Consider the following 144,179-nt stretch of genomic DNA (forward strand, 5'->3'; position numbering starts at 1 on the left):
CCCACTTCACCTTCCCACACCCCCAAAGTTGGGACTTTGTAGAGCCACCCTTTGCTTCATGTCTTTTAGGGTATGTCTCTAACTTAGCTTTGCTGGTTTTTTACCTATTACTTGACAAAACTGCTCTAAATCCTTCAAGTTATATGGCTTGTGGTGTACAGCAATCTTCAAATCATGCCACTGATTCCCAGTTAGATGTCTGGGCTTTGGTGACATCATTAAAATGCATTTAGTTTCCTGGTAAAGCTTTAGCAGTTTACCATGTTTTGGATCATTGTCCTACTGGACAAGTCTACCACTTGCCATTTTTTTTTTTTTTTTTTTTTTTTTTTTTTTTTTTACTGAAGCAATGGTCTTTTCTTTTAGGGCTCACTTAAAATGTAAAATCATATACAGGTGAACTAAACAGGAATTTACTTTTCATATAATTGGAAAAGTAAAGTGAACTTTTACGCAATTTACAGAGTGACATTTTTTCGTCCTCTTTCAGTAAATCAACCTCATCATCTTTAGAATTCTTTGTAGAACAAAAAAATCAACTCTGAATATGAAAATTGTATGGTAAAAAACCTTCTTGGTTTTGTTATGTATTGCATTTTGTGTAGTTTCTTTACAAAGTCCATTCTAGAAAAAAAGAGAAATATAAAATAAAGCTTTTTCTACCTTATGGTTACACCCCCCTTAATGTGCTTTTCCGCCTTTTATTTTCAAGGTGTGTAAAAAATATAAGATGGAACATATGTTTGCAATATTACAAGTCAAATAATTTATTTGAATAAAATATGGGAAAAAGCAATAAAAATCTCCTGAATAATTCAAGTTGCCTCACTGTACCAGAGCTACGGTGCCTTACAAAAAATCACTCTTTACACATCAATAAATAAGTAGTTATGATATCATCTGAAGACTGCTTGGCTGAAATAAGGCAAAGAAGATGAATAAAATGTATTCTCTTATCTGTTTAAAAAAAGACTAACGTACAGGATATGTGTTTAAATCAGAATACTATATAGTGTATAATTTAAAAAAAACATAATGTAAAAATTATATATAGCTATCAAAAGTAACTCACTTGTTTTTTTTTTTATGGTGATGGGGGGAGGGTCCTGTACTGGTGTTAGTGATATAAATGGTGGGAGCTCATTTCTCAGTCCTTTAATATATACTACATTTAAGGCATATAGTACAGAAATCCCATTAATAGCGCCATTGGTTGTAAAAATAAATAGTTGACAGGATTTAAAAATGATTAGAAATCTAGCCACTAGAGGCTCTTGGGCAAAAAAATTGGTGTGGCAACTTCCCCCATATTGTTTTGCTATATTTTATTCTAAATAGGGCTTGGGAGTGAACTGAAGAAAGGGCGGGTAATGTAAGCCCAAGCATTACTAGTGGATGCATTAATTAACCTCAGTATCAGTGGTCCCAGTAATAACCATCGGCATTAATGTCAGTGGCCAAAATAATAACCCACTGAACTGGTGTCAGTGGCTGCAAAAATAGCCCCCAACATTGGTGTCAGTGTTTGCAATAAATATCCCCAGCATTCATATTAGTGTCTGTAATAATACCTGTCATCATTAGTATCATGGCTGGGGTAATACCCCCTGCATTGGTGTAGGTGGGTGAAGTAATTACCCCCGGCATTTGTGTCATCTTTTTTGTTTTGTATTTACTAGTAGGGCAATATATTTAGAATTAGTGTTCTGCTCCCACTCTCCCACACTGCTGCACTGAACTATAATTTTTCTGAAAACTCTTCTGGATAGAGCCAGATACAAAGCAATAAAGAGTGCTAGAGAAACAGTTCTGGCACATTGGCCAACCCCACAACTTTTTTTACTGATAAAATATATACTCACAGAGGACATTTTTTAAACTGACAACCTCAAATGTGATGGAGGAGGTTTCATTTAGAAACTAAAACCAGTATGGCTTGGAAAGTCAAGACAGTATGACAAAATGTGAATGTGACTAGGACTGTTGAATAATGGGCATGGCCAGATGCACCTAACATTGAGATTGGTTCAACGAGGATACTTAAACAGAATGTGTTGTTCTCTTCACCAGACACAGCCATAGTACCCACAAAATACAGATAATTACTGTACCAGAATTGACAGTCTCACAGACACACCCATTAACCTCGGCACAAAGGATCATTTTAAAAATTAAACTCGTTAATTACATATGCTTTTCTAAACAGAGAATTTCATTACTGCGTCCGTAAAAATTTGCATTTGTTATGTCAATGAACACTTTGAAAAGGGAGTTAAATTGAAGGAGCAGGTGAGCGAGACTGAGGAAGTGAAGAAGAGGTGGGAAGATAAAAAGTAGAGAGCCAGAAGGGAGAGGAAGAATGAGAGACAGGATGGGAAAAGAACAAGAACGAGGTGTATGTGCATCTAATTGACTTACTCAATAACCTTGTTCAATAAATGAATAAACCCCCACAATATTTATATACGAGTGGGTATTTGTATAATAAATTGGGTATTTGTCCACTATATGAATGGCATTGGGTGCATGTATAGTATTTAGCATTGGGTGCCCTGGACAAAATTACTTCCTAGTTAGCACTAGGTATGCATGCATTGAAAGGTAGCAGAGGATTAGCATGCATGGGCACTTCATCATGGAGATCAGGGAGATCAGGACGAAAAGACTGGTGTTGGAAAACAAAATACCAGCAGAAAGAAAATCAGACAGTAGGTATAAGTGGAAGTTCTTCTTTTACAATGTGTTCCCAGCCAGATGCAAAAGTAAAATTTAGGTGATTTACAATGTAAATAAAAGCAGAACTGCCCCTAAAGATTCAATAGGAACAGTCAATAAGAATAGCCAATAGAATTGTTTATGTGCCCTAACAGCATCCAGGTAATGTTTACATTGACAGTTGCTTAGAGGAAATTTGACCTTATTCTCTTCAAAGTGAAAGGGAATCCTCTCTTAGATAGTGATCACCAAAATAGGTGTGCCTGTTGGAAGATTTCCCCCCATCTCCTGTTGCAAATAAATCTCCCCAGCAGGAATATTAACAAAACAGATTTTAACAGATCTCCATCTAACAAGTAAAACACCCTTTACTTTTGTTTACTTGTTTACTCTGTTTACTTTGTTTCCTCAAAAAAACGGATCCATAAAAACAATCCAGTGGATATTTTATAACCTGACCTGCTTTAGACCCGTCATCTGTTTTACCCAGCAAAGGCTAAAATGAAAAAAAGTGTGTAATACAGAGACAAATTTACCTTTCTACCAATTTCTATGTAATGTAACATTATTCAACATGCAGTGTCTTATTGCTGGGTGAAAATTTCAATGTTATTATTTTCTAAAGCCACTTGGATGGATGAGAAATATTATTATGATTGTATGCAAAGAAGGTAGTTCAGGTCCTCACATGGAGGATACTTGCTTATAAAAGTAAAGTAGAACATATGTTTGGAATGTCTCTGAGATCTTTTATTTGTTCTTAGTGTTTGCTAATTTACCTGGGTGTTTTAGTTAAATAATTTTAAAGAAAAATAATTACAGTATTTTTTATGCAATTAAACAGTGATCAAGCTCATCCTTAGTTAAAGACAATAAAACATCAGCCTAAGACAGGATTTTACATTAGCAGTAAAAACAATCCAATGGTGTATGTGATGCTCTTTGAACCCTTTGCAAATTTGTTTGAATATATACAAATGATGTTATTTGTACAAACATTTGGGGCTGGATGTCTTCAACATCAATGTACAAAAATGTCACCTACAAGATCAACCTACTGGTAGGCTGTCTAGTTAGAACAATTGCTGGATAAATACCAAGTTTATCTAATGGTTGTATAGAAGTGGAAGAGCAGTATGGTGGCTGTGCTGGAAAGAAATGCCACAAATTTTGTACACAAGGTAGAGACAGGGTTTTCTTTTCTTGATACAAGGAACAGCTAAAGCAGCCACAGCAGAGTGAAAAAGCCTGTCCCTGTCATTGGAACCCCTGCTCTCCATGTAACAGCAGTGGCTTCAATGCAGAGGTTTGAAACGTCCCCTACTAAGTCAGACCTATAGTCTTGGAATGAGGAAAGCTCATGCCGCCCACTGACGGAAGAGTTCTGCTGAATGTTGATCCACTGCTTTCCAACAGATAGCAAGGCTCTAATTGCAGCCTGCTGGCAGGACATTGGCTTTTCTAGCTTTTATCAAACAAAATAAACTGAAGAATTTGTACACTTTTAGTTTTGATGCATCTTGAATATCATTTGCTAAAATAAACTGAAATTCAATTGAGCTTTAAATAACACAAAACACTTTCTATACATAACACCCTCTACAATACATGACAATCAATCTGCTACTACAAGCACCCATGTAGGTGTATGTAGTTATGTAGTTTGTGTTCCAGCATTGCAAAAGGATTTTCCAGAATCTCTACATTACTGAGAAACAGAATGGGGCAAACTGATATTTGGATGCAAAATGCAAGTACTAGGCAGATAAGCCGTGTTCCCTGTATGCATCTCAAGATTTAAATTTCAATTTTGGCTGACCTATACTGTAATATTGTTAGTAAAATAGCATGTATAGTATATAAAAAGATTTTAAATATACACATACGAATGCTTTTAAAAATATTTTTCCTGAGGCAAGAGCTATGTTAAATTATTGGAATTTCACTTGCTTGTATCAGCTCTGCAATTCATATGTAAATCCATCACTGAACTGCCGATGAGCATTACACTTTCATACTGAAACTTAAATTAAATAAATAAATAGTCTGAGATCCTATACAGACCTTTGAAGAGAAAATTCTACAGGAAAAAAACAGTACAATGGAAATAAATTAACAGTTTGCAGAGTTACCACTGAATAACAACATGCTCTGAGCAATGGTTCAACAAATAGCATATATTTAACTTTCTGAACTTCTATTCATAGCAAATAAGGCCAGGATGTAAGGTTGCTGCTGGCTTTGGAAACTGAAAGACTGCAATCCCTATACCAGGTCTCAAATATTTTAACACATAGTTAAGTAAACATCTAAATTTTTTAAATCAATCATGAATGCCTTTAGGGAAGGGTAATGCGCGTATAGACCACAGACACATTTTCCAAAGAATTCAGACAAGATATGTAAATAATTGCATGATAACATAAGAACTTTTTCCAATTGAACAAACTGATAACAGATAGGGCTCTTCGTTAAGCATATGTTTGCCTTATATTTAGATGCATTGTCCCTAGGTGTTTCTTCCCACAATCCTAAGGACAAACTGCTAGGTAAATTGGCTTCCTTCCAAATTGCCCTAATATGTATGAGAGTGTGCAAGGGCTACAGGATAATGAGTACTAGTGTTGGTGTTCGAATTCAGGGTGTCCTTATATTTGACCCGAAAATGGCTGTTCGAATTCGGGGAGACCCGACATGAAATAAAACGAGATTAGACGTAAAAATGTGGGTAAAAAATGTGAAAAAATGAGTTAAAAAATGTAAATTAATTTATTGAGTGTTTGTTTTTATTACCTTTTTTTTTTTTTTCACAGGTTATCCTACAATGACATGATATCCCTTAAGCTGCGTACACACTTGCAATTTTTGTCGTTGGAAAGGATCTTTCACGATCCTTTCCAACGACAAGGGAGTGCACGATGCATGAACGGTGCTGTACATACAGCACCGTTCATGCTCTATGGAGAGGGGAGGGGGAGAGCGAAGGAGCGGCACCCTGCTGCGCGCTCTCCCCTTCCCTTTCATTAGGATCGGTCATCGTCCATCGTCCGTGGATCCGGCAGGTCGGTCGTTCGGACGATGGACGACACCGACTGTACACACGGCAGATTTTCGCCTGATATTTGGCCGATGCCGATTATCAGGCGATAAAAATCTGCCGTGTGTACGTAGCTTTACTCTGTAACACACTTTCCAACACAGTAATATCCTGATACATTCGTTACATTTTTCTTTTATCCACTGGGAGAAAAATGTAACTAATGTATCACATTACTGTGCATGTTACAGAGCAAGAGATACTTGCCGGCCAGGCATCTTCTCAATGATTCCAGCAGAGCCTGCTGCAATCCCCGGGGCACTACAGGTTAATTAACCTATAGTGCCCAGGGAATCGTAGTGGAACTGCAGAGTTAATCTGCAGTTCAGTTCCCACGGTCACATGACCATGGGAACGTTGCGGTCACAGCTGTGACTGCAGGCGATCCCTGGGGCACTAGAGGTTGAATGGGGACAAGTTTCCCCATTCATCACATCTAGTGCCCTGTGTTCTTGCATAGAGAAACTCTATCCAAGAACACATACTACCAGCAACAGCAATCAGGATCACTGTTGTAGTCATGTAGTATTTGTTCCTGGATAGAGTTTCTCTATCCAAGAACACAGGACTCCCTGTGTTCTTGGATAGAAAAAAATCTCCCGGAACAAAGCATGAGACATGGTCTGGTCATATTGTTGATTCCTAATTGTTTAATCAGCATCAACTGCTATTGAAATGCCTTGGATTTTTTAAGCATTTTGTTACTATTGTTTAAGCATTTTGTTACTATTGTTTAACATCACAGATTACTGAATTTGTAGCATTCAGTAAAATTGGTATTTGATTTTTCTTTTTCTATTCACCCACACCGATGGGTCCAATAGTGTGTCTTCCACTGGACTCTGCGGTTTCTCCTGATGGCCCCTACATCATTACAAGATACAGTGACATACGGGTGGGTGGGAGAATCTGGCACACAGTAGGTCTTGCATACAAGGAATGAATCTGTTTAAAGCTTAGGCTCAGGAAAACAAGGGTCATAGCTCAACATACAGGGATGTCCTCAGAAACAGAAACCTATACTCTGACATGTACCAATAAATTTGGTATGGAAGAAAACTTTAGTCTGCAATAGCTGACCTTTCTTCAAAACAATTCTAGTTGCTTGTAGTGACGACACAATGTACCCAGATTTGATGCACTGAGGGTTTATTGAGTCCTATTTATTATTTACAGAACCAGAATTAAAGGCCAAACCTTTGAAAGCCCATATAGGCAAATCCTGTCAATTCTGGCCATTATTAGGGCTAATAGGCAAGCTATTGCTAAAAATAGCAATCTGGGCAATGCCATGGAGGGCATGTTCCAATGCAAATCGAGTATTATTCGGGGAAGAGGGTGTTTTTTATGTGACTTTCAAAGGGAAATGGAAAATACATGTTTATTGTATACCTTATTGAACAGTGTAACCTTTACCTGTCACCACACATTGTGCTATGGGATTGTTTTTTTCTTATTTTACAAATAACTTGGCTTATGTACAGCAGCGCTCAATTTTTTTCATTTTGCTTAAAAATAAAAAAAATTCAGGAATTTTTAGCAGAAACACATACTTATTCATCATTTGGTAATAGTTCTGATTTGATCTGGAAATAGAAATGGGCCAACTGTTCTCTGAAGCTGTCCTTGTTCTTTGAAAAGTGCCCTGCTGCTTGCCAAGCCCTTATTAAGATTTAGGAAACTGCAGATGATACAGCAAAGTAAAAAATGTCCATCAGCATGACAGTATTAATGAGCAAGGTGAAATGTACTGAAAAGATACAGGACACAGCCAGTGTTTTCCTACAGGAATTAAAATACTGCAGATAACAAAGCTGTGTAAAAACTGGCCAGTGGCAAGACAGTTTTAATGGCTAGGTAGGCACAAGGCATTGGCAGGTATTTTCATACAGGAACTAACTGCATCAGCCAAACTGTAATCAAAATTGACAAATACATTTTTGCAATTTTTTCGTAAAATGGCATATTTTAACAAAAATTCAGTGGGGTTCAAGAAAATGGCAAAATGATTGCAATTTTTACTGTTTATCAACCAAGTTGTGTTTAAATTATAAAGAAGGTGGGGGCGGGGGTACTATGGTAAGTTTATGCAGATAAATTAGTGCACTGAATAGTTTTTACTGAAAACTTTGAAAATGCAGAACAATCTCAGGGTCTTGATCGCTACATCTGTGGGGTAAATCAGTATAAAATATGAATTGTAAACTGAAAATACAAAACAACAACAAAAGTCTGACTGTTGAATCTGTGGTGTATACCTCAATTTAGTGTTCTCACTGTGGTAAAAAGTGCTGAAAAACTGTGAAAAAATAATTTCATCAGAAGTGAATTTTGAGTGCAGTAATGGTGATTTCTGCCTATTGTGCTATGAGTCAGCAGCTGTAGCACTGAGAAGCTACTAAAAGGGATGACAAAAGCAGCAGATAAAATGCTCAAGTCTCTACCTAAATATAAAACTGATACAGCCTCAAAAATGTTTGCTGGTAAATGTTTTTTTGTAGTAAAGTAAGTAGTGTAGTAAAGATTCTTGTATAATTGCAGATCTATGTCTTCTTCTTTTAACACACTCTCACTCTATATCCTTATCAAGAGCAAGAATAAGAAAATCACAGTCTATGACTTATATAGGGAGGACAGATTTTTTTTTGGTTGCTGGGATGGATCTACATGCTAGTTATGCTTTGCAGTGAAGCACTCTTTTGGTTTAAAAACCCTAGATGCATTTTTGCCAAGGGGCAAAAAATAAGTGCCAATTTTTTGCAATTTTTGCAAAAAAAATTGATTTTCCAGACAAAATATTTTGTCATTAAAAGTTTGCAAAATTTGCCCACTTGCTCTTATCAGCCAACAGTTTCTGAAGCTATTTAAAAAACGTCTGGTGGCAGGGCAGTTTTAAAACAATACAGTGGTGAGAACAAAAGGCAGCTCCATGAATAGATTGCCAATAAAATATCAACATAAAATAAAAACCAATATACCCCTTAAAGAAAAGAAAAACTCAAAATATGACTACTTTGAAACCCCGGAGTGAAATGCTTCAAATTTCTTATGGGTTAACAAAATTTGTACCATTACTTTGTCTATTAGCAAAAAAAAATTAAAAAGGTCCTAACTTTCTGCAAGACAATGTATTTATCCCCTTTTACATATATACTGCTCAAAAAATCAAGGAAACATCAAAATCACAATGGAAACAAAAATTATTGTTATAATTATGACACTAAAAATCAAAATAGAAAACTAAAATTACAGTATGATCAAACTTACATGAATTCCATCATAACATCACAAAATGTTGCTCATTAGTGTGTATGGTATGTAAGTTATTTCTTAATATCTTATCAGATAAAATGTTATATTTATCATCATATTTGCAGTAAGACATACATTTTGTATATACCTGAGTTATACATATTTCAATGTGACTTTCTATATATAAATACATCCAATACTCTGCTTATAGAGAAACATACTTGTTCTATATCCTCCATAAAACTCCAACTGTGCATTTGTCAGCAGTTTTCAAGAATCTGACAAAGAGAGCAACTATAGATAAGTTACTTTCATTTAGATGCACTGGCAGACATTCTCATTTCAAAGAATATGCTATGCACATTGCGCACCAATAGCACCTAATTTAATGAATATATACAGCGCACAGCATATATATACAGTGCCTATAAAAAGCATTTACCCCCTTGTCATATTTTTTTTAATAAAACACAGTGGATTTACTTTGTATCCTAATAAACAGATATAGACTTAAACATTAAAAGAGAAATCTGAAAAATGTGCATATGCACCTTTGACAGCAATTACAGTCAGTTTGTAAGGAATGTGTGGATATGTAAATTTCAGCTTTGCACATCTGGACATTTCTGTTTTTTTAGTTTCTCTTAGCAAAACTGCCCAAGATCGCTCAGGTAGAATGGGGTTTGTGATAGTTACACCTTGCTAGTACCTGGTTGCTTCAATTAGTATTTTTTCCAGTGAAAGGAGTTTTCAATTGATCTGTCACAGGATTAGGAACCAGATATTGCCCCAGTCTATCAAAACTAAGGACTAAACTTGGGCTCCTGGTTCCAAATTCTATTCTTTTTGTGTGCAGCTAGCATTCACATCTTCCTTTGCCTATACTTTGTTCTCGTGAGATTCCCACATTCTGTACTGGATAGAAGAACTTTAACTAGATTTGGCCTCAGACTCGTCATAGGTGAAGGTTTTCTTATCCAGGTGAGAGGTCACTAAAGAAGAAGGGAGATCACCCACAAACATTTGTCTTAAAAAAAGGTGCTGATGCACAAAAAAAGTTTAATGACTGTATTTAATTCTGTTGTTGTTGGAAGGGCGCTAAAACAGCTACAATCACCTAAAGTTTTTAATGAGCGTATGCTAAAACCCCTATTGTTTTTTTATTGTCTGGTTCCCTGTTGCAAGTTTCCCTTTACTTTCTGTCAGGTTGTCACTATATAAGAGTGACGATAAATCTCTGTAATGGAGTTTATTCTGAGAGGGTTCCTAACCTTTACCCATTTTATCAAACAAGTATATTTTTATAAAATATACACTTTAATACATTTATTGTTTTGTACTTTCTTACATGCTTATCAAAAGTATATACAAAGCCACTCTTCTTATATATGTTTATATACAGGTTTTTACAGAAGTATCTTTGTTATTACCCAATTATTTTAAGAATAAAATAGATTTATTTAGTTCTATGATAGAATACAGTTGTATGAAAACATTGTAATGTGTTCACAAGACTTCCCAATAATCACTCTGTAACATATGTTCATGCATTTCTAAATATTTTTTGAGAAGCCAGAAAAATATGAAATATGTTAATGCCTTGCACAAGTGTTGAAATCATAACTGTTAAAATATGCATGAATACAAATACATAGCAATATAAGCTGATTTTGTTTCCACTAAAAAAAGTTCTAATATGGCATAAACATCATTAACTATATTTTGTAGAACGTAAACTTTAACTAAGATTTTAAGGGACATCTATTTTGTCCTTTTCTTCTCCCTTGACATTACTCCCCTTCTGCTATTACCAGTAATTATAGGTGTCAAAACCAACCTTTTCGGACCTATATCCCTACATTTACTGTATGTGGCAAAGAATGAGAATCCTCCTTCTGTTCCCTGTGCTGCATCAAACCCAGCGTGACTTCTAACATGAAAATGAATTGAACTTGAATCATACAGGGAAAGTCACAACACTTGTGATTTTGACCCCTTTTGAATTCTAGATATAGAGTATGACCGCATTTGCTGCTCCAATATAGCCCTATCTTACTAGTGGTAAAAATGGCAACAGTCAAAGGCAGCAGTGTCTTAATTACATATTACCACAATTAATTTTAAATGAAACAACTCAGATGCAGTTGGACTGCAGACTTTCAGCTTTATTTCAGTGGGTTGAACTAAAAGATTGCATAAAAATGCGAGGAACTAAAGCCTTTTTTTAACACAATCACTTCATTTCAGGGGCTCAAAAATAACTGGACAATTGACTCAAACTCTATTTCATGGGCTGGTGTGGGCAATTCCTTCGTTATGTCATTATCAATTAAGCAGATAAAAGGCCTGGAGTTGATTTGAAGGGGGGGGCTTTTATGTGGAAGATTTTGCTTTGAACGGACAACATGCGGTCAAAGGAGCTCTCCATGCAGGTGAAACAAGCCATCCTTAAGCTGCAAAAACAGAAAAACCCATCTGAGAAATTGCTACAATATTAGGAGTGGCATAATCTACAGCTTGGTACATCATGAAAAAGAAACAAAGCACTGGTGAACTCACCAACGCCAAAAGACCTGGACGTCCACAGAAGACAAAATATTTATGGACCTATCTGTAACTGTTAGGATTTTGGTAAAGGACTGCCTATGCACACTTACAGACCAGGAAGTAGATATTCATTTTTTTAGGGGGTATTCTAGACAATAGGTACATTTTTCGGGATACTGCTTGGGTACAATTAATACTAAATTTTCATTACATAGCATTTGTTAAACTTAGTTCCACTTTGAAATACTTTATATGTTCATTCTTTGCTGTTTTTTTATTTCTTTAATAGGGCCTTATTGGTCTTTTTTTTAATTGTAAGGCAATAGCCACTTTCAGTATAGTAGTATAGTAGTAGTTGAAATATGGACTAAAAAGGATTTTTCAGGTATCCAAAATACAAGAAAAAAAAAGATAAGGACTTTTATACATGCCACCATCATGCTTCACTGTTGGGATGTTGTTTGATATAGTGATGCAAAGCTGTGATTTTGTGCCAATCGAACCTTTTGGAATTGTAGACACAAAGTTCAACCTTGGTCTCATCAAACCATAACAAATTTTCCTGTCTTTGGAAAACTTGATGTATTTTGTTTGCAAATTTTAGCCAGGCCTGGATGTTTTTCTTTGTAAAAAAAAGATTTCTGACGAGCAACTCTTCCACATCAATTAAAGAATAACATACCCACGGTGAAGCATGGTGGTGGCAGTATCATGCTTTGGGGTTGCTTTTCTTCAGTTGGATCTGTGGCTTTAGTCAAGTTGGAGGGGATTAGTTCTAATTACTAGTCATGTTTTGCTCAAAATGTTCAGGCGTTTGCTAGATAGCTGAAGTTAAAGACCTGAGCATACATTCAAATTAACAGAAGTTATGTTTAAAAATGGCCCAGCCAGAGCCCAGACTTATAGAAGGCCGTGTACAAGAGATGCCGCAGCAAATATTGCCAAGCTAGGTTGTGCCATGCTGATGGACTTCTATCCAAGATGACTGAATGCTGTAATTAAATCAAAAGGTGCTTCAAGTGTTAAAGGATGTGTACACTTATGCAACCAACATATTATATGTTTTTATTTTCTATATTTTTCTCCAGATTTGTTTAATTAAACTGTAAAAGCTTAAAGGTGGGAATTGTTTTTAAATTATATATTGTGGTCCTTTTTTTACATCACAAACCCTGAAATTTTAACAGGGGTGTCTACATTTTACCTTCATGTCCATTGATTATTTTCCATGATATATAGACATGCGTTTTGAGACTATTCTCATCTATTTACTGAATATACTTAAGACATTTTATAGTCCCTTATACAGCTTTGAATAATAATATACTCAAATAACTAGCTTTAAATAATTTATTCTATATATTAGGTTTATTAAATATATTAAATATTTTGTGCATATTATCTGTATTCCCATAGGTTCACTTTCTGTGTTTTATTTAAAGTGTATGTATATACAAGTATATATATTTATATATATATATATAGTCTTTGCATGCCACCATCCAGAATATCAGATGACACCAGGGAAGATTGGGTTCCTATATGCTGTATTTTTAGACGTGAGTTCATTTATTTTTCAATGTATACACTTTTGTTCTATTTATAATACAGTAAATTTGACATTCACTGAAACTTTTCCTGGTGGAAAATCTTTTACGGTCCATGTATTTCAATGACAGTAATTGATTCCCCACTAGGGAATGTTTTAGTGAATATTAGACTCACTGCTTTATAAATAGACCCCTATGTCTTTGTACATTCTTTTTATACTTCTGTTAAAATATTACGTAGAAAAATAACTTTTTTGGATGTTTGTCAATGACATTAATTGCATTATTGTCCAATATGTCTGTATTACATGTAAATCTCTGGTTCCCAAGCTCCATGATTATTATACAGAATTTTTAAACTGTACTAAACTAGTCCACAAGCTTCTCAACGTGTGAATTGGTCTTGTCAAATCAATACCATTATGTCTAGGGATGTAAATCCAAGAACTTGATGCCTGATGTTTACATGTAGCAAAAAAATTTATCTTGGGGATTACGGAGGGATTAACATCACTGGACAAATGTAAGTGACTTAGATTTACTTTTGAGAACAATAAATATCTTTATTAGATTAATTGAATTTCAGTTTATGATTCATTTCTCGCCAAACATTAATATAAAAAAGTACTTTTCTCAAGTTAAAAGTTTATTTTAAAAATCAGGATTAAATTTGAAAAATAAAAGTAATGTTATCAGTGGCAGTTTATAAAAATACACACTCAACAATGTATCTAATTTTTCCAAAAAATAACTATAGCTTTTTTTTTAAATGGATTTCATCTGTGCATTATTCAATCAACAATTAACGTCTCTGTGCTCAATGTGAATAGCTCATCCTTAATATGCAGTGAAAACTGCATAATACAAAATTGCTAATAACGGCCTTTGTGTATATAATAATATACATTTTTGCAGCTACTATCTAGTGTATGTGCAGGATGCAACAATATTGGTTCATGTGGGATCTAATTATGGAGCTGAATCCGTATATATACATTCTGAAATATCAATTTGAAAGCTAGAAAAACACTTTTAGTTATGTGGGTATGGAACACATGCAGTAAAATAAATGAAAGCATTCTATATTATTAGGCTGCTAATAACTTTCCCTTCCCTTTTAGTCAATAAATTATATATATATATGGTTTGATTAATCCACATGGACATAGGACATCATATTTTACAAATACCTAGGAAAGGGCAGTAAATGATACAAAGCCAAAACAAGTTTAGGTCCACTCTTATGGGGTTTTTTGTCTGCTATACAACTAATTTGAGTGTTCTTCAGTTAAATATTCACAACCCCTTTCAAGATATAATGACATTTTTTCAGACTTCTGTGTTAAAATCCTGTAACAGTAATAGCCCTTTGTGAATAGTCATGATGTACTACTGAAATAGGACCAATCATTCTATCCCCGGCCTTTTCATACAGGCTGATTTATAAGTCAGTTCTGTGTGATTATATTTTAATATTTTCTCTTCCAAATAATATGACCCCTGGAGTTCTTCTTTGAACTATCTCTGAGTGTTGCAGCTGCACAGAAAATGTAGTGTATTCCATTGGGATTGCAAAGAAAAAATTGAGCGTGTTAACAGTGCAAAATCATTGATAGCAGAAATACTGAATAGCTTTCTGACTGTCGAGCTGCAAAGATTCAGATAATGGCATGTAAAGCAAAGCACATTCTGTCGAACGCGGGCGGTTTTGTTTGCAGATTTAAGATGTAATATTTGGAGATGTGTGTCATCTGCCAGCATGAAAACCAATTGTGTTTGTCACACTGCAAAATGATTAAATGCCAGTCTGGGAAGATAATGCTGTGCTTTTGATTTACTAGAAGCTCTATTTGCTTGTGTTTTTCACGCTATCCTGAGCACAGATAGAATAGATTATGCTGTTTTTATTTTTCCAGCAAATAACTGTTTTTCTCACCAAACTCTAAATGGCATGGGTATAACAATTTGCATATATATTACTGTGTACATCTGAATGCATGCAGATCTAATAGGAAAATAAGTGCATTAAAAGAAAGTTATTTCTAAAAGGACAAGGTTTTTATCCCAAACTTAAAAACCATCTATGTATTGATTTTACAATTCTATAACATGTATTATCTTTAATCATTAAGGTTTTTTTCAACAGGTGTAGTTTAAGATAACCCTCTCTATTCGCACTATGGGTGAGGCTTTTGTCCACAGCTGACTTCTGACCCAAGATGCCCAAATATTATCTTTAGATCAGCGCCCTTTTGTAGAGGACAGGACTCATTGGCCCAATGTGTTTTATTTTGGCATTTGCTCCCGGACATCGGGGTTTTTATCTCGCTTGACCCTACTCTAAATATCAATTCTTTCACAGGGCATTAAAAGACTTCATTCCCACTAACAGAAAGTGCGTTGCAATGTGTTACTTGCACCGCTGTCCATTGTTTTGCTGACCCTATTTATTATATTGAATAGGGCAGACATTAATGTATGCAGCATGGTGTTGTAAAAATGCACTTCGGTACAGTGTGTAAGTGGGAACATTAAACATTGCTTTCTATGTATTGTCTGATGTCCTTTTGTATTGCACGCAATTTGAAGCACAGTAAACAGCAATGCACTCGATATAGTGGTATTGAGGACCAACTTTTTATAACATCTACTTTTCCAGAGAAGACACCTATACTCCGCTTAAGTACACACGTCCAATAATTATCGTTGGAAACGAACAAAGAACGACCGGCGAACGACCGATTGACCAAAAATCGTTCTAAAAAAAGTGACCAACGACGCCGACGAACAAGGATAGTTTTTGGAAATTAACAACCTGCCCGGCGGATCTGATTGGACGACGATCGTTCACCATCTATCGTGTGTACGGTCGTTCAGTGATCGTGCGTGTTCCGAGCATGTAGCATGTTTTAGTTCCCAGCTAGAATTGATTTTAGGACCACACCTCGAAAAGATGTCCCTCTGTTTAGTTTATCAGTTGGCACTTACATTGTACATTGTACTCCTAGGTACTTTCCAAACCTGGAACAGCCTTTTTTTTCTTGGAGAGGGGTTTATGTGTTGGCAAAAAGATGTAACACAGGAGGAATGACCAAGAGATTATTGAGTCCTCTGCTACACAGATTTTTAATTATCAATTATAGAACATATAAGGTAGCACTAGAACAAAAAAAAAAAGCCTGGCATTAAAAAAACACACAGTAGGTAACATGTAAGGTAAGTCATCAGCACACCTGAAGGGTCCAAAGTGTTTTTAGTGATCTAGTGAACATTCAAGTGACCCTTCAGAGAAATGAAGAGCCTCTTTATTAGAAAATAGGGTTCTCTCGCAAAAAAAAAAAAAAAAAATAGGTAATTTATATTTAGGCTCGCTTACTCCCCCCATGTCACATATACTCTCTATCTTTTTTCCCTTAGTCTCATTCTCCATCTGCCATTTCTCAGTCTCACCCTGACTGCACTGACTGCTTTTTACAGTATGTTGTATGTTATATACACAATGTTTTTTGTATGTTACATAGTCCTCACTTACTCTTATCCCCCCCCCCCCCCCCCCCCCCCCCCCCCCCCCCGCCACACACACACACACACTTTTTCTCCAGTTTCCCCCATGGACTATTTCATCTAAAACATGGCAACACACCACCAGCTAAAACCAATGAGGTGATGCCTACTATATTGGGCACTATTAGTGGGTGGCAAGCTATATGTGCCAATTTTTTCTTCCCAAGCCCTTTATTGTGTCCTTTCTAACTATTTGCAAATGCTAGCAACTGTTTCTTTTTCAACAAATGACGGCCATGGGGGTTTTGGGTGTTCATTATATAAGTTGATTTCTGAATTGCAGACTTCCTCAAGTTAAAAAGATAGCACATTATAAATGACTGCAGCAGCCTGTGACTGTTAATTACATTCTGTTCTTTTCCCAAACCAAGATACTGCATTGTCACACAAGCTTCTAATGAAGGTCATAACCGGCCAGTTCATCCCAAAATATATTAGAATGATTTACTGGTATTATCATCAGAAAAACCTACCTTGACATTATTCCATTATTTTAAAAGGGAAAGTTTTTATGATAAGTGCTTTACCACAATAAATGTTCATTATTCTGGCATATGGGCATGGTAGTAGGTGACATAAAAGTGTATATTGTATTTTTGTTCATCGCTCATTTTATGCAGTGTGGGAGAATGCTAGAATCTCCCAAGCATCTCTGAAAATTTTGACATTCAGAAAGTCAGAATTTTATTAGGAAAGGAAAAATAGTTGAGCCTGGCCGAAAGGTGGGAAGGGTTCTAACTACTCTTAGAACATCCATTTTTGTTTTTTTTCAAATTTCAGAGTTTCTCTATGAGTTTGACCTAATACATAATTGTGCATAAAATGTCTACTTTAAATATCATTATTGCATATCGTTTCTAGGGGTATAACTAGGAGAGAATAAACAACTAGTTTAGTTGACAGAATTTAAAAAGTATTTAGGACACCCTAAAGGATCCAAGAATAAAAAGGTCTAGAGGGATAAACAATAAATTGGGTATGGTCATTTAGAGCTTTTATTGTTGCACCTATCCATATGTGCTTTTTAATATTTTGCACAACATAGTTATAAAGCCTGTTGAAGCTTGTAATAAAATAAGTCATATTATTGTGATATAGAAAGAGAGAAAGTGCCACAGACCGGAAATCACTGTTATATAGATAATGTCTCTGTTGCCAAGCCTATCAAATTGATAATAGAAAAACAGAAGAACAGCCTAAAAAGCCTTCCCTTGTTTTTCTCTTTCTCCATAAGTCATATTATTGAAATCAATAGGGAAAAAATAGGTCCTGTTAGTGGGCAAAAATTAAGCTGCGTCAGTGAGATAAAATAATCCTCATTGTTGGTGTCCCGTGAAAAAAAAAGCTCCATGGTTGGTATCAATGTTGGAGTACAAATAACCCCCTTTGTTGATGTCAGTGGAATAAAGCAATCTTTTCTCTGGGAGTAAAAAATAAGTTTCATCATTGCTGTCAATGGCACAAATATTAGTCTTGTTGTTTGCAATATTTGGTGTAAGAATAAGCCCCATCATTAATGTTAGGAGGATAAAAAAATTCCCATATTTAGTGTTAGTGGGATAAAATGAGCACCATCACTAATGTCAGTGGGATAACATAAACCCCATATCATTGGAGTAATTGGGAGAAAAATAAACTTCAAATGGGTGCCAGTGAAATGAAAATAAGATCTATATGGGTGACATATGAGTAAAATAAGCCACATATTCTTCATGGTGTTGGCATGCAAATCATATCTTGCTGTCCGTGGTAGAAAAAACACCTCATATTGTTGGTGCCATGTGGAGTAAAATAAACTCCATATGGTTTGTGCCACTTAGCATTGGTGGCCGTGGAAGAAAAAAAACATACTGGTATCAGTTGGAGTAAAATAAGTTTTAAATCATGATGTTAGCGTGAGAAAGAAAAACCATTGGTGTTTGGAAGTGGATTATACTGTAATTGTTGGAAAGGGGATCACTTTGTCTGATCAGTCAGGAACAATTACATCAACAGTGTGCCATTGCTACTGAAGGAGTTTGCATATTTAATCTGCCTTTTGGTAAACATTGTACCATCAGTGTTGGCAGGGGACGCAACCCTGAGTTTCATGTTTATATCTAATAATAGGTCACCTAAGATAACAGGTGGGGGGGACTAAAGGCTGCAAATAGGACAGGGGTTGTCCCTTCAGAATCTCCTGGGGTTTCTGGGTGGGTGTTTTATTTGCTTGGTACTTGCTAGAGTTTACCTAATAGTAATAGGACTGTTGGGCAAAATTATCCTGACATTTCAATTTAATTTCAGAAAAATTATGTTTCCCTGAACTTGCCCTGTGAAGATATACATCATTAGTATTAGTCCTTTTAAGTCAGTTTTATATACGCTGTAGAAACCTAGAGTCCATTGTGGACTGTGAAAGTAAATAAGAAGAAAAGAAGTGGGTTCACTGTGAACATGGCAAGTAAAATTTAAGCAGACTATTAGATTTAATTGATGCTTGGGCCACTGGGAATACCTTTTGAAGGTATTCCCAGTGATGGAATATTTGAAGGAATATCGTTCAATTGGTAGTATCACATGGCAATAAGGTATTTAAACAGTTTTCGCACCCCCATAAGGTAATAAATATGGTATACTGGCCCCTCTTCCTTATGAGTAATATGGGATGTTGTAACCTCTGGAAATGTAATTCTTAATGAAAGTCCATTTTACCCTATTAGACAACCAATCTTTACTGATAGAAATAAAGTTCTAAGACAATGCTGCTTTTGCCTGTCCTTACCTGTTCCAGGTAAGGCTGTTTGTGTTGCAGGAATAAGGTACATCTACTTGTATAATGTTAAGGATAATTATGTGTAATGTATATGTATTTCAAAGTGAAAGTCAATTATTTGGTGACTAAAACACATTATTTTAATTTTAGATATTTCTGTTCTCTTTCTTCCCCCTTTTTTCCTGAAGAAGCGGAGTTATCCGTGAAACACACCGAAAGGCTGTAGGGTATGCCCTTTGGGTTGATAGCCCAGGCAGAAATATCTTGTTCCTATATGATGCACATTTTTAAGTATGTTTTAATGTAAATGTTTTTATATTAAATCCAATAAAGGTAGTTTTTTTTTATATACAAATTTGTTGAGTTAAGGTATGTTAGCCCTAAAAGTCCCCTTACTAAGCTAACCTTCAGGTTCTCTTTTCTTTGTGGTCATTCTATAACTGAAATAAATCCGGGTAAACTCCCTTCAGAATTGACATGACAAACCTCAGTGTTTTTGTATTGTAATAAACCACGGATCAGTTTTGGCAGATGATCACTCGAGAAGATCTATTTCCATGTTCCCTCAGGAGTTTGCTCCTCTGAAGCTAGGTATGCTTGGCCAATTTTTATAGCTTGTAAATGCTAGTTTAAAGAGCATTATAGTTTGAGGGCATTTGGCAACTTCAGTATATATAGTGTCTGCAGAGCTTTTAGAGCAGTTGAACCCTGCTAAACATTTGTAAAAAAAAATATGTAAACCCCAATAACTTCTTAATATGTGCTCCATTTTTGGCTTCTGAATAAACCATCAAAAGTCTTGATTTCACCAGAAAACCAAAAAAAGTGCTAAAAGCTTCCTGTGTTCTCTCCCTGTGCAAGGTATGGTGTGAAGGAGACGAGGAAGGTAGCAAGCAGAGGTCCCTGTTCCTTGTGATGCTTTAAAAATTGTCTATGCACAACTGAGTTATGTCCAAGAGAAAGATAGAAGTCTACTGTATTTCTGGCACATCAGGTGTTATTTTCCTGTACAAGCAGTGAGCTAAAAAAAACATTAAAATGCGCATACATTTCAGAAAGGTTTTTGCATTTAATGTATGCTTTATGGGTACAATACTCAGATTAGGTTTGGTATTCAACAAACTTTTCAGACTGTACAGGTATAGTATTTAGACAGAAGCTTACCTATATTTAAATGACTTTCAAATGCTGGTGCTCTTCTAAGCAGCATTTACAATATAAGAATAATATAAAACTGTAAGGCTGTGTGTTATCCTTACAAATCAGTACACCTTATGCAAGAATTGATATTTTGTGCACTAAAATCAAATGGCAATAACATAAAATGGCAGATTTAGACATCAGTATCAGTTTCTCAAATAAGGTGCAATTTGCCAGAATTGTCCAGATTGCTGGAAAATAATGGACACACTACCTAGACCTGGAGTCAGGTAACTGATTGCCTAATTCTCTTTGCCTAATTCACAGGTTTACAAGGTATGTGCACAATAGATAGATAATAGATAAGGGTACATGCCAAGTGAAATACAGTATACATTAAAACACAAAGGGGTATTTAGGAATTCTCACATTCTGTCAGTTTTGTGTTCTTGGTCTAATGGATTCTATATTCCTTTGGCCCCCCTAATTTTTCCAGAAATGTTACTATTTTTGCCACTTTGCTTTTCCTTTTTTTCACCTCTAAGTAACAGAAAAATGAAAACCATTCTGAAAACATGATCTGTTTTAAAGGTTGATTTGTTGATCTGCTGAATATTGGACATGGATTTGAACATGGATAAGTTAATGTTTCAGTCAAGTACATAAGCATACATTGTATACCCTGCTGTCCCAAAATTGCGAATCTGAGCACAATAGTGTTTAGATCTAAGCTTTGTCAATCTTTTTGCCAAGTATTTTCATATTTTCAATAGTTAAAAATTGTATACGATTAAGAAGATGAATTTACACTTATTTTGTGTTAATTGGCAAACAGATTTTGAAATTTACCCTAAGTCATTGTGTTCTGTATAAAGTACAAATCGCAATCCTTTTATCTGATACACATTGCTTTGCCAATTTATTCCTATAATGCAGACTGTCTGGCTAGTACACTTATACTTCACCGAGGTTAAGCATCACTGGCCTGGAACAAGAATACATGTCTGACATTAGAAGTCAGACATCCTTATTTTCATTCTTGTTACAGGTAAGGGATACTGTACGAAGGAGGGTAAACAAGGCAGTCAAAAAACAATTGCAGAAAGGGAAATAGCAATAGCAGCCATTATGCTGCTCAATCTGTCACTTTATGTGAGGTTGATACTGTACCAAGCAATCACGAGGCTGTAGATTATACAGTAACAACTTACACCTGCAATGTACTTGTTAATGTTTGCTGTGGAACTGGAGTATTCTTGATTATGTGAATACCATGCCAGCTCTGACAAAGGCATTACATGTAGGCAGAAGCGTTCTTCAGCAATGCCATACATTAATGATGTACACATCATCAGATGCACTAATAAAAATTATAAAAACATTATTTATTTTTGTTGGCATTTAATAGTTTATAAAAAACTAAAAGCTTTTTTGGTATTTAATATTGCACCAAATGAAAAGGATTTTTAGGCATGCAAATAATAGAAATTGAGTGCCAGGGTGACCAGCACATGCTGTTATTGCTACATTTGGCCTGGGCATTTAGACATCAGTTAAAGATTATGGCTCTGATTTATTAAAGCTCTCCAAGTTTGGAGAGGATACACTCATCAGCGAAGCTGGGTTATCCAGTAAACCTGGAATAGGATTTCTTAAAATTATTTTGCTATTTGCTAGCAAATGTTTTAAGTCCTGGACCAGATCCGTTGCAGGTTTGCTGGATCACCCAGCTTCACTGAAGAAAGTGTATCATCTCCAGTCTTGGAGAGCTTTAATAATTAAGGCCCTGTAAGAGGCAGAATCCTTGGACATTTCATGATCTTACATCTTCTAGCTATAAAAATGATTTAAACCATTGTATTTTTACTGTAAAATATATAGCAACATTAGTATGCAGAGCAGGACTTTCCATATTACCTATGGAGTCAGGATCAACACAATTTTAGTATTTCTCTGGACTTTGCTCACTCACGTTCATATGGATGTTTTCAAATTTCAAAAACCACATAACCTTCAATCAAGTTTACCTGATCTATATCAAATTTAAGTATAACCAAGGCCAAAACATCATTTTAGTTTTGGATAGACTACTGAAGGGTTAGAACCCAATCTGGGTGCCATTTGTCACTATTTGTCCAGTGACCATCACTGGGGTTAAAATTGAAAGAATATAAAAATTTAAGTGGCATTTTCCTAATTTTGGAAAGGTTCCTTTTTTTTGGAAGTAAACTGATCTTGTCCAGATGGAATTTATATTAGGGCTTTCTTTTAATAAATGTTGATAGAGAACATTTTACCTTTTCCCAGTTGCATACGAACCCGTACAGATCATTTTTATTACCCCCCTCCCATGAATATTACATACATCAGTTTTAAATATGCTCTGGGAATAAATATCTGCAAAACCAGCATTTACAAAAACTGAACTGACAGGATTCCTGATAAATTTTACTAAATGTATTGTCCCTGTGTTTAATTTCACTGCGTGCTATGGTTATTATACACACAGGAACTACATTAATTTGCTTTTTACCATTACTGTGTGATCTCAAATGTCCAGTAACACATTTGATAAGCCTCTGGTGTGCACTTTAAAGAAAAAAGAAACTGCAGACCTACATTCTTTGGGAACTAGAAAGCTATTTTTGCCTAGGCAGTTCTGAGATTACTTCACTGCTTTGAAATCTTCAACCACCACCTGACTTCCTGTGCATACCCCATGCACATCTGTAGCATGAATTTTGGGCATTGTGTTCAAGACTGCCAGCTGATATTTCATTCATAACTTCTCAGCAGCTCATCCACTGCTTCTTGAATACCAGATATCAGTGTGGCAGCTGTTTTTGTTAAAGATGGCTGCCCCCACACAAAGATACAGTGAGGCATGGTAAAAGCATTAGGAGTTCAGGTCCTCCTTAGAATTGGGGAAAAAAGCAAAACTGGATTTTGTTCAGAAACAGATTGGAGAGGATAGAAAACAGACGTTTTATGTGTTGCTTTGCCTTTACAGCAGAATTAAACTACTTACAAGATGTGAAGCTCCCAAGAGCTCTGACCATAATGTGCAAGTATGCTCAGCATTGTGGCTTTTACCTCCTTCAACAATGCAAATGCAGCAAGTCTCTTATTATTCAGCTGCTTCATCTTCTCCCAAGTCTTTAGATGTTTTGAGTTGCTGGACTCATGTGACTCCCATGTCATGTGTGTGCATGGGAACTACTTTGGGGCAGAATTATGCTCACACTGTACACCAAGTTGTACATTCGTGGCTTATCTTACATATACACCAACTCTGAAAAGCAAGCATATGATTGTCAGACTTACTTTTTGAGAAAAAAGTTTAAATATACTGTAAGGATGGGGCTTTTTTCAAGATGCACCTGCCCTCTATACACTTATCTGGAGTTGCATAATTTTTTTGTAAGATATAGTTTTATTGATTTTAAGCAAATAAAATAAAATACAAAAAAACACACCAACATAATGGAACCAAACAAAGGTACATGAACTGTTCTTATAGTCATGACATACAGAAACTTGAACCATAAAAGAATAATCATAATGGGCAAGGGGCCCTTATGGCGCCCCTAACTCCTATTCGTGCATGGGCAGTGAGCCACTCATGTGCCAAAAATATAAGAAATATAGAGATGCCAATATGGAAATACAATTGGTACCCATATACAAATCATCACAACACAAACAAGCACAAGTAATAGAAGTAGGGGAAGGGGATAAATTCACATCTCTAGGTACAATGCACATTACCAGTAAGCCCTAAGACAAATAAATCACTAATTACATGAGGTAAGTACGAAACCGGGGGGGGGGATCATTAAACCATTCCCATGCCATCCAAATCACTTTAAACTGTTCCAACCTATCATCCTCTGCCACCAATTGTTCCAGGTGGTGGATTTTTTCAACCTCCGTGAACCAATCCTTAATAGACGGAATTGTCACCTGCTTCCAATACCTAGGTATAAGAACCCTGGCAATGGTAAGAAAGTGACGTAGCAGATCAAGTTTGGTGGATTTAATGGACCCTGGGATACTAGACAGAAGAGTCACTCTGGGACTATTGCATACGTCAGAGCCCACACATTGATTATACAAATTAATAATTGTTTCCCGGGCACTCCCACTATACATGTAACAGGGAACCCCTATGGGTAAGGCAACGCCAACATCTGTCTGAGTGTGCCAGGGATATACAGTGGTGATCCACTGGGCTGAGGTACCACCGAGACAAGATCCTCTAGTTAGTGTCTTGAGCTCTACAGGTGAGAGTAAGTTTGTGTGTAAGAGGAAAGGATTTTTCCTTTGCTGTCACTGATGTGCCCAATTCCAGTTCCCAGCAACGGGTATATGTGGGGATACCTGCAGTGGCTTCCTGATTATTCCATAGAGTGGAAATTACATGAGTGGGAGCAGTGGGCAACCGCAACAGTGCCTCAAACCCCGTCAGGCTTCTGTATAATGTAGGGGGATCTGAGAACGTAGAGATGTATGAGTACATTTGCCTATATGCAAACCAAGAGGACATCCTATTCGATATCTGTGGAGGGAGGGAGGACATGGGTGGGATACATTTTTTAAATTGACCAATTTATTTTTTCAATACTATTTAATGCCACATTTGAACACTGCAACATTTACGATAATTTTTGATTAAAAAGAAATCAGTCCTTTTAATTCTATACCTTAAATGTGGAGTCCAAAAAAAGCATCTAAAATAGCATTATGGTGTAAGGTTAGACAAATGCTTCAAAATATTTTCTAGTTCTTTGTTTACAAGTCTCAATTTACAAATAATTTTAAGCATTGGACCCAACGTTTTAGTTTCTAAAGAAATTAATCTTTTGTAACTTTATACACAACTCTTAGTTCATGATTTAGGAGTTGTATAAATACAGATAGTAACAAAAATAGTGTAAAATTATCGGTTTCATTTACCATGCATTGCAACCAAGGAAATGAGCGACTTCAGTCTGTCATCTAAAGAAACCAGTAATTGTCTACAGGCACTTTATTTTTAGAAGGAGGAAACGAGCTCGATCACACAAATTCTTCCCTACTTCCAACACGGATGGGTTATGCAGAAAATTAAAGCAGACTAGCATACTAATGAGCAGTTCATTACCAAAATTAGACATAAGAATAAATGCTAAATCTGAGGACTTCACACCTGGGTGTACATCATTCTCAAGTCAACATGCTTCGATGTTCCTATATCCTTAAAATGCCTTATAACAAAGGTGGTATTAATTAAAAATTCAAAGATCTCATCACTACCTGGATGCCTATAATATTGCAAGTGTTATGCGTTAAGTCTGAACCACATACTGTGAGCATACGAGCCTGCCACATCTGTTCACAGCACTTCCAGAAAGCATACCCTTGTCATTGCTCTAAAGTGTTGGCAAGGGGAGGCAGATCCTTTGGGCAGATGAGAGAGAGGTGCAAATTAGAGTCACACGTTCTCATCTCATTTTGCTATCACTTCAAGCGTTGATAAACAACACTTAAGCAATCACTTTTCTCCCCTTATGTCAAAGAGTCAGGTGGCATTGCAGCACAGTAGTTTTGAAAATGTTACAACATTCAAAGCCATGCATTAAATCAAAACAATCCCATGGAAGGCAATTGAGATATGGGTTTTTATGGTGAAATTTGCTTTTTTGTACTTTACATTTATTGGAAATAAAATATGTTGATACGTTAAAAGGTTAGTATCAATTAATGTATTTTAAAATGACCGCTAACAAATTTCAAGTATGTACTTCAGTTTTATTAACATATTTACATGAGTTCAAAGAACTTAAGTCTTCAGAACTGAACAGATATGACAGAACAGAGAAATAAAGGCAGTACAGGTAGTCTCTGGGTTACATACGAGTTAGGGACTGTAGGTTTGCTCATATGTTGAATTTGTATGTAAGTTGGAACAGGTATGTTATTTTAATAAATGCAGTTAGGACAGATGTTTGTCTCAACATTTATTTTTACCTTTCTGAGCATGCACAGCATGAGGTCAGCTACTGTAAAAAATCCTCAAAACAAAAAAAAAAAATCATGAAGTCTAGACATTCATTAACTTCTAGAGCAAGCTGTGCTTTGATATGCAAAAATAAAACTGCACAGGTTTTATTGGTCAATAACGAGTTACATATGGTTGCAGAACAGCTCAGCCCTTATGATCGCCCACAACCTCAGCTGTTTACCAAAAAAGACTTTCTGCAAGCCATGCAAACTGCTCCCTCCCCCCATCAAGCCTCTGTCCTGTTCATATCTAGGAGTCGTCAGTATGTCAGGTGTCCTTAACTTGGGGACTACCTGTATATAAGAATGTGCAATACATACAAATATTTATCCTCACAGTTATTAAAGTTTCCTGTCCAAAATGACTGCTATTATCGAGGGGGCAATGAACAATTTCACCTGTTTTGTACAGATAAAGGTATTTACATATTTGAGGGAAAAAAAACAAAACACATCAACTTTATTAAGTACACCCTACAAATTCTGATCTCTTGCCTTCGGAAGTGCCATATATCTTTGCAGCAGATTCAACAATTAGGGATTTGGGTCAACAATAGTACCACAGTTGCTGCAGGTTTGCCAGCTGCACATCCAAGATGCAAATCGATATTCCAACATATTCCTAAAATGCTCTAATGGATTGAGACGTCATGACTGGTGCTTGACTGGTCACATGAGTACAGGTAACTCCTCATCATTCAAGAAACCAGTTTAAACAATCTGATTCATAAAGGTATGTCACAACACTAACATCAAAATCATCTTTCTTCATTTTGATGTTTGGCAGTCTAGACAACGTCTACGTGCCTAATGAATTGAGTAGCTCCCATGTGATTGGCTAAGATATTTATGTTAATAAGCAGTTGAACATGTGTACCTAATGAAGAGGCTGGTTAGTAGAATAGGTCTTGTACAGGCAAAGCTGAATACTCAGGTTGGTATGCCAAATTATTTTTTGTCTAATTCTGTCCACACCGCTCATGTTACAGCAGTTCTTCTGTTGAAAATCCAGAGGACAGATAAGGGAAATTAAGATGTTTGCTGAAGCCAATTACGTTCAAATTTGTTATCACGGTAGATTTACCTTAAAACAGCAACTTTAGAGTAAACATTCAGGTAGCTACTAACATTTTACAATAAACTGTGTGAATTTCTATACAGGTTCAGTATCCCTATACAGGAGGGCAGCACAAGGTTGGCTTAGTTTCCAGTGCAGTTTGAATTGGATTGGTGCGTGAATCATGTTGGAGCTGCCACTTTTTTCAGGCTTGTTATGTGAACCTCTGCAAGGTTTACATTCTAAAATTGTCTGTATTACAGTTATCACCAGATTTAAAAAACAAACAAAAAAAGGTGCACAAAGGTAAAACTACTAAGTAAATGTGATTGTTCTCTATAGCATGTATCTCAAAGTTATTCATTTTGAATATAGTCTTTAAATGAGTTAACCTTGTGAGTTGGCAAATATAGAAGCATGGAATTTTGTTCTGAGCGCAAGGACCTGTGAGAGATTTACCATTTCTCCTCTAGGCTATTTTAGTATATGCTGCTCTATATTTTTACCTGAAATGTGTGTCTTTTTTGTCTAGTACCACCACACAACAGCCTAGATGAAATTAAACTTCTGCAGTTTAATGTGGAAAAAGAAGTCTATTTGTGCATAAAGAGACTTAACCAAAGATGCACATAATTTAAATTTACATGGGGTTATGTTGCACAGATTTAGTAGAAGCATTTCTAGTGGCATTTTGCATTTAAAGATAAAACTGCTGTCTTTCCATTTGTTATACCTTTTTTCTACATACCTCAGTCTAAAAACCAATATTATGTATTTAACAATAGTATCAGGGATACTTTACAAAGAGGCCTCACCTTTTGATGGAGGGAGAAGCCTTTGATGATATTCCTGCCTCTGTACTCAGGATTCCACATCCTTGATGCAAGCTGTGGGCTGGCACATGGAATGTTATACAAACATCAAACAGTTAATGGATGTGTCCCCGGGCGTCTGCCTGCGAGCGTGTGGTGTGGCTGGAGGGCAGGACCATGCGGCTGAATCGCGGGAAATTTAAAATACCAAGTATTTTTAAATGTACAGCTTTTACATTTAAAAATACTTAGTATTCATACTGCCAGGGAGGTTAATGGCCAGAATAAACACCTGTTTTTTCACAGACTGGATTACCTCACTAATTTGACTCCACACTATTTTGAACTGCCCAGTCCCTTTTTTCCTCCACTTTTTAAACTCGCTACTACCATTCTGAAAACAACTATGTAAGCAAGCAGCAGTGTATTTGTGTCAATTCTGTATTCTTCACCTTTAGAAAAGAGTGTTGCTATGGTCTCCCTGATAAGTTGCAGGCCCCGAATACTAACATACCTATTAGAAAATTGAAAACTGGAACGGTTTGTTGATCAGATCGCCTCTGGGAGCTTGTATGTAGATGCTTCAGGCTGGATGCTTCAACGTAGATGCTGTGGGCTCTGGACTGTTTAGTTTAAAAGTGGCTTTAAAGCTGCAAGATCACTTTAACAGCCCCGCCAGGCAATGAAAGATTATTATGCTTGGTTTCCATTTTTTATTGCTTTTAGTGCAACCAAGTTATGTGCTTGATACATTCCAGGTTTGATTGATCATCCAGGTTTACAGATGAAAGTGTGTCCTCCCCGGTCTTGGGAGGGGTTTTATAAATCAGGCCCATAGTGTATCAGAATTCCTTATCAGTCAGAAATTCAAACAGTACTGAAAACAAAGCATCAGAAGGAAAGCCAGGAAAGTGCCATTATTAGAAGAATTCAGTTATGGAAGCCTCCATTTTTCTCAAATGCTACTTACCAGCATGGCAGGACAGTTTCTTTTTATAGAGAGCAATTTACCTATGTTTGGTCTGAGCTGCATTTCTGCTTTTTTTGTTCTTGCAAATAAAGCACTAATTGGCAGATTTAGGGGCGATTTACTAAAGTGTTTTCGGCTGATCACCAAGCAAGTGAATTATCTTGAAAGAGTTAGTGATGAAGAAAATCCACTTTGCAAGAGTAGGTATATACTGAAATTCTGTGAAAAATTAAAAAAGTGACATTTCTTTGCAAGGTGATAATTTACTTTGCCGAGTTGCCTATATTTTCTTTTAGTAAATAAATCCTACGGTTTTTATTCCACATACTATAAACTGAAAATCAATGATTTGCAGCATGGATACTTTTGTCCCCACTGCATATTTTATATCCAATGAGATCTGGATACAGTCAATTTACATTTATGAAGAACCCATTAACAGCAGTTTGTGAGCAAAAATGCAAGTTTTTTTTTTTTTAGCAGCAGCTTGTACAATCTTTAAACCAGATTGAATTTTGCAGTAAAGCATTACTTAAAATAGCTGTAAAATGGTTGCGTTTCTAGGCACTACTTTATAAAGTATGGATTTTACATGTTTGTATACCATGGCTTTGGTTTTACATTCTTACTGTATTAGAAAAATCAGTGTTGTCCATGTACACAAGCCCTAATGCAACCCAAACCCTAAACATTTTAGATAATCACTGTAAAAGGAGTCTTATACTTATCTGCAGGTATTTTTAAAGATGTCTTTGGGACCAGTAATCTGCAAAATTCTTACATAATTACAATAAGATACATAATTACAATATTGCCCTCCCCCATCCTCTAAAAAATACAGTCCAATGCAATTATGTGAGTGTTTGACTAGTGCCATTGTAATGAGCCAATCAATCCTATTACCCTTAACTGTTTTTGTATAACATTGTTCATGTCAGTGGTTTCAAGTTTTTGCTGACCAGTAGATCTCCATCTTGCAGATTTTTAGCAAAAAATTTTAAGGTTGGCAGCTACTGTAGGTAGGCAAATATTTGCAAAATGATTGACTGCAGACTCGCCTTTTCTGCTGCCTATCCCACGCCATGAATCAGAGAATTTTTCATGAATGTTCTAGAGATGTGGGATGATAAAAAATGTACTGTTTTGCAGATATGGTATTTATTTTGTAATTAGCAAAGAAACTAATACTCTGTGCAATGTTTCATGTGCTTTGATAAATTACTTTTAGAAATGTGGTCTTACTGTATTGTAAGCTTACATTTGAACAAAACATTGTTTTACAGAAACATTTTCAGCCAAAAAAAAAGAAAAAAGCTAGAAGTTTTCCCTTCAATGTTTTGTTTATTGATGTACTAAACATGGAAAAATACAAATGATTTAAACAGAAAATAAAAAAAACACATACTGCCTGTTAAATACTCAACAGAATATACAGTATATTTTAACAAATGTGTTAATCAAGTCATACAGTACAAGTTCAAATAAACACCAGCCTCACATTTTATTTTTATCAAGTGCTCAAAGAAACACTGCAAAGTGAGGCACAATTTTCATGCTGTTGTCACAATGTCTGCTATATTAGTGTTAAAGTATCATTGTAACAGTATTTCCAATACTGCAAAAATACTATATTTATATATTGTGTATATAAATGTCCCATAAATATGTTTAACCCCAAAGCAGCTTTTAGAAACACTATTGTCAGAGGTCAAAAAAATAAACAAAAAAAACAGAAAAAAAAAAAGCATGAAAATTTGCCTGACCACTTTGACACACATTTTGCACAGTATATGCACTGGACTATCAAAATATATGTAGAGAACAAAGATAATGTACATTTTAGATGCATAGCAAACATTGCTCTGCCCATAAATTAAGCATCTAAATTTGGGAATTAAGAAGGGGGAACTTAATTCCCCCACTTTCAAAAAAAACAAAACAAAAACAAAGTTCCATCCTGGCATCTCTTTGTTAACTCTCTGTACTTAAATCCAAATCAGAACGTAAAGGAAAAATAACCCTTTAGCCAGAAGTTAAAACTGAAAATATTTTGTCACTGCCAAAAAACTCAAAAATAAAACTGGCAAAGCCAGTGTAAACCTGTAGGGTGAATTAATCTTTCATTAACATAAAAAATATGTAGATTACAGGTAACAATATCATTACATAAACTAAAAATGTATACACAATTTATGAAAATTATATATCATTTAGCATAGGAAAGCAAGCATGTTTTTAAACTTAACGCCATAGAAATGGCAAAATGAAAAAAATTCAGGTTCAGGAGGGTGAACACAACTGCATCATGAGTTGTAGTCACCATCATGACCAAGTTCATTTTTATTTGAAATTTTAAATGATAGGTTTATATTTACAAAATACAAAAAAGCTCAGGTGTCAGCTTAAACAAAATTTACATTAAATTGACAAAATTGTGCCACTTTGCAGGTTGGCAGTGCCACCAAATGTGCAATGTCTTTCCTTACACAAAAGTATTAAATTGTACAAATAAAACAAAATTAACCCTTCTTACAAGACTACAAGTACATCACTAAACACCATGAGCTCCTTCTGAAGGGAATACTTTAGGAAGAACAGATTTCTTTCCACCCAAATCTTTCTGCAATTTAATTCTGATAGCTCATATATACTTTGATTTTTATCTCAAAATGAGAAATTGATGTGAGAATTTTCAGATTAACCAGGATGAAGGGACTGAAAAAACACCCAGTCCCACTAATGTCATACAAATACAATAACAAAAAGCAAAACTAATCAAATTAAAATCTCATCCTTCCTATAACTTTCATTCCCTCCCAGCTTTAGTATCCCTTTCTTTCAAAAATAATGATCACACATAAACATCCTGGTAAGTTTTAAAAGCTCACAAGGTTGTCATATGAAGTAGATTTTGCAAAGTATTCAAGTCAAAATAGTTTGTTCCAGGACCAGTAAAAAGTTTGTTCAAATTTTTTTATTTTAATTTTTTATAAAAATAGATGCTTTTTTGTCATTTGAAACCCACATCAAAGAGGTTCTTATCTCTTTGGCAAGGTACTACTTTATGAAAAAGTCTCCAGTAATCTTACAATAGGCATTATAATCGAGGCTGCTCTTGCCTCTAAACATAGGTTACAACAAATTTAGGTTTGTTTCCTTAAAACAAACCCAAACCAAATGTAAAATAAATATACCATATAGTATACATAAAAAAAAACAAACAAAAAAAACCTTTTCTTTAACACATAAAGGCAAAATAAAACAAAAGGTTTAACTCTTCTCATTGCAAAAACATTTTAAAAGACTTCATGAACTCAAGGCTTTAGATTGCAATGAGACAGGTAAAAACCCTGTTACCTAACAACCATATTCAAACATAAAAAATAAGATATTCAAAACAATAACAAAATATATGTCCTAAAGTTACCAAACCACATTGACTTACCTCACCCCATTCTCACACAGCTTGTAAGAACATTTTTCAATGCGTAAAGTTTCTAAACTTGCTTGATGTTTGTGTGTTATCTGGAGTGAGGTTACCACCTTAAGCTTTGTGCGTTTTACTTGTTTTGAAAGACACCTGCAAAACTCGGTCACCTAAGCGGTACCCGTTCAGGCTGGCGATGGCCATTGCAGCCTCATCATAGTTTGTCATAGTCACAAACCCAAAGCCCTTGCACTTGTTTGTGTTGAAGTCACGGATGACCTTAACGTTGGTGACAGCTCCAAAGGGGCCGAACATCTGCCACAGAATACTTTCATCTGCGTCGGGTGCCAGATTGTATACAAATATACACCATCCAGTGCCAGCGTGCCCAGGAAAGTTTATTCCAGCCAAACTTGTCATACCATCAATGGTCATTGGGGAGAACCTACTAGAATGGAAAAACAAAAAATAAGTGACCAATCTGTTGAACAAAACAGATAAAATTACAAAAAAGAACAATGATTTGCCACAGGGTACAAAACCACAACAGATTTTACACACAAAAAACCCAACATGCTCTAGGATATAATTGTTACAACTTATACATTACCTTAATGAAAACTAAAAGCCAAACTAGTAGCCCTCATTAATTGAATGTTGACAATTAAAGAGCTGTTAAAGGTTTATCACCATAAGTGGTTTTATAGTCTGCTAAAGCTACTTAAAAACACTTAAATTAATCCTTCATAATTTTATAATTTCCTTTTCATAAAAAAGGAAAACCACATTTTGGAGGGTCAGTTGTCTGTGCAATTTATGTAAATTGTGTCAACGCAAGCAATCCTGTGTAATCATGCCTTGTTTACAAAGTTCAAAGGGTGGTGTGGTGTAGTGTTATGGTGTGGTGTGGTGGACCTTGGTACCAACTGGGTATTTGTTAAATGCCCCAGACTACTTCAGTATTGTTTCTGACCACTTCCATCCCTTAAAGAGAGAAGAGTACCCCTTTCTTCTTCAAATGGCTACGTCACTGTACTCAAATGACCTCCACAGACCCAGATCTCAACCTAATACAACACATTCAGTATGTTGTTAGAGATTCGCATCATGGATGTGTAGCCAACAAATCTTTGGAAAATGTGTGATGCTTTCACATCAATAGGAACTAAAATTCATGAGGAATGTCTCCAGCACCTTGTCAAATTTATGCCACAAAGAACTACAACAGTCCTGCAGCACAACTCGAACTAGCTGGGACATTGCCAGCTACTTAGTCATTTGCACAATTGACAGCAGGCAGTACTGAACTGCCCGATGCTACCCCCTTCATTTTCCATCAGACCACCAAGTGTAGAAGCAAAATTAGCATCTCCAGAGAGCTGTTCACTGGCATGAGGACATACCACACAACAACCTCACTGCCAGTCTAAACATTGTCTTAGAGCAAAAGGATCCAGTCTGGTATCAATAAGTAAAATGTTCAAATGAACATGTCCGAAACAAATAAAATAGTTAAAAAAAAAAAAAAAAGTTTAGTTTTTTGAACATGTTGGAGATTTAAATTACCTAAATAGTTTCTCAGTGACCTACACTGGCCAGAAAGGGTCCCCCATTATGTCAGATTTTGTTCTGTACATAGAAAATGCAACAGGAGGTAGGTGCTGATGTAACAAAGCTAACAAAGTGGGCAGGCAGACAGAATTTTAGCCCATTATGTGCTGGATAGGCTGACTTAGCCCACAAAGCACCAGATTTTAAAGTGTAATTAAAGTTTGTTACATTTGTACGATCAGACAGATCATTCCTGCAAAAAATGAGACCGACCATGTTCCTTGTGCAATAATCTGACTCGCCTGCCTGACCACTCTGGGATTCTGGCAAAAAGCAGAGTTGCATATGCGCAGTGTTCGCTTTAGTTGCAAGGGAAACCCAGCGTTGCCTTGCGCGTGCCAGGATGAAGACAACATACAATATGGTTGAAGATCATCTGGAAGCAGAAGATAAAAAGGAAGATAGCGGCGCCAGAACACAGAGAGGGGAGTTGGCCGGGTTTAGTTACGCTTTAACTAGATCACCTAATACTTGGACAAGTAAACAAATATGTATAAGGTGTACTTACAATGGACATGCCTACAGCATCACTTTGAGACTCAAAGTTGTCAATCCCACAATTCAGCATGAAAAATCATCTGGAAGGGTCCTAGTCATTGTCAATACAAGGCTTATTGTGAAGTACAAAAATATCAGCCATATAGGCCATTGCACATAGAATGTGTTGTGCCTTGTATATAGTGGCTTTCAGTGTCCATTTACTTCATAAGATGAATTTCTTGTTGAATCACAGGGATGATCTTTGAGCACACGTCTCCATTTTTTCCCAGTAGGGCAAGTAAACTTAATACTGACTGAATGTTAGTTGTGAGCCTGTGATGTGACAACGGTCCCAAAAATCAAAAACCCACATTCCTTTTGGTTGCATTCAGCCTCAACAAATCTACAAAATGCAATACAAGGATGAAAAATCAAAACCACCTTCACACACAAATGTTTATAAGCAATACTTAGGCATAACCACTTCTAATTTAAAATCTGCAGAAAGCTAAAACACTCAAAAAAGACAATGTAAGTACAGATAGAAAAATAAAATACCTGTTCAAATACATAGAAAATACCTTTCATAAATAAAAGCACATTTTTTTCGGGAGGAGGGGGGGGGAGATAGATGTCCCCTGCCAACTAAGTATGACTGAACGGGTATTTTACATTTTTCATTTCTGAATGATCCCACACTATTTAGACTATTTATCATACCGTGTAAAAAAAAAACCAAAAACATATGTTACATTGTCAGCACAGCGTGGGTGTAGACAAGCCCCAACTAATGTTCAGAAAGTAATCACTTTATTACATTTTTCATTCTGGTACAAAATATTTTCTGGTATGTGTTGATGTATGCATTTCACATAACCCTTTGTTTAGCAGTGTTTGAACATGAAATGTGTACACAATCAGATAATTTAAGGTATATATAGGATTTCAAAGCATCACAAATAGGAAATAGTCTATATTTCACAAATATTTTATAAAGGTAAATTAAATAATGGTAATGGAATATATGAGTTAAAGAAAAAAATAAAACACAATTTAAATGATGTCAATCTAAAGGTAACTTATGCTTTGCTTATGCATTGTGAAACAGGCACTGCAATTCTTGCCTAGGAACAACAAAAGTCTTGCATAAGCACCATGTCTGTACATAAACAAAGTAAACTCACATGGAACCTAGGTACATAACCATGCTCAGGGAACCTAAAAGAGTGGTGGGGGAGAGTAGACCAGGTGGAATATTTGTCTGGGATAGACATTAAAGTGAACCTGTTTCTTACAATGGCAAAGCACAGCTAAGGTTTTAAGTAAAACATTTTAAACTTATGACCAATGGAAACATTTCTATGTAATTCTGAAAACAAGACAAATTACAGGTATGCATATTAAAACCTAAGCAAATGAGGATTTAAATCAAGTTTGGGGCTACTACATAGCTGTAAAGTATGATGATGGTACACAGAATTCGTTCCAAAACCAAAATCAAACATGCATACAAGGAACGCAAAACAAAAATTCCTTTATGCTAACTGAAAGGAAAAAGTCTACAGCAAATTTACCTCTTTATTCCTCCATAAGCCATATTGAGCAGATTGTCCAACCTGCAAGACACATTTAGCAGATTGTTCAGTCTTGGCATATACTGCCACTTCACAAGGTAAATTAGGTATTCAGTTCTCAGCTCCATGTATGCAAGTCTTAAGACAACTGAACATTTGAAAATATTTACATTCATATAACAGATCTGGAACTTGAGTTTGAACCTTAAAACTCAGGCAGGCCCTTATCCCAGGAAAGGGTTTACAAACCCAATAAAATCCCATTTTTAGATGTTACCAGCTGCTGTCTTCAGCAAAAAAGGTTATAAAAAGGAAAAATGTACTTAAGTATAGGTATAAAGGGCACTTTTTTTATACCATTATTTTCCCCATTAGACAAGCTCATGTTTTCATCTTCCAAAAATATATGCTTGCTTATTTAAACAGACTCATGAATTATATAACTTTCTGTGATGGTTAACAGATATGTATGCAAACACAAAAATCCTCACTCCTAACCACTTGCCATGGGAGGAAAAAGATAGTTACATTAAAACATGAAAGTTATTACAAGACGTGTTTAATCACAGATCACTGAAGGCAATGCTTGGAAATGCTATAAAGTAAACCTGAAAAAAAAAAACTGGGGTAGATAATGGCAGAGAATACAGAGAATCAATATTATTTATGTTTCCAATAAAGCACTGGAATAAGCAATGCCATCATCCTCCTTCATAAGAGTGGAAAAACTAGCCACTGCAATTAGTGTGAAGATCTGAGAACAGATGCAGAAATTTTAACCCATTGAGCCTTGCGAGAAGCTATTAGATATTGATGATGATAAATCCTATAAGCTTCAGATGGAATGTGCCCAGAAATTGAACAAGCAGCTAGAGAGGACAGCAAGGACTTTGAGCTTGTTTGCCATTTCATTATACAAATAGTGGAGATCCAAAATCTCAGCACACGTGCACTTAAATTACCTGTGCACAGGAAGCGTATTAATAGATTGTTATTGACACATAGCAACAAATACTGGAGTAGACAGATGTAAAGAACTTGGCAAAACAATTTATGGGCACCACAAAACAGCCATTGACTAAAAATGGATTTATGTGTACACCATTTAAAGCACATTAAACAATGCATTGACAAACGTTAGACGAACATGTTCAGCAAACACAGTCGGTTGACATGGTTGTGACTGCGCTGCAATGATTTCCACTTATATTATCACAATCACCAATACTAGTACCAACATAGTGTTTAAAAAAAAAAAAAAAAAAAAAAAAAAGAAAAAATGCAAATGGAAGGTCTCATTTCCTGCAAGCTGTCAATCCTTTGCAAAAAAAAAAAACAAATATACACACATCTCAATTGCACCCTCTGGAAGACACCATTGCTGCCTATGCACCTGAAAAGGAGAGTTTATATTTTTACAAGTTATTTTTAGCAGTGGAATGCAGAAGTAAACCTTCCATTTGCACATCATGGAAATAAACCAGCAATTTGAGATACCAGAACACCACAAACTCACTCACTCATTGTATGTTAATACTGATTAGTTACCATGTTCACTTATCTAAAGTTAACATGTTCACTTATTTAAAGAAAATAGTTACACCCTACATGTTCACAGCATATTTACCATAATACAGCAGGTTAAGGAAGTCTCACCTCTAAGATGTTAGCTGAAGAAAAAAAATTCCTGAGAACTAGCTATGCTTTGATTTTTTTTCAGTTATGTTGTTTAAAAGAAAAAAAAAAATGATTCTTCTTCCTTTTTGATTTTTATAAGCTTCCCAGCCCAAAATAAGATTGAATTAAAGGAGGCCCATTTACAAAACTTAATGCAACAAGATGGAATCTATAGTTTTGTTGTAATAAAGCCTTGTGAAAATAGGCCATGCCGAATTGAAAGCAGGGAAGAGTAAGCTAGAAGGAAAAAAAAAAAAAAAAAAAAGTTGGGCTTTTCAATATTCTCCCTCAGTCCTTTTTAACCACCCAGCACATTTGAACAACCACTTGGCTGTTTACCAAAATGCTGGGTCAACTGGACAGTGAACATAATACACAGCCGATGGAAAAATGTCATGGAGGGTGGGTATTTTATAGTTCGAACAAAGTATGGAGGCATTTGGGGGGGGGGGGGGGGGGGTAAAAAGCTGGCAAAATTTGAGGGGTTCCTTTTTGACCACCTGGTTACAGCTTCTCCACACCCAGCAAAAAAAAACTTCCTTAAATGGTGGGGGTTCAGAACGCAGTTGAACCTTGTGGCAGACTTCTGCAGTTCACTGTGGGTCTGGAAAGTTCTGTAAACCTAAATGCCTTTAGGCACAGTCTACTAATTAAATGCTTATAAAACGCCCATTCTACTTGAATGCATTCATGGGGATTATAACAAGTTAAAAGGCATTTTAAAGCAAGCCAAAAAACCCATTTTGTTTTTAAGGGAATTTTGGAGTTAGGGATTTAAAACGCCTGTAAACTTTCATTTGTTTTCAATAGAAGCATTTTTAAATTCCTTTAAATACTTGGAATTGCTCCCAATTCCACTGGATTTCAATGGAAGAGTTTAGAAGCAGTTAAATGTAGACTGCAGCAAGAAGCGTTCTCCTTAATGTGTCCCCTACAAACGCCCTGGTGTACAATAGACCCATGGAAAGCATAGTTTCAAACAAGGGCATTCAACTGCTGGGGAAACCGTCCATGTAAAAGCCTTAATATGCATCATCATAAAAACATCTGTGCAACATACCTAATAATTTGTATGTCCCTGTACACAACGTTTTTAACGTGTTTACCTTTTCAAGTGCTTATGAAAACGTTTACCGGCGTTTTCCAGCATTGACCCCGCATTTTAATCGTTGCAAGCAACGTAATAGATTTCGCTCATAAATGTGCTTCAAGAAAACATCCTGTGTAGATTAGCCTATTGGAATGTATGGGAATTTCAAACATGGGCTTTTAAAGCCTCAGGTTAAACGCTGGGGAAAAGGTCCGTGTAGACTAAGCCTTGAATAAAAAGATGGAAACAGCACAAGGAAGCAAGCCTAATAAAAGTCTGTTATAACCAAAAGACTAATGCCTCCCTTACATCTGGGGACTAGTAATGTGCAAACTATTTAATTGTATTCCTATATTTGGAAAAACTTTAAAAGTAATAAAAAACACCTAAGCACATAATTATACGCTAAACTAAAAAATGACAAGCAACACTTAAAGCTTAACTAAATTTCAAAATTAAATTCCGGCAGGATAAACATTAGGATCCCCCCTAAACGTACCTGCCTATTTGCATTTCAAGTTTACTCACCTCTCCTAGTTTCAAGCACCACCATCTTTTACCTGCTCTTCCTCCAGGTTCAGATCTCCATCCATCTTAATTGGCTAGGCAAAAAAAACTTATTTCTGGCAGCTGGAATACCCAGCGTTGCACACAAATGCACATTGTTCAGTTCAGTGTAAAGTTAAGAAAAGTTTGTGAATAGACATTCTGTCCCTTCTGAAATAAAAAGCCTGCCTGCAACTTTATTCATAGCTCCACTTAATGAAAATGTCATAGGTCTGTCTGACAAGTGCAGATTGGGGACAGACTAATACTTGATCTACTGATTTAAGTTGTACAGCTCTGGAATACAGTGATTTTGGGTACATTCAGCCTTGAAAGACTAGAATAGTCAATCTCCTCCAGGTCTCCATTGTAATAACCCTCATTGCAGTACTGCACTGAAAAGTAAACTCAAGGACCAAGAGGGCGAGTCAAAGCAAGTTGTGCAGGGTGGCGCCACCATTGAAAGCCTCAGGAGCATGATTAAGGCAAAAAGCCTGACTGGTCAATGTGCATTCCATATGATATATTATAAAGACATCATTGGAATAGTTTCTCTCTATTCTCCTGTGGCCCAAAATGTTTTGATGTATTCCCCACTTTGTTCCAATGGTAATGGGCACCAGGGCTAATGTTAGAGCATTTGGCAAAACATGTACCAAATACCAGCGTTCTAATTATTTTCTATGCAATTTAAAACTAAAAAATGTTTGTGTACTAGGCTCAGGAGAAACTTAACATAAACATAAAATGTAGGAACACTATTATACCATAAACAGGCAACACTGATAGCCCAGCACCGCCTCCCTCCCATCCCCAAATGAATAAAGTTTCAAAACTCTGCAGTATAAAAACACATGCTCACCACTGCTATGAAATGATATGCAAGAGGCTTTTTATCCTCACTCTTGAAAGTCCACATGTTCTTTAAAATCAGATACAGAACGTTTCCCCAGCGTTTAACTTGGGGCTTTTAAAGCGTTTCAAATTCAGGAGTTTTAAATATTGCATTTATACCGCTTGAAAACATCTATGCTGTGTTTTGCCACAGTTATGTTTTCAAGCATTTATAAATGCTGGGAAAATGCCCCCATTGAAATCAATAGCTGTGTTTGTCAGCATTAACCTCGCATTTTATTTTTAAAACGTTGCAAGGAGCATTATCTATAATGCTCAAAAAAGTGATTTTAGGTTATGCCATTCAAGTATGCTCCATATTTAGAATCCCATTTGCCAGGAAACAAGAACTGTTACAAGACCACTTTCATAAATTTATTTTAAAAGGTTTCTAAGGTAAAGAAAAAGGGAGAGAAAAAAAGTGTTCACAATTTTTTTAAATACAGACCCCATAGTATTACAGTGTCACCTTGAAGGAGTGTCTTCCTTCAATTGACTTTCTTGCCATTTGAAGGGTATTTTACTTTCTTGGCTGCAGGAAATGAGGTGTGCTTACACAATGTAATACACAAAACACAACACTTCCCCAGTACACTATGTCAGACAGTCAGCACTAAATAGCCTCAACATTTGGGTACATACACAAACACACAGGCTTTGGCATTCATACAAAACCAGCTTGTGAATGATGTAAATCAATTCTGTAAATTTAGAACATTTAACTAGGTATCTATTTTCAAGCAGTAACCAGACAGAACAAAAATATTCTTCTAATGTATTCAAATTAAAGTCACCAACACTGGCTGTAAAACTTTACCAAGTTTACTCTAGGAGAAATTACAGCTTTATAGTAACTTTTATAGTTTCATTAGCATTTAAGACAAAGGAAAAAATGGTCAGTGTCGAGTTATTAGTTAAAATTTGATCAAAATTTTTAACCTTAAACCGCATTAATGGTAATAGGGAACTAAATGTGCACTTTAGGCCCTTTGAAAGTTGCAGTAAAATTGGATCTTTGTACTCCCTATTTTTTAAGTTAATTCATTAGGAAACCTTGAATTATAAGGTCTATAGGAGAGACATTATGGACAGACAAGTTGCAAACAAAACTGGAGGGCCTAGGGTCCTATCCTATCTGACCTCTCAGATGTTCCCAAAGAAATCTGATCTCACAGCAGTGTAAAATGATTCCATGAAAGATTTTATTGGAAGAACAAAAAAAACCTCTGACAAGGCAAAAAAAAAATCTTTTAAGCTCAATAAATGGACCAGGATCTTGCTCTGAAAACACAAGGCAAGAGAACCACCAACTTGATTCTGCAACGAAAAACAGAATGGGGGACATGCCTAGATCTGGGCATTCATATACCATGAAGTCTGTATCAAATATTTAATGGTTGAGGAAGCCTGTTCAACTCCCCACATGTGGGATAAGTCAGGCAAACTGGACTAGAATATGAAGTCCACAGAGAAGGATCTAAAATACACAACAGCACTAAAACTCCTATATAATCTAATTAGAGAATGCACACCAACTATAACCAACTGGATCCACACCATACTCTTTAGGAGGATCTAGTGATTTAGAACTACTTAGGTTTCCAGAAGATGAAGAAGTATTCCAGGAAAGGAAATTTGGTAACCAGAACTGTGTACCTAATATTTCTTTAACCCTACTGAAAACTCATTTATGTACCCAGCCTGCAACCATAAAAGCCCCAAAAAGCTTTCTACAACATGTAGTTGGTATACGGAGCCAGCCCTTCCATCACACATTAGTGAGGGAATTAGAGAGAAACGGTCTTTAAAAAAGTGGAAACCATGCAGCTGAGATTGTGTTACATATAAATAGTTGAAGTATTCTCTAACCCAGTGATTTACAACCACTGTGCTGCAGCACACTAGTGTGCCGTGGGGGATTAGGTATACCATGGGAAATTATCCAATTACCGTTGTCGAGCGTCTGTGCTGTAGTAAATGGCAGAATAATGTAATAATCTTCCATGCCAGCGGGTGGCAGTAGGTAGCTTAATTGCCTTGTTTATTGTTAGAGACAAGAGAATTAGCTACAGTGTGTCATTTTGTAACATTTTTGATTTTTTTCAATGTAAAAAAATGTGCCGTGGCTCAAAAAAGGTTGAAAAACACTGCTCTAACCTAAATCTTTGAGCTTGCTGAGCAAGTGGTCCTGGGTATCTTCGATTTGGGGACTGGTACAATTGCGAGAGAATGGTGTGGTTTACTTTTTGGCTTGGATTATTGGCAAACTTGACCGTTATAGGCTCAGTAGCTCCTGGAGGCTTCTGTCCGTTTAGGCCTTTAATAGCTTCCTCAGCCTCGATTCTTTTGTCAAACCGTATAAAGCCAACTCCTCTCGATACACCTATAAAGGTAAAAAAAAGAAAAACAAAATATAGAAAAATACATATAAGCATTTCATATACAGGTAGTTCTAGGCAGCTTTTACACTGTACATTTACAAATACTTGAATTACAGAGATACAATGAAAATGACCACTTATTTCTCCAAAATTGTTGCATTACAGATAATAGAATGTTTGGATGTGTCCAGTCCTTACAAGATTAATCCAATTGGCTTACGGTGATGAATACAGCCCTACCAATCACTGCCACTTCGTGTTGGTTCATAGATCTATAGTAAGATGCAAGAGTAACATGCCCTTATTAACATCAAAGTGGCTGAAATGTTATCTATTCTGGAACATATTTGTCCACTTCTGTTTTCGTACCCAAAGTTTTATTAGCATGCCTAAATCCCTTTAGTGTCATCTTCCCAGTGTACTAGAATTTGATTGCTGAAGGCTGCCATAAGGAAACCTTTCCTAAATGGTGCAGAGCCTACACCTAAATGGGGAATAGGAATGCAAGATCATCAAGAGGAAGCTACATAAAAGTAAAGGTGGGGAATGCCATCTCCTCAAATAGTAATGCGCAGCAGCTCAGCTTTATTTTGCTGAGATACCAAGCTTCCCCCGAGCTTACCAGGACTAAATGAAAGTCCGGCCAATCAAGATATTCAAAGATCGCAAGGAAAAAAAAAAGGGAGACACATCCAACTCTAGAGCAGTGATTTTCAACCACAGTGCCATGGCACACTAGCGTGCCGTGAGACCTTCAGGTGTACCGTGGGAAATTCTCCAATTACCATTGTTGAGTGTCTGTGCTGTAGTGCCTGGCAGAGTAATGTAATACTCTTCCATGTCAGTGGGTGGCAGTAGGTAGCTTAATTGCCTTGTTTATTTATAGAGACAAGAAAATTAGCTACAGAGTGTCATTTTGTAACATTTTTGATTAATTTTTTCAATGTAAAAAATGTGCCGTAGCTCACAAAAGGTTGATAATATTCCTACATCCTCTAGAGAAGTGTTTTTCAAAGGGCATTTCCAAATATAATAGTAATTAAAGACCTATTTGAGTTTTCATGGTTATCAAGAAAATTATTGGGAATTAAGTGGTTAATTTAAAAAATAAAAAAAAACTAATTGTAAAGGGGTTTTTATATGGTGTCCTGCAAAAAAACTGCATTTCCCTCAGCAAGAGTAAGGGGTCTGTCCCAATGTGCCCCTTTAAGATAACAGGAACCATTCAGGGAAAGGAAGGAAAACATCCTAGGCTGAACAGGGACCAAATCCTACACCCAGCACAACCCTCTTTTTTCCCTAACATACAACCATTTCCCTCTAAAACCAAAAAGCCTCTAAACAAGGTACCCTTGGCCTCCAGCAGGGGTTGCCTCTGGTGGCTTACCTAGCACCAAGTTCAGGAGAGAGGTCAATCTTCACTGGAGAGGTTGCACAAGCTAAAAGGCTCACCACGTTTAGGATACTGAACCAGAACGTAGGCAATGTCATCTCTTCCAGTGGGATGCATCACCATAAACTCAAATAAAGGCCTGGATGTAATGTTTGGTTTCCTGGAGTTACCAAATGCCCTGGAGCCATCTGACCTGCAAGTCACCTCTACCCTAAGGAGTGGAAGGAAGTGGCAGATACCGGGGGACCTCCAGATCACTCCTGGTCTACCACTGGGTGGAACTTGCAAAAGGTAAAGCGCCTCTGGCTCAACAGTAAAGAAGCACATGTGAACACAGGCCCAGCAACCCTGGGCCAGGAGAAGGGCCTCTGACCTAGTAATAGAAACATGAAAAACAAATAAAATACATTGACCTGAAATGTAAAAACAATCCAAACTGAGGGACAAGAAGTGGGAGGATTTTACCCTGCTGAGATTGTGTGTTCTGTAGAAGGCAGGTCAATCATCTCTGATTTGCCATACTAGGAGATTAATTTAGAAAATGTAGTACATGTGGGCAAAAATGCTGGAACTAGTATAGAACATACCTGTTCCCTGAAAATGCAGTAGCCTCAAGCAAAATATTAGTAAAGCATTTGTAGTTTTTACAAGCTAATAAAGGGCACAAGGAAAAATCGTGGTATGCGTCCTAAAACCCATACTTTACTGTATTAATGTATTAATACAGTAATGTAGTACTATAACTGTAAAAATGTCAATACCTTTATTACGGTCATACATCAAGATTAAACAGACGCAGCATAGACTCCGCAAATATCTGCCCATGTCTATTAAAGCTTGATCAGGAAAGTCAAAAAACGCTACCAAAAACTCCCAGAAAAAGGGTATTCAAAGTTTAAGTGCGTTTTAATTCCTCAGTACACTAAAAACTGACCAGCTCCAATATACATTGCTTTTTGCAATACGGTCTCTTCCCTAGCATAGCTTTTCTGCAGTGTTCGGAAGACCTTTGCCACACTACTCAGTAAGGTAGGCAAACCCATTTAAAAAAAAAATCTGCTAAAACAAATGAGCCCACTTTACACCACAATACATGAGATGCCGTCAAGTCAACTGCCTTAAGACAATACATATATTTTCAAGCATGTATTTTGAGCTTAAAACATTTAGTAAAAAAATGAGACTTCTGATCAGTTATCCCAAGTCCTCATTTTCAGCTTCTAATAACTAAACTCACAAACTTTCTATTGGACCACTATCTTGCAAAACCTGGATAGCAATTTTTTAATCATCACACAATTTAGAAAAAAAAAATCCTTTGCATCTGGGAAGATTCCAACTAAAGAAATAAAGATGCTGAAGAAAGAAAAACTTGTCAGGTCATGAATAGATCTACAAACATTTCCTGTTCCAGCACCCTATTAAGTATAGGTGCCATAAAGTGTTTAGTCTGAGGATATAGTGTTTTGACCTTTAATTTGCAGATTGGCCATATGTGCAACCTTATCGGGGAGAGTGGGTTGAGAAAGCAGAGCATTGTGACACTCCACTAAAGTAATACTATACCAGTTTATTGGAGATCTAGTGTAATACATCAAGATCCACCTGAGGGCTGGTATAACCTAAATCCAGTTTTAGCATCTACTTTGACGTTCAAAGGATTCCAGCCTAAAACTAACGTAATATTTCAAACCCTGTACCTGTGCAAATTAAAGATGTTACTGATCATCTTACACAGCTCAGCACACTTGTTTCTTATAAGACAATGTACAGTTAGAATTATGAAAAGAAAAAACTTTCTGCTGCAACAGACTTATTTTTTGCAGTATTCACATCTCAGGAAAACATTTAAAGATTGCATAAACGGGGTTAACTTGGCTGAAACTTTTTTGTATAAAATATATTCTATGAGCAAACCATGTAGGTCAGTTCACAAGGCTACCTAAACTATGAGAATCATTTCTTAAAAGTAGCTGATTTAAGAACCTCTGAGGGAAAAGAATCCAGGATGCACCAAGGCCCACAATCTCGCCAGCAAATTCACTACCAATAAACCTTGAAACCAGACCAGAAAGCTATACTGTTGCTTGTTCTATCTGGGAATTAGCGGATCTTCATGTAGCTATCACCAAAGACGGATCCATGACCACCACATAATAGCATGAGCACTCCAGGATCCAGCTGCTGACTGCATTGAGAAGAGTGGGAATGTGAACCATGGACCCTGGACAGAGCTAAACTTAGTCTGACTAGGATGAGTTCCATCCCCTTGTCCCTCCACTGTGGTTTGCCAGTCATAGAACTATATGACAATCCAGAAAAGGTGATCCAACAGCAGCACACTTTAGCAAGAGTTGAAGTAAGCCATTTGGAAGATTTCTTCCACTTGCAACCAACAGCTCTGCACCTTTGATGCGTCTACAAGTTCACAGCCCAGAAGGCACATGTTCCTGGTAACTATTCTAGGAGAAAGAATATGTCAAAGACAGAGATATTAACAAATGTACTGTCGAAGGCAAGCTAGATATTAACTCTGCATTGGCTTTTATATATTTTGAAAGCTATTTTTTTTTTTAGTGTCTAAGGAGTCCACAAAGGTTTGTCTCTTAGGAGTCTGGGTAACCTGCAACTTGTAATGTGCAGAATTTATACTATTGTATTTTCAAAAGGGCCAGTACCAAAGTCTGTACATTGGTAGAAAACTTTTGTGCAGACAATAGGTTTAGGGGTAGAGCCATGAACTTGTAGTGTTGTTGCCATTACCATGATTCAGAAAGACTTCCAACTTGTGTTAACATACATACACGTCCTGAAGATCTATTGGGGTTAGGAAGTCCATCTTGTGTTAGAGACCTTTACTGAGTGCATTTTTATTTTTATTTTTTTGGTAGAGGGAGAAAGAAAGGTGGGAGTGCAAATGAAGAATATGGTGAAGTCTCCTGTTTGGGAACTGTAAATATGTTTGAGAGAAAAGCAAAGCTTTTTGACCTAAAGGACTGCCAAGCAGTGCAGAGGCGCAAAGAACTATGCTCCCCCCTCCCCCAACTTGTACCTAAAAACATCCATTACACACTATGGGTGTACTTCAAACCAGGGGGGGTCTTCATGCAGAGGAGAGTTTCAGGGGACTTTATATAACAGGTATGCCAAGACCTCTAGGATCAAATAGAGACATAAGATTGGAAGCCCAGTATGCTCCTACAAATAATTCTGGGAGTACCCATTTTATTTGTTTATATGATGAGCTCAGGGAAAAGATGTATCCTTCCTCTCAGGTAATGTTTATGATCTCTTGTCCAATGAAACTCTGAATTTTGAGTCTATCACCCACAAGCTGAAAACCTAAACGCCTTCTTGAGGACCTATTCTGACAACACAAACATTCAAAGCATAAACTCAACATTTTTAAAACCAAAAATGTTTAAAAGCTCTAGGACCTTGGTACACTGTAAAGTCTAGAGAAGTCACATCTGAGATGGAAGTGTTGTGACCCAAAAGCCATTACCCTAAGGTAAAGCCAAACAGCTCTATACAGAGATGAGGATACAACATAAATGCAGAGTCAAAATCTGAAATTTGCCACTAACAAAGCAGTATGTTCGTAAAGAGGGCTGGAAAAATACATATGGATGACTGTATGCTGGCAACAGTAAAGCACATTTATGGCATCCCCATTGATGGCCCATCAAGTACAATAGCTTGATTAGTCCTAATATTTTGCAGAAAGTACAGAAAGAAAAAGGAGGGGGGGGAGCAAAATGAAAGCATGATCTGCAGCAAAGGGGTATAAGACAAAGATAAGATCAATAGCATGGCTCCCATCACTGAACCAGTCAGATTACGTCCAGTGACGTAAGACGACCAGAGTCTTAAGTGGAACTGCGCAAAAGAGCTACCACACAAGCACCTTTAGAAACTGAAAGATGTGTGCCAAGGAAAACTGCTACTTAAATAGTAAAGAAAGGCCATAACAAATTGTTTTTTTTTTACCATTAACCACACATTTTAGGTAGCAGTTCATTGCATTAAAAAAAAAATCACCAAATTCACCCCAGGGCTGGGCGTGGCAGCTGATGGACTGCCAGATCCTAAATCACCCCTTTTTTGTTGTGCTGTTAATGCACCAGCATTTTGAACATTTTACGGAATACCCTACTGAACTGCTTACTATGGTCCCCATTTATTCCCCTTAGGCATTGGCAGATGAGAAACTACATGTATAGGGTCTTAAACCGCTGAACTTTGCCCAAAAGTTAAGAAGCAATAACTGCACCACAATTTAACTGCCAGTCTGAACAAGCTGCAAGAAACTAAGCCATATGTTTATACAGAATCAAGAATTACCATGGCAGTTACATACAATGTTATAAAAATTCTGACCTACACTTTATTAAATACACCCAGCTTATTTCTACTAATAACCAGATTCGACCTTGTGTCTAATCTTTGCCTTAAAGAGTCAGCTGTGTATTTTTGCATAAAATTTCACTTTTGAGAAAAGATTGTTTATTAGCATTTTAGGAGCAGTGGGACCATTTCTATGCAGCAGCTTGGAAATGAAGATTATAGCAGCTGTAAATTTATTACAAGCCATGAAACAGCTTCCGAACCTGCACCTTCAGGGTGGAAATGACTCAGAGTAGCTGACTATATTCAACAATCTATTTTTGTACATGCATATTCATGAACAATTCCAGCAGAAAATTGCATTTTCTGGCCCACATATCACCACCTTTGATATGTTTTGGAGGCAAGATTGCGGTATTTGACGAAAAACTATTTCACAGGTCTGCAAGATAAAATTAAACACACCGGTATGAATAAAAAAACCTACTAACACTTACCAGTCACTTGGTCAACTAAAATGCGGGATGTGATAATGCGACCATATTGAGAGAACAGCTGTTCCAATTCTTTTTGGGTCATTGTTTTTGGAAGTCCACTGACATACAGGTTTGCATCTCGAATAGAAGCAGAACTTGGGCGCGCATAGGACACCTAAAAAAAAAACAGAAAAGAAAAAACTAGAATAAAAATGTCCCCATAACTCCCACTGGGCTCTAAATATTAGGAATTTTTCACTATCAACATTAGGAACATACAATAAAAACATCTGGTATTGATATACAGTCTAACAGGACAACACCAAAAACATATGCCAAAAGGCAAAAATTCAAGACTTAAATGTACTGAAATACTCACAAGGGATAAAGCTAGGGTAAGATTACTGCTTGCAGCTAGAAATAGTTTGCAATAAGCAATGCAGCCAACTGCACTAAAGCATCCAAAAGGTTAAATGCTAATGGAGGGGGGAAAAAACTGCATATGCAACCTCAAACTACATGGATATGAAAATAAAATGTCACAAATGATCATATCCATTTATCAAAACTCCCCAAGTACCAGGACGACATGTATATAGTGTGTTCTTGCAGGAATTTGGGGGCAATTTTGTCTGTCTTATGCCTTGACCAGACATATAGACATCTGATGGAGATGATCAAAAGAGGAACAAACGCTGTACACACCAGTGAGTGCCATCCTGTTCAATGAAGAGGTTAGAAGGGAAGAGCGAGCAGCACCCTGCCGTGCTCTTCTCTACAAGTGTGAATGGCATTTTCCAATAGGTTATTCATCAATACACCCTGTCAAATTAATAGACATTGAGGGACTGGTGTACACCTCAGATTTTTGCCCAAGTTGAGCACAGCCTCAGATGATAATTATCTGATGTGTGTATGTAGCTTAAGACTAAAAGCCTTTTTCTGTCCCCTTTACAGTTAACAGAAACAAGACAAACTGAGGTTGAGAACAAAGAACTCTGCACACCAAAACAAAAGTACTGGCTCACAGCACCAAGACGTTTGGTATCCTGATGAAATATTCAGACCTTTTGACAAAGTTCATGATGGTCCTGTGGGGCCCGAGTTACTCCTGGTACTGGGCAATACACAGACACCTGACCAGAGTGTGTAGGCAGTTCTTGAATTACAAAAGCATTGATGAAGTTGATTGAAGAAAGTCCTGAAGATATGTGTCCATGCATCTGTTTCCACACAGTAGTGCCACAAACTTTCAGGAGATGCCCAACACCCTGAGCCAGGTCTGAATAGGAATCTTTAGAGCACCATCTGCAAAGTTCTTGTGATAAAATTCAAAGTTCCACCAATATGCAATTTAGTTTTATTTTAATATTTGTTAGGATTCCGAGACTTCATGATTTTGATTCCCATGCATGCTATTTGTTCTTAATGGATTTCATAACATATATCCCGAATATTTAGGGTCATCAATAACTGCAACTCGTATGTGATTTCAGTGTTACCTACATTAAAATTAATGCAAATAATAATGGTATAATGGTAACAAAGCCACCCTAAGCCAATGACTACAGATCTGTCAACAATCTACAGATTTGTCAAAAAGTCATCTTTAAACAGATATACCATTTTTGGTTTTACGTACAGGTAAATCTAAATATTGATGCTGCTGAAAGATGATAAACTTTTTAACTAACAATGAACCTACTGTATGTATAGTAATTGACATTCTTCGAGCTTCATAAAGTCTATAAGGGAATGGGAAAAAAAAAAAAAAAAAAAAAAAAAACAGGCGTTTCTATTCCACAGGGGGAAAAGTCTTTGTGAGACATGAAAAGTTTGATTTTCAGCAAATGCCACATGCAGATGTTTTTCTTACAGTGTATTTTGAATTGGTAGTCAAGGCTTCTGAACTTCTTTTTGAGGGGCTTTGAGTGCTGTTTGATGTTAGTATGATTAAACCTCACAAGGAGCCCTCAGAATTGAAATGTTCATATGTTAACAAGCTTTCAACATGCTAACATACGGAGGATAGAGTTGGATGACAAACTCAACAGTCTATTGTTTTCCTTTTAACTGTCCTGTAGCATGTTCAAGAACAAAAGAACTTAGACAGCAACACTGTCCGTATACTCAAGTCAGCAATTTTACTAAAGGATTAAAATGTAGAATTATGCGTCATGTATATTATCCCTGAATTCTTATAATAAAATAAACAGGCTTGAGTATGCTCAGAACTCAGACCAGAAACCTAAAATATACTCTATGGCACTTATTTGCTATGTATTCATGTTTGAATCCCCCTAAACGCTTTTCTTTTTTTAGGGTGGTAAAGGAGCTCAAAAAAGGTTATGTGTTTTTAAAACACATCACTGTGTGAAAGCTACTTACCAGACTGACCAATTCAGACTTGTGAAGTAAACCGAAAATGGTAAACATGCACTTCCCTCCACCAAGTACCCTGCCATATTACATTTTTTGACCTTTGTTTTCTGTAAACCCCAATCGCATACAGAATAAAGTCTGCGACTGTGTATATTAGTAAAAATTACAATTGAGCCATATGGGAAAAAACTGTACATTGTGGCATATATAATGCATCTAAAATCATGTTAGCTGAAACCTGTATTTCCACAATGTGCAGGCTGTAAAAAAGCTTACAAAAGCCTGAAAAAAATGGGGGTCCAGGCATGCCCTAAGGCTGAATTGACACAGGTCTCTTCTTCGTGCCACTAACTGCTGCGTCTTGGATAGACACTACAGGTAGTATCTGAAATGTGGCAGCCCCATAATAAATGAATAGGGACTGCCAGCTTTCACATGTGGTTCCTTAGCTCATGAATGTGAGTGGTGCCAGCTGCAAGAAACTGTGGGATGTAGAGGCAGGTGTGAACCTGATCTTACTGAGGCGGCCCAGCCTGATGGGTTAACAGGGATCATAGTCTGGCAGTCTGGGAGGTGCTGGGCACCTGGTTAAAAAATGGCAAGGGAAAACACAAATACAGACTGCTGCAATGGCAATAAACTGAATCTCAATTTCTGTTTTGGTCATATGCTATAAAATAAAAAAATATAAACACATTCTGGTGCAAAAAAAAAAACTTGCAACAACTAGTATTTACAATATAAAAAGCACAAGATTATCTTTCCATTAGTGCAGCCAAAACCATACAATATATACTGCAGACAATCCCACAGAAAACTAATGTAATGGAACTTTGTTCTATGTTCAATCACCATCCAATATTTATACTGTGTAACTTTTTGCTAATACTTTAAAATAAGGTCAACTTCAATCTTTGCGGAGAGCTTTGAATGCAGCACAGTTGGTGTAAACTAGGCGCATAGAAAACTGATATTTAAACTATATTTCTGTATTTGGTTGCAAAATGCATCCCAGTGGCCTGGGTGCAACAATGTATTAAAGTGGAACTCCAGGTACACAGTTAAAATACACAAACTTATTTCAGTTTATAAATCACTCCTGCATTATACACGTTTGCACATTTCAGAGACAGAAAACCTTGAAACAGTTTTGCAGTGTCCTGGGCTCAGTAGAATGTTGATGGGACAAAGTCGATAGGCAGGAGACCCTTGGAGGGATCGACTGCCCTGCGGGATTGAAGGTATTTGTTTGTTTTTTTAGATTAGTTACTCTTTGTCACCATCTTTGTTACACCATGGTTTAGCTACCAACTCAAATAACTACCATCTACAATTCAGCTACAATTTTTTGATTCTACAAATTAAAACCGTAAACCACCATATTTGTATGCAGAGTGAGCTTGCAAACAAACAAGACTAAACAAACAAATCTGGTAAGACAAAACCTGGACCTACTTTAATAGTTTTGGTCTGGAGCCTTAGTCCATTCAGGGTATTGATCGCCTTCTCAGCATCCTTGGGGTCAATGTAGTTCACAAAACCATAACCCAAGCTTTGGCCTAATTAAACAGAAAAAGTAATGGTTTACAAAAATGTTATCAATGCCAAATACTTCGTTATAATATTTGAATAAAAAAAAAAAAATGGCATGGAGAATTTGTTACTTCTGAACAATCTGCAGGCACAGCAGAAAGTGTCATTTATGAATCAAGTAAATAGTCTAAGAGAAAAAAATCTATTATGTACACTTCCATTCCATGGGACATATACATATTAAATACAAGGTAAATTTTTAAAGCCTTGTGAAGGGGTAGTTCATGAATATACTTACCTGCAGTGCCCAGGCATGGGCAACACCACCATCCTACCAGCAGAATAGCAGGGAATACAATAGTATTCTAGATCTCCCAAGTAGAACAAATTCTCTCAAACTGAGGTACACAATTTCTTAATATCCCAGCCAGAAGTATGGTGGTGCCACCACCTCGTATGGAAGCCGAAAGGCAAAAAAAAATACTTTCTTTTTAAACTGCAGTGTTTAAATATATAAAAACGTTAAAAAAAAGAAGACAATTCTCAACAATGTATAAAAGCAAATGATGCAAATAACTATTGTTAAATTCTAAATCAATATTAGGCAAAAACCTTCCCAGCCAAAGATATATGTTCAGCCATTCTAGATTCCGACAATAGTAACCTTATTTTCCTGAACTGTGGTTCAATACAGCCTAATCATTATTCTGACCTTTTTTGGCTGATCAATGTAGAATTAGCAAACAGATGAAGCTCTTTGCTTTCACCTATTGTCAACAAATTCACTGCAAAGCGGGGTTTGTAAAGTCTTCTACACTTCTCTCCCAATTTGAGTATCGTTTATGAGGAAATCCAGGAGGATATCAAGAGATTTGGTTGATTAGACATTTAAAACCACCAAATACGTAAAAATTACAGCATTGAGAGGTTGGAAAAAAGCGTGCTTGTGTTATAAAACTGACAATTTTAGGGTTCACTTGACACCTTTGGCACAAATAAGACCAATAAATTTGTCACGCACTGCCCTACACACTATTATGACCACCTTGACTATAACCCCCCCAAATAACTTTCCTAAGAAATTCCTGGGAAGAACACCAACAAATCTTTCTTACAGTATAGGCTCTGCATCAATAAAAAAAAATTCAATATACATATACACACATACACAGATATATACACATATATATTTACATATATATTTATACACATATATACATATACACCAAGCCAAATTCTGGGTACTGACTACCTAGTCAAATGTGTTTTCTTGATGGGCTGCAAAGAACACATTCTACAGTGTTTGGAAACTGGTGAAAAGCTCATGATTTCCCCAAAAGCCAAGGAAATTATTGGGGCATTTATAGGAGTTTAAAGAGTTTTGGGGCGTTTTCCCCTATTCAATCTACTCTGACACATCTTGTCTACATAAAAGTTTGGCATTATTTTTTTTTTGTCAAGACAGATGCTACTTTAGACGATTATAAAAAATCCAGGCAAAAAGTCTAGGGCAACAGAACAATACTACATGATCACTGATCTCTAAACGCCAAACACCAGACACCATTGGTCAAACAATGCTAAGAAATCCGCCTAGAATTTACATTCCTACTAGGCAGGGAATTCAGCCATGCACTTGAACCCAATCAGGATACTTTCACCTATAGTATATATCATACAATGAGCTTCATGTCTTAAGAAAAAAAATCATTGAATCAGTAAGGATAGATGTCTCTACGAATGTCCACCATTGAGCTGACAGTGAAGATGGCTCCTTCCATCCTTCAACACAAGTTTAGTCCCACTTAAACATCAACAGTTTATTCCCAAACTGATTCCTCATTAAACCAAGCTCAACAATGACACTTTTGAACAGCTCCTACAACATGCCTTATTCCTTACCAGTCTATGCTACTCTAAATTCAATCTTCACAGAGGTCAATATGTTACACCAAATCTAACCCTTTAACATTACTCTAGGAGATTCCAAAACAACCAAAAAAAAACCATGGCTCACTTTTGGTGGTTGTGCACACAAATACAAACATTCTGGGATTCAATTCTGCTTATGAAGGCTAAATTACTAAAGTTACTTTCCTTAATTCCTGTCAAAGATAGCTGCAGGGTACAGGTCACACAGAAGGGGAGCACAAGCAAGGCAAAAAGTGCTTTCCTAATACTAGATCAGATAATCCTCAAAGTGCAGTAATAGGGCAACTGAAAGGTATTTTTCTTTAAATTAAATAAGGATTCAATTGTGCAAAGTGGTTATACCTAAGAAAAAAAACATACAGAAGGAAAGAAAAAGGGTAAATGTTTGATCCCATGATTTCCACTAAGTTACAAGTACACTTTAAATGCCCTTTCCTGCAAACCAAACTAAAATGTCAAAGTAAACTATGCTTTCCCACGCAGAAAAAACCTTACTGGAAAATGAGAAAACCAAGTCTTAAATAATTAAAATTTGAACTGGGTTGGGAGATTTGTACATACACATTTACTACAGTAATTGGTAAGCAGAAAAGGCAGAAAAATCTTAATAAAATCAAACAATTAGCAAAAAGTAATATTTATTATGTAAATACTATGCGTATTCTGTGGGTTATACATATTTATCATGCTTACTTGGGACAAAAATACATAGGGTTGCCAAGCCAAAATACAAGTGCACAGGGGGTTAAAAGAAGTACAGTAATATACATAAATTCAGCCACATACCTTCTATTTTTGGAATTGCCAGAGATTGTAAATCCGCAAAGCATGGCAGAAAAGAAAATGCAGGTAAATCAGCAGGAGGGGAAACTTTTGTAAAAATTTAGTTTCAACAGTCTAAGACTACATGCATTTTATAGCATGTCTGATGTTTATGGATACATTTTGGGGATCTACTAAAGTAAACTGCAAAAGCAAATGAAAGGCAAAACTTCCTTTCTTCCAATGGATACATAATAATCTCCTAGCTTAATTATATGCCAGACTCCAGAAATACAAATGGCAAGACAAGACAAGTCTTAAGGACAATGTACACAAGAAAGGTTATCTACACCAAATGAAATCTATTTTCTAAATAAGAGAACCAATACAATTCTAGGATATATAAAAAAAAAAAAAAAAAAAACACATACCGGTATTACCTCTATACCTATAAGTGTATAAATTAGCTCTTTAAACTACTAGAAAAATTACGTTTGGTCTTCTAAAAATTTAAGCCTCTTTATTCATAGGTGCAGTATCACTATCAGGTGTAGGCAAAAAGGAGTTCATACCAGCATCAGACTGCCCTTATGACAAACCCAGGCTGCTCTGACACATCCAGGTAACATTGGCACTTGCCATCACCGCCCACAAACCCCACATTCCAATTGGCCCATCATGATAGTTGGAAAAGAGGAGGTTGCAGCAATGAATAAGCAAGCCTCATCCTTGACACGTGCTAAAACTTCTAACGTCTGGTAAGCCAGGGTTTAACCAGTAACATCTCAAAGCTGCTTCAGGTGTATGCAGGCACCTTTAAGTGTCTTCATTTTGAACTTACCATTATTTATTTTATTGAAAAGCTCTTTTAAAGCCAAATTCTTACCATTTTACTATTTATAATCTTGTGCCACCATTTATTAAATAACCATTGTACGTAAAACCTACCATTGATCCTCTCAACTCCCTTTCAGTCTGAGATTTATATTAAGATAGATGGATTACACATTCACATCAAATTATAGCAGGGCTAATAAGCGCTTTAGAATCCGGAGCCAAAAATACACCATCAAAAAGGAACCTCAGGTATATCCATTTGTACTTAACATGTTTAAATTGTTAAAAAAAAATGGGGAAATGTGCGTGTATGGAAAGTTTATTCTGCATCAACATAACTGAACTTTGCTTGGAAACCACTAAATAGAAATGCTCATCCTGTCAGAAGGGTGTTCTATGTTAGATTATCAGTATTAGATTCACACCTCGCTTGCTTCCTAACACATTTGTACTGTTGAGAATTGGGGGACCGGCTCTGCTGGATTCCAGTGTGCCCTGAGCAGCACAATCACTCCAGGACCTACTGGACTATAAAAGCTATAGGGAGCACATTTAAAGATCTTTCTACAAAGTAAACATGACTGAATATTTATTTCAGCCTTTTCAATTGGGATTTCCTTACTAGCCAATGTTACTACTAAGGGCCAGTTTTAACAGGTAATTTTAGCCAACAGAAGGTGAAAACTACATCCTTGAAAAAGCTTGCTTTCGATCAGTAGAAGCTTTAGCTTCTCTAAAGGCACTGCAAAGAAAAAAGTCAGGTGTCCTATCATCCCCCAACAAAAGCCAGGCACTGTAAAAAAATAAGTCTTTGAACTAGAAACATGACGGGGCCTTATTTCAAAAATATTGTAATCACTGTACAGAACAACTGACACCACTAGTTTGTTTATCTTTTCAAATGTATATTTACTGATGAACATTAATTAGTTTTAATTTAATACACAAATTGTTTTTTTTAGAGCCAACTAGTACTGCTATAGGCATGAATCTAGTTTGTGTCCCAATCCAAATTACTTGTGGTAACACATCTATACATATACACCCAATATATCCCTTGCTTTACAAACATTAAGAGTGTGCACACAGGAAACAGGACTCCCAGAGCACTATTTGAATTTTGTACAAACAATCTTAAAGCATGAAGAGGGAGTTATTTAATGTCAAACTTTAAACAGAACTATACCCACTTTGCAAACGATCCATTTTAATCCTAGCAACCCTGCCTCTATGGACTAAAGGTCACAATTCTCAGTACTGGATTTATTAAATAGGTTACCACAGAAAACTGTTTCTCAGCGACTGGAGAAAGATTTTACGTAGAGCAACAAAACTTCTCTATTCACCCATATAACCACTTCCATACCATGGGCCAACAGAGGGCTGGCATCAGGAGGTGAGGGCAATAGAGACCAGATTACTATAACAGGGGCCATACAAACTGAAACAAATCAGACTTTCTACAACTGGGCTGTGAAAATCATGCACACCCATAGAGCCCTAATAAAATTTAGGAAATAGGTTTTTCTTGGATTTATCATTGTAGTACACCCCAACAATACATGCTCTCCATCAATATGAAAAGAGACAACCCCATTAGACAAAAAATGACAGTCTAAGCCTCAAATCAACCTTCTGCAAATCTAAGACAGTTAATTCTTGCGGTTGCCGAAATTGTAGTGTAAATGACCGCCTGCACATGTACTTGAGTTAAGACAAATATGGTTCAGCTAAAAACTTTACTTTTTAATTTTGCAAGGGGATAAGGTAAAAACATTATGCTATTTCCAGTAGGTTTCGTGGCAAAGATTTTTCTTCACTTGGAGGTGTAACCATGAGATAATCTCTTAAAACGGAGGGTTTGTGTTATCTGTCAGCAGAACATTTGTCATAAATGGTCATTAGATAGGGAAAAAAAATCTGAGGACAACCACTCTTGTTGTATTTTTGTAATCCTTTTGACTCTGGGATCTCTATTCTGTTTTGCAGCATAGTATTTGTTTTTTTTTTTTTTTTTTTTTTTTTTTTTTACATATGACGCATTTAAATTGTTTCCTCAACATAGCTTATCTATACTGAAAGGACATTTAATTAGGCTTGCCAATTACCAGCTAGGACTTCTGTTGCTTTGCCTCCCTCACTCCTTGCCTCTGAAAGCCCACAATTTTAAGGATGGACAGGTAATCTTAGTGAAATTGAGCTCCCTCCTTTCTCTACCACCTAAATCTGCTCTATGTTAAGTATTTAAATTTCAATTTTGTATGTGAACTTTTTGTAATATATCTAACTATATTCTTGATGAAGAAGACTGTATATATCTGCAAAATGCATTGATTTAGGATTTAAGTTAAGGTCCAAGACTGGAAATACCTACTGTATAGCCCACTGTGGCAACAATTCAATCTATAAAGTGGATTGTAGAGATATTAGGATTTTTTTTAACCCTCCTAGCGTTCTAATTCTGTCAGTTTTTTGATGCAAAAAGTGATCCTATTTTTTTGGATAGAAATTTTTGTTTATATTGTGGGCCTGTAATTCTTAGGATTAACTCCCGGGTAGGATAATTATATTTATTTACACACAGACGCTGCTGCTCTGCATCTCCAGAGAGATGCAAAGCACAATGCAGGACTTCTGCAATAGCAAATTCCAGGGGTGGTCATCATTGCTGCTGGCATCTGCAGTGAGATGTGAAGCCCAACGCAGAAGTCCTGCATTGTGCTTGGCATCTTACTGCTGATGCAGGCACCGGCGTGGCCGGGACCCGGGTGGTATTTAAAAGCAGATTAATTTCCCGCCTGGTCCCCCCGACGGACCGGTGCCCTGGCATCAAAGGGTAAAGGTAAGGGGGCTCCTAAAGTTACTGAGTGTGACTCGGGATTACCGCATATTGCATGTAAAAGCCAATCTGAGTCACACTCGGGATTACCCCTAGGGGGGTTAAATATGCATTGTGCATATAAAATGTGGGTGATGAGTAAAAAGTCCCATGTATGGCTGTTTTTGCATAAAGTTTTGTCTTTGTATACACAAAGGGCTACTGAAAAATGTTTTCTTGTCACTATTTGGAGTGGTTAACAGACTCCTCTAAATACATTTAAAACCAGCCCCTTTTAAGAAGCAGACGCTATTCATAAAAAAATTAGAACATTCCCAGTTTGGCTGCTCATTGAAACTTGACTTGTTTCAGAGTCAAGTTCTTACTAAGCCCTAGATTATTGTATCATGTAAGTCCATTATCCCTTTAACATATCGGAAAATGTTTACATTATTCTGTTTAAAATGGTGACATATATATATCCAAATGATTAAGGTTATGCTATATAGTCACAGATAATATGGATGAATACTATACAGTTAGGGATAAAAGTCCCACTCTCCTCTGAAGAAGCCAATAGGATGAAAAGTGACAGGAGCAGATTCTTTCTTCTGCTCATGAATGATTAACACTGTGTATATTATTTCTAATCTCACAGTGGAACTATATAGTATTCGACTAATTTAAAATTTTTTACTGCCAAAAAACTCTACTTTCTGATTCAATTTTTTAAATAGGAGTTCAAATGTTTTGGTTCAATGTTTATAAGAATAGTTATCTAACTCTGAGGACCACAAACATGGCAGGAATTGTATGTCTCAAAAAAGTCTCATACATTTACTGATGTGCCTCTAATGGGTAATTGCCTTCAAGTTGTCTAGGAACAGATTTAAAATTTTAACGGACTGATTTCTAAAATGACATAATTTTTCATTTCAGTAGGTTTACACATCCTGTAGCGGAGTAAATCTCTCCAACAGAGAATTTGCATCCAAAAGAAAGATTTTGACTACAGATATAATTTTAGGCATTACTGAAGAGTATGCTTTGCCATCAAGACAACATTTCACAACAGCTTAAACCAAAAACTGCTAACACCTTGCATACAATCCAAGGTTTTATGGATAGGTAGGCATCAGCAACTCAAGTATGAGCACAGCATAGCTGACAGGAACAAATGTAAACCCTGCAAACGGGGGATACATCATTTCAGCGTGGCAAGTCAAGATGATTGTAGATCCCGAATCTGGAAAAGAACAGGGTGAAGATTCCTATGCCAGAGCAAAATCATGTGACTATACCTAAATAATTGCAAAGAGGTAGGTTTTTTTATTGAGATTGCCTGTCTCTTCTTACCTGCTTAGACTTTTAAAAATGTATGGTCAGGGGCTCATTAGAACTCCTTACGTTATGATCAATTTTCCCCTATATACCTAAAATGCAGAAGCTATGTGAATAAAATTGTACAGAGTACCTTATAGATTTTTTTTGTAGGAGCATCTGATTCCTAGGAGCTGGTCGTCACCCACAAGTCTGATAAAAACCTTACATTCTCTTGGAATGTTTTGCAATATTTGCACTTGGCAAATTCTGAACTCTTTCTGCACTAAGATTTTAAACTGACAGTATGTAAGCAGTTAGAGTCAGTACATCAAAAAATTACATAATCTCTAGCTCTATACTACAACACAACATATTACACACAAGCTGTGTAGTATGAACATCAGAAACATGTAGTGGCCACCACTACAGTGCACAAATACCAAGAGTGAAGTAACAGGACCAAGTTTTCAGCTTGTGTGTTTTCCAAATAGGGATGATTTGGGAGGAAATGTGTAGAATCTGTTAGGTCTCCCCACTGGGGAAAACATTTCCAGCCTTCAGGACAGAAAGCAATGGTGAAACACATTCTGCATTTGTTATTTGAACCTTGCAGTACCAATCACTATCCTAGCAACAACTGGCAAACATAGCATATTGCCTCCTTTCAAATTATACTTCAGGGACAGAAAATGTGAAGAAATCTTGTGGGGAAAACTGTAGAAGCCCAACTATTTGCCACTTTATTCAATGCTAGGAAAAAATGGCTTGGGGTACATATAGATCTAACTATTCTGTTCACTTTTTCACAAAATCTAATTAGCAATATTTTTTTTTTTTTTTTTTTTTTTAGTTAAAAAACCCATGTTTGCCATACTGTTAATCACATTTTATTCCCTAACCACTGACACCTCCACAATAGGTCTTAGTGTGTACAGTTACCAAATGGTCAAGTAGATGCAGATCGAGGGTAACTTTTATATTTTTAGACCTTTGTACATGTTAATTTTAAAGCAATTCCTACACCAGATTGGATTTCCAACACATCCAAGGATCTATATACAAAACTACAACTAAACCGTTTTGATTCTGATTTAAGAAACCTTCAAAAAAGTTCAGAAAAAAGTATTCCATACCTGTTATTTTATCCCGCACAAGCTTACAGGATTCAATCTCCCCAATACTCCCAAATAAGCTTTTCAATTCCTCCTGGGTCATGTTCTGAGGAAGGTAGTTTACTATTAGATTGGTCTTGCTGTCCTCTGTATTGCTGGAGTCCACAGGTGATGTGCAGTTGTTTATGGAGTTTGGACAATTGCCTGTGTTATTGCATGTGGGACCATTGGAGAGCTGTGTTTCCATGGCAGCTATTACCTGCTAACGAGAGAGGAGGGGTAAGGGGTAAGAGGAGGTCATGTCAGAACCACTACTTTAAGATGAAGGCACACACAAATACATTTTTACCAAATTATCTCAGTTACCTTCTTCAAATAGCTTTCATCATAAAACAAACTGACTATATCAACCTGAAGTTAAATTAAAAACCAAATGTATCACTTTAAAAGTAATAAATATTAGCTGCTAACAGCTGGTTGTGTAGACATCCAGGTTTATGAAGCTTTGGCTAGCAAAGTGTATATGATCATTGCAAGATTAAAAAGTATTCAGAAGTGCATATGTCTTTTTATAAAGTATGGAAACTTTCCTGATTAGACTGCTATAAAACAGAACAGGTGTCTTTATTGGAGGCCTAAAGTATAAGTTTGGATAGAGAAGGCAAGGGTAAAGACCCCTGCTTCTTCCCCCTTCCCCTTGAGCAACAAAATCGGGGAGATTTAGTGAGGGTGAATGTAAATAAATATAAAATCTTGGATAAAACTATGGCCACTAGGGCTAATAAGGGGTGAATCACTTCCAACAGGAACATATTTCAAAAAGGGCTATACATATACAACTGATGCAGAAATTAATTCCTGCTGAAAACCACACCTTTTTTTCCACTTCAACAAGTTTCTCAGCTTAAAATCAGTGTGAAATAAAAGTGTATTTTCTATTGCTTAAGTGGAGGAAAGGTAACAAAATCTTATATGCCATGTAAGATTTGAGATCGGGGCTATAGCTTTTTCCCCTTTTGTCAGACTTTTTTTATTCACATCCCATAAACATTATCACTAGAACAAGTAGTATGGTAAGAAGGTAATACATCCAAATTAAGGTGATGAAAAGCAAAAGCCATTAACCTTTTGACAAGTTTCAGATCAACCCACAATATGTACTACAGTGATATTACCACTGGCACAGGTTGAGAAGGAAAAGGGAAGGGAAATCTCACCAAAGTCAAAAAAGAAAACCAACTGTATCCAAAAACGTTTGGGCTGAAAATATGCATTAAAGTTAAAGAATAATGTGAGTAGGCAGTTTTTTTTTTATCACAAAGGGGACAGGAAAGGTCTGTTTGGCAAAATAGGCTTGCCTGCCATATTGTTTGGCTATAATGGAACAATGCAACTCCCACATGCACAAAGGAGTTCATTCATTCCTGGCAGCAAGCTTTGTCAAGATTGTAGACAGGGCTAGGAAGGGATATTAAATCTTAGATTAGGAAACGCTCTCCAAATAAGCATTCGTCCAACTACTGCAATCTGAATGAACTAAGATATCCTGCTAGTATTGTCAAACACAAAGCAGCCTCGTCTTTATTATCCCATTATTATTATTGGTTTCTTTAATGTCATTGTGTATTTAAGTATTTGAAGTTTTACTTGTCTCATTTACATGGGAAATATTGCCCTGTACAATCTATCTCCTCGCCAACACTATGTAGTTTGTGACTCTGCACCTACAAAATACGGTTCTAGGTGGCTTGCAGTAACAGACGTTAAAAACCTATAGCAAGGGGGCAAATTACTACCACATGACTGTGTGCACCAACTAGTGAATAAAAGACCATAGTATAATATATTCACTCTGATGTGAGAAACATGCTCGATCATCAAAGCCACATAAAAACAGTAGTATGGACAATCTGCAAAACATATACACAAGAGGCTACGAAAGAAAATAGTTGTGTATTCAGATGATTACAAATGTTAAAGCCCTAGTCTTAGGTTTGTTTTGCAGTTTATCGCCCCTAGCGTTGTAATTCTGTCAGTTTTTTGATGCAAAAAGTGATCCTAATTTTTTTGCCTAGAAATTTTTGTTTATATTGTGGGTCTGTAATTCTTAGGATTAACTCCCGGGTATGATAATTATATTGATTTATTATATTATAATCAAATTATAATATAATACAATATAAATAGTTTTAAAAAATAATGAAATAGACAACAATGTAATCTCAAAATAAAATATAAAATAAAAATGTACTTTTATTTTTTTCATGTTTTGTGTTTTTTTTACTGTAAATCCCATTTAAAAGCAGATTACATTGTAATCTGCTTTTAAATTTCCCGCCTGGACACACCCCCCAATACATCAACACTCACATCACCTGGAAGATGTCACATCCTCCCGGGTGATGCGAGTGGGGATGTCCCGCACGCCTCAACACAGACGCTGCTGCTGCTCTGCATCTACAGGGAGAAGCAAAGCACAATGCAGACCTTATGCATTGTGCATTGCATCTTCCAGGAGATGCCAGCAGCAATAGCAAATTCCGGGGGTGGTGCCACCTGGCATCACCCCCAGAATTTACTATTGCCGCTCGCATTTGCAGTGAGATGTGAAGCACAATGCAGAAGTCCTGCATTGTGCTTTGCGTCTCACTGCTGATGCGAGCAGCGGCGTGGCCAGGACACGGGTGGTATTTAAAAGCAGATTAGTCAGTAATCTGCTTTTAAATTTCCTGCCTGGCCACGCCCCCGACAGAGCAGCACCCCGGCATCACAACAGGACCATTGGATCGCCGCTGGAGGGGCAAAGGTAAGGGGGGCTTCTAAAGTAACCCCGAGTGTGACTCGGGATTACCACTTTTTTGCATGTAAAATCCATCTCAAGTCGGGACATTCGGGATTACCGCTAAGGGGGTTATGGTAACTGGAGAACTTTTATCTCCCTGTACAGGCACTAACGATCCAGAGAGAATTTCCAATAAAAACTGCTCTGGCACTTTCCAACATTATTGCACATTGAAACACTTTGCTAGGGTTTGAACTAAAGCTGCTTTCCACCAGCACTATTAGTCTTCCTTGCAAGCTTCCACATATACCTGTAAAGTAGATTCCTATGAGTGTGGCAACAATGCTGCGCTGCTCCTAAATGCAAAACAGCATTGTGTCTGCTTGAACTACAGTGAGATAAATACATGAAGCAGGAGAGGTGATGCACATGTCTACCTTATCAACTAGCACTCAGCCACAGCCAATTGTGTCAGCAGGTTTCTGCATTGACATTACTGAATCTGTTCCAAGGAAACTCCAACTAACTTCAGAGTCTGAATGAGCATGCAGGACACAGATTGATAATTTGGACAAATCTGGGAAGATAAAGGAACTTTGTATTTACTTGAACACTTGGCATAGTAACAAATGTTTGGAAATATGGTTTACAAAGACTTTTTACACTAAGTTGAGGTTTCAGATTTATTGCATTGCAAAGATGGGGAATATGTATGAATTCTTCTATGCTAAAGCTAAACTGAAAACTACTTTATTAGAATGTAAGTAGATTCTATCACAAATGCATGAGACCAGGAAATGTTCCACATCTGCCATTAAAAAAATTTTGTTTAGATGGCACTGGCTGTAACTTTTTTGTAGACATCAATTAGGTTATTTTGCGGTTTGCCAATAAAAGCTCAATTACATGTCTGTTTATAATATTTACGCAGGTTTTTGTATTTTTACTGTATTAGAGGGGTATAGTTTTTAATATGGTTAACCATCAGTGTTTCCCCAGCACCTTTTAACCTGGCATTCTACCTGGCACTTGACTAAAAAATTGGGTCATAGTCTATCTAGGTGAACTGGACAGATGGAGCATAACACAAAGATTAGAAATGGGACATAGTAGAAGGTGGAATTAAAAAGATGGAAGGCGGAATAGGGGTTACCAGATTCCAACAACTGGGATTATAGCAAAAGGTTTCCAATGAAAACAAGTCTATGCAGTAAAAATTAACTCAAAATACACAAGTGTGCCTAAAAGAATCATCCCTCTGTTTTAATAGAAAATGCACAATTCTTAAATACTAGAATTCTGAATGCACCCACGAATACGGACCTAAATATGCATTAAGCATTTTCAAGGCTTCATAAACCTATACATATCCATAGAATCTAAAATTATTTATTACCACTAAAACAGACAAGGAGAAAGAAATAATTGACTGCTATAACCCACAGATGCATAAGTGCCTTGGGAGATCTAGCCAAATCGTAATTTTTAGTACACATGCATCCTTTAAACAATTTAGAGCATATATTTTCAGAGAAATGGTCCTTGTGCTCTAATACCCATATTCCTCTTGAAAATTTAGCTTTGATAGTGAGAAGCTTGAAAACAACAAAACCTGATTATCAGGTGATAATATTATCCTTTAATTGCAGTACGCTTTTTAAGTTCTCTTTTTTTTTTTAATAGTTCATTCACGAATTTTCATTGCATGAAGAACGTTAAGATAGGCCAAACAAAATGTAAAAAGGTAAATGCTAGGACTTGACGTGAACATTCAGATAAAATCTTATACTTCATTATATATATTTTAAGTATTTAAAGTATAAGATCAGACAATTTCCCTAAAAGCTAATGTATAAAGCTAATAGTCTTTAAAGAGATTAGTTAGCAATCATTTTCTTTTAAACTTGGTGGCTTAATATGCTGTTACACAGTAGGAAATATTCCAAACAGATCCTGATGCTTAAGGGTCAATACCCACAAAAATCCAATTTCCATTTTTATATATCAAAATTTTTAAACATGATTTTCATTAGCTTAGGAAAGGTAATTGCACTTTGCAAATTTTGCACATATAGAACAGGTCCTGCAAAATACCATTCTCTACATTTATTCATGTTCAGGTGGCACAAATAGTATATTAAGCCAACATTCAACTGAACAGCTGCACTATGCCGAGTATGTTGAAATCACATTGCTCAGCTACAGGACCATCTGCTCTGAATAAAATGACACTCGTATCGGAGTTTAAGTAATGAATATTCCTCTGATAGGATCAACACAACTGTTCACACAGTAGGTGCAGATCACTACAGTTCTGTGTAACAGGCACAACACCCAATTAAAAGAATTGCATTTATTTTAGCATAATGAGAAAACAGATACACATACAAATGGTCTTTGAGACCATACCAAAACATTACAATATATAGCAAAGTATAAAGTGAAAACCTTTGCAGTTTCAAAGAGTAGTGTCACACGTTTCCTTTCTGAAATCAAGTTAGTAGACTTACTGTACTTTTTGAATAGACATGCCAACTTGATCAATCAGTAAATGCAAACATGCAGGTAAAAAAGCGCTATTAAAAAGAAATAGAAAATTTGGGGTTTCAACTCCATGCTATTATCTGCCTGTCGACAGTATGTAAATGTACAATAAGTGTACATTGTCATTCTGAGGAGTTTCAGCACTACTGTGCCAGGGAAAAGTAATTTATGTGTTACATCTGAGCTTTGGCCAAACCAAAGGTGAAAAACTTAAACCAAAAAAGCAGAGGCACCAGCAGAAATGAGCGCCAACATCACAGCTGGAGAGGTTCACTTTTCTATCCAAGTTGCTATAATTTGTAAATCTGCTGTGCATACGGTGTCAAAAAGCTCTTTAGTTCTTTAAGTGCATACATATCGATGTTCAAAATGTATGAGGATGTGCTCTTGTGCTTGGCAATAGTCTTATTAGTGTACTTACCTGACCTGTGTTAATGACTGTTCCATTCCTCAAATAAATTCCGTGACACATTTTTGAACCAACATAGGCAACAAGCCGAATCTGTAGCCTATGGACAAGTCTGTCATGTTTTGGTAACGCTAAGCCACTGTTTGCTTCAGCCAAAATCAATTTGTGGAAAGCTAAACTAATGCTATTTTGCTAAAATGTAAGATAATTCACAAATACCTGGAACATTATCTAATGCTGTAAACAGAATATCAAAACTATCCCTGAAACTATTTGCCATATGCAAGTCAAAAGGTTTTCAAAAAGAAATAATGTGTCACTACCCTTGAACTGGCAAGGACCATGTCTGAAACAGAACAGTACAACACATCCACATGGGAATGTGTAAAGAGCTAGCAAAAAGTGCAGTCTTGGTATGGTCTCTTCATACTGAAAGCCTATAGAAATTTAATAAAAATCCCACAGACCCCAGTCCAAGGCTCTGCTGCCCACGAACCACTTCTAAGCAGAGAAGCCACATCACACAGTCTGACTGCCATGTTAGTTTGGAGTTGCCGTCTGCAATATGGACACAAAAAAGTACTGCATGTTAGATTAACAAAATAAGGAAAAAACAGAATTACAGCAATTCTTTCTCAAGATTTGATTACATGGGATACTTTCACCCTTGCTCCTTTTATGTGAAGATTCGCATAAAGTGTTAGCATTACAGTTATCTGAATGCTTATCAATATTTATATTGAGGTTATACCACAATCAAGCACAACCATCATTGGTTATCCTATGTCTTTACAGTTCTAAGACTTCACACCTAAGTCACTACAGGATGAAATACACAATGCACACAGTGTTAAAAGATGCAATATATTCCCCCGCAGAGATTAAATACTGCCATTGACAGTTTGTCATATCTGCACTGCAGATTTTCCATAAATAAGGTAAGAATATCCACTTCCTTACCAAAGGCTTTGGTTCCTCTTGCTGGCTTGTCATTCACTGAAAAAAGCTGTAACCCCTCCTGTAGAAGCCTTCGCACAGAGGGGAAAAGCAGGTATTTGACCCACCTGAAGTACTGAATAGCTACAAGTGTATTTCATTTTACAAGGTGTGCTTCAAGTACAAGTACTGCATTGACAAATGTCATAGTGATAAAACTCTGCAAAGCTACGTTGCTGTCCTAGTAATCTTTCCTTTTCTGTGCAGTTTGCCTATGGCCAATAACACATTTTAATTCCTATGTGGGTATGTTTACCAAGAGTAGTAACATGAACAGTTAAGTGGCAAAGCCAGTGTTCATATTTCTGACAGTTTTCCTTAAATACTTTTTCATCAGTTGTGCATGTTTAGAGGTAGAAAAATGTGCAATGTCTGCAAGAGCAACCAAAGTTTGAAACATCTGACCAAAATTTAATTTAAATAGCTATTAGACATTTGTCATGGTCAAATATGGAATATAATCATTTTAACCTTAAATGCAGACAAATTGTCTTTTGCAGGTAAAATAGTGCTAGTCAATATAGCTTACCAAAATACACCTCTGCTCCTGACCACTAATTGTGTGTATTGCTAGTCAATGATGCTTAAGATTCATTGGGATATACCTACTTTTTAAAATATCACAAAACTAGCAAAATTCTAAGTTTATGGGAAATGTAAACAGTCAAAAGGATCAATAGATACAGAAATATAGGCAGCTCAAGATAAGCAATGATATTCCTAACTTTCCTGAATGTCTTCGGCTAATTTGAACATCAATGCATCTTCCATTTTGGTCCCCCCGTAGTAAATATTTAAAAAAAAACTTGGTAAGATGGCAAAGAAGGGTGAAGCTAGGCTCAAATTATCAATAGCCAAAAAAAGAATTTAGCCAATATAAAAAATTAAGAAAAGAGCAGTTTAAATTGCCCAGTTGTATATCCGGATTCCTATAAGAAATGGATATTTACAGAACATCAGCAACAAGGGAATAAATGTTGACCCCAGTCACATTTATGCTGGAGAAATTGGGGTAATAAATGACAATTCTTTAAGGGTTTGAAAAGCCAAAATAGCAGTAGTAGGGTCCTATGTTACTATGTTAGCCATTGCACAAAGCTTGCATATTCCATTTAGTTGCGGCCAAGATTATGTAGTAAAAGTTCGTCCTAAAAACTTTTTATAACTGGGGTCAGTAATGTCAATAAACCCACCCAATATTTTAGTTTAGAAAGATACAGGTTTTATTAAGACAGAATTAACTACAGATATCTGAGTATCACCAAAACAGAAAAAAATTTTGTAAAGGGCTGTTGAGTAGGAGGGATATTCTTAGGACTGAAGACGTTGACAAACTGGAAAGTAACAGCAGTATATCAGCCATTGCTTTAAAATAGTGTTGTGTAACCCAAAATTGATGCTGGATCAACCAGGCTCAAACTGCCGAAAATGCTGTACATCAGGCTGCAATAAGAACCTGACTGAAGTTATAATTGGTCCCCATAGCAAGTGAAAAGTTTAGTCAGGCTGTAGGGCCACCTTTAAAATACTAACCTTTGTCACTTTGTCTCCCAACTTTTTTGCCTCATTATATATCCAACACTACTTTGCTTCCTGTGGGACACTGCAGTGCAAACACTTTTACAGAACAATTTAAGTACAATGTACAACGTCAGCTGACAATACAGTCAGACATTCCAAGAAGAGGGTTAGGACATGCAAAGAAATCTGTTAGCAAATTCAATGTTAAGCAGATTGGCAAGTCAAGAAAACTGTTTATGCAAAGTAGCTGCAAGTAAGCAACATACTCAACTGTGCTTTCAGTGATTTTTCTATTTTTAGTTTGATGTGATCTCTAAGAACTCATTTCAATCCAGTTACATCACGTGGTCAGATGTTGGGGGAGTCTTTTCTGTGAACTTTTGGTTACACTGCATTTATAAAAATTTGTGAAAGTACAACTGCAACCTTTACACGTTGAATAAATAAATGGCTGCAAGTCTAAGCCCTACTAGGAAATAAGGAAGTCACAAATATAGCATTAAGAAAATGGAAGGTGTGACTGGGTTGCTGGCAGGCAAGCCAGTGTGTTACTTTTAAGAAAACCAATGCTGACCTTAAAATAATTTTGGACATTAGGATGACTGAAAGTACAAATATTACTATACATTTACACAGGCCACAAGAACTATAAACAAATTGTTTTTGCAGACATGATCAACATGTCTGGGCAAAGGTTTAAAAACTCATCCAGGTACATGATCAGAAAAGCACCTTTATATTGTGGGTGGAAGGAAGGGGTGGGTAGAAGAAACTTGGCATGCATAGGTGACCATGTTCATGTAAAGGAAAACCTCTAATTTTAGTTTGCTGAGCTACACATCATAAATAGCCTTTACCATTTTATTTTATTAAAGCTAGTTTATTTTTTTTCATCCTCTACATTAAAAGAGGGAAACATCATGCAAAGGAGCCACTTAAAAATGTGAATGCTTAATAGGCTTGCAAAGCAATGACAAGTGGTTCAAATGCAGTTCTATGGAGATGGAAAAAACATCATTGAACATTGCATGTAAGGACCCTCTGGGCCAACTACAGTGTTTCATACTAACCTTATGATTTGTGAGCGATTTAACAAAGGATAAAATAATGTACCCAGACCAAATACAAACTTATTCATTTATAACCTAAATTCTATTACATAAGTCAAATGAGAACACATTTTTGCATCTCTTTCTAAGATGCAACAGTAGACTGGAAATATTTTACATTTAATCCATCAGCAACTCCTGCTTCACATATTCCTAAAACATGAACATGCCATGGGAGCTTATTGCTCCTTTTGCTGTATGTACTGAAACCCTACAAACTATGACAATGTCCTTTCAAAGAATTCAATGGGTAATAAGGAAAAGGGAATAGGTTGTTTCATTTGTGGAATATAATTTTTTTCACTGAATTTTCTATTATGTTCCAGTGAATTTCATAAAGTAGATTAGCATTTACAGTAAATAGAGACAATTTGCCTAGTCTCAAAGGGCGGGGGGTAAACAAAGTAATGATGGGAAAAAAAGTGAAATGTGACAAAGCAGTACAATGTATTGCACACTCTTTCGCTTTATTTTCAGTCAAGATATCCTGGGAAATGTATAGGTATATTTTACCAAACCCTAATCAACCAAACGACTAAAATTCTACCAAAAATCTACCTAGAAGACCTACCCTAATATTTAAATAAAAATACAGCTTGGAATAACGCCATTCACATTTTCCAGGTCTATATACAGCAATTACAACATAAATCAAGCTTCACAACTGAACACACGTGTCCTGATCAGATGAATGCATTGTGTCAAAATAAATATGCAGTAACAGGCTCTTGACCTTTTTGATTACTTCCCAATATATCCCCCACCAACAAACTGGCTAGCCTACAGCCAAAAGGTGACATGCTTTTTATTGCAGGGTAAAACACTCAGAACACAATTAAACCCAACCTCATTTCTTCATTACTACAGGTCAGAAGAATTCATCCAATATTACACTGAAAATTCAAAAGGGGTGGGAAATGAATTAACCAAATCTATTACCATTATATTTTCCTGAAAAACCAAGGGGATTTCAAAAACATTTTTAGCCAATTATTCAAGTGGACTTGAAAATAAGCACAAACACATATTTTTATGCCTATATTTTAATCTTGTGTGAATCTAGTCTTTCCACAATAGCCTTGTAAATTGAGTTAGATATACACAAATTGTATTGAATAAATGTCAGATAAAAATTAAAATCTTAAATCCACTGTTGACAATTTTTAGATTACTAACTTTACTATCTAAACTCAGAGCAATTGCCTTTTTCCTCAGAGACCAATAACTTTCCTATATGCATTATTATGACATGGCCAACAGAAAAACTATGTAATTAGCTGAAGCAGTTGTTTAATTACTTCAAGCACTGAAGTCACAGCCAGGTAGTTAGCATTTTTTTTTAAGACAGCTAGGAATTTTGGAGACCACACATTTTTATAACCACAATTGTATTTTATATTCTGAGTTAAAATCTTGGCCTTAGATATTCTTGCAAAAAAAAAAAAAGACCACAACATTAAATACCAAATCAAACATGTCTCCTAAATGATTATTTCCTGATTGGATAACATGAAAACATATGCAAACCTAACTTGTATGTGTACTTTGAGGCTTTTTTAAAATTCATACTACCAAATTATTGCAAGTGGCAGTGCCTGAAATACCAGTGCCAGCATTAGTTGTAAAGAAAAATTTAACAGGTCAAGGCCATCACGAGTGCAAGTTCCTGAAAGTTCGCACACAAAAGCATATTGGAAGCTGAAAACATCCATATTGCCTGAAAATGCATAAGTGCATCTTACTGTGAGGTCTGATGGTGCGCCTAGGAGTAATATAAACTGACTTAAATCTTACATCAAATGCAGGTTAGGAGATTCAGATTTACCACTACTTCCAGTGCTGTAGGGTGAATGACTGCTCTGAAGCAGTCTTCAACCTACCTTACATTCCCTTTAAATGCAGCAGGTCCTATTTAGGTGGAGCTGCATTGAATGTAAACCGACTAGAACCACCCGCTGCATGTATGCAGCAAAGCAATCAAACGCATAAGGAAGTTTAGAAAGTAAAGCCCATCTACAAAAACTCCTGATTCTCAGCCATAAATTCTGCTTTGCATTTCCATTATCTGAACAGTAAACATGGCATCAGTTTAGTTTTTATTTGCATATGAAATCTTTCTCCTTAGTCACCAACAATGGGTAAAGCAATAATTTTCTGAAAGTGCTGCTCGTATAGTTTGCTGAAAGGATTCGTTTACTTTGTGAAAAAAAATACTAATAAAACTGGTTCCTTCTGAAGGCGAAAAACAGGAATTATTTTGATTAAAAACAGAAACAAATGTACTAGAACTTTCAAACCACAAACACACTAATTTGACCGCTTAACCCAAATGGGCCTGGGAAGTTGCCAGAAACTTGAATAGTAAGGCTAATGTACACAATTTGACTCGCATGGATTCCAGTTAGGGAAATAAGGATTGTAATTTTTGACTAATCAAAACCAGCATATAAAGAGTCAATTTAGTTCATTTAAAACTGTATTGACTTTGTTGGATACCAAGCCATGGAGAAAGCAAAATCACTGTCAATAGACCTATGAGAAAAAGTTGTTTGAATATACAAATCAGGAGAAAGAGAAAGTATATTATAAAAATGTGGAAAGTAGGGAGTTCCATTATTACCAAGCCACAGTAAGGTAAACTAAATGCCATAAGCACTGCTAAAAGGGCAATATTAACACAAATGGTATACAAACATCTGAAAAGGTGTTCTCAGTTTCCTTACTGCTATACTTTATTAGCTGTGCTAATCTAAGATGCCTTACAGTTAAATTTGGATCATATCAAGAAGTACACAAGATACAAATCTTACAAATTCTACCAGAAATTATACACAAAAGTAATTGAGAGCTGTACTTCAATGTACTTTATAAGTATTGGGCAGACATGGGTGGATGTACTGAGAAATCCACTATGTACAGAGTGTTATATTTGAATATAGGATTATGTCCTGTGATGTGCCTTTACATCAGCTATACTGGCCAGCAGGAGGCACATATTATGAATGGTAATATATTGGCTTCCAGATGTTAGTGTCCATTGTGCACCTCAACTGGCTGAAGGTCAATCTGTTCATTATTTACCATTCATAATGCTCAACTACCACTGACCTATAAATGATCCATATATTAAACAGCCACATTTTCATGTTCTACGTTATAGGTAAAGTAGTATTTTTTTAATAATGGTATATGAAAGTTACCTTTCCAAACTTTGCTCCTGGTTGCAATCCGTTTAACAGGTACTATAAAGTAAAAGCACAAAGCAGGACATTATAAACACACAATCACTTTGTAATGAACTTTTATTTGCATTATTCTATTTAATACCATTCAAGTACATTCACCCCTCTCAAGTACATTCACACTCAACGTGCAAATAAACTTTTTTGTATTATGTGACGATGGTAAATGTTTATACACAACCCTACATGTTTATCACTGTGCAATTTTGCAGATGGCCCATTTCCCAATTTAGCATGCAGTCTTTAACTTGCCAACTGTTTCTGCTTTCCTCCTGGATAAACTAATGAATAGATTGTACTCTTCCAATCATAACCTTGCAAGCTTGGACAAAACAGGAAGACATCTTCATGGATTGATCAGGCCAGGTTTTCAGGTTCCCAGATAATTTGATTAAAACAAATTTATGAATGTTTTGTTGATCCAGGTAAAGAAAATTCTGTTGACTTCTGTGTGTCAACAATATAATCCTAATATGCAACACAACGATCCAAGACTACACTACATTTAATAAGTAAACAATCAAAACGTTTTTCTTTCCATTGAAGAGTAGACAAGTAGAGAACCCTTCTCAATACTTCCAGGATACCTACATCATGGATCCCTGAAGGCTCTGGCTGCTCCTTCTGTGCATATGGCCGATCTTGGACATGTGCAGAAGGGGCGTTTTTTTACACCAAGGAGAAAGATGCTGATCTCACATCATGCGCAGTGTAGTTTTTAGTTTAGTTCCGCTTTAAGATAGCCTGATTTATATTTAGCATCAAACCATTGTTTTTATGAAATTCAACTGAAAAAGACTGATAATAAAAAATGACTAGCATGTGCTTTTTTTGAAGTGGAATTGCATTTAGAAATAGAAATTACATAAGAGCATACTCTAGAATGTACTTTATGCTTTGGGGGAAGCCTCAACCCACTCCTAGCCATTATAAATCTAATTTAAAAAATGGCAGCTCCTGTATTTGAGCCAACTCTTTAGTGAACACCCAACAGCCAGGTGGTTACTGAAAAGTGCGGGGTGATGCCACAGCTAAAGGGTGGTGGGGAGAACACTGACCTACATGTCACAGCTGCAGGACTACAAGGAAGCCATAACACCCAGGCAGTCAACATGCAGTTACCAGTGTCACTAGGAAAGCCCAAGGTACCCTACTTACCTACATACCAGGCCTAACCCATCAAAGCGGTGTTCAGAAGGTATACACTTTTAAAGTAATTGGGAGCTAGTTTGAACCTCTGAAAAGGTAAGACATTTAAAGTATTTTAGACAAATACTATAATAGGCAGCATTTTATTTTTTAATTTGGGCAAGAACAAAAAACCTATCCTGTCAAATTCAGACTTGCTCTGTGTCCTCTGCATACTTCTTATCCCAAAATGCTGTAGACATCCTGATCTACAGATTAATTAGCCTTGATGTTCTACACATGAGACTAGGCATGGTTGATCAGTTTAGCAAGAGACCCTGGAGAGAGAAGACAACACAACCCACAACAGGCCATTAGACCCAAGTGCACTTCTGACAGATCATGTATTTTTCCATACTTGCAGGGTTTTTTTTCTGAAAAATGTGTGTATGGGTAAAGGTTGTTTTCATTTTGCCATTTAACTTACACACACAGGGATACACAAGGTCAGGCCAACTCCTGTTCCAAAATGCTGCTAAGCCTAACTAGGAGCCAGTTGGTCTCAAACTGTACTGACCCCTGCTGGCTGGGAGATAAAAGTGATCTGGGTGGTTGTTTAACAACCATTTTACAGCCTATTGGCTGCCCTGCTTGCAACTGCAAGTTCAGTAAAGTGCAAAAAACGATTAAAAACAAAATACACATTCAAAACATTAAGCATATCTGCACATGCAATGACAAGAATTCTAGAGCTACAAGGGTAAGCTGTAACCTGGCTGTAGAGATTCAAAAGCATAACCCATTGATATTTTTTAGTATCACTTATTGCATTTTCAGGTGCACACAATTGCAAGGCTCACACAAAGGGAGCTGCATGCTTTTCTAAGACCAGAGCACACTATGCTGTTCTGCAATAGACACATTGCCTGGTCTGTCAGGCTAACTGAATAGCTAGCCTGACAAACCCATCCTATATACTGTGTATTCTTTGCCCTCTGATTCTAGATAAAGCAGTTACAGAAATAAATCCCATACCAGGCTTATGCAGCCAAGCTGTGCAACAAACTGGGTTCTCATATCTAAGCAATAAATTTACTCCATTGTATGTGTATGCACATTTTCAACTGCCTGCCACACTTGCAAAATCTGAGGCTGCAATTACATGGAGCGTCTGCAGAGTGGCTAGCTGACTGCGAGAGTTCTGATTGTGGATATTGGAGCAGAGCTGCCATCAGCTGGTCATTCTGCATGTTAATGCAGCCTAGTAGGGTGGCAAATGGGTGAGCAAGGTAAGACAACAAGGTGATGTACACTCACCTTGCAAATGTTGATAGGTAGGGAAGAGGGATAATTATTGTCACTTCACTGTGATAAGTATGGACAATCTAACTAAAGTAAATGTATCATTTTAAACCATGTCAGAGCATAACTATTCTCTAAACTACAGACATATTAATCTGCCCTCAGAGTCCCTGCAGAAAGTAAGTGCCTCAAGGATGCATAGGGGCCCTGGGCCACAGGTTAGCATAGTAGTTATATCTTCCAGGTCAATGGGAAAAGCACACAACAGATAATTTTAAACCACAGTACACTGCAATGCTAAAAACTGTAAATATTCCATTAATTTAAAATGTTATTGCATCAGCATTTATTTTGTTAAAGGGGCCCTTCAAATATTTCCATTTCAAATCCATAGGGATCACAGTAACCATCATTTGATGTCTGCAAATCACATTGAAAGCCCTCATTTCTCACCCCCACAATCTTTTGAGAGCATTTTCGATCTGGAGCACTGCAAAAAAATGACTTTATGTTGCACACCACTATGCGTAAGGAGGCCTATTTGAATGTGCTGTCAAATTCTATAACTAGTCAAAATAAGACACGCGCCATTTCTCAGACAAAATATGCATTATGGTGTGCTTTAATGCATCTGCATTGGAGGTACATTGTCCTAATTCCTTGGGGTGCCACTGAAAACCAATGGCACTCCAACAAAGCATGCATCAGTGCATTGAAGTGCAATTCACTGTTTTTGCCAGTACAGGTAGACAAGAAAAAGAAACTACATGATTTCTTGGCAGGTCATTCCACCATCCCTACTAGGTGTTGCTGCCCATAGTAAACTAGAAGGAAAACAAACTGGCCATAGTATAACCAGTATCTGTATATAGATCTGATTGCCATTAACCCTGCAACTACAGTTTACTGGGTGTTCTTAAACAAAAAAATGGCTTTTTGATGGAATATGAGACTAAAAGGATTTGTAGACAAAAATATAGAATAAAAAGGTAAAACGTTCAAACATTTTTATCATGGGTCCTAACCTACCAATAAAACACTTAGGGCCCAGCCAGCAGGGGGCACGCAATGCAACAAACCCAAAGTGTCAGAACAAAGCAATCATTTTACTAACTGCTCCCAGAAAAGTAATAAAAACAGTAAAAAACTGTACTCCATGCCCCCTTTGGACTTTGCAAATGTAGTTTATGTTGTCTTAAAACGCTAACGCAATAAGCTCAACTCCCATTTTAAAAAATAGGATAAGAGGAAGGTAAAATGAGTAGGGAGGAAAGCTGTCAGGTCATGTCTCCTTATCACTGAAAACTCTTAGGAGTTATGGAAAAACACTGCATAATGCACACCAAGGTCAGCATTTTGAAGATTTACTGAAAAGCACCGATGCAGCTTGGAGTATGTACTGCAGCATTCTAAGAAGGGATATGTTTCCTTTATATAGCCCCAAGACTATGTGTCAAATGCACTGTACTTAATCGGACTGTATAGATTGCCTGCTTGACTAAACATTGAATGCACAACACGTTTTACATTTACATGCAGCACAATGCAAATACATGAATTTGCACTCAAAACAGAGGGAACAGCTTTTGACTTGCTTTGCCAAATGATCTGAAATGGACCTGCTGCATCCAAGAAAAAAGCTGCACACAACAGGTCAATCTCTGCCACACAACACTCATCCAGACTAGGCCACTGAAGACCTAGTGAAAAATAGTTTTTAATTGCAACGCAAAAATGTTAAAAATCAATTTCCATTTACAGAAGCCATTTTGGATGAACTGCTGCACAATAATATTATATTTATGCAGCCATTTTGGCCTATCTCCTGAGCTAGCATAGGGAGAACGATTTCATTCAAAGCAGTCTAGTATAGGGACTCCAAAAGAAGCCTAAGCTGCAGAAGTAAAGGCGGAGGGCATCAGGAGGGGCTTCTGTGGGTGGAACAGGCTTTCCCTCTACTCAAAGTCAAGAGTTTACTGAGGATACAACACTCAAAAGTGTCTAGGTGTTTCTGAATACAGAAGTGCCAATATCTGTGCTTCTGTGTCTGATTCAGCAGTACAGGTAGTCCCTGGATTAAGGACATCCAACATACGGACAAGTCCTAGATAGGAACAGGCTTCCCTGCTGCTGGCCAGAACAGAGGGGGGAGGGGTGGTTTGCATGACTTGCAGAAGAAATCTTTTGCTAAACACAGCTGAGGTTGTGGGTGATCATTGGGGGGTGAGCTCATTCTGCAGCCTCTTGTAACTCTAATGACCAGACAAACTCTGCAGTTTCTTTTTGCATATCAAAGCACAGCTTGCCCCAGAAAATAATGAATGTCTAGGCTACATAAAGATTTTTGTTTTTTTGCTTTGTGATTAGCTCAGTGAGGATTTTATACAGTAACTGACACCACGCCCCCTAATATGTTGAAACAAACATCTGTCCTAATTGCATTTATTAAAATATTGCGGCTGTTCCAGCAAATACAGCTAATTCTCAATAAAAGTGCTGACAGGCCTTTAAAAATATTCTGTCCATACACACAAAAGTAAAAGGTCAAACAGAACTACAGGAAAAAATAGCCCATTAGGGACTAAAACAAAAAAGCAGTACTGACATTGAATCTGGAGCGACCCCCAGTACTTTTCCATCACTGGATGTTCTTTATTGTCAGGGTTGAAGGATAGCAAGCATCATTCAATACATTCCCTGCAAGCCTTGACCATTGTGCACCTACCCCATGCCTGTACTAGTGAAGGAGCAGCAGTACATTGATGAGCCCATCTCTCTGCTCTCTCCACCTTATCACCAGGTAGGATCATGGCACATGTACTGATGCTGCGTCCATGTGCCAATTCCTCCTCTCCCTTTCTGAGCTCTGCTGTACAAAGGACTTCAAGAGGCAAGGTAATCCTAGTACTTACACTTAATAGCATATTAACGAATACATATCTGCATTCATTTGTGACTATCTTGCTGGAGTTTGAATATAAAATAAAAACTAGCAGGGACGGGGTGGCAGTAGTAGTAACTGCTATGGTTTTTTGTCCATTATAGCACTCAGACCTCACTGTCCTGGAAAACAGCAAGCTAGGGATTGTCTGATACTATTACCATCTCAGGCACGCAGCCTCCGATACTACAATACCTTCATACTACAAGTCCATTGCACTATATGCTGCATTGTATGGATTCTGCAAATGGGCCTGAACCGTACAGGAAATTTAGTCTGGCATTAAAAGAGGCACAAATTGCTCCATTTATAAAAAGATTCCCTGGTGGGAATCAATCACTGCCATTGAAACACATGGACCTGGAAGTTTCCCCAAGAGGGAATGTTTGAAGGAATGTCAGACTCATGGTTGTATAAAATCGAGCCCCAAGTCTCTTCCCCCCAAAATAGCTTTTAACCTTAGCCTAATCATCAAGCAATCGTCAGACCATGTATTGCCAGAACCTCAAGATAAAGGCGTGTCTCCCCAGCGAATCTTCATTCCCATGGTTCACACGGTGACGTGAATGATTTCACTCTACCCATGAACAGGTGCCATTAGACGCCCCCTGGTGGTGTGGTGCCCAGCCTTTGCGCATGCCCAGTCACACAAAACACTGGGGCAACTCCAGGAAAACACCAGGGCCCCTGTGTCATTTATTCTCAGCAATTAAGAGGCAGTATAACTATAAAATATATGCAAACACAACATGGGAATTTAGAACCAGAAAAACTAAAGTCCTGCCTAAATATTCCCCAGCAGCTCTCCTATCCTTACCCCACTCCAAGGAAATGGTCAAGCAAGGGGCAAAGCGTTCATACTGGGTGAAAGGACAACACATTTGGGTGAATGTATGAAGTAGTGACCCCATTCACTAATACTACAGGTGCATAATGACAGTGAATGTGTATTTCCCCAGCAATGTTAGGTGAAAGTCTCATTGGTATGGTTTGCCCTTGTCTAGGCACTCGGTCCTGCCCTGGCACTACCCCCGGGTGGGGTAAATGTCCTTGCCCCGGGTATGAGGCGCCACGTGCAGACATGCTAATAAGGGCGGTGCCGGAGCACAACATCTCCCCGTACACCCTGCCCCCCCTGGCCGTCACTCACATGTCTAAGTTGTCGTGTCAGCATTCGGAGACAGCGAATAGTAGCAAGGCGCTGGGGAAGTTCCGAGCCAGCAGGACAACTGCGGCGAGCCGCGACCCGTCCGCCTTCTCCACACCGAGCACAAGCACAGAGGCCGCTAGCGCGTTGCCGCTGCCCGCGAGGGCATGATATAGCTTCCACCTGTGACGTCACATGGAGGGGCGGGGCCGTAGCGCGTTAACCCTGCAGTGCAGTCCCAGGTGCAGGTGATTGTGACGGGATAGCGGCTTTTGTAAACTCGCCGTAAGGATAGAGAACCGGCGAATGCCAGGGCTGCCATTACAGATAATGATAGGAGAACGGGAGGCTCGGTGCTTTTTATTCATGCATGGGATGTGAGGCACGTGACTGGCCCGGGACCGCTCAGGTGCACACAGCTGCATTGCATTGCACCGAATAGGAGCCCCGGCTCCTCACACATTGCACCGGACAAGTCCTGTCACAGCCCGGGACCACGGATCACCGTGCAATGTACATAGCAGAATGGGAAAGTCCTTGTAGCTGCTGGGAAGCCTGGCAAAGTGAAAGTGACGCTATATGAGTGATCGCTAGCTGCTGAACACACAAAGCTTATTTAGAATCGTGCAATTCCCCTGTAAATATATAGCGATCACTGTACTAGAGAACATTGCTGACACATCGGCTTTCTAGTAAGCCCTGATCAGCCAGGACAGACACAATCCCAGCACCCCTCCCTAAGGTCACCAAGGTCCAAACTTACCTGGTGAAGGCTCAGCTAAGGAGGATCCGATGTGTTACCACTGATCACCCACACAGACCCCTGCAATGACAGAACAATAGAGAGCACAGCAAGGAGCAGCTTCTAGAACGATAAACAAAGACAAATAAAAAGGGGGTGGCTGGCAAGGCGTTGGCAATGATGATAAGCAGGGTGCCCGGTTCTGTATCAGGGGAGTCTTTCTTTATCAGTCAGATTGCAGCCTGCACAGATCTCCTGCATCCTCCTGGACTCCGAGCACAAAATGATGAGGAGGGGACAGGAAAAAACTCGGGTGGGGAAGGTGAGTATAAAATGTGGGAGTGTGAGGAGGGAATAGCCAGCCTGTCCAGCACTCACCGGCACCGAACACCTGAACCCGAAGATGTGCTGAGAGGACACGCCCACCATAGGGAGAGGACACGCCCACCATGGGGAGGGTATGGGGGGCGCTCCATCCTATGCCATGCTCTGATGGGAAGCATCGCTAATGATGAGCTGTGTACGGGGCTGCTGCATAGGGATGCGCTGTTTGTTTGTATTGGAGACACCGACTGGCAAGGTCTTATCAAGGTCACAATGATCCGGTGAGCGCTGACATTCATTAGCCGGGACATTACCAGGACCCTTCCTACCTGTATGGGGATCACAGCCATGTCAGGGGGTGCAGTGTCCTATATGGATGGGACAGCATTGGCTGTGTGTATTATTCACCATGATTATTGCTGGACATACACACAAATCTGATCAGACACAATGCTCCAGGCTGGGCTGCTATAGAAGTGTCCCTCTATGCAGATTATTCATCAATCAGGATTATGATCTGCAAGATGATCAACAGCACATGTGTGCAGTACTTTATAAATTATTGATGTATTCTGAATTAAACCTTCCAATCCCATCACATCATCATATTTAACATCACAACTGAACTTACATCTAAGGCTGTGTTTTTAGGATGGGGGACCCTGAATTAACTTCTTCAGGGAACCTCTGATAATAATTGCTATATGTCCAGTTTATGTTAGCATGGTGATCACTGTGAAGAAAGCCTCCTACATTGCTGGTAAGTAGGAAGAATGTCACCCTTACAGACAGCCAAAAAGATCACCAGTGTCAGTTAATGAGTCACAAACTGCTCATTGCCCAATGAATATTAAGAGGAACCCTGATTGGGAAACACTAAGGACTGCACACATCCCATGCATATCACATACACTGCGCCACAATACAGCTGTGTAATTCTACACCCATGTCAGTTAATCACCCTGATTTATTAAAGCTCTCCAAGGCTGGAGATAATACACTTTCACTAGTAAAGCTGGGTGATCCAGCAAACTTGCAGTGGATCTGGTCCAGGGTTCAAAACATTTGCTAGAAAATAGCAAATGACTTTGAAAAATGCATTCCATGTTTGCTGGATCACCCAGCTTCACTGATGAAAGTGTATCCTCTCCAGCCTTGGAAAGCTTTAATAAATCAGGCTCAATGTCCCTTAGATTGTAAGCTCTTTTTGCCAAGGTCCTCACCTCCTGTTTCATTGTTTGTATCTGTCATTTGCTCCCCTTTTTATTGTACAGTGCTGTTTATTATGTTGGCGCTATATAAATATTGTTTTATATCGTACATGGCACATACAAGCCTTACAAGTGCTTCATCTTCAGCACCAGAGTACATCCAGCAAGATGCAGCTTCAGCACCAGGGACAGCACACACAGTCTGTGCAGATCTCTGCTTACCAGCAGCCCTGCTCCATAGCAATGCTTGTCTCTGCACACTGTACTATATTACTATCATTCTTGGTTCATTTCATCTATGTGGAAGAGATTGCTGTACACAATGCTGTGACACATAATACAATTGCCTGTATGACACCATATTATTGTGCACTTAACAAGTATACACATACTGCACACCAGGGATCCTTGCAAAGTGATCATTGCATACCTATACTTATTTGAATAGCATACATTGATTTAGGACTTATTACATGTTTGTTTGTTTGTTTTTTTTAACACTTAGGGCATCTTTTTTATAAAGCACTGAATCCGACATTAACAGAAACATTACCTGGTGAAGAATCTTCAAGGTCCATATATTTCAAAGGCAGATAACAATTTATTACCAGTGAATGTCAGAATCACTGAAATAATACTAAATAGTTATTTGTTTTTAACCACATGTTGCTGTGTACCTAAAATGTACTTTTAATAAAAAAGGCATTCACCTAATTAAATATAATGTGAATGGAGGCTGCTTACTATAGGGAATTTGCTCTGTGTACTGCTTTGTTATATAAACCTATGTCTAAGCTGTCATATTGTGGTGTTCTTGTATATTAGTTTGTAACAATTGTTAGCTGCCCTAGTGGTGTAAGTATTTTATTTATATGTTTAGGTAACCAACTTTAAAGTGTTTTATAAACCAATAAAATATTTTGTATATCATAAAATAGTGCATTTTGAGTTCTTTATGTCTAAATTATCATCTCTTTAATCAAAGTATCTGTGATACTCTCCATTCTGCCTTATAGCAAGAACCTAGTTTAGAAAATGTTTTTAAATATTATGATTAGGGTATAAAAAAACTGGAATCTTGTGGTGTTCAATTAGACAAATATTACAGTTCTGAAATTTTTCAAAATGTAGACTACTGTGCTTGGGCGCCCATTACCAATCTAATTCCAGATTTAAATATGTTTTTAAGAACTAACATGGTGTCACTGGGTTGCATTAGCATTCCACCTTTTTAGTGTATTCCCAAATTTTGGAGCCTGATTTTCCAATGTCAGAGTTTCTCTTTGCATGGCTTTATTCCTCAGCAATGCTGCAAAGGTTCTCCTTCCATATTATTTAAAAAATGTTCACAGTACATATGTCTAAATTTGCACACGTGTTATGTTAATGTAAATTTACTTATATCCAGCAAATGTATAAGGATATAAGTATATATCCAGCACCCCTAGCTGTAGTTGAGTGTTTGCACTGCCAAGTATCCATCCCATATTTTCCCATGTCTAGATAACTTCAGTTTTTTTTCTACTTGTTTTAGTAAACTAGCAGAGTTCATTCTTAATGCAATTGTTACTGTTTTGGTGAACTTAGTCTTTTCTTAAGGTTTTGCTAAAACATTGTGTATCAATACTTCATGGAAAAAGTTATACACTATTCTTGTCCAGAAATGTTTTCTGTTAGTGTAAATAAAAAGGTAACTTGAACAGTACTCAACTAGTGTTCTTTTAATTTTTATGATAGATAAGTTTTGTTTTTATTAAGAATTTTTATATTTATAAAAGACATTACAATGAGTAAAAAGAAAACATATCATTCTATGTTATATAATATTTAGAGTTGTCTACATTCTAAACACAATGCGCCTGATTTATTTAAGCTCTCGAAGGCTGAGGAGGATACACTTTTGTCAGTGAAGCTGGAATGGATTTCATGGAAGTCATTTGCTATTTGTTAGCAAATGTTTTCAATCCTGGACCAGATCCATTCCAGGTTTGCTGGATCACCCAACTTCACCGATGGCAGTGTATTTTCTCCAGCCTTGGAGAGCTTAATTAAATCCAGCCCATTTACTTTAAACAAAATAAATTAATCTGAGTCTTAAAGTTTATAAACATTAGCAAAATGAATATTTTCTTCATAGACTACCATTGGATTACCATAGACTGCACAGTTAAAAAAACCTTTGGTAGTGCAATGTGTGGCTGTTCTTGGCAAATATGTTGAATCCTCAACTGGTAATGAACTTTTAAGAACGGAAAGCAGCTCTTAAGAAATGTATTTCAAAGAAATTTGTGAAACTTTAAATACAATACAATAAAAGTTGTATTTAGGTTATGTTTTGAGTTGTCTGTTTCAGTAGTACTTTTTTTCTTTACTAAATAGTAAACAGTTTGCAGGCTAACATCCTCTCTATATTCATTTAATTTAAGAAAAAATCCTCTCCTATGTACATTACAAAGATTTAAGCAAATTTATTAGGGGTGTGAATCTATTTGTCTGTTGAGAAGGTGGGGCCAGGCTGCCACTTTTTCTTGGGGACTGATACTGGTCACATCTGCAATATTAAGTGCAATTATTATCTCTGCTATGGGCAGGCATAAGGACAACATCACAAACTAAAAGAATGTGGAATATTGATGTAGAAAACCCTCAAGGGACAAAATACCAAGGTACCAAGACTTTTGTGGAAAATGAAAAAGTCAGTGATGAGTGTGAAATGTATCCTGATCCACCATCCAAGCACATATGTACCAGTCTGGAGAACCACATCTCAATGTTTTTTGCCCATTGACAAGGCTCACATGAGCAAGCTACCTGTAAACACAACAAATTAGATCTCACTAAGGTTTCCTTTCTTTTTCTTTTTTTTTTTTAGACATTGCATAGACCAGCACTCCATAATGGCATGGAGTTACTCTTCAGCGTCCAAACAGTAGAAAAGGGTTTAAAATGCACAGATGACAGAAGTGCATGAAGTAATGGTTTGTATTTTTCAACCACTATCTTAAAACATGAAATAAGTGTCCTATATTTTATCTATCGGAGATAAATATATTTTGTGTCTAAGAGTCCTTAAAATACCGTACAGAAAAACAGGCTCATAGGTGTCAAGTAGATAAAGTCTAATACCCATTAGATGTGTCCAAGGTAAACAATATTTTATTGATTACCTGGAAACAACTGTTTACAAACAGCAATTGCATTCCGTGGTAGGCTTTGCTGTATATATACAATGTATATGTATAAAACAACCTTAATTCCCTATAGTGCTAAATAGGTCTAATACATTGCAAACAACAAATGGTTTTGAGGTGCATGTATATGTGGCCTAAAAGTAATACTAAAAGAAAGCTACAGGTAGTCCCTGAGTTAAGGACATCTGACATACAGGCGATTCCTAGATCCGAACGGGGCTTCCCTGCTCCGTGGTGTGCAGGATGGAGGCTTGGACGGGGAAGGGAGAGGTTTGCATGACTTGCAGAAGAATTTTGCTAAACACAGCTGAGGTTGTGGGTGATGTTAGGGTCTGGGCTCTTCTGCAACATCTTGTAACTCGTTAATGACCAAGACAAACTCTGCAGTTGTTTCCTTTTGAAAATCAAAGCACAGATTGAGCCAGAACTTAATGAATGTCCAGACTCCATAAACTTGTTTTTGTTTTCTTTGTGATTAACTTGCAGTGAGAATTTTATACAGTAACTGACACTACGCTGCCTCAAAAAACACTGAAATCTATATGAAAATAACTATATGATATACCTGTGATAACAACATAAACAGTTATTATCCCTATATCTGTTATATAATTAAAAAAATATTACTAATAGAAAAAAATGTGCTCATGTTCCCATCGGACACAAGCCTTAATTATCACTGTGGCAGACCTTAAAATAGAGCATATGTATGATGACTTTGCAAGTATGTTTCTTCATGGATGCAGATTCAGTGCTGCATGTTCTAATGGAAATAGATTGGTCCCTTAACTATGCTGGTTTTCAATTACATTCTCTCCTGGATTTATCCATTTTTTATAATTAGTTATAAAGCACTTAGCTGGTTCTTAGCATTAACTGTGTTATATATTTTGTTCTGCCTTTGGCAGCACCAATATCTTGTCATTGCTGTGCTTGTATTCATTCTGTTGACAATCCAACTGTTTATATTGTAACAGACCTGTGATATTATTAGACATTTTTCCTACAGCTGAGACACTTGTCATATGCTGCATGTAAGTTTAAGTTCATGCTTAACTTTAAATTATAGGTAGGGATGACTGCTGAGTTTCTTGCTATTGTTATTCCCATGAGACAAAATTTTGATGTACTGCAGCCTCAGAGTTTGCAAAATACAAAGTTGTATTTAACTATTCTGTTTTGTTTCATTGGGTATCTCAAAAATAATGGCAACTGTATTTTGCTGGAGGAAAAATAAAAACAATGACAATGATGCCGGAGCATTATATAAAATTGATACAGTTAAATAAAAATACTGTGTAGAAATATTGCCCATGCAAGTTAATCTCAAAATGGCTTGACTATTCAAACATAGGAAATAATTTTGGTTCTTAAAAAAAAACTACATTAATTGCCCTTTAAAAGGGCAAAGTACAACAACTTTTTTTTTCTGGGGGAATACGACTAGAAAATAGCTTCTGGTAGATTTTATTGTTGTATGTGTTCATAATTTCCTCTTGCTTCAGTTTACATACAAGCTGAAATCTCTCTGGTAGGAACAAACAACCCAAGTAAATTAAAAAGATTTTGTATGTCCATTAGGTCCACCATCCATGTCCCTCTATAGAACTGCTTTGGTAGAGGGACAAGTAATCCAGAGTGGCCAACGTGCTTACATCAACTGGTCTATTGGTATTATCATCACAGTGTTAACCCAACATTCATTCTATGTTGTGGTAATCCCTCAAAAAAGGAAAGTCTGAAAACATCATGTGTTTATGGATCAAACTGAGTTAAATTGACTTTAAGTAGTTTTTGAAAGTTGTAGTAGGTAGCATCTCAATGTAGTAGGTAGAGACTCTTCAATGTCATGTATTCTGAGCCTTTTCCCCAAGTGGTTTAAAGTGTAAATTACCATTGCTTGTTCATACCTTGTGTTTAGATGTGCAATTTGAGTTTGTGCTAAATGCCACCCTCCGAACTGCACTACATGCAAGTCCTAATTTAAAATTGTTTCACCCCTAGAACAGCTAGCTTGTAACACCATATTGACCCCTCCATTGTCTTACTTAGGGTAATGTCACCCCGGTGCAAAAAACCCATGGTGTCACCCCCATTAACCCAGGGGTTTTGCTAGGATTGTGATCTGTGGAACTATTGGACATGCTGAGAGGGTGAGTGTTGACAAATGTTGGTAACAGTTGGAGAGGCATAAAGGTTCATGGTTATCTACAACCTAAGCCTACTCTGCTCTGGGTCAAGATTGCGGGGGTCACAAGTATGTAACATAGCAAGTGCAGGAGTCAAGTGTGTTCATCAGAAAAAGTGCATGTGTACGTTCCTTGCAAACTGCAAGGGTCAGCTGTATGTAATGTAAAAAAGTGCAGGGGTTGGGTGTTTGGGCCAAATGTATCTACAGCAGAGCACACTCTATGGTTTATTTCACCAGCCTCTTATTTTTTTTTTTTGGGGGGGGGGGGGGACAGTAATAGCTCCATGCACGCACTCTGTGTATAGAAACACACACTGAATTCACATGGATACACACTGTGTAAATATGCATACATACACATAATCACTTGCCCCCCTTGTGGCATGCAAGGCATTTCCTTGCCTGCTGATGTCACCGGATGCAGTCCACATCCTCTACACCACTCCTCAAGGCTTAGTTTGGTTTAGGATCTAGTTGGTGGCTAGCCGGGATATGTGTTGGTGATAATACTGCAGTTGACTCTGCTACAAATACCTAATCTGTAGGGTACAACAAAAATAGGCATTTTGGGCCATAAAATGCCAGTCTAGTTCCAATGCTACCCTAGGCCACAGCCTTGGTGGCCTAGGGAGAAACCTGGCCCTGACTACAGGGCAGTAATGACAGAGACTAGAGGAAGGAAGATTGTATTTTCAACTTCTGAAACAACTGAGCTACTATTATTTGTGTATTATATGGAAAGCATGGTTGATCAAGTCAATCAAGGACTTTAGGGCCTATGCCTTTGCTCATGAAATTTTATGCATTGAAGTGCATACCATTAAAGCAGCCAATTCACCTTCAGTTGGCTTTTAATGCACAAAAAAGATCACCTGAACTGTTTGTCAAAGCAGAACAGCACATATACAATTGATTTACAACTCTGTGTTTTGGTATTTTATAGTACAGCACATTTCTGTATGCACATGTGCATTTTGGTGTGATTGAAAATGGGGTTTTACCCATTCAGGACACACAACACAAAATCAGGAATCCAGCCTTACACTTGAGATTTGATCTACACATGCTGAGGGTGCTGAATGTGGCCTGGGTATCTAGATATTAGTCACCTCCAGGCATGGTCAAGGGAATGTGTGGGTTGGCTTGCTCATGTCAGAACAACTTTTCTTCCAGTGAAGGTCTAATTTAGTTTAAAGCAGGTTGGTTTAGCCTAAAATGCAGGTCAACTGCACCTCACAGTGAACTCTAAACAATCTTTGAAATGTCTCAAAGTTATACAAGCAGAACGCACTTAAAAGCCACATGAATTTGCCATCAAAACTAGCCTTTAATCTACTAGTACTCTTCTGGTACATTCACACTATATGAGCATATGTGTATAAATACATTTCTAGTCATCCACCTTTTCCTTTATATATTACAGAGCACAATTTGTAAGAACAAATTATTTCCACAAACATTAATCCAACAAGTTTTCAAACTTGTGTTACTAGTTGTTTACTTACACTAAGGCAAAAGAGGATGGAGGGGGATCTTCAAGCCATTTCTAATGTCCTGACATTGTATTATCCTCTACTGCTACAACAAAGTGAAATTTTATCTATCAAAGCTCTTGTGTGTCTGTCAGACCAGTTGGTATTGATTTTGTGACATATAACAAGTAGCAAAAAGCTTGTTTACTGGATCCTTTGGTGCCATATAATCCTAGATTTGCTTAACCCCCAGAAGAACAGCTTGCATTCATACATGTGTATAGCATATCAATATTATTTGGTGGCTGTATGTTTATATGAATTTTATTTTTACATTTTCTTATATAAATTATTGTTATGTAAATTTTAAACATTGGAAATACCTACATATATCTGGACTCATATATAGCCAAAAATATGTGTGCTGTAGCAAACATCGAATGACATTGAAGTACGTCTAACCATTTTATAATAATAGATGCTGGGCTGTGTCTGTTTTCCTGGGATCATCATGAAATGATTGTTCATTATGTAAATGTTTATTCACAGATTGCCATGCATATGCTGCATTTTCAAATGCAGAAATATACATACACATGAGTTAATACATTGTTTTCTGTAGACAAAGTGTTGTGGCAATTTCCATTGTTGGAACACTGTTAGCGTGATATGATAGGTTTGTTAAATACATTTTAGAAATGCAAAATAGTTTAACATTAGCTGAATATTCCAATTTTTTTTAATTCCATTTTGTAACTAAGGAGTTTATATCGGTTAAAGTTAAAGTGCCCTTTTTTACAGAGCCAAAGAAAACAAAGCCTAATCTGTAAAAAAAAAAAAAAAAAAAAAAAAAAAAAAAAAAAAAGAGCTTTCATACTCAGTAGCCTGGGACTTTAAATTCCACTCCTTTGCAATCCTTGACTGTGGTCTTCATACATCTATAGTATGAAATATTGGTATCCGTACCTCTAAACAGTGTACTATATTGTCAAATCTTAGTTTATTAACATATCCATGTACATAGATGTATATTTCTTTACTTTATTTATTTCAGCATTTATTGAATTTATTTATTATTTGTTTATTTAGTACTATACACCTTTTAATGTGTGAAACGTCAAAAAATTCTTTGCACTTTAACAATCTTTCAAATTTTTCATAGAGGGTATTTCTATCTACTCTTTAGCTTCATGAGTAAGCAAATTTTAGAGATTTGAATTTTGGGAGTGTTCACAGAACACATTAAACCTTACCCCGGAGCTTTGTGAGATCAGCATCTGGGAAGACAAGTCAGCATGAAGAGTCTCAATCTCTGCTCTTTCCATAGTTGATGCATTTACCCCACCTTCTCCTGGTATATTAAAAATGACCTCTGTGACATCAAATAAGGTGATAAAACAGGTAAGAAAGGTCATAAAACAAAAGCCCATTATTATTTACTTCTATTTATATAGCGCTAACAAATTATACAACACTTTTCAAAGTCCCTCAAGGGGGGCTTACAATCTAATGTACCTACCATAGTCATGGGGGATGTGAGAAAAAGTGCCCAGGAGAAACCTACGCAAACACAGGGAGAACATACAAACTCCTTGCAGACAGTGCCCTTGCTGAGATTCCAACTGGTGACCTGGCGCTGCAGTGTTAGCCACTGAACCAACCGTGCTGCCCAAAGTTAACCATGCTGCCCACCGGGATGCCAACTTTTCAACAAAACATTATTAGCCTCAGTGGCGTGGCTTTTTTAAATAGGTTTAGTAGGCTTAGTAGAGTTTTTCTTAAACCAAATAAATACCAGGAATGTGTAATGTACAGAATGCAGGAGTCACACGTTTCTACTGCACAAAATGTAGGGGTCTGAAAAATGTAATGTACAAATTGCAAGGGTCAGTTGCATGCATCTCTATCTGCCTAATTTTAATAAATATTTTAAGGTTAGAATGACATTATCAACTGTTCTGTTCTGTTACTGTCAACCCATGACAACCCTGTACACTGCTCTCCAAACAAAAAGGGCACAACTCTCTCTCCTTACTATTACACGCATACTGTACTTATATAAGGCTATAAGCAGTGTGACAGACAGGTAGCTGAATGAGAAATACCTAATGTCAATAGGGTATATTATAGATATCAGCGCAGACTGAGCACAGAGAGTTTAATTACTTACTAGGCCAGTCAAGCAGTCGCCGTTGGCCACTCTTCTATGGAACGAAGGCCAGAACCTTGTCGTTTGCCAACTCTTATCCATTGTCTGCAGTAGCAATCTTCATATGATAGGTTTATTTTCCCCATTTGCTGGCGCAATCTGGTGGAAACAGTCCAGTTAAACCAGTTCATGGATTGTTCATGAGTCTATTACTTTTTTTAGAAGGCCATCCCTGCACTTGATGATTAGTTGGTGCAAAACGTGATTTTTTTGGTGGACCATTTTCTCAACAGTAAGGAAACTATAATATTATTATTATCTTGTATTTATGTAGTGCCAGCATATCATACAGCATTTTACAAGGCCCATAGGCAAGTCACTAACATCTGGCCTAGCCAGCATGGGTAGGGATAGTATATACCAGTATAGACCAGCACGGACCCTCATTCAATATCAAAACTACTAGACCACCAAACAAACCAGGACTAATGCTTGGTCCCAAACAAAGCTCTGCCATACTGGCCTTATGTGTGATAATAGGGGAGAAGCACACTCAAACCTTGTCTGGCCTATTTAACTCCTGGTTTATACAATGTGCCCAATGCAGAGATAATGAATATGAGAAATGATGCTATGCTGATTCAGAATCAAACCTTTAAATGCATTGCCAGCGTATTATTATAGGTTGTTTAGGATTATGTTTTTATTGAGTTGGTAACAAATGAAACATGAAATAATTAAAACCATTTTTTGCTGTCCTAGATTTCCATTCACTTTCTACCACTAAGACTGTCAACACAGTTATCACCAAAACTGGTAACCCCAATGGAAGACAATGGTTACATTTAATATTTCTTGTCATCTGACAGCAGTTGGCAGGACTCAAAATGCAGGCGATTCCCCCCTGGTGGGGACAGTAAAAAAGAAAAAGAAAAAATGCCAGGGGTTTCCACATTTTCTCAGTTTTTCCAACGCAAAAAAAAAAGTTTTGCCAATAGATGTGCTTAACTTGAAGTCACAAGAGAGTATGCATTTCAGAACATTTATGATGAAAAAAACTGAAGGTTGTACATTCCACTTCTCCTGCATATCAGACATGTTTTCTCATTAAATTAATTTTGTTTAGTTGTGCAGATGGTATGTTTATTGTCCCATTGACAAAATTCTTGATATTTTTTTTGTCCCAGTGAGGGGAAGAATTGATTTATTCCTTTTTACCATCTCCTGTTTCCTCCATAAAACAATGTTTAAATAACTGAAGTAGCTTTCAATGAAGTGTATTTGCCATCTTTCTTCTCCTTAGCAAGACAAAATGGAGATAATTATGAAGTGGATGAGCAGGTTTAATCAAAGCTGGGTTTCGTTTGGTATATTCATGAAGCTGCAATCATCATCTGTTTGGCTTTTGAAGAGCAACAATTACAATCACTTAAAATCCCGAGGGGAGCAAAAATAGAATTTACATTAGCATATAAAATATTCAGCTAGATCGGGCAAAACAATTGGGGGAAGGGAGAGCTTTAATTCTGAATGTTAGATAAATAGCTGAACTGATGTGACATGCTTTTTCTAATCTGCCAGCATGAGCAGGGAAAGCTTCAATGTCACAGAAAGAGTGCATTGTAAATGGTAAGGCACTAAGGGGGCCATTTATGCAAATATTTGAATGGTTATTTTAACATATGTGATATTTTAATTAACTTTAGACAATAATAAAAAAAGCTTCTTTTAGTCCATATGCATATTCACTGAACAATTGCTAAAGGTATTCTTAAACCATGATGTGTGTTATAATGTATTAACATTCTTCATATTATTTTCTAATCATCTCCTGCACACCATATAATATTCTAAATCAGGCTTGCAGTAAAATTGCTAGTTTATCAATCTAATCAAACCATGAAAAATAACAGAGAGTTGGAATGATTGGCATAACATGATAATACTGAAAATTGATTTTATGTACAGCAGCAGTAGGAATATTAGATGCCTAGACCAAACACAAAGGTCAGAGATGAGAACAGAGTAAAGAAGCATAGGTGAGAATTTTGTCTAAAAGCATTGTCAAGCCTTTGTACCTGCAGGGTAAAATAAGTATATATAAGTTGTATAAAATATTGATAGGATTTTTTTAACATTTTTACCAGGCTAACCACGACTACTTGACTTAAACAAATTTTAGATATTAAGTTTAAATTAGAGAGTTTGAATTTGTATACAAGGAGAAGCTATTTCCTGCTGACCTGTAAAATAAATAATTAATTAAAGTCACCCATTTTTCTAGAATAAAGCCTATAATCAGCACATGTTCATTTAAACAAACACCTCATTTGGTAACCTAATACCTCATTTGGTAACCTTGATAATCTAACTTCTACTACAGTTAGCCAGCCACAGCATAAAGTCAATTTGGAAGAGCCACCTGGTACTTTGGAGAAATCTTTAATTTACAAGTTAGCTTTTCAGCAAAAAGATTTACAAGGTCAGCCACAAAGCACCTTTTTTGTTGAATGCCTGTGATTTTTGAGTAATACATTTTTTTTTAAGAGACCAGAAAATTGGGGTTGCAGCAGTATACTGCATTCAGTGCATCATGGTATGAACATTCATATTTTTCAGTGTACATTTTCACCTTACTGGTAGTGTTGGATTTGCCAGATTTATACCAAAAGCAACAACTTTGCCTGGTGGTTTCACCCTAGATAACCACCAGTCAATTGGAACATCGTCCACTGTACAATGTGTACCATGTGTAGCATGACAACAGAACGGCCTTGCAGCCACTGATTGCACGATTACTTACCAATGAGTATTGGTTTTATATTACTTTTGTGTTATTTTGATGGACAATTGTAGAGTCTTTAGATGTATCTTGCTTTGTAGGTTAGTCATTTTAAAGACAAGTTAAACATTCAGATTCTTCTGCATTTTATGAACATAATGAGTTTACCCTTGGAAGAAACAACCTGTAGCAGGAGAGCGATAATCCTGGTCAAGGTAAGTCTGTACATTCTAGTTAACCTGAGTGTCTGCTTGAAAACAAGTTCCTGCGATAGGGATGGCCGAAGGATATTCTTCCAAGGGTAAACTTATTATGTACAAAACCTGAACCCTGATCTCCACCCAGCTCAGGTTATCTGAATAACAATACACAGCCATCCTAATCGTGGGAACCTCTTTTTCAAGCAGACACTTGCTTTGATTAGAACGTACATACCTATCTGATGAGGGTTATCGCTGTTCTACTACAGTTATTTTCTTCCAAGGGTAAACTTATAATGTACAATACCTGAACCCGGATGCTTATTCAGGTTATCTGCAACAACCATCATAAATAAAATCACTATATTATTTAAGATTCAATCCACAAATTCTCGGGCAAGATTATACCTAATCGCATGCAGCCTGAATTTGCTCCCTTCATTCTTTTACCTAGACTGCTTTTCAACTAAACAAACCATACAACTTCTGCAACAACACACTCCTGAGGAAGCCTTTAATAGGCAAAACGTGTCGGGAAATACGCAACCTTAATAGGTCCCCCCTTTATGTTGGTAATTGACCTATAATATATAGTGCTAGCAAGTCTATGTCTAGGAGAAATATCCAAACTCTGTGACACTATAACAGGATATAGGATATATGGTTAAAAAACTATACTGTATTTTTACTATGTATGTATGTACTGTAAATATAAGAATACACAATTAATTTTCATGCAAAAAACTTTTAAGCCTTAAACCTCTTTTTTCTCTTCTACCTACAAACCATGTTTTAATACAATTCACAGAGAGGTGGCTCTACCCAATTCATGTTTAACGGTAAAGGTAAGAACCAAAATTTATTACGAAATGTGCTTCGTTGATGGTTTTACCAAAGCTTTGTTTTTAAGGGGTCTTCTAGAATGTCCTTGTTACTAATAAGCTGCAAATATGGTGTCATGTCTTGTTAAAATCACAGATATTATACTAATGTTTATAGGTAGCTTAGACAAAACTTCAACAGTTTTATTGGGTTTATCTGTGTATGATACATATGGTCATCATATTGCATTGTTATTCATGCTGTCCTTTTGCCACAAGAGAATACCTGAAGGAAATTATTACATTGCTACATAAGATTTCTCTTCTTATTGATAAGAGGTTTTACTGCCTAATTATTCTCCTGTGAAGATTTTACCATTACTGGTGATAACGGAAGACTATGGGTGTGAAGGTTAATACATTCTCAACTGTAATAAAACAAAGAATTGCCAGATGTGTCTGTTGCTATGGATGCATTTCCACTCCTATAGAAAGTGCCCAGAGGAATGAGAATTGATGAGTTATCTTCAAACCAACAGAATGGAGATAGAAAACTATTATTACTTTTAATGAAATATGTTACTCTTGAAATAAATAGGCAGTTCTGTTGCCAATACCAACAATATTCTGATGTTTATTTGTATCCATGCCTTGGTAACCTAAATTGTGTGTTTGTCATTTGTAGATTGTACTAGCATCCATGAAAAGCTTCTGGTTACCTTGTGTCCTGATCAGTCTTAACTCAATCAATACCCTGGTCTTTATAAGAGTTCCAATATGGGTGTTTGCTCTTTGCATCTTTGATGGATTTTAGTTTATTATGTGGACAAGACAGAATACAGCATTATACAGCAGAAATTTTGTTATTTGTTCATAGCAGAATTATTCCTTTACTGTTATTATACAGAAAAAAAAGTCAAAAAATATTTTAAAAACACTTCTCTGCCAATCTATTTCTCCTATTTGTACACCGAAAGTCAAGGGCAGGTCAAGTCTTCAAGGGCGGGTTTGAATATTGATTCTATGCTGCAGAGACAAGATTTTTTCAGAGAATTAGATAAATAAACCTTAATACAATGTTTGCTATGTGAATCATTATGAAAGCGTTTTAGTCACAGTAAATTGTAAATATCAGGTAAAATTAAAGTAGAAATGAGTCTGGTGTGGGTGAACATTTGCCATAAATCGAGCACAGGAGTTACTTTGTCTACAGCTCTTAGATCTATTCTAGACAGTGCCAAGAACAGAGCCAGGCTCTACACCTTATGGCAAATGTGCTGAACAGTGCAATCAAAAAGTCACTGGTTGCATGTCTTTTTTGTCAAAAACTTCCACCTCTTTTTGTATGTGTGAGTTTACTTCCGCTTTAAATACTTCCTTACTTACATATAATGTACACACTTTCTGTACAAACTCATTTGCAAAAAAGATCATTTCATCCCCATATTTATTATAAATAATATGAACTCTTTCAAAAGAAATTTAGACAATAGCAACAAAAGACTGGCAACATTGTTCAAAGAGAAAAAAAAAAAAACTTACATATAAATAGGTTAACTGGAAACAGGTCAATAATTTGGCAACAATTTAGAAATATTATTCCTTATAGCAAAAAAAATAAAAATAATAATTTTGTATAGTACATAATATAATTTAAGCTATGTTCATACTACTGTCTAAAAATTATATTGTTTACTGCTCTCAGGTTCCTATTGACAACTACTTGGCAGTAACCGTAGGCTTTTTCAGGTGTTAGCATTTTAGTGTTTTCATTGTATATGAAATTACATAATCTATGCCTAAAGAAAATATATACAATAAAGATTTTTTTATATAAATCTTTATTTAGGGCTCAAGCCCAAAAACAACAGGGGTAATACAGAACATCACACTGAAAACACATGCTTACATAAATGTGTAAAAAGAACATGTACAAAACTCAGTAAGGAAATGTAAAGCAGCATCTAATAATCAATGCACATAAAGTGTCAGCAGTGATAATAGGTGGAAAATACTGATTAAGGAGCCGAAAAAAAAAATAAATGGCCAGGAAATGCCATTCTCATTCTTTCAGAAATTTAGTAGGAAAAAGGTAACCAATTCTACTCCCAGGAAGGTAAGACCAGAAGATAGGTAGGTAACAGTATTAAAACACATCCACCCGATTCCCTACCAGGGAATATTTTAGTGATTGTCAGTTTCACTGATTTATAAATAGACTTCTAAGAGATACGTATTGACATATATTGACAGTACATATCTCTTGGGGGTCTATTTTTAAAAAAGATATAGTGGGCCTGATTAAGCTGTCCAAGACTGGAGAAGATAGACTATCATGGGAGAACCCAGGTGACCCAGCAAACCTGAAACTGATGACTTAAATTAATTTCCTTTTATTTGGCAAAGGTTTTTAATTCTTGACCAAATCCATTCAAGGTTTGCTGGATCACCCAGGTTCACTCATGATAGTCTATCTTCTCCAGTCTTGGAGAGCTTTAAGAAATTAGGTCTAGTGTGTATTTGTATTTATGGGAGTACATTGAGAGATCCACATGACAAATAATCAGAGAGAGAGAGTGGGGCACATGCAAAAGATCAAAACATGTAACTACAGAAGAGTGAGACAAAGAGAAAAAGAATAAAAAAGAGAAAAGAAAAAACATTTGGGGGATGGTAATATTAGAACTAAATATACATTTTGACCCACTTCAACCACTGTCATGTAAAGAAAGACCTAAAGAGGTTTCTTTATAACCATGTGCAGCTAAAGATTGTTTATCTATGATTGAGACAGAAAAGATGAGGTCTTCCATTAACATAATGTCAATAACCTTTTAAGTCCAAAGACTTATGGGCAGAAATGCAGTCTTCTTCCAGTACAATGGCAATGATCAACTTTAGTGTCCCAGGCAATGGGTCTATTTTATTAAAGCCCTTCAGGACTGGAGGAGATACTCTTTTATCAGTGAACCTGGGTGATCCAGCAAACCTGGATGGATTTCTTAAAAGCCATTAGCTATTTGTTAGCAAATTAGTTTACAACCCTGGACCAGATCCATTTCAGGTTTGCTCGATCACCAAGGTTCACTGTTGAAAGTGTATGTTCTCCAGTCTTGGAGAACTTTATTAAATCAGGCCCAATGTATTCAGATTAGTGCACTACAAATTTATTTTTAATGTGATGCATAAGGGCTATTTTGTATTTTATGAATTTGCATGCATTGTAACAAAGTAAGGAAAGTGGTTTATATCACTGTAACCTCTATTACTAAGCCATATTAAAGGGAAAACAAATTAGAGAAGGACCATGTGTCCAGGGGGATGTGTACGTGTTGTCGGCACAATAAAAATTTAATAAAAAAGATTACTTGGGCACGGGACATTAATTTTCCTTTAAAGCTTGTGGGAAAGAGACAAGTTTAGCAAGGACCTTTGCACCTGTGACTGGCCTTCAAATGGTTTGCAAACCAATAAATATCTATATTTATTTTGTATGTATTGTTGGCGCACCTTGCTGGGAAATTAAACAGTTCTGATTTATCCAATCAACTTGCCTATTTCTGATGAAAATTTTGAAAATTCTGTGCAAGTAAAAACAGGTAGTTGTGCAATTGTTTTCTTTTCCTGTTAAAGTAGCAAAGCCTGCACAATGTCAAACTGTAAGATCTCCATGCAAGGCAATGAATCTCCTGCTCATAAGTGACTCTCTGGAGCAAGATAAAACTGTCAAGTTACCAAAGCCTTTTTTATGTAATCCTGACAGCACCTTGGATATATGACAGATTTTTTAAAAGTTCTTCTAAATCGACTGAGGTTTGGGGGGGAATAGAGTGGTTTTATAGCCTAGTAGTCAGTCTAAAAGACATGGACCAAATACAAATGCATATAGAAAAAGATCACGTGCATAAATGTACACTACAAAATAAAATCATTGAGATAATTTGGGGGTGTATGGTACCTAGGATTTATTAATATATAAGAAATATTATGCGTATTGAAGCAAAACTCCAGCCTCGCCTATTTTTGTTTCATCCACTTTATCCACAAAAATATGCTGCTCTTTTATTTTCTCCCCTTGTCCTTTTAAAAATATTTCTAAACTTCATAGAAAAAGAATCAAACTTTTAACAAGTACACATTATATGCACTTTTACAGGAGACTTTTATATTACTTGTGTGATTCTAAAAACACTTAAAAGTCCTTGCTTGTGATGCTCATGAAGAAGATTTCATTTTCAGTTTAATAATGTCATCCTTTGAGAAATAATTGGCTCATACCAATTTATATGCATTACTACTCCCAGTTAGCATAAGTAGAGTTATATTCCAGAGTGTACACATATCCACATGGTATTACTATAGTGAAATACCACTATTTAAAAGGAAATCTTCTTTCTTTCCTGCAATCAGATTGCAATGCAGTCTTATTCAACTATATATAAATAAACTAAATACTTTTACAGTTATAATTATACAGTTGTTTATTATTGGATATAGCAAGCCTGATTTATTAAAGTGCTTCAAGGCTGGAGAGGATACCCTTTTATCGGTGAATCTGGGTGATCCAGCAAACCTGGAATGGATTTCTTAAAAGTAATTTGTTAGCAAATGTTTTCAATCCAAGACCGGATCCATTCCAGGTTTGCTGGATCACCCAGCTTCACTGATGAAAATCTATCCTCTTCAGCCTTGAAGAGCTTTAATAAATCAGGCCCATAGTCTATGGGGCCAGCAGACAATTGGTGTATACAATTTGGAATAAAATTCAGCTTTACCAAAAAAAGAAAATATGGGACTGTGTGTATTAGCTTATTTTATGTAATAAATGCCACAATAAAAAACATTTAAAAATATAAAAATGTGCCTTATGCAAATATTCACTGGTTGGTTTATAAGTAGGAAAACACATGGAAAATATTTCTAATGTCTGTACTATCTTGGAACATCGGCTAAAGTATTCCAAAGCTACTAGTAAACCTAAATAAGTAATGTAAAACATATCTTATTTAGGACTCTAATAAAGTTGCCAAAAGACTGATCTAAACAGAATATAAAAATGGAAAAAATATCAGAAATAGCAGACTTACCATTAAACATCATAATGCCTTTTCATGTGTTGTGTCCTACTAGGATTTCAAATATGCTAATGTAAATGCACATGAGATAGGAAGAAACACAGTGCAGCATGTCTAAACATTCCTTGCCTTGGGACTGATCATAGAAATAAAAATCTGAATGGAGACATCAGATCTCCTAGCAGACAAAGCACGATGTATGATGACATCCCAGCACCCATTTAGCTAGTGCGTAAAATACTATATTTAAATATCTAAACCTTTGCCAAGATTTCCCTGCTCATAGCTAAAGGCCCAAAGAAAATGTGTAAAAAGACAATCTTTAAATACATTGCTGATTCTTTCCATTTGCTATGCTGATTGATGCTTTTTTGGTTCAGTGGAGTTAGAGCTTCCAAAGCATTGATTTACTCTAGGGATACAGAAGAGCTCGTCTTTTACTGCATTGGTTTGAAAATCCAGCAGTCTTTGAGCAGTCTATATATATTTCAAATTCAAGCACACTGGAGGCAGGGAAGTGGCAAAGTACCTTGTGTGAAACTACTGCCAGCCATCTGCCACCAGCTTTTCTGTATATTATTTTTTTGGCAGTGTATTAACCTTGCAGCAGCTTGTGAATCTCCATTGTATCATCTACTGTACATCAATGTTTTGAAATGTTATGAAGTGTATATAAACAATTATTACAGATTTCAGGTATACTTTGATTTTTTTGGACATCTTTCTGAATATATATTAGTAAAATTGCATTACAGTTGGATGAAACACTGTAAATATCAGGTGTTATTAAAAACGCGCTCCAATGTTATCATGTATATTCCTGGTGCCAGACATGCAAACCTTTAACACTTACTGTGACACCCTCTGGGCCTTGCAGACAGTAGTTTGTTTGTGTGAATGAAAAGTTGTTGAGCTTGTTTTTTCCCCTTATCCTTGATAATGGATCTTGCTAAGAGAAATATGGTATATGGCACAATATATAATTTGATATGTAAAACACTGTGCATCTTCAGGCTGTTAGTGTCTTATGAAGTATGTCCCAATTCACCACAAAACATAGGACTGTAGGGGACACAAACGTAAAAGCATTTATTTATAAAGATCTGTATTTGACTAGCAGTCTCCAGCAACATTTTCTGGCTATGGCTGTCTGTTAAAGCATGTCCTCCAACAACACCTCTAGAGGCTTTCTTAACCTATTTAACATTAGAGAACCCTTGGAAAAATGTTCACAAATATTAGTGTGGTGGTCAGTGCGAAGAATTCCTCTTATATTGCCTGCCAATGTGAATCTTACAGATAGCCAAAAAGATCACCGATGTCACTTTTACTGACCTAAAGGCACAACTTGCTTATTGTTCAAGAACCCATAGCAACCTCTGGAGAAACCTTAGGGTTCCACAGACCCCTGGTTGAGAAACACTGACGTATAATATGTGTCCTGTCTCTGACCTTCCCCTGTTCCATATCTACAGTCTAAGACAGCTTTGTATAACAATAAATTTAGCATATCATAAATGGCCATTTGGGGATTTCAGGTTGCACTTACGGTCCCCTATATCAAGTAGGTTGTCCTCCACTAATATACAGAGTAATAATCCTTAAACATGTATTAAAGTTCTTTAGGTGCTTTATATGCTATAGTACTGGAGATATTAAAATACAACAGTCTTGTGCATGTGTAAGATAGTTAAGTGAGTGCCACACTGGAGGATCCACCAGCCATAACCTCTTAATATGTCCCATTGCTGTTATAACAAACACTACATTCCTTCAGGTGTGAAATAATCTATGCAAGGACTTAATTTAGAATTATCTCTTTTGCTGGAGATGCCTGTATCCAACACCACACTATGAAAAGCAAAGGGCCAATTCCAAAAGAAAGAGGAAATACACTCTGGGAAATCTTTTCTACAAGCTGAATAATATTAGCATAGTTGTAAGGAAGAAAACATTGAACTTTATGGTAGTTCAATTGGAATTGAAATTTTATTAACATTGTATTTCAAAAGAGAGAGCTTGGGTAAAAATATATTTGTTGTATCAATTTTTAATGAAATTGAAAATATTCAAGGGTTTCCAAATACAGTCGTACTTAACTTCCAGAAACAGACTTACATTTCAGAAGTCATATTTAAGTTTTATAAAGTCATATTTACCTTAAAGAAACCTTAAAAAAATCCTGATGCAATTTGCCAGCCTGCTTATTGGTGCATTATTTACTTCTCTCCACTAACATTTCCTATTATTCTTAGATTAGCTCTGTGCAGATTAGAATGTAGAGAGGAAGAGATTTTTGTTTTTGCAAAGCCCAGAGAACTGCACCATTCTATTTATGATGTAATCTAAGTATGTGCTCACACATACAGTTGTTTTGGTGGTTAGATGTTAAGAGTCGGAGGCTAAGCCATCCAGATTGAAAGCCAACCTAATATTGAGTATTTTCTATCTTTCTTTTAGGAGTTTGGATGGTCAATCTCCTATGTTTTTTTTCTATTTGCTGGAATTGTTTTCCATATCCTATCTACCACCTAACTTTACCTATTGGCTTGTATTATGTGATGGAGCAGTAAACAATAACCACTGGGAAACACTGAACATCATATATAGACAGAATTTAAAAAATGTATTTTTTTTTTTTTTTTGTCCAGGTCAGTGTGTTATTGTGCATACATACACTGTATAAATTACACAAATATGGAGGATTGCTATGCAAAGTTGGGTCACTTGTTGGGACATATAGTTTTTTTTACAATTAGTTCACCACATTCTAATAACTAAATGAAATATCTCATGCTATGTGAGCAACCTAAACACATTTAGTAAATCTTCTCCATACTTCCTAAAGAAAACAAAAAATGGGGGTGGATTAGAGACATTGTTAACATACGCTAGGCGTAAAGCAGCTTTTATGCGTACAGCATATAGCCATATATCTTATATCTACAAAAGTGGCCACATACCTCTTCTTCTCCTACAGAAGCCCTGCTGCCATTGTTTTTGAGATCTGTACAATCCACCTCTTAACCGCATCAAATCAGACCACCAACTTGACTGTGGTGCCAATTGTAAGTTGTAAATATAAGGATAAACCAGAAAAAACATAAAGCCTATAGTATATAGTTTATTAGCGATGCACTTATTGTAAGGTTTAAAAACATTAAGATAAAAACGCATACTAAACAAAATAAATTCAAAGGCATTATAGAGGTGCACATAGTGGTCTATGACGAAACTTGGGTATAAAAACACCATGCACCCAATTTAAAAGATACACTGTGGATAAAAGACCTTGCCTAGTCCCACTGCGGTACAATCAAGTCAATTATACTTGCTTGTACAGCTCGCATACAACATTTCAGTTTAGTAGGCTTCATTAAAGGAGGGGACACTTTATTAAAGACATCAGGATTCTGTACTTGTAATTCTATTTGAAACTATGCTGAAAGGTTTTCTGTGAAAATGCTTTTATCAGGTAGAAGGTGGGGTACACCCCCTGCAGGTACACAGAACCATTCAGGGAAGAAAGAAGTTCTAGCCTTTTCCTACCCTATATATAAAAATATATATATTTTTATATTTCAGTTTGTGTTGCTGGTGGAGACTGCCCTTTACCTCGTGCTTGCTAAAACAATTGCCAGCAGAACAAGTAGTGAGGGTAATCTCCCTGCAGCCCTAGGTAGCAGAAAAAACTGATTTTTTTAACACTGGGTTTGGGGTTGATCATGCCCTTCATTTAGATGGAAAAGTACATTTTATTATCTTCAAATTTTTGGATGTGGGAGACAAAGTCCACAATACATTACCAGTAGAATAACTGATGTCGACCCCTGGACCATCAATTCGGAAAAACTAGAACTATAGCCTCAAACTGGGACCCATTTTTTTCTAGAATAATTGTGCATTAATATATATAGGTATCATATTTGGCTAGCTTGCTTGGCTAAACACAAAGCAGATTTCCCTGGCTCTGCTCTAAAATGGGAGGAAATGTGGTGGTGGGGGATTAGCTATTGTAATCCAAACCATAAGATTCATGGAAACCATTTTTCTACTGGTTATAGGATATACAAAGCAGCAATTTCATGTAGCAATTGCCTATCATCTTGTATGCCAAGCTGATGAGGAAGTAGGATACGCTATTTGACACATTCAAAAAGGTAGAGTGGAGCTTCCATTTTAAAACCTATTAGTGCTACACATGAAGACGGTTGAAGGCAGTCTTTGCCATCACACATTAAATATAGTACACAAAGTGAGTCTTTCAAAGAACTATTGTTAGAGACCAACCAGGATAAAAATATGACTGTAACATACACGCATATACTAATTTATTGTTACATGCACTGTATACATTGATTATAAGATTTTTCACATTTGTGTATACAGAATAATATTTGTACACAAACCATTGTGTATTGTTATATTATGCCTGAAAATAAAATGAAGAAACAAACATAATTAGAGGGAAGTAGGGAGGGTTACAGAGTCATTTCTTTTTTCATCAAAAGTCTTTATCACTAAAGCAGCTCTTTCCTTTTTATTTTATTTAAAGCTAATATTCTTACTGTTAAGCTTATATTTGCTTAATATCTTACCAGCCAAGAAGTTTTCCCATTAGGAGGAATGCAGTTCTATTATTTAATAATTCAGTATCAGAAACAAAGTCTGTTGTTCTACAATAATATTAGTCACAAACTACTTCTTAGTTACTGCCTTGTGACTATTTAATTTTCATGTGCTCAGCATAGTTTGGAGTTGGCTACAATTTGCAATACTAACTCCACCGATGGTCATTCTCTCTATCAATTACTCATACTATATTTGATTTGCCCACCCATGTATAGAGCTCAGGAGTATGTAATTATATGAAGATCAATATACCAAATCATATTATGGCAATATGGCCCAATCACATGGTAAATGCTGAATGGCCATTGCTCTTTGTGAACAAAGGAAATTTTCAGTAGCTTTGCATAGAAATGCAGTTTTTACATGTAATAGGGTATTAATGGCCATATTTTTCAAGACCCAGGGCATGCTGTATGTCTTGGATTGGTATCCACCAATGCCAGTCCCACAAGAGTTTAATAAGGGAACTACAAAACTGAATGCCTTGTTAATCTTGCATTCTCCCCAACAACAAGTGAAAGTTTTAGCTTTTTCACTAACATTTCCTTGTATCATGCAGGTAAAACTAATATTATTATATATATATTAACTACATATACATTTGCTTGGATTTGAAGCAAGAATAATAATCAATATGGACAACAGTGAATGTTCTGTTTAGCACACATCTAATGCATTAGTCCATTCCTGGCTTTTAATTGCAGAGCTTTTTCTGGCAAGCCAAAGAGGTTCTGATCACGTGAAAGTCTCCTGGGTGTGGCATTAACTAGATTTACAGGACAAGGCTGGCAATGGAAAATAAACAGTTATTAAAACAGCTCATCTCTCTCACCTAAATAACTTTTTCTGAGTCAGCATTTCTTTACATTTCTGCTATGATCCTGCTTATTCAGAATTTTTTTTTTTATTATTATTACATTAGAAAATTATAAACTAAAATACGATAGTGTTACATACTATATATATATATATATATATATATATATATATGAGGTTTTACCTTTCAGCCCTTTAAGTCTCCTTACTAATACTGAACACTGGGTCATTCTGATTTGGTAGTTTTAAAGCTTTCCAAATGCCATCCTACTTTCTATAAATACATATTGCTGGACCACTACAATGGGTAGTCTTAGTAGCCAAAAGAAATGTGTGTGAGACTGAATGGGAGAGGCAAAGTTCAACAATACCATGGAGTGCAAGAAGTTTGCACAATCAACATAATCCCGCAATAAAATGTAAGGTAGAAGGTGGTTATCTGCAAACTGCTGCAGTTATATGTAAGCACATCAAAAGTGCCTACATTTTATATACCTAGTAGCACCTTTTTTATCATTTAGGAATAACAAGAACTACAGTTAAAGGAGACCTAAACTCAAAATTTTTACTTTACATTAAATGGTGGAACCCTTTTATTTAAAATAAAAATTTTATTTATTTTCATTTTTTAAAAAAGGGTGCAGCACCTCACCTTTATGTCTTGATGGCCGTGTCAATCCTACGTCACGCCTACTTCCCGCATCCCAGAAGGCTCTGGCTGCTCCTTCTGCGCATGCCCTTAATTCCGGCATGTGCAGAAGGAGCCCTTTCATTAATGGAAAAAAAATGTGCAGTGAGTTTGGCAATCTTTTTTCCCCCTCTATGTCACCCGATCGGAAGAAAAGAGAAGAAGGTCTCTGCACCAGTCCGAAGACGAATACCGGGACGATGCAGGACCAAAAGGAGAATCCTCCCAATGGATAGACAGATCTGTGGGATTAAAAATAGGTGCGTTTTTTTTATTTTAGGTTTAGTCCCGCTTTATTTGAGGTGTTTTTTTTCCATGTCTAGTATATGCATAGCTTTTTTCTCTGTGCCAATGCACATTTCAGGATAGGCTAATCATTATTCACTGTTTATAATAGATGTCAGGACATATTACTGGTCTTCTGTATGCATAACACACATAAAGCACATGTTTCAGCTTGCAGAAAAGAAAGTATTTAGGAACAAAAGATGATTTACTAATAATAAAGCTCAAAGAAAGTCTTGTGGCAACTCATAGTTGTGGTCAAAGATAAATCTATAACCAGCAATTAGAAAATCATATTCATTTTCTTTCATGTTTATTTACTTCCTTTACTTTTGTATATTATATAATAATAAGACTAATATGCTACTATTTTTGAGTTAAGAATCTACCTATTATTATAGAAAAAAATATTTTTTGTTCAGTTTATAAACTTTGAAACTGCTGGCTTTCTAGATGTGGAAAAAAATTTTACTCAATTTTACATACTTTGTCTTTAGAATAAAATATGAATAAAATAAAATAAGAAACTAAGCTATCTGAAAACAGCAGAAAGAGGTAGGGACTAAGTCCTTCTATAATGTATTCAACTATCGTATATACTTAAGCATAAACCAGGATTTTTTTTTTACTGAAAAAGAATCTTGGTTTAAACTCTGGTCACACCAGTAGATAGCTCTGTGTACTCTGTTTATGTAAAATATGTAACAAACTCTTGTGGTGCAGTTGACCAATAAAGAGGTACTCAATTTACATAAGGACATGTACTGGTGGCCAACAAAAAATAATGCATTTGACCCATCATAACCAACTCAAAAATACAAGATACTTTAACATGTAAACATCTGAAAAATGATGCATTTTTTCCCTTTTCTATAAATGTTAAATTGTAATGAAGTTTTCCTGTTATACTTAAGGTGCATACACACTTCCAATTTTTATCGTTCAAAACGAACGACGAGCGATCGATTGGGCAAAAAATTGTTCGTAAAAAAGTAACCAACGACGCCGACGAACGAGGAAAGTCGTTGGAAACGAACGACCGGCGGATCGGATTGGACGACGATCGTTGAACATCGTTCGTGTGTACGGTCGTTCGTTGATCGTCCATGGGCTGAGCATGCGTAATGAACGAACGTTCGTTCACTTTCCTGTCGTGCACATAGTTCCTCTATCGCTCAAACGATCGTATCTATTGTGTGTACAATATCTACGAACGATCGTGTCGTTATCTCTATGTGCAGGATCGATGCTATACGATCGTTCGTAGATATCGTGCAGGATCGTTCGTCGTTCGTTTTCCAACGATAATAATTGGAAGTGTGTACGTAGCTTTAGTTTATATTTGGTAGGTGTGAATTGAAGTTTCGGCTATTGATCCCAATAAACAACAGGCTTTTTATATAAAACATATACTGTAGGTACAACCAACAAAATATGTCAAAACGTAGCTAATGTTCCATCTCATTAGTGCAAATTAGAGCACACAAAATTTAAATGCAATGTTGATAATTTAATGATATTAAACATGCAATAGCCATAAAAAAATTGAATACACACAAAATAACAGTTTTACTTTTTAAAAAAAAAAATTTAAAACCAGGGAAACTAAGTAGGTATATTGACATTTAATCGTATTTAGAAGTATCAACTGTTGGATCAACATTGTAAGAATTCATATTACTAATTAGTAAAAGTGATACCAATATAAATTTTATTTAAAGCGTACCTAAACAACCCTTTTACCCAAAGTAAATATTTTGTGTGTAAATGGTGCAACACCATTTTTTTTGCAACTTTGCCCCCCTAATTCTCAATCTCCTAGGTGATCAAGAATGAATGGGAGATCAGAGCCTCCTGTGATACCTACGTCATGCATCCTGGGATGCTCTTAGGTGCTCCTTCTACACATGCCTGAGCATCTCAGGCATGCGCAGAAAGAACTCTTTCATCAAAAGGGAAAAAAAATTCCAATCTCACGCATGCGCAGTGAGATCAGCAAGTTTTTTCCCAATCTACATCACCCAATCTCGCGCCTGCGCAGTGCAAGATTGGGTGAGGTAGGAAGAAGAAGAGGAGAAGATGTTGGCTCCTGGCGCTCCCTCTGTGCCGGGCTGAAGACAGATACCGGGACGACGTGGTACCCAATGGAAGAAACCTCCCGACGAGCAGACTGATCTGCAGGATTGGTACTAAGTGTGATAATATTGTTTTGGGTTTACTTCCGCTTTAAAACTTTGGCAGGTGTAGGTATTGGGTCTTTCTTTATACCTTCCTATCCTCTCTTCCATTCCATAGCACTTTGACGGTAGACTTCATTTATCCACAAGGGTTGCTTATCCATTGGCTCTTATTTAAAAAAAAAAAATATGTTTTTCTTTTTACTATTCATATACTCTTTCTTTTTTTAATTTTTGTTAATTTTGCTTGTTTTTTTACTATTGCTCTAGCACAAGAGCACCTTTAATTTATTTGTAAATAACTCCCCCATTCCTTATGCCAGAAGTGTAGCTTGGTGTGGTATAATTACAGAATAAAATTTGTATATTTTTCAGCAATCTGTATTTTTTACTTACCCCAAAAACCTTTGTATACAATGCAATACATAAGTAATGCAGTGTAGCAGCTTCAGTGTAGTGATAAAATAGAAAAGACAAATGATTAAATCTTGATATATGAGGTGTAATGAACAGCTTCTAAGCTGCAGACTCAGGACGAGATGACACTGAACATATTAAACTAAATAGGGAAGTCATATTTACATAAGCACTCCCCCAGGCGTTTTAGCTAAATTTAGAAGAAGGAAAAAAAAGCCCAAATACCACTGTCAGAATTATTTTTTTCCTGCCGACAAATATAGCCCGAGGACATAGCACTCCATTTCCATGGATGAGATAGCAGAGAGGTGGTTTTATTTGCAATTTATTTATTTTAATTTGATAGCCATGTCCCTGTAACCCAGGAGCTATAGTGCAGTGCTTGTCTTTACTTTGCTTGCCTCTTAGCTTACTTTAGCAGCAATACATTTCTGAAAAAAGGGAAAAAGGAGGCCACGATTTCCAAAGCCTTTCATAAAAGCTGTCATTACTGGCCCGCAGCACCTTATCAAATTTAAAATGTTATGCAGACTTATGTAATTTGAGCATACATGTTTAGGAAAATAGCAAATAATGATACTGGTCAAACATTGTGCTATTAGTGGTAAATTCAAATCAGACATAGCTGCAGTCATATTCTATAGATTTGTAGGAGAAATTGATGGACACAGACAATCTTATATTTCTTTGCAAGGTTGCCGGCCTTTTTTTTCACTACTGGACAACAATCTTTAAAAAATACGGAATACACAATTTATCCACAGACACCTTGGAAGTTATTGTCTTTTCCACCCGTTTCAAATATATAGAAAAATAAAGAGGATATATGCTCTTCCACCTTTCTATACTTTTTCTTATTTGCTCTAATTTATTAGATCACCTTCTATATCAATCACTGATACTGTTCTAGACTGCAAACCCTTCTATCTTTATATATTTATATCTTCTCTTATACTAAAATAGATTGTACGCAATTCCATTTTTTGTATTGCTTGCTTTGTATTACTGAAATTGATTAGCTGTTGAAGGACCTTATGGTTCAGAATCTTTACTGCATAACTGTTGTGTGACGCCAATACCAAAGTACTAGTACATTTGGTGAAAGACTGATGTAAAAAAACAACTAAATTTACATACATCTAGATGCCCATGATAAGAAGGCATAGTACAGGTAGTCCCTGAGTTACATACGAGATAGGGACTGTAGGTTTGTACTTAAGTTGAATTTGTATGTAAGTTGGAACAGGTACATTAATTTACTAAATGCAAGTAGGACAGATGTTTGTCTAAACATATTATTAAGGAGCCTGGTATCAGTTACTGTATAAAATCCTCACTGTGCGTTAATCACAAAGAAAGCAAAAAAAAACTTTATGGAGCCTAGACATTCATTAACTTCTGGAGCAAGCTATGCTTTGATATGAAAAAATAAACAACTGCAGAGTTTGTCTTGGTCAATAAAGAGTTACAAGAGGCTGCAGAAAGACTCTCCCCCTAGGATCACCCACAACTCAGCTGTGTTTAGCAAAAGATTTTTTCTGCAAGTCATGCAAACCACCCCTCCCCCCATCCAGCCTGCGTCCTGCACAGGAGCGAGCAGGGAAGCCCCGTTTGTATCTAGGAGTTGTCCGTATCTTGGATGTCCTTAACCTGGAGACTACCTGTAGTAGAACTTTTTCTGTGTATCATTGAGGTGATCGCTGAATGTAAATATTTTCATAGGATAGGTTTTACAGACTTGCGTTGAACACATAGGTTTGCTAAAAATAGTATTAATATTCAGCTATATTAAGAACGGGATCATCCTCTTCTGTTTTAAAAAAAAAACTTGTATATTTATTCATTCATTCATTCATTCAAAATCTTCATAGAAAGCTATAGCAGCAATTAAACAAGAATACATGAATGTGGATATGTGTATGTGTGTCTGTGAGGTGACACCCAATGGATGTGACGTGTTACAATATGGTTACAATACAATAAATGTAAGTCCAAACATTCACATATGGTCATACATACAGAAACATATAACCAAAACAATGTGCTAATACAGCTCATGAATAGTTACTCTAGCCTTCTGGGCAATCTCAAACTCTAAAAAAACATCAACTCTGTCAAGTATGATAGATAAACGACATATGTTCTGCCCTTCACTGGTTCAGTCACATATATGAATATGACATCATATTAAATTATGATTTTGATTTAACAAGGTACATCTTGGGTTGCAACATTACTTGCTGCCCTGAAAACTAAATTTCACCAGATATGAAAGACTGAGTATAAGAGAATCGAAAGAATGAAAGAAATGCCAGACTGAACCTGTTTGGGACAATGATTCAATCTGCACAACCAAAAGTCCACTGCGTCATGTCTTTAGTTATATTTTAGGACTAGGTATCAGCCAAGATATGATCCTTTTTGTCATGATGATGCTTAGCAATTAGGTTGGTGTTGTAAGACGCTGGTCCGGCACCACAGCTAACTGGATACCAGTCCCCTAATCTAAATCTGAACTGTTTGCCTATAGCAAGAAGGCTAGTTGCACCATCGCAGCACATGGTTGCCCCCAGGAATTCTGTGCACAAAGAATGGCCTTGAGGAAGGACTGACAGAGGACCAGGTGTTTGCAGACAATGCAGTACAAAAGATTTCGATGGAGGCAAGTTCAGAATACAAAGCCAGAGGTCATACATGGGCAATCAGTCCACTAGACAAGGTATCCAAGGATAAAGACAAAGCTAAGTCAGGCACGAGGTCGGTCAAGGCAGCATTGAATCACAGGGTCAGCAATAGTAAATGGAATGAATAAATGCTGCAAGTCAACCCAGCTTAACGCTACAACAGGCATCTGGGGACCGTGAGCACAAAGCTATAAAATCCCAGCAGCCTATGGCAGGGGTGAATGGAGCCAGAGACTAATCCACTCCTAAAATCCACTTCAGATGAGCACAACCTTGGAGAATGTTCTGGTGATGCCGAGAAGGTACATCTAAGGCTGCAGGGCTAAAGGGAAGCAGATGATGCTGTGAGCTGCTGAGCAGAGGGCAAACAAAAAATTCCTTAATCTCCATACGTGCTGCGACAACGCCAGAGAGAATAGAGAACATGATTTATTGTGGTGGCGCACAGCACAGCATCTCCTAACAGGTGCAGCTAAAAAAACCTATCAAATAGTATAGTATAGTTCATATCAAAAGTATCAAAACTTTGGAGATACTTTCTCATTCAATGGCTTTTCCTTATTTTAATTATTTCGTAAATTGTAGAATAATAACAAAGACATCCAAGCTATGAAGGAACAAATATGGAATTAGGTTTGAAACATAAAAGTGTTATATAAACGAGATTATGTTTTGTATTTTGGATTCTTCAAAGTTGCCACCTTTTGGTTTGATTACATATTTGTACACTCTTCACACTCGTGTATCATGAGGTGTATTGTACTATAAATTATGTTTCCAAAATAGACATGTATGATAACACCATGGTAACACCAAACTTCCAATCTGATAAGACTTTAAACTCTTCTGATCAGCACAAAAAGTCACTTCTTTAGTAAAATGACACTGAAAAGTGATTTATCATGCAATTAGGCAGTAACTATCAATTTTTTGTGAGTTAAACATAACCCTATCCCTAGCACTGTCTCCCACAGACTAACCAATTCTATAATGCAGGACCACTTCATTTTATTGTTAATTACCCCCATGTCTTTTAACTAACTGCTTGTGAGCCCAGGGTATCAAGGTGTTATTTCTGTAGTAAGCCGCCCCATATCAACCTTTAGGATCCCCCCATCCAGGAAGAAGAAGATAAATAGAACCTGTGATATCATGGACCTGAAGACATCTGGAAAAAATATATGCAGAAAACTATTTTTTTTTTAAACTTGGAGAGCCAGAAATGGGAAGGGATCAATGTAAGTGTTCTCTTTTTTATAATTTGCATTAATAATAAGGGCAAGAATATAGTATAAATATACAAATATACCTCACTAGCATTGGTAATACTAAAGCATATGATGTTGTTTTGTACTAGGCTGATATAAAATTTAAATGGTATGTTTTGTATGTTTGTTTTTTATGTTTAAATAAAAAAGTTTTTGCAAGTAAATAGTGCAGATAATTTACTGCGAACCTGCCTCATGGCTTTCTTCCTTACTGCCAAACATCAAATGCTGTAAGTATCTTCAGGTTATTTTTTTTGTGATCAATACTTGTTTAGTTGTGCATGACAGAAAAAAGATACAATCCATTTTCTTTGCAGTGGTCATTACTTCTCTCCTTTCTTCCAATTTTGGACAATTAATTGTACTCCATTGTGTGTCAGTTGAGCTCATTTTAAAAGAAAATCTAATCAATCACGCTATTTAGGACCTCTGATGCAACAAGAACACATGGATTGTTACATCAAGAATTTAATATATTATAGCTACAAAAACACAAAAATAACGTCAATAAATATTGTTTATTAGAGGTCAACCAAATGCTTTATTCTGTACCCGTGAGAAGAATGGTTGTTCTTTTATGTAGTTTTCATACGCAAGAAATACATAAGATATATATATATATATATATATATATATATATATATATATATATATACTAGCTGATTAACTGGAATTGCCCGGGTATTTATTTATTGCAATATTGCTTATATTATAGTTAATAAAAAGTATGTAAAAACATAAGCAAAAGGCACACTGTGCTGAGCAATACGAATACACATACATACATACATAGATGCAAATATACCTCTGACATATACCATGGCACTGTACAAAGATCAGCGGTGCACTCACATGAGTCTCAGTCATATGTCTAGCATTTTTCTTGAAATGTCTCCATGCGTTTCCGAGTGATGGTGAAACATACATACGTACATACATCCAAACATAGCTCTGACAAATAGCACAACGCTGTACAAAGATCAGCGGTGCACTCACATGAGACATATGTCTAGCAAGTTTGGTTGAAATGTGATGATGCGTTTCCTAGTGATGATGGAACATAGCAAGTTTAGTTAAAATGTCTTCATGCGTTTAATCCAAATATAGCTCTGACATATAGCACAGCGTTGTACAAAGATGACAGGTTCACTCACATGAGTCTCAGTCATATGTATGGCAAGGTTGTTTTTATTGTCTCTATGCGTTTTCGAGTGATGGTGGAACATACATACATACAATTGTATATATGTAGATATATACTGTATATATATATATATATATATATATATATATATATATGTGTTATGTTTTATTTTTTCACAGATATCAATAACCTTAAATAGTCTACCTACTTTATGAAACCTTTACCTTTTGTTATAGGCGTACATATAAAACAGAAAATATGACTTTACTAAACTAAATTAAACTAAATTTACTAAACATTTATGCATGAACGTGTTTGATATGCAGTAAAAGATCACCGTGTTATCTTATGGTGAATCATGCCTTTTAGTGCTTTAGTAAAATTGTAACCCAAATATAATTTTGGAATTTCTAACATTTGCCGAAATACCTCTCACATATGTCCCCTTCTGACAAAGTAACAGTAGTAACAGTTAAATGTTAAGCTTTTTCTGGAATTTTAGTTTTTTTGGGTGGAAAAATGTTTTGAATTAATTTTGCTATAAGAGAATTTATGATGTTTTAACCCTTTAGTCAGGGGCTGTTAATTAATTTTCAGTCTCACTACTTTTTTATCTCAGGTTAAATAACCAAGGTTTGGCTCAATTTTGACACACACCCAGACCCCAACACCACATGTGAACACTGAATCAAAATCTTTATCTTGTGGTAAATATACTGCACTAACTATAAGTTGTATTGCAAAAAGTATGTGATATAAGCTCAAGGTCCTAATATTTCCAGTCCAGAAATGTATTTACCCTAGTGTTTAAATTTCAGACAAAGAGTATTTAAAAGCTGATTATTACCGTATTTTTCGCCGTATAAGATGCTCCGGAATATAAGACGCATCCAATTTTAAAGGAGGAAAATCTAGAAAAAAAAAGATTCTGAAAGATTATTCCCCTTCTGATCACTCATGTGCCATTCATACCGGTATTCCCCTTCTGATCACTCATGTGCCATTCAAATTCCCTTTCTGATCACTCTGTGCCTTTCAAATTCCCTCTCTGATCACTCTGTGTCATTCAAATTCCCCTTCTGATCACTCTGTGTCATTCAAATTCCCCTTCTGATCACTCTGTGCTTTTTTTCCACTGTACGGCAGTTAGGACAGGGAACAGCAGGGGGCGCTGTGCCGGCTTCTTTCCCTCTGCATAGAAGCCAGGAGAAGACACGATGCTGCCAGAGAGGAGAGGAGACACACGCTGCATGCAGCCAGCGAGGGGAAGAGACACACGCAGGATCGGGTATCGGGTGAGTATCTTATTTTAATTATTTTATAACACATTTGTCGTATAGGACGCACCAACTTTTCCCCCCCAGTTTTGGTGAAGAAAAAGTGCGTCCTATACGGCAAAAAATACGGTAACTCAAATTTTGACAAGTCAGATAGATATTTTATTTCTTCTAATTTAGCTGTCACAAATGTTGAATCCACAAAATCCACAAATTGAATCCACTCAAAGAGTAGCAAACCAGGATTTCTGTCTCACAAATATTCCAACCACAACTAATCCTACTTTAAACATAAAGATAATGTATAAGTTTAACCCTAATTGTTTACCCTAAGCCCTTTCCTTCTTCATTGATGGTCCTAACCCTAAACCTCAACCTGTCAAATCCTCAGCCTAATTAATAATGTATGCTAAGAAATTGACACTTTAAACTCTACATCTTTAACACTTTCTTTGGTTCCAGAAACAGTAAAAAGTTTGCTCACTTACTGTCTATAGACAAATAACAAACCAAATCATTAGAAATGCATTCATTATTTTTATACCTTTTTATAAGGTTCTGTCTAAGCACCACTTAGTGGGGGAATTTGTATATTTATTATTTTTTGCAAACCTCATTAGAGATGGACATGTAATTAAATGTTTGCTTTGCAGATTAGATATTTCAATTATTGCTTTTATACCTAAAACATTTTTAGCTAAGGTAGAATTATATTCACAGCTTTTTTTAAGTTTCAAAATTGTTTTGGCTCTTGTTTTTTTGTAGGTGGCAGAAAAAGGAAAAGTACAGGAGTATCAGGAAAGAATACTGATAGATTGATTCTTCATAACAAATTAAAAGTAGATATATGTTTAGAAATGTATTTCTGCAAATCACTGTAAAACGTATTTTACTGCATGCTGTGACGTTTTCCACACAACAAGCTTTAGTAGCTGAAGCAGGTATCCTGAGCCCATTCTATTTCCTGTCTGATTTTAAATTAAATTTTAAATTAATCATCCCCACTCCTCCTCATTTGTGCTGTCCTGGCCCTCCCCTTCAACTTTTCAAAAACAGATGAGTGAGCCATGGTACTACAGGGTTGTAACTCCTGTAGTTAGGAGGCATAGACTCAATATAAATGAGCTGAAGTTGTAGTTATGATGTGTTGTGCTGTCAGCAGTGGCAGAGGAGAACTGATAACACAGGTTAGTAAAAGAAAAACGGTATGGGAAACAATCTCAGCATGGGAAGAGAGGAAGGAGGGAGATTTGAATAAAGTTTTAGGTTCACCCAGAATTCCTTGTTAACACAGCTGATAAAATTGTTCTGATTTCAGTAAATGACAGAGGTAAAGGGTTGCATGCACACTATAATGTACATATTGCCTATAGAGTATGGCAATAGAATTAAGAAAGGTGACTGTGCCATGTTGTAAGAGCTGTAATCATCTTACTATGAAGATGATTATAAGATTGATTGATATGATAAATGTAAAACAATAGCACAGATAACTGTCACTGGGGTAATTTTAGAGGGGTCAAGAGAAGGGAGGTAAGCCGACAATCTCATGAGGAAATAATTAGGGATATAAAGGGAGATTGTAAATAGTAATTAGACAAAGAGAAATAATAGAATTTGAGGGGCTAATTGAGTTGGGATAGAAGGATATAGTAGAAGAAGTTAAGATATTGTATTGTATTATTGGTTGGATGTAGATTAATAGGTCTTAGAATGATATGAGGCATTTTATTTTGTTTGTTCAAATGATTGTATAATTTAAATGAAAACGAATAAAGAAATTGAAAAGAAAGAGCAGTAAAGAGATCTGTCCCTGTCTTCCTTGGATAGGTCTTTTGTAGCAGCTGTAATGATGTCATTGGGGCTAAGGAGAGGGATTATACAGTACAGGTTCAAAGTCTTTAGTTAAGTACCAAAGGACATTACTTTGGGTGGGGGGTGAGGTTTGGGATACTTGTAAGGTACTGTCTAGCGTTGACCTTTAAATTGTCATTCTTACATGATGACAATACCAAGAAGCTAGTTCTCCCGCACCACAATATTGCTTTGCTCATCTTATGATGAAATGCTCATCAATTAAAAGTTGCTCCAAAAATATAGGTCCCTTTACCATTACTAACAATATTATTAACAGGTTTCATCTAATATATTATGTATTGTTACCCAGGCCAGTCAAAAAAACCCTATTTCTAGCCAATAAATTCTGATGCCAGATCAAGCAAATATTGATACCAAATGTTGAATGCCATTTTAGCTTTAGATATTAGCTTTGAGGTCTCCCATCCTTACCCTATATCTTGCACAGTTGTACAGGTTCCACTCCCGCCATGAAATTGCTTGCTCTGATTTCACTAAATAGTAATAAGTTTCTTCCAGTGTGCTTTAAAAGTTAAAACATGGCATATAATTCCTGCCTACTTTTCTGGCTGTAGGACACCCATCTGATGGACGTAATCTATACAAAACTAAATTTTTGGAAACCTGCTTGCAGTTTCTAAACCATTTATGTGATCAAAGGCTTACTTAAATGCCTAGAAAGCATTTGAAAGAATGCGAAGGAGTAGTCAGTTTTGTAAGAATGGAATTTACCATTCTAAATCTGCTAAATATGTATATACACGTTCATGAATTTTTAAAAAAAGGTCAGAAATGTGTGTTTACATTTTAGCATACCATTGTTGTCTTGTGTTACTCCATATTGGCTGATCTGGTAATCAGTCTTAACACATCCTCTGACTAATGCTGCTCATTTGGCTTTACTAAACCTTAACGTATACAGATTAGTAGTTACTTTGATTTATTTGCATTGACCTTGGCCTGATCCTTCAGCTCGGTTTTAGAGACTGTTACTTGCTGTGACCTTGGCTTGAATTTTCTAACATGGTCCAATCTACTTGTGGGGACCCTGGCGTGCATTTTATATATACACTTCATGTAGCCTGTCCTGACCAGGGGCCATCTACAGCTTTCTTGAGGTGTTTTACATTTCACTGTAATAGACAAAAGAGAAGGGTTTTCCATTCTTTAGCTCAGAGGCTGGCAAACTCCGGCCTTTAGGCCAAACATGGCCTAGCCAGTAGTCTGTTCTGGCCTAACGCCCCCTATTTTTTTAATGGTCCATCCGTCTAATCCCAGCCAGCAGGGGTTGGCAATCCGTGGCTCTTGAGCCTCCTTGTTGTGGCTCCCTTTCCTTTTTACCGGGGTAAGGGGACACTCCCTCTCCTCCATATGCATTGCGGAGGAAAGGAATTTCCCTTCAGGGGCTTTCCCGGTGGGGGCGGAGACATCAGTGCTCACAATCTAATGTCCCTACAATAGTCATTCTTCATTATTGTAGTCTAAGGTCAATTTTTGGGGGGAAGCCAATTAACTGCATGTTTCTGGAATGTGGCAAAAAACTGAAGTACCCAGAGGAGAGACGGGGAGAACCTGCAAAATCCATGCAGATAGTGTCCTGGCCGAGATTCAAACCTGGGACCCAGCGCTGCAAAGGCCGGAGTTCTAACCAGTGAGCCATTAATAAATATATATTTAAATAAATAAGTATATTATCATAATAATTGGATTAATTTGATCATGATCACAGTGAATTTTTTAAAAGAAACATTTTAATTTAAACAACAATATTATTTTCTTCCTATTAACTATATTATTGCACAAAGCATCTATAAAGTACAATTCCAAGAAAAAATGCTTTGAACCTGTTCTAATAAAGGTTATGTATTAATTTAACTTTTATTTATTTATTGTTTTAATATTTTTTTTATTATTTGAACTCCTTATCATTAGAACCTGATATTGTATTGCTCTCTAAGTACATGCAATATCATGTTTCCCATTGATCGTACTGTATTTTTAAATAAAAAAAAACTTTCCTTGGACACCTTGTTTCTTCTGGCCTAGTGTGCCTTTTTGAACTCCTGAAAAGGCCTAGTAGTTCAAAAAGTTTGCCATTGCTTACTTAATATTGTGATTGCTAGTCTGTAAAGCTGTAAATGAGCCCAGACTGGCATAATAACATAACCCTTAGGGGTTTTTCCATGATTGCTTTGGCTCACAAGATGTGCTTTGTATGATGCTTGAAATCCTGTATAAGGACTGGCAACAATGCAATTTTTTTAAAGGAAAAGATGGGTGGAGGAGGTCATTTCAAAAGTCTGCAAAAGTTTCAAAAATCTGCAAAAAGTCTCATAATTTTATGTTTCATTTTAAATCACTTGAGCAGATCAAAAAGAAAAAGTTTGCTCTAATTTACTAGTTTTTGCAATTATTTGATTTAATTTTTATTTATTCAAATTCACCCTGAATTGCCCATAAGAGAATCTTATTTTGCACCAAATGCGAGACAAATCTGAGATTCAACCCGTGGCTAACATCCATAAGCTTTTGGAATTAAAACCTCATATCGAGCAGGTGTAAATCTATTTTTGAAATCTGATCTGTGATTACCGGTAGTTGATTTAGACTGTTACTACATAATCTCTTCATTCTTTTGTAAGGGAGCTGAAAACTAGTTCAGTTCAAATGCTTTACAATGTACAATGTGATAGTTCTTTGTTGTTTAATTTTATTTCAAAGTTTTCTGTTTTTCTGCATCATCTTTATTTATCTCGGTATTTTTGGATCTGCATGAATTTCTAAAAAGTAGCAAGCTGTGAAATTATCTTGCAATCAGTTATTAAAACGTGCTTAGTGTTCCTTTGTTTCTCTGGAATGATGCTCTATTAAGGACAAAGACTTCAAATACAACCACCTTATTCAAGCTGGCAGAGTAGGACAGCGCCTCTTTAAATGGAGGTTTGCTAAAAAAGCAGGGCAATATCATGAATACAGTCTGCTTCTAAATGACAATATTGATCCCTTTATTTTTTTTTTTTTTGAGACAGAGCATTTGTCACCTAAATGACTTCAGTGTCAAGTTGTAAGAGGATAAAGGCTTTTATGCCAAGGGATAGTAAATACTGATAATTCTGGACGAGATGTCATGGGTCTAAGTATTGGCAAGAATATCGTTTTTTGTTACTGGGTGCTATAAATCATTAAGTAAATATGTTACCATTCCACTTGTCCTAGTTGATCATGTTTGATAAATGTGGCATGTCCCTATTGTCTGTTCAAAATACAGATTGAATATAACAAATGGATACCTACAATTACATCTGACACTAATTCAATGAACGGAGACCTAAACCTAATCATAGTCCCCTAATTAAGGGAAGTATGTAGAACAATAATGGTATGAGAATCACTAAATAAGCAAAAGAACAAGGTGAAATGCACTTTTAGTGGGGAAAAATTTAATTAACCCTTAATATACTGATTATTACTCTTTTTAAAATATTTTTCAACAATGATGTTTTAGTCCCTTTGTACTACTCCTATACTTCTTCTTGCCATTGATACCTTTCCTATCTATATACTATAGACTCAGACTGTCCAAATCCAGTCTTCAGTGGCCAGGATCCATGCACGATTTAGGCATTTCACTAAAAGACTACAGCAGATATAATTGGGTGTGGTTTACAGAGTCAGAAAATGGCTCTGTTTATATGAAAATCTCAGCCTTTATGTGATATTTGAGTTTATTTGTTGCTGTAGGAACTTTATTTAGGTGGTATTCCCCTGACATGCATCCTCCTGTTGGAAAAAGCACAGCCAACCTTTTTTTTCAGCTGCCTGGGGTTTCCTGACATTAATTCCCATTTTACAGCCATGTATTCACTATTCTTTTTCAGAACTGCCAGTTTTCCACTAGAACCACAATAGAAGCTGTAGAAGCTATAGACCCCCTTTTTTGTTGAGAAACTACATTAACCCCCCTAGCGGTAATCCCGAGTGAGACTCAGGGTGGATTTTACATGCTAAAAGTGGTAATCCCGAGTCACTCTCGGGTCACTTAAAACATAATAAAAAACACTCACCTAATTCCGTTGTGGTCCACCGGCGTCCTGCTGGTCCCTGCAGCTCCTCCGGACACGTCTTCTCTCTTCAATCTTCTCCCCGTGTGTGAGACGATCTCCGGAGTTTCCTGATGAGGTCGGTGCATGCCTCGGTGCGGACGGTAGGATCAGCTGGAAATTTAAATAATTTTTTATTGGATTCAATACAAAATAGTGGTATTGAGTCCAATACAAAGAAATCTTGATATAATATATATATAGTTATATATATATTATACAAGTTACTGTACAGTTATTTTACATGTTTACCTTTTTTTAACAGATTGTGTTGGACATATTTCGGCGAGTAATACCTAAAAATTATAGGCCTACAATGTAAAATAAATTTACAATTTTTGCATGGAAATACGGACAGAATTAGAACGCTAGAGGGTTAGTTTGAGGAGGAACCTAGGGCACAAAATGTGGCCATCACTGCTAACATTCAAACCCATATTTAACAGAACTGCAAATAGAATATTGTGAATAAAGACATGTTTTTTTAAGCATTTATTTAAAAATATAAAAAAAAATCTAAAACAAAAAAAAACATATGGGCTCAGTCTGTTATCTTTTCCCTCCTTCCTGCAGGTTATAATTTTGTACTTCTGAGTTGGTTATGATGGGTCACTTTTTCTTTAATGATCTTTTGTGCATTACATGGGCAGCACGGTGGCTCAGTGGTTAGCACTCTGGCCTTGGTCCCTGTTTTGAATCGTAGTCGGACACTATCTGTATGGACTTTGCAGGTTCTCCCCATGTTTGCATGGGTTTCCTCTGGGTAGTCCAGTTTCTTGCCACATTCCAAAAACATGCAGTTAGGTTATTGGCTTCCCCCGAAAATTGACCTTAGACTATAATAAAAGACATATGACTAAGGTAGGGACTTTAGATTGTGACCCCCTTTAAGGGACGGCTAGTGAAATGATTATGGAATTTTTAAATATGTTGGCGCTATATAAATACTGTGTAATATTAATGATATTGTTGGCCACCAGTAAATGTTGGCGTGTCCTGAGTGTAAACTGTGATTATTTTGTAATGGCATTTTCAGGTTAGAACAGTTGGTTTATACCCTAGTTTACAATGTAATTGCCACAGGATCCATGCGATGCAACTGTGTGTTACAACTTGCCTATCGTCCCTATGTGCCTATTTCAAAATCATCAATATCTTTTTTTATTTATCAACAAATCAATATCTCTGCAAGGTTGGTAAAGCAAGTCTACCAAGCCAGTCACATTTAAAGCATTTAATATTCTATTTTTTAAAAATCTCAGTACATTTTTAAATAATTTATGCTGTGTGCATTAAGACATGTGGGCATCTTACAAACTTTGAAAATCAGTGTGTCATTAGCTGAAATTTGAATTTGTGAAGAAAATTTTGAATTTTCCTAATATTGGACATATTATTGGACTGGTATGATTTTATATGTGGCATGTGGTCACTTAAAGATGGTGGGTTTGTCATGCAGTTAGCTTACTTTTGTGTTTTTGCATTTTTTTATTTGTTAGGTTAATCACGTTCAGTGTGAATCTGAAATATTTTGCCTGTTGATGGCATGTATCAATAGCATTAGCCAAGTTTATCAAATACTTTTATTGAAATTAAATTTAGAAATACCCAGAATACTTTTTATATTTAGGTAAAATAATAATTTAATATATTGTTACATTAGGCTGTAACAGACTTGTCTGCTGCTATACTTTTAAAAATGATTTTCCACTGTCTTGTACTTAGTACAATTAAACTATTTAGTTAAGCAAGGAAAAACACCAGTAATAATGTGCAACCAAAAAGATTACAATTTGCTAAATTAAAATTTGTGAAAAACTTATTAGGTTTGATTGCTTCCATTAACTTTATTTTTATGTTTCATTAAGTGTGTCTACAACTTACAATTCTTAATGCTTATTTTCGCACTCTCAGATAGGCAAGCTTCCACACTGTAAATATACACTATGAAACTGCAAAATTTTTTTTTTTGTTTTTAATTTTAAATCTTTTGCAAAATACCCCCAAAGACCTTGAATATAAAGATATGCCCGACTAAATGGGCATTACTGCTGCTGTCACTGTAGTTATATAAAATATAACTACAGTGACAGCATTATATTATTAAAACATTAAAATATATTATTATATTTTAAAACACAAAATTGTGTTGCTTGCAATTTTGTGTAAGTACATTTCTAGCAGTTAGCATGCCACAGGTCACATTGCAATCATATATAGTAATAGTTATGTAGTGTATTGCAATCAGAATGTTAAACAAATGGCCTGGACCCTGAGCTATATTTTACTTATGTACATCATTTCAGAAGCCTTCATATTGTATTTGTATTCCAACGAAAAACTGTTTGCCTCTACAACATAATATTCAGTGATCATATATGGTGGACCAGTTACAGCACCATTTGTTTTAACATCTGTAGTTTATGGATGCTAATTACATGTTCCCAGGAGAGATATTTCTGTGGTCCGCTGTTGAGCTAACAAGGAGCAGCAGCTGTGTCCATTGTTTCATCTAACTGTAATATGTCTAATAGACAAGATGACATAATAAGCCTTGAACTTTGGAGATGATATGAGAGAATAGAGACAGATGTGCCCCTCATTTAATAATGATATTTGCTTCTAGACACTCAGCAGGTGAAACGCACATCCAAAACCATATACAGGTTATTGTTTTACATGGTAAGGATCAAGGTATAAGGTTCTGTTACCTCCGATAAAAAAACCCTAAACTTCTTTCATTGTTCTAACTGGTCAAGTAAAAGCTTTAATGCAGAATATTTCGCATGAACATATATGTATTGTGTAATTAAAATTAATTTTATTTTCTTTGAAATTGTTTTAGATACTGAGTATGGTTGTGCAATGCTGATTCTGTTATCTCATTGCAAGTCCATATGCGCTGGACTTATCGAAAATAATACAATTTCTTTAATCTCTGATGACATGAAGCAATAGCAATGCTTAAGGTAGACAGAGATCATGCTATCTGGCCTGTTTAGTCTTTTATTTACATGTAAAAGTTAAAGGCTAGAGCAGTTTATGCCATAAAATTGAAAGGTGAATTATTACTTACGATGTTAATATGATTAGGTAATGCTGACACTGAAATTTGTGGTGGTGTGAATTTTAATGAAAAGTCTAATGCTAAAGCAATTGGCTTTTCACTTTGTTCCTGTTTATGCCTTTTAATAGATCTGTTTTTTTTATTGTATGTCTGTGGCAATTAAATCATAACCTTAAGTTTTAAATTTATACTTTGAACATAGTACTACATTTTTCATACAGGATAAATTTAAAATAAAGATAATAAATAAAGATTATAAATAAAATGTGCATAATTTTCATTTGCATAAATAAATCATTAAGGTAACACAATCAGGTCTTTAATAGGGTAGGCATTATACTTACTTTTCCGCCTGATATTTCTGAACTTGTAGGGCGCCTGTCTCACCTGTGAAATGCTTTTCCTTCTTTCCTCCTCTAGGAGTTGGAGGAAGGAAAGGGAGACAAGGATGGACACAGGGCCCATGTACTAAACTACCTCTTCTATTACAGGGTAACAATCCTTTGATTTGTTTAGAGATCTGACAGGGTGTTTTAAAATTACAAAAATGCATAGGATAATATTCTCTTAAAGTGGACATATCAACACATGTTTTATTGTTATATTTAATTGTGAATAATGCCTTTATATACTGTGAAATGTTTTCATTTAAATTTTTTTAATTTTTTTGGTAATTTTTTTGGAAAAGACATCTCCATTTTGGCATAAAGAAGGGAGAAGTCGAAACTGTGTGGGACCTACTAGACTAGTGAAACTTCTACTTTAAGCGAATTCAGCAAATTAAGACAACTAAAGTAATATGCAACTTTTTTGAATTTTCATGAAATAGTCAAGCATTAAGGTATCCCTAAACTGAGAAAAAAATACTAGGAGGTAGCACTATTTCAAAAAGAGCCTTGCAATGTCTCTTTTCTCAAATAACCAGCTCCTTGGCTTCTGGTGGCTTTTTGTTTCTGCTTCAAATTACGCAGTACAAAGACAGCCGCCAGGGATAATGTAACTCCTGCACATGTGATGATGAACAGAATCACCGTGTCCATGGAACTCCACGGTGGAGCCCATATCAGTGGATATTAAAGTGTACCTAAACTCAAAATGTTTACTTTACATTTATATAAAGGCAATCAAGACTGAATGGGAATGCAGGGCCTCCCGGGATACCTATGTAATGCATCCTAGGAGGCTCTTGGCTGCTCCCTCTGCACATGAAGGGACATTTTCTTCACTAAAGGGAAGGAGATGTTGTTCTCACGCATGCGCAGTGAGATCGGCTCTCTTTATTTCCCCTCCCTACAGTGGGCTACATCATCCAATCTTGCACCTGTGCAGTGAGAGATCAGGTGATGTAGCAAGCAGACAGAATAAGACCAAAGATGGCTGTGCCCGGCTTTGCCTAAGGAAGCGCCGAGATGAAGAATTCCAGGGTGGTGCTGGACCAAATCAAGGAAATCCCATCGAGGGATTTGTGGGATTAAAGGTAAGTGTGATTTTTTTTTTTTTGCTTTAGTTTCGCTTTAAATAGAGAAATAAACTTCAAAATTTTTACAGGTAAATCATTTATTAGATATATTCACCATAAAAATCACCTGTACATTTACCGGATTTAGCAGTATTTACCAACATTCTTACATTTAGAAAACATTTAGAAAAAAAATATCTGGTAATATTACTTATTATTATTATTATTATTAATATTTTTAATAGTACTTATCCTGCTCTATGCGACCTCCTAAATGTGAGATTCAAAAGAAAACTTTTACTTGGCATTTTTGCTATTTTGAAATGAATTGTCGGAGATATGGGACTATGCTGTGATATAATACTGTTGTCATATGATTTCTAAATTTTAAATTTGACTGTAATACAAATAACTAGTAATTGGTGGTGGTTAGGGGGGAATTATGAATGTCTAGGCTGTTGACAAACCAGTTTGACTGGAACCAGAATTCTTATATGTACACCTAAAAGCTTATATTTTTGGATGTACATGGGAAAGGTTAGAATCCCTGTCAAGCTTTACAGCATTCAGAGGCTCTGTTGGAGGGACCCTTTCCATTTCTGGTTGTATTTTAATTATAAATGAGGGATAATATCTCTTAAAGCAGTGGTCCCCAACCTTTTGGGGCTCACGGACCACTAAATCTATGGACTTTGGACCCCTCATGCGCGGGGAGCCGTGTGTCACTCAAAGGGGAGGAAACTTCCCCCAGAGTGACGTCATGATGCCAGAGACCCCCCATATGCTTTAATAAAATGTTATTATCAATATAAGAAATTACATAACATGAATATAATTCAAAAATTAAAAAAATCAAATATGAGCAAGATAGGTTTAGGAGCGTTAAGTATTTTATAGAATATAGATTAAATTTAATTTCAAAGATAATCTGGTTTTAACAAACTTTACATAAGAAGACAACACCATCTACTAGTGACCAACAATAATGTCCAAAAGATTATTTAGGAGCCTGTTTATTAAGTGACCTATCATAACCAACCCAAAAGTACTTAACTTGTAAAAAGCAAGAAACAAGGTTTACAGACTAAGCCCTGTTTAAAATGTGTTAAAAAAAACAACATACCATGGATGAAATCATCACGTATCCCTGAGGGTTGACAAAAGGTTTGGGTGATCCATTGAAAGCTAATGCCTGTGGGATAAAAATGGAAGGTAAGAAATAAAAGGCAGTTAGTTGTCTGATTTGGAGACAACCTACAAACATATGGAATAGCAGTTTGTTTGCTGCTTGGATGTTGTTTCCGATGTTCTCCGTTGCTGTTTCATGCCAATTTCAGTTCTGGGGAAGCTCGCTCTATACACTTTAAGGATTATCCAGGCTAAAGTATCATTTGTATCCCAAAGAAGCAGACATATATCTTCCGTGAAAAGCATAGATGTTCATTGGGAAGAAATATGAACTTTGTAGGTCACTGTTTTTTGCTATAAACAATTTGTTTTTAATTAATCAAATGTATGTATGGTTTTACTATTTGTGTTCTTGGTTATGTAATAAAATATTTCTTCTATTTTTTGTAAACCAAATGGTACATTTATCCACAGCATGTGCCTTTAAAGTCCCAATTAATCTTGTTGCTTTCTTGAATATTTTTATTTAGGGATGTGACACTTTTTGTACTATAGACTAAGTAGCTGGAAAACTCAAAATGCATTCATCACATTTATTTTATTAACATTCCTATTCATTTCTAATTTGAATGTTAGCAGTGGCATACCAATTTTGTTCCCCATGTTTATATTACAGTCAAAGTATTTTCCTTCTTTTTTTAAAAAAAAGGTTTATATTCAGATTGGTTTATGTTTGAGCATATACAGTATATTTCCTATGTAAACTATAGACTCCAGGCTTTTTTAACTATAGACTCCAGGTTTTTGGATCACCCAGATTCACAGATGAAAGTGCATCTGCTCCAGTCTTGGAGAGCTTTAATAAATCAGGCCCAATGAATCCAAACTGAATAAAAATATTTGGCTTTATTCAAAGTGTATCTAAACCAAAGAATAAACTACATTGCAGCTTTCCAATCTTGTGCTGATTATTCATCTAATTTTCTAGAGGACAGAAATTATTTTATCCCCTGCCTTTATCTTCATAAAATTGAAGAGCAGTGTTTTGTTATTCACAGAAGATTAAAGGACCAAAATAAATTTTTCTTTACCTGCAAAAAGTAAGGATCGGTAAGCTACATTACATTTTAGAAATTGGGTTTAGTTATCATTTAAGAATTCAATTCACTGGTAGTTATTTTTGCAATAACCTAAAAGCTTCTATTTATAGGGAAGACAATGCAGCACAAAGAGTGAAATGTGATGTATAGTGCCTAATTTATTCAAGCTCTTCAAGACTGCCGAACCTGGAGACTTTAATGGGAGAACCTGAGTAATCAGCAAAATATTAGATAAATATGCAGAGGACTGAAACATTTGTCAACTAAAACTAAATGGTTTTATAAAATCCATTCCAGGTTTTTTGGATCTCCCAGGTTCTCACATGATAGTGTATCTCTTCCAGTCTTGGAGAGCTTTAATAGATCAGGCACTACATGTCATCTAACAATTAGCACCTAATTAGAACATTGTTCCAGCAGCAAATCACTGGGTTTTATGGAGTCCTAGCAGGCTTACTGTTCACTCACCAGGTTTATTATTTTGCAGACCATTCTAATGTACTGAACAACTATTTGATAAACATTGTCATATTGAATTTTTCTTCCTATAACAGATTTGGCAGTTTAGAATCTAAAACAATAATATTTGATGTTAGGCATATTTGCTTAATTTGTGTAAAAGAAATATGCATTGGTTCACTTAATCTTGGAAACATGCTGAAGGAAAATTACATTTTGCTAAATAATTAGGTTATGTTTGCTTATGCATCTTGTAATAGTATAATATTTTTGCAAGCAGGGCACTTTTAAATCCTTAAATAGATCATGGATTAATTTTGTATTTCAGGTCGTGATTTTTAAGAAAACAATCTCTCAATATGTACAATGAAATTTAATGGAAATTTAAATAATACATGTCTTCATTTTAATTAAATGCTTCTAAATATGTGATGTATTATTTGCCTTAACTTCCTTCTGACTGATGATTATTTTTTGCTTGGCCTTATGTAGAGGACAACAGAAATTGTGGCACTTTTAAAAAAAAGAAAAATAGACTTTTTACTTGTGAGTAAAGAAAATGATCATTTAGCCTAATGAACTAGTAAAGCTGTCTTCCTTCAATCAAACAATCCCATACAGGAAAAAATCACAATAATTTTTTTAAAAACATTCTTTTTGTTTAGTCTTTCTTTAATGTTTTGTAATCATGTGTTTGTGGTGTGCCCATATTTTCGTTATTGCAACCATTTAACATTTGGATGGATAAAAATAATGGATTTGGTTTAAAACAGCAATATTTTAGTTATTAACTAATGTGTATACGGCTTTTAATGAATCCTAAAGCACATGTAATGAAAGTCTAACTTTGAACCTCTTATTTTTCTTTCAATAAGAAGCTCCAACTAACAACTTTTTCAAAAGGTTGTTACAGCAGCTATTATACAAAGGACCCGACCTTCTTAAGTGGAACTAAACTCCTTGAAAAAAAGCAAGCAAAAAGCAAATATATATATATATATATATATATATATATATATATAAATTAACTTCAAGCAGTCAATCAACATCCTGTAATCTTCTTACCCTTATCCCCTCTTATTTCCAATACCATCATAAAAGTTATTGGCATCCTCCTCTGTTTTGGCTGCAGTGTACAAAGTGTTCCACAGCAGGCCCATGCACAGCAGGAAGGGTTTCTACCTTTAACAAAGATCAGCCAGTGGGAATGTTCTCTACTGTGTTCATTAGTAACCTTTAATCCTTCTTGTTAGCGAACACAGTTGGGTCAGTTCTCATGAACTAATAGTTGTTACAGCATGTACATCAAACAATCCTGGAGTCTATCACTCAAAATTTTCAACTTTTACTAGGAAGGGATCGGGGAGGGGTCAAGCTACATTATTCTACTATTTCAATGTAAGTATATAGTATTTTGCAGATTTTAGTTTTTTTAATCTAGATTAGATAGATTTAGATAGTTAGATACTTACTTTTAAGAAATGGTAAAGCAGCAGATAGGGTTTAGGTGCTCCTTAAGGATTCCTTATCACCTATATGGGCAAAATGACAGGATCAAGTCCACTATTCACTGTGTTATAATAATTTCCTTAGTTCTTCTCCATCATTATTTCTTCTATAATTTCCTCTCTAAACAGAAAATCATGAAACCATATTCTTGGATTGAGCCCTGTCACAATTTGGATGGGTTTGGCAGCTCTGCTAGAAAGCAAGTGACTCAAATTTTGCTATGCAGTAGTGAACAGGTGGATGGTGCTGTCACACAGTGACCAAAAATTCTAAATACAATCACAAAAGATAAAAAAAAAGTTTTTTTTTCACAAAGTAAAAAGGCATCTAAAGAATATTTTCTAATCAAATGCAGTTTTTTCAGTTACTTCTGAAATGTTGAGGAGAAATGGTTGCATTCAGGCACTTTTTTAACTATTATTTATTCATAATTATTTTAGTGTTGTTTTTATTTTTATTATTGTTATTGTTATTAATAATATTACCACCTGGGCGTTTCACTGATGTCTAGATTTCTGTACCAAAAGCGGTACACTGTTTTTCATTAAATTTTTTTTTTTAATTGTAGACCTGTAACTTACAGAAATATGTCCAAGCAAGGGTTCTAGTAGATATCATTAATATAAAAAAAGTTTGAAACACACAATCTTGTATAAAAAAAAAAATTACCTTTAATAAAATTAAAAAAAACACACAGGAAGAGGAGAGGGCCCTTTACAATCTAGCATACAATATCACACAATCGGATGGAAGATATGGAGTGGTGGGAAGTAGTGAGGGTTTTAAAAGACAGAAGAAGATGAGTAGGCAAGTTTGAAAAGATGGCTTTTGAGTAGAAAGTAGAAGCAAGCCGAATAGGACAATGAAGACCATTCCAGAGAGTCAGGCAGCTCTAGAAAAGAATTGCAGCCGTGTGTGTGATGAGGTTATGAGTGATGAAGTCAGTAGTAGGTCATTGGAGGAGCAAAGAGAGCAGCTAGGGGTATATTTTTCTATCAGATCAGAAAGGTAGGTGGAACAAGAACTGTGGAGGGATTTGAAGGCAAAGAACAGGAGCTTGAATTTAAATTCTAAGGAGAAATGGAAGCCAATGAAGAGAACTGCAAAGAGATGCAACAGAAGAGGAGCGGTGGGAAGGATGGATGAGTCTGGCGGCAGCATTCATAATAGATTGTGAAGGAGAGAGTCGGGTTAGTGGAATACCGGCGAGAAGGATGTTACAGTAGTCCAGACGAGAGATGATAAGAGCGTGTACAAGGAGTTTGGTGGTCTCAGGGGACAGGTAGGGGTGGATTTTGGAGATATTGCGTAGATGAAAGTGACAGGACCTGGAAATGTTCTAAATATAGGGGGTAACAGTTAAAAATATGTCAGGGGGAGATTTGGAATATGAAGGGGGGAAGATGATGAGTTTTGTTTTATCCAGTTTGAGTTTCAGAAATCTGTCAGCCATCCATGATGAGATGGCTGACAGGCAGTGTAAAACTTTATCCAGGACTGAGAGGGATAAGTCAGGGGTGGACAGATAACTTTGAGTGTCATCAGCATACAGATGGTATTGTAAACTGCTTTTTATCTTAGTACAGGAAAACTTTGAAATACCATTGTTATGTGGTCAGTTAAGATACACATTGTATGTTCTATGAACTTTCAAATAACTGACTTGTAAATTCCTGAAAAGCAGTTGTTTGCATCTGTTTCTTGTCTTTTATTATAAAAGAAATCAGCCTCTAGTGTCTGCCTATTAGTAAGTGAAAGTAAAATCTGAGTTTATCGTACAGACAGATGCTGCTAATGGGGTCTTCTAGCCCCTAGATACAGAAAGCCTGGTTTAACTAATACAACTGTCTGCCAATATATAAAGCCAACGGTAAACATGACTTATGTTAGATCAAATGCAGCCTATACTGTAAGGTGAGAGGAGGTTTCATTAATGATCAGTGACCATTGGAAAAAGAGATGTTTTCTTTTTTACATCCTTTTGGCATGTGCAGCGAGCTAAATGCAACCATCAAGGGTCTACAAGTTCTATTTTCTCTACAATTCCTAAATATCTAATGCTACTCCTTAGAAATCACTCACTTGTTAAAGGATGGAATTAATCTTTTTAAAATAACTTACATTTCTCCAATAGACATCATATACATGTAACACTGTTTATACTACTATTGAAACACTAGCAGTATCCAGTTGCAATTCAAGTCACTGTCATCTATTCTTTTGCAGCGTAAGGAATAAATTATATGCATAGATTGAAGAGTCTGCAAAAAAACAATAAATCCATACTTTTCCTGAACAGCGTGACAATGCTTTGAAATCATCACTACACAGCTAATGGCAAAAAAAAAGATATTGACAAAACAATTACTGATGAAATGATGTCACCTAATTACAAATCTTCCACCCGTTCATTAGTTATTTCTAATTTATAGAATGCTGCTGAGAAACTAAATCATGTAATAGATTGATATGTTACCTGCACCTCTGTCATTAGAACTAATTCTAGTGCCCCGCATCTATTTAGTTACAATATATAGCAAACAATCAGATCTCAGGTCTGTTTTATTAAAAATACTTTAAATTAATATAAATATTTATATTACAGGATTACTACCCCATATCATGGGCTTCTAGTACAGTGGTTGGACAACAAAGATATGTATTAAGAAGAAAGTAAAGGTAAGTACAAAAAAATTAAGTTTAGTGTTCCAAATTAAATTGAATTAAATCTCATTTGAAAACCAATTTTGCTAATGTGTATTGGAAATAAATAGATTAGTTTACCCAAAGATGATATTTCAGCTTTAAATGGGTGCACACAATTAGGTTTACCTATTCGTGCTCCAAGTTGATAACTTTAATATTAAAATCTATACATGTGTCTTAATGTTTCCATATCCCACCTACTTGATCTTAGTCTTGATGATATTTTTGTTTTCTTTACTTTAGGATCTGAGGTTTTAAGTTCTTTAATGATTACATGTTAGAGAATGTAAGGGGGTAATTTACTGAATATTTTTTAATGTTTAACTGTAAATATATTTTTTCTATTAGTAATAATTATGTGTTATTATTATTTTTTTGCCTGAGGCATATAAAACCTATGAAAAATGGTGGAGATGGCCAAACTAGCACCTAACAGTATGAATAGCTTAAAGGGAAATGGTCAGACAGACCCTGAAGTTACTTGCTGTAAATATTGCACATATGTTTCGGTCCATTTAATCACAATGATATTTTAAATATTTTGAATGTATTTTTGTGCCAAAAGCAACAGTCTTACAGATGTACTTTAACTTCAGGGGAAAATAGTAATCAAATGCTTCCATTAAACTTGCTTTTATGCACACTGAAAAAGACAGGGCAAATGTTGGAATGTAATTATATATTAAAAAAAATTCCTCCTTTGGAAATGAGAAAATGTTTATTATCAACATTTAAACAAACTTCTTGGTATGCTCATAGATTATTGGATGGTGACCCACCTGTGTTGGATATTTTGCTTTACCATTGAATTGTTTTAACTTTATGTATGTTTGGTGGTATTGTATAATGTTATAAACCTGTTTTGTAGTATTGTTTGTAAGCTAATACCTCTTTTGTAAAAATAATAATAAAGTATTTAAAAAAAAAATATTCCTAATAAATTGTTCCGTAGAAATGCTTGTATATGGCTATTTGGAGTTGTGTGCATGGGGGCGAATGTTCTTGAATGTTCTTGAGTTGCATGAATATAGCAGAATAAAGCTAGACATGGGAGCGCACACACAAGTACATAAATGCACGTTTGTTTTGTGTAATAGCACATACTGTAATGTTAAATGGTTAAAAATTCAACAAAATAGGGAGTAAATTATTATTATTTACAGTTAGTTTTTTCTGGTCAATTTTAATTTCAATGGTGTAAAATTATTATAAATGAGTATTTATTTAAGCCAATAAAAACACATTGTTAAAATTGTAGCACACTATCCTTTGGAGGGGTAAGGGACTAAATGTGATGCCCTACTAATCTAGAAGGCCACTGTATCTGCTGTCTCTATGAGTTATGATAATATTGACCCTGTTACTAATATTGTTGCTGAACTTTATTATTATACACCATGCCAAATTCCTAAAAATGCAGTTACGATGTTCATATGGTATAATTTTTTAATACAGGTGGTTACTATGTGAATATGGCCCTGAACATAGCTTACTGTATCTGTTTTATAGGTAATAAAAACTAAATACTATTTTATCACACTTTTGATTAGACAAAATACATACAACCACATTTATTATATGCTCTGGTTATTGGTTTTACTACAGGTACATAACAATTTTTTGAAATGTTTTCAAATTGAATTTCTGTTGAAAAGTCTTTAAAGGGAAAAATACAACAGCTGGATCTAAAGATCTATATTGCTGAAAAAGTAACCAAACAAGAAAGTAAAATATACTAGTAATACACGGCAAAATTCAGCTAAAATCTTATAATCATCTGTCCCTCTTGTACCACAAAACAGCTCTGACCCATTGACGCATAAACACCAAAAGTACTTTGCTGGGGTTCTGTCGAATCTGGCACTAAGAAAACCCTTCTTACCATAGTGCATCCTGTTGACATCTCTTTCCCTGGTAATTGAAGCACCTAATCCTCCACATTACTGAAAATAAAAAAATATTCATCAGACTGGGCCACTTTCTTTCATTGCTTCATAATCAAGTTCTAAAATTTGCATACCCATTTTAGGTGGTTTCAATAGTGAAACGGGTCATGGTGGGCTCTCTGACTAGTCTGCTGCTATGCAGCCTCTTTGCAACAAACTTTAAGTGGTCAACCAGTAAAATGTCAATATTTAGGATTTGGTATAATGATGAGTAATTAAGAAGAGATAAAAGATATAACCCCCTCCCCCTTTCATGCCCATATGCACTGTGCTGTGTAAGATCCATCTTTTTGTGGGTCTATCTGTGAAAACATCATGGTGTGGAAAGCAATAAACAAAATTGTTTTGTAATGCGTGTGTGCATATAGAGGATTGGAAGGAAGGGACAGAGCCCTGACACACTATAACAAGTGCTGAACAAGAACCTACATGGTAGATTTAGCTATCACTGCACACATTGATTGATAAGTGAATACAATGCATGTACAGGTAGTCCCCAGGTTACATATGAGATATGAAATGTAGGTTTGTTCTTAGGTTGAATTTGTATGTAAGTTGGAACATGTACATTGTATTATTAAATGCAACTAGGACAGATGCAAAAAAAAACCTCCATGGAGCCTAGACATTCATTAACTTCTGGAGCTAGCTGTGCTTTGATATGCAGAAAGAAACAACTGCAGAGTTTGTCTTGGTCCTTGAAGAGTTACAAGAGACTGCAGAAAGAGCTCACCCCAAGATCACCCACAATCTGAGCTGTGTGTAGCAAAAGATTTGTTCTGCAAGTCTTGCAAACCTCCCCCCTCCCCCTCCGTCTTGCAGACGAGCGAGCAGGGAAGCCCCATTCGTATCTAGGACTCGTCTATATGTCAGATCTCCTTAACCAGGGGACTACCTGTATTGTATATATGCAAAGTGGTGGTCAGAATAAATGTTTCATGCTGTGCTTGCACACTGCATCGCATCTCATTTTTTGTCATCTTTGATTTAAGCTGCAGGGTCAGTTATTTGTGACTTTTGACACAGCATAGAATTGTAGAATACATTCCACAGCATTCTTACAATACATGTATTTACATAAAGAGGTAGGCCTTGTAAAACAATGTAGGTGGTGTGCAATTGTAAGACTTCAGTCTGTGAAAGGAATCAAAAAGAAGTTAGATAACTACATATTGACACAACTACACAATGGAGTTTTGACTTTGAAAAGTTCCGTTCCTGAATTCATACTTCTAATTTAATTACTTTGTTAAGAATTCTACTTGTATCATTTTTGGCATTAGTTAGGTTTTAATTCTTTAGGAAGTTAACAGACCTATAGTATCTCATCTTCACAATGCAATAATATTTACATTCTTAGTATGCTTATTCTATTATCCGGGCTGATCTCCTCAACGATCACAACTCTCACCCCTTGTCTCTTTGCAAAAAAAAAAAAACCCATTTCTTGAGGGTTCTTGCACATAATCAGCTTTAGTTCAGGACCTTTCACTTTTGCCTGTTGAGGTCATGCCTGGTTGCCTATGGGTGACTTGATATACCTATTCGGCAAGGGTACACAGAAAGACCAAGTCTATAGATCTATAGTGGATTGCAGCACTCTGCCACAGGCTCAGCCATGGTTCCAACCACTCCTATTGGGAATGGGAGCTGTTGGGAATCCCTTTGTGCACACGTCTGCATGTGGCTGTGCTGGATTCTGGCACGGTTTCATCTAGTGACAAATCACTATGAGCTGAGCGGTTGCTTTCCCTTTTTTGGAGGAAAACCTGCACTGCAGCTCCAACTCCATGCAAACATGTTTACCTGCAGTGCAGTTTGTTGTATGCTCTGCACCCAGGAGTCAACTACATGGTGTTCCAATGCAAGTATGAAAGGGGCCTAAATATAATCGGAATATCAGTGTTTGAAATCTCACAATTCAGGCTATAGTTCACTGATACTTTTTAGGAGGAACTCAAGACAAAAAATGCAACTAAACCCTACCCCCGTTCCCTTGCAGGGTGTGGCCATCTTTTTTTTCTTTGCGTTCATTGCGATTTTTATCCATCTTGATTGGGCAGGCCAGGATAACACAGAGGAAAATGGGATTGCCGGTTATCCTGGCAGCTAAAGCTGACACTACACATGAAACCCACAGTGATCAAGCAGGTGAAAGAAATTATTGCAGAAGATAAATCACCTGTTTATTTCTGCAATCATGATTTGCCTGATCAAGTATTCTTAAAAAAGGACTTTATTTCCACTTTAAGTAAACTTGAGGAAATAATTCACTATTAAAATATTAATATTTGATATTAAAAATGCAAGCACTTATTAGAAACATCATGTGGACCACAACACTGGGTCAAAGCACCAGTGCTTATTTTCCTGATTGGATCTGTATTGCAAATAAAATACCGTTTTCCTTCATTTTTAAGTATGTCATTGCAAAACAAAGATGTTCAGTTAGGACGACAAAATGTGAATTCAGTATCGGGGACTATTTTCTCTCTCCACATGAACACTGTATTTCAAGTATTTTAGTTCTTTTTTTATTTGATAACATAAAGAAATATTTCTATCTACTTCTTTCTCTTTTTCTCTCCACATTTCTAACATATCGGTATAGACCTCTAGTAAAACAGCAGGGCTTTCTTGATAGATTCAGCCATAGTTAAGCAAAAGAACAGTGGGTGACTGAAATTATACTTTCTGTGCTGACAATAAAGGCAGGCCCGAGGTAAAGTAATTTCATCGATCTCTTCATTTATATTCACATATTACATTTTAAAGATGTCACAGCAAGATTTTATGTGATTATGCTGATATTGTCTTGAGTAAAAACACACTTTTTACAGAATTGGATTAGGATGGTCATGGAAATTCACAACGGACAGAATTTTTAAACATTTTGTACACAATATGGGGGAATTATCAGAGCATAAAAGAGGCAACAGACACAAATATGTGTAAAAGACAATTATGAGTTATATTATTTATCAGTATGTTTATGTGTTCTGAATGTTTCTAAAGACAAGTGAAAAAATACTACAGGTCATGGGACTCATTGATTTTTTGAAACATATTTGAACAAGCAAATATTGGCTCTTAAGTGAGGCAATTAGTCGTGGTTGGGCAGTTTTGGAGCTTGAATTGACTTGAAGCTATTCCAACCTCCAATTGAAACTTGGAATTTGAGCAGTTCAAGTTCCAATCTGTAGTAGAGCTCAGCCAATCCAACCATTGGACTCTGACAGCTGTCATCTTGTGGCAGGTAGGTTGTCAAATCTTGCTATACCTGATATTGACAGGTATAGTATGGCATTGCCAGGTTTAGAAGGGGACAACCAGACAGTGGGAGCAGGACTGGCTGAGCCCTACTATAACTGCCAATGATGAACTATACCTGCTAGTGGTGATCTAGCCACTGTGAGATGACAGCTGTCATAGTCCGTGGTAGGATTGGTCGATCCCTTCTATACTTGTCATTGGCCTACCATACTTACTATCTAGCTGATTATCTGATGTAAATGCTTAGTTTTTCAATACTACCTACTTTATTGTTGTATTACAGATAAAAAAATTCTGACCATTTAGGATTGGGTAAACAACGAAAACCCTCCCTGGAAAACAATTAGTAAAAGAAAACAAAGTAATAGATAAAAGAGAAACAATGCCTTAAAATGGTAAAATGATCTGGGGCTTGTTTTTCCTTGTAAATTTTAGGTTTTATAGTGATGCATAATTGTTAAATCTATTTAAAGTAAATCTCATGGGATCAAACCCAAATTTGCATTCAATAGCATGCAAAAAGATTTTATAGTCATGTTTTGCTGTTCAGTGTGAAGGTTTTTATATTAGTTTTCCCTTTTTTTAGTGTATGCACAGTCATATTTGTTGTAGGGAAGACCCCTGTCAAGTCTTTTTTATGTCTATATACCAATGGGGATATTTCCCAACAGGAAATGAGAACACATCTTTCCAATGGAATTCCATCCTTAGAGTTATTGTAGGAGGAGATGTTGCTGTTTCTTTTGCTTTTATGACAGAGAATCAAATTTCTGCAGTAGAGACAAAATTAGCAAAAACAACTTGACAAAGCATTTACCCCTTGCCTACTGTATCCAAACCTAAGGCATAATTCTCCAGGGGACAGGACTTGCAGATCTTGCAGAACAGTGGCAGTGACTTAAAAGGGAAAAGTTACATTCATTAATTTCACTACATACTATGCTGGAGTCTTTGTACCACAAAACATGTCTATACTACTGTGCCAAAAACATAATCCTCACAGACATGTAATAACCTCAGAATCATTTATAAATAAAGCCCAATGACTCACTTTATCCAGATTCTTAAGATTCCTCAATTTTAATGAATGAAGTTCAGTAAATGAACTTTGAAAAACATACTTTTTAAATGCTTTAAAACAATTTCTACCATAATTAACTCCCTAATTTCACCTTTTCTAATGAATATTGTGCATTTACTCATAATAAAAAGCTATGATTACAATAAAAGCAAAAATGTAACACAAATTTATTTAGCAGTTTGTGCATCCAAAAACTGTCAGTGATGTGAGTCTGTAATTGTATGTACAAACTGTAATAAGTGTACACTGAAAAATTCTGTATGAACTAGTTGGATAATATTTAGGTTTACATAAATTACATGTATTTAGTTAATTATTACATCTTACCTACCTAGCACCTAATGAGTTTCTGATCCAGGTATAGCTATGTATATAAAACGTAAATGTATAAATGTCTAAGCTGCTGCAGTGAATCAATGTAAACTTATAAAATAATTTCACATACCACGCACTGCAAATCTACCTGATAAAAAGTAAATATAAGCATAAATGAAACATAAAAACATAGAAAATTGCTACATAAGAGTATATATCCAACAAAGATTCATCTCATATAAAATTAATCTGAAACTTTACCAGTAATGAATGAGATTCACAATGTGTAGTCAATAAACTACAAAGTAATAAAAGTGTGTATCACTTCTCTGATATTAAATAGTACGGTAGTCTGTAAATGTCTGGGAGTGTCCAAAACTATCCATGTAGCCTTCAATTATTCATTCACACTTGTGAACCTAATCACTGTGGTTCTCACAGCTGTAAAACAACTTACCTTTTCTGAATTCTTACTAATTACAAAAAGGGTATGGCACTCAATTCTCATGGTGTGAAATCTGTCTATATACATGTATTGGAATACAATGGCACTTTTAGATTTTGAGGTGTATGTCCAGCATAGAAAGAGTACAATTTTTAATCAGGCATCTCTATTCCACTAACAGAAAAAGCTTTTTACTTTAGATACCTACGCTAACAGATAATTAGATAATTTTCTAGTAAATTTGTAACACAAATCTCACTTTTTTCCTCTGATAGTCTATTTAACACTAGGGGTCTGATTTAATAAAGCTCTCCAAGGCTGGAGAGGACACACTTTCATCAGTGAAGCTGGGTGATCCAGCAAACCTGTAAGTAATTTTCTATTTGCTAGTAACTGTTTTGAATCCTGGACCAGATCCATTCCAGGTTTGCTGGATCACCCAGCTTCACTGATGAAAGTGTATCCTCTCCAAGTGTATCCAACCATGGGTATTTAGTTCCTCCAGAGGTTGCTAGGGGTTCATTGACCTATGAGCGATTTGTGACTCTCAGGTCACTTTAAACTGATACCAATGATCTTTATGGCTGTCTGTAAGGGTGACATTCTTCCCAACAGCCAGTAATGTAGAAGGCATTCTTTCACTTTCTACAACGACCACCACACTACACACTACACCACGAACTACACTAATGTACTCGTATCTTAACGCGTTCCCCCATGTAAAAAGATTGGGAAACACTGCTAAAGATAGTCATTGAACTGCAGTGGACCAACCATTTTGCCAATTTCATTAAAGTAAGATTTCATTTAGAATAAAAAGAAAACTGGCAAGGAGAAAATAAGTGATGAAGTAAGCGTGTAGATTTACAAAAAGTGTAACTGATTCACTTTAACGTTGAAATTTATCTAAATTCAATATTGTTAAACATTCCTAAAGATCAGATGAATTATACATGAAGTGTATGGATTATTTGTCCCTGGCAAACAATGGTGACATTTCTGTCTGTCACTTAGTATGACAAGGTTAGAATGTTTTATTCAAAACTTTTAAATAGTGAAATGATTTGTATGCATTGCTCTTTCTTTGGACTGTCAGAGAAAGTCAAGAGCAGTACAGTTATTCTATGACACCGAGTCAGATCTTGCAAAATTGAAACGACAAAATCACTTTAGGCAACTATAAAACTCTTTTTAGTTGACTTTTCAAACTAACAGAATATTTTGCAGAATGGTTAAATTTTGTTAATGGAAAAAGTAAGAAATATGATAAGGATGTACTGCTAAACAAATAAAAATATGTATTTGAGCTTTGTTGATAAAACTCTTTGTTAAATGATTATAATACATAACAATCAGTAATAAATAATAATGAATAATAATAATAAAAAATAAAACTGTAGAACTGATTAGCTCAAAGCAACTTTAGCATAAAACTGTAGGAAGGGTTACATTTAAGTGATACAGTTTATAAGCAGACCTATGGAAATGCATTGCTATGTAGAATGTACACACTTCATTTTGTAAAGGTAATAAAGTCTAATGATACTCGCTCCAATAATGTCAGTTCTAGCTCTTACTTATATTTAACTTAGATCAGTGGACAATTCAATCTATATTTCCTTCAGAAGATAGGATTTCCATATGTCAGAGAAATGCAGTTTTTAAAAATGACTACAGGACATTACTTGCATGTTCCAAAACAATATCATATTGCACAAATTTGGAATTGACCTTAGACCTTTATAATAAAAAAAAGTTTAAACACTTTGCTGATGCTGTTTCTGTTCGCCTTCTAGTGCATAAAATGACATGTCTTTTTGTCAGATAACAGCTGTGTCTGATGAAAAAAATATGCCACCAATAAAAAGCAGCTAAGAATGTTCTTAAATATGGGAGCCATATGAACATATATGCATTAGCAAACATCAATATGCATTAGCAAACATCTGCTATCTGCAAAAAAATCTTGTATATTTAAAAGTGTTCCTGTAAACAGGAAACTCCTCAAATGTCTCCTCAAATAAATAATAGGGATAGAAACAGACTTTGGGCTACTGTCTATGGACCTAGAAGTGCCCACTTTATTTTTTACTACTATTAATATGCCATTGTATATGGTTATATGGAAAACAACTTTTACTCCATAAAACATTACAAGTATGTAATTACACCCTTTACACAACTTTTTTTTTTAGTTTATGTGAATCTAACACAAATCCTATTTAAAAAAACAGCAAACATTCTCTTCACAAGCGCCTTGGAATTACCGTATTTTCCGGTGTATAAGGCGACTGGGCGTATAAGACGACCCCCCACTCTAACCAATCATTTGGGGGTCGTGTTATATGCCCAGTATTGTACTGTTCCTTCTGCCTGTCAGATCTCACTATTGTGAGAGAACTGAGAGGCAGAAAGAACTGTACACTACTAGTTCTTAGTAATGAATGGGCACGTTCCTTTAATGAATGGGCGTGTTCCAGTGAAGAGCCAATACAGGCTCTCCACTGGAGAGCCAATCCAGGCTCACGTCCTGCTTTTCAGCTTACACGAGTCCTGCTGTGAAGCAACGCGAGCCTGCCCAGGAGGACTCGTGTAAGCTGAAAAGCAGGAAGACAGAAGGAGGCACAGGAGGACTCGCAGGGATGCCAGACCAGAGAGGGGACTCGCGGGGACACCGGACGCTGCAGGTAAGTACTGGTACCCGGCGTACAAGACGACCCCTGACTTTGTCATAGATTTTTCGGGGTTAAAGAGTCGTCTTGTACGCCGGAAAATACGGTACCATAGAGGATTGCACCGGCTGTCAGGAGGGCATCTGCTTGGAGCTATTTCTTCATTGAAGATGCACTTCATTTTGGAGATTGTTCAAAGAACAGTTATATTCTTAACTAAATGTGGTTTTGAAGAAGTAGATTTTTACTGTGAAATGCGTAATCATTGGACCTGTTATGAGCATTTAACTTTCTTAACT

General features: G+C 36.2%; 1 protein-coding gene across 14 annotated transcripts; it reads right to left on the reverse strand.

The window, feature by feature from the left end:
- Nucleotides 1-30,828: 30,828 nt before the first annotated feature.
- Nucleotides 30,829-82,384, reverse strand: ELAVL2 (ELAV like RNA binding protein 2). Of its 14 annotated transcripts, none has more exons than XM_072404334.1 (9): nt 81,981-82,384; nt 74,658-74,699; nt 68,299-68,389; nt 62,118-62,355; nt 53,235-53,338; nt 49,419-49,572; nt 42,958-43,183; nt 36,594-36,635; nt 30,829-33,373 (listed from the first exon to the last, which is right to left on the reverse strand). In XM_072404334.1, the coding sequence occupies exons 3-9, from the start codon at nt 68,368-68,370 to the stop codon at nt 33,046-33,048; spliced, it is 1,164 nt and encodes a 387-aa protein (XP_072260435.1). In that variant the 5' UTR covers nt 68,371-68,389; nt 74,658-74,699; nt 81,981-82,384; the 3' UTR covers nt 30,829-33,045. The 14 variants fall into 14 exon arrangements, with proteins under 14 accessions (XP_072260435.1, XP_072260433.1, XP_072260431.1 ...); XM_072404332.1 differs by having other exon boundaries at nt 62,118-62,358; nt 81,981-82,383; XM_072404330.1 differs by having other exon boundaries at nt 30,829-33,376; nt 81,981-82,382.
- Nucleotides 82,385-144,179: the final 61,795 nt, after the last annotated feature.

This window comes from Pyxicephalus adspersus, chromosome 3, assembly GCF_032062135.1.
Source record: "Pyxicephalus adspersus chromosome 3, UCB_Pads_2.0, whole genome shotgun sequence".
In the NCBI taxonomy this organism is placed as follows: Eukaryota; Metazoa; Chordata; class Amphibia; order Anura; family Pyxicephalidae; genus Pyxicephalus; species Pyxicephalus adspersus.

What these genes read in the sequence shown, in the direction of transcription:
- ELAVL2 (XM_072404328.1), bottom strand. Translation starts at nt 68,370, where the DNA reads ATGGCAGTCAGACTGTGTGATGTGGCTTCTCTGCTTAGAAGTGGTTCG. An exon ending in CAGCAGAGCCTTGGACTGGG is followed by an intron (nt 62,359 to 68,298) that starts GTCTGTGGGATT and finishes CTCTCTCGTTAG; the next exon opens with CAGGTAATAGCTGCCATGGA. An exon ending in TGTGCGGGATAAAATAACAG is followed by an intron (nt 53,339 to 62,117) that starts GTATGGAATACT and finishes CTGTTTAATTAG; the next exon opens with GCCAAAGCTTGGGTTATGGT.